At 46.1% G+C, this 141,819-nt stretch overlaps 4 protein-coding genes and 1 long non-coding RNA gene across 7 annotated transcripts; 3 read left to right on the top strand and 2 right to left on the bottom strand.

Moving 5' to 3' along the window:
- Positions 1–983: 983 nt before the first annotated feature.
- SH3BGRL (SH3 domain binding glutamate rich protein like) lies at positions 984–31,106 on the bottom strand. Its single transcript, XM_030967619.1, has 4 exons — positions 30,919–31,106; positions 9,002–9,187; positions 6,079–6,159; positions 984–3,075 (listed from the first exon to the last, which is right to left on the bottom strand). Exons 1-4 carry the CDS (start codon positions 30,961–30,963, stop codon positions 3,043–3,045), a joined length of 345 nt encoding a protein of 114 aa, XP_030823479.1. The 5' UTR covers positions 30,964–31,106; the 3' UTR covers positions 984–3,042.
- Positions 31,107–39,488: 8,382 nt separating this feature from the next.
- On the top strand, positions 39,489–47,330 carry HMGN5 (high mobility group nucleosome binding domain 5). 3 transcript variants are annotated; one of them, XM_030967319.1, is made up of 7 exons: positions 39,493–39,533; positions 39,748–39,791; positions 40,921–40,950; positions 41,618–41,647; positions 42,099–42,149; positions 45,300–45,443; positions 46,629–47,330. In XM_030967319.1, exons 2-7 carry the CDS (start codon positions 39,777–39,779, stop codon positions 46,674–46,676), a joined length of 318 nt encoding a protein of 105 aa, XP_030823179.1. In that variant the 5' UTR covers positions 39,493–39,533; positions 39,748–39,776; the 3' UTR covers positions 46,677–47,330. The 3 variants fall into 3 exon arrangements, with proteins under 3 accessions (XP_030823176.1, XP_030823179.1, XP_030823177.1); XM_030967317.1 differs by having other exon boundaries at positions 39,515–39,533; positions 39,689–39,791; XM_030967316.1 differs by having other exon boundaries at positions 39,489–39,791.
- Positions 45,867–67,147, bottom strand: LOC115914686. Its single transcript, XR_004061442.1, has 5 exons — positions 66,776–67,147; positions 61,317–61,527; positions 60,912–61,039; positions 55,585–55,687; positions 45,867–46,133 (listed from the first exon to the last, which is right to left on the bottom strand). It is a non-coding gene; the product is annotated as an uncharacterized LOC115914686 (long non-coding RNA).
- On the top strand, positions 66,466–116,817 carry BRWD3 (bromodomain and WD repeat domain containing 3). The gene is made up of 40 exons (XM_030967315.1): positions 66,466–66,679; positions 66,765–66,823; positions 66,972–67,001; positions 67,255–67,314; positions 74,967–75,117; positions 77,181–77,279; positions 83,225–83,385; positions 84,364–84,585; positions 85,979–86,079; positions 86,712–86,782; positions 87,630–87,730; positions 88,854–88,894; positions 90,302–90,406; positions 91,384–91,537; positions 91,968–92,102; positions 92,501–92,629; positions 93,030–93,255; positions 93,896–94,066; positions 95,592–95,775; positions 96,217–96,310; positions 96,918–97,067; positions 98,534–98,610; positions 99,243–99,420; positions 100,170–100,286; positions 101,471–101,578; positions 102,628–102,752; positions 102,956–103,038; positions 103,468–103,579; positions 103,977–104,038; positions 104,124–104,279; positions 104,948–105,068; positions 105,553–105,678; positions 105,762–105,843; positions 106,396–106,452; positions 106,790–106,930; positions 107,149–107,301; positions 108,149–108,312; positions 108,802–108,899; positions 109,341–109,499; positions 110,695–116,817. Exons 1-40 carry the CDS (start codon positions 66,643–66,645, stop codon positions 111,480–111,482), a joined length of 5,388 nt encoding a protein of 1,795 aa, XP_030823175.1. The 5' UTR covers positions 66,466–66,642; the 3' UTR covers positions 111,483–116,817.
- Positions 116,818–119,144: 2,327 nt separating this feature from the next.
- Positions 119,145–120,026, top strand: LOC115914979 (syntaxin-1B-like). The gene has a single exon (XM_030967886.1). It carries the CDS (start codon positions 119,145–119,147, stop codon positions 120,024–120,026), a length of 882 nt encoding a protein of 293 aa, XP_030823746.1.
- Positions 120,027–141,819: the final 21,793 nt, after the last annotated feature.

Genomic DNA, 141,819 nt, shown 5'->3' on the forward strand with positions numbered 1-141,819 from the left:
CGCACATGTGTAGCTTGGTGTTTAAAGATTTTGGGAAACTATTTTCATTGAACTTTAATGAATAACAACTGGGTTTTTAGGATTTTTAATTAAAAAAAAAGAAGGAAAGCAGCAATTTTTCTGAGTGGCACAAGTAGAGTGGATACATGGGGGAGTAAATGGGATTCATTACAACTTTGAAATGGCATTGCTGGCCCTTTTCCCATCCCATGGACCAGTTCTAAGACAGCACAGAAGGACAAATGAGAGGGACCAGCAATAATCCCCTGTCCCTGATGGTGCTTGGCTGTGCTTCAGCTGCTCCTGTACAAATTACCAACCACTCTGAAAAAAATCAAGTTTTTGTTTCCTCCAGAGGATGTGAACTGAAGTCTGGAGTTTGGGCAAATCCCAGGGCAGGTCAGAGGCAGAGAATGTCATTTCTGTAGCTCTGCAGATCTTGCAGGGGTTGCAGAATTTCAGCACGTGAAGCAGGAAGGAGGTACCTGCTGATCTACCTGGCAAACAGGGAAGGTGTAAGTGAAGTTTTAGTTTAAAATTTATCCTGCACTGCCCTGTGGCAACACAAATAGAAAACAGCACAGCTCCCTGCTGGGAGGAGCATAAAGCTAATTAATTACAGTTTGGAAAGGAGCAGGGGAGGGCTGGGTGAGCTCCTGTGGGAGCAGCTGCTGTGTCCACGCCAATTCCAACCTGTCCCTGCCCTGGGGAAGGAGTGGGAAAGCAGGAGAATGAGGAAATAACCCAAACTTTGACACACTGTTTTGGGTGGGTGTATCCTAAATTAAATCCCATTTGGTAATTAAATCCCATTAGCTGCAACAGGTGAAAGATCCAAGCCAGCAGACTTCACCCTCAGCAGCAGATCCCTGATGTTCACCTTGTATAAATCCTGAACTTTTAAAAAGCAATATTTTCATCTGAAAATTTCACTTCTTTCAGCTTCAAACTTCAAACTGTGAACAAAACGTGCAAACAAGTCATGGAGTGAGAAAGTGTTCTAAACCAACTTTATTGGAATGATACAGGAATGGTTAACATACAGGTTCAATCCTCAATGCCTGCTTTCTACATAGGAAAAAATAAGAAAGAAAAGAACAAATTCAATTCTTGCACCCATGGAAACAGAAAAAACCAGCACAGAGGTAACAGATTCCTGGCACTCCTAAAGTCATGCAAGAGATCTGCATCAAAAAACTCGAGTTTTACACACACAACAAAGAGATTTTGGGTATTTTCAGTTTGTGTTGGTGCCTTGTTCCCCGGACAAAGGAATAATTCAGCCTGGCTCGCCAGAGCTGCCTTAGGAATGCTGCTACAGTTTGAATGCTCCCATATGGCAAGGGGGGGACACACGAGGGCAGTGACTTTGCTTTCTTAAACTTGGCAATTTTCTTGACCGTTGAGACAGGGATTGACCTCGTTTCAGAATGTTTTGGGTCACTGAACTGACAGAATTTGGCAGCTACTTTTAATTACAGCTTCTCCAAAATAATGGCTGTAATTCACCAAACGTGCACAGGAAGCACAGCAAACTGCTGTGGGTAGTACAGAGACTTGTGTGTCAAATCCCACTTTCCTCACCACCCTTCACTTGGTATTCCACAGTTCCCATAAACCTGAGCAGGAATTTAGACACAGAAAAAGATTTGGCCAATATTAAGAAAGAAAAACAACCTTGTTCGAAAAGATGAAATCATAGTGAACAACAAAAATCTGATGCTGGATTTAAAATATAACCAAACTTCCATCCCCAAAAGATCTTAAATTTCACAGAACTGCAGTAACTCCTGACAAAAGGTGTTAATAAAAAAGCACAGTTTTGTGTGTGTGTTAATCTTTAAGGTAAGGCAGCATCCATCCATCCATCCATCCCTCTGCCTCGTGATGCTGTGCTGCTTTTGTAAGCACAAGCTTCCAACTGCTTCCCAGGCTCCCAAAATGACAAATCAGGAATTAAAATATGGCCAGGAATTACAGGCTCCCTCATGAGCACTGGGAGAACACACAGGTTAATATTGCACGTGGTAAATTCACCCACACAAGACACTGAGAGATTTGCAATTCCTATAATAGTTTTATGATATGGCAATAAGAATGGAAATGAAGTTTTTCAACCTTAAAAAAAAAAGTCTTGCTTAATTACAGTAACTTTTGCTATTCAAACATTTATTTCCTCATTTGAAAAAATACTATATGAACCTAATGGCTACTTGAACATGCAGTGAGATGTTTAATGCTCTAAGCAGTGTGAACTGGTATTTTTGTAGAGAAATACATTAAAGGCTTTCACCCTTACACAGGTAAGGAAAGGCCATTTCTGGCTGTTTTGGCTTGTTTGCAACATTGAATCTTGCCCAGATGTGTCATTGCTCGTGCTTAGGCAGCTGGGAGGGACCCGTGTCCATTGCCCTTTCTGTCCAAAGAGCCCACACAGATCACTTAAATGAGAAGTACATGGGGTTTGTTGGGGGTTTTATCACCTGTACAACTGTAACAATACAAACCTTAAATATCCATTCTACAGAAGACAAACACAACTTTCCAAAGTGACTACAATGGTTAAACTACACAGTACCACCTACAAATTCATCTGAAACCAGGAAAGACACTGCAAATTTACTGTGTAACTCAGTAACATTTTTGAGGCAACTCAGGCACTAAATTAGTATCTGACGAGGTTTTAGATGCTGTTTTCCATAGTTTAAATAGCTGGATCTCTAGGTAAAACCCATCTACATTTTTAGTACTAAAATAGTTTCTTTAAGTTTACACAAAACGGATGAATTGCCAGGACAGTTTAAACTAAATGTAACTCATTCATGTCTGATTGCTTCAGCTTCCATCAGAACCCACTCCTGGCTTCCTACCCTGAATTTCCCATTTCCATCCTGTGTTCAATTTGTGTTATGGACAGTGAATGCTGCAAGCACCAATCAAATGTTAGAAATCACATCTACATTTCTTGAAGCAGAGACAGTTGGACTATTTTATAAAAAAGCTGTGGAAATTCCCTTTACAGACATTTAAGGCAGTTGAAATTCACGCTTGCTGCTTGGCCAGTGCTTCAGCTTCCTGAAACAGCAAAGAAGAATTACACGTTAGTAGTTTCTCAGTATGTTTCCAAAGGAACACTGTAAAGCAATAACCTGCATTTTTAAATCTTCTTTCAGCCTTTGAAAGGTGATCACAAATGGGAACAGAATGACAACAGAAGAAATGCAAAAGGAATTTCCCTTTGGTTCCTCTGAGTGTATTTTTGACTGCAGATTAATTTAATTACCTGCTAGCAGCACCATGACCTAGAAGGAGATGAATCAGAAATGAATTCCCAATGCCCTCAGTGCAGCACCTCAGCAGGGACAGCCTGGTTTATTTGAAAGGACAAAGTTCAACATCTGCCAAGATGTGCTGGAGCCATTTGCTTTTGTGACTGCATAGAAATACTCAAGATAACAGATTCCATATCATTGTCACCATGACCCAGCATTGCTAAATAAACAAAACACATGAGGAGAAAGGACTAAGAGGGGAATTTTCAAGAGGTCTGTATGATTTTTTTAGGAGGAGACACAGTGGGTGACCCCAGCTTGCAGGGCAGGAAGTCCCACGTGTATCTCTGTATTTTGGACGTGGTGGCTCACTCTGGCTGTCCTGGCTCACTGCCCTCATCCTGCCTTTGAACCCAGGGCGTGGGAAGAGCCTGGCTTGGAGCTGCCATGCTCCTGGCCCATGCTCTGCTCTGCTGGCCTGTGCTCTGCCCTGCTGGCCTGTGCTCTGCTCTGCTGGCCTGTCACAGCTCAGAGAGCAGGGCCAGGATGTCACCAGGGCTCGGATGTCACCGTGCACCCACAGGCCTCGCGCGAGGACATCCCGGCCATCCGCGGCACAAAAGGCAGGTGAGCAATGAAAGGAAGATCAAAAAGAGCTACAGAGCCTGGAAAAAAGCAGTGTGTTTGATATTCTCTAAAAGACAAGTGGTTCTTTGAACGGTAAGAAAGAGGAGAAGGTTCCCTTGGCTTTGTAACAACTCCCTTAAACAGCCCAGGGCACTGCAATGGTGACACTTCACTGGTTGTTTGTCTTCAATACAAAGTACATTTCTTCAGAACAGGCACTGGAAAGCTGGAGAGGATTCCTGGTATTTCCCTCATGCCCAGGAAGGTTGGTACAAGTAACCTACTAACCTATTTTTCTTAGAGGTCAAACTCCATTTCCTTGGGCGTAGGCCTCCAAGTTATCTGGGAGAGGCTCAGTTCTCTGACACTGACACTGGCTGAGTTCTCTGACACTCAGTTTGCCTGACACTGTCCCCCTTTCATACTTTTCCTTATTTCTCCTTCAAGGCCCCTCACTGAGCATCCTCTCAATCCTTAAATCCATAATAAATAAATAAATAAACATAGCTTTTAACTCACAAAACCCTCTCCCTTTAAAATCCACCCATATTGCTTGAAGTAGAGATGTTTAAGAAAAACTGAAGGTCAGCCGTTTCCAGAGTTTGTAGATCCAAAGGACAAACCAAACCATCAGGGCTCAGAAAATAGTTACTTGAATTTACCATGCTCACTTCTGAGCCAGTCCTGTTTAGCATTAAGATCAAACCTTTGTGCTGAGGATCAAATAATTTCCAAATCTCTCCTGATGGCATCCAATGGAGGTTTCCTGCCAAGGCTGCTCCCAGCCTCCTGCCATTTTCTGCAGTTGCCATGTCATTCCCTATAGCATTATATCCAAGCTGCACACAGCTATGCTGGAAACATCAATTTCAGCACCTACAAATCTGTGTACCCTCCTCAGCAGCCTGCAACTGACTTGACTGGACATCCTAATTGTGGGAGGGATTCCCAAAGTCAGCCTCAGAGCAGGACAAAAGGGGTACGAGATCACCACTGCAAAGGTTATTTACTGTCATCAGCCCCACACAACATGGAAATTCAGCAAGGTACAGCTGTGTTCTGTCCCTTCTGTTTAAAATTCACCTTTTCCTTAGGTGAGGACAGAATTGGAGCATCCCTTAGGACATAAGCAGAGCTCCTGCCAGCCATGCTGGCTGCTCCTGCCACCCAGCAGGTCTGGGAAGCGGCGACGTTCCCAACGTTACTGAGACAGGTGACCTGATTTGTTATGGCAGCAGCTGCTCTCTGGTACCACTGCACTTCCCAGGGGAAAGGCACGAGCTTCCCTGCATCCCCCCTGGTTCCTTGGCTCCTTCACTGCTGAGCAGTGAAGTGCAGATGTTCCAAGGAACTTCACCAGGACTGTGGCGCTGTGTGCAGCTGGTCTGATGCCAGCAGTGGGTAATGCTGAGGTGAATATCCCAGCCTCTGCTCTGGGCAGCTCTGCACGAGGCAGTTTTTCCTCATCACACCATCCCCAGTGGAGCTACTGCTGGAAATCTGGCTCCCAAAACTGCTTCAGTCCGCCCCACAACCTGCAGTGCTCCCTGCTCATGGATCACCATCCACCTTTAAAATTAGGTCTCTTAGTGATGTGCACAGCACGACCTTGGACTCGTACATGAGTAGAGCTGAAAGGGAGCGGCACGTTTATCCACTGGAACAGGAAAGCTGGAAGTGACCTGGAGGATCCTGCTGCTGTCAAGTGAAACGTATAAAGCAGGCTTGTCTTATCCTATCAAAATCAAAAGGAGAATTCCAGCCCATTGCATCCACAAAGCAGTAACCCAGTTCGTAATTGGCAAAGGAAAATAAGCTTTGGATAACAAGCCAGAGGAAAAAATTACTCTGAAGCAAGACATGTTATTTCAGAAACAGTGACTCTGGTTTCAAGGGATTTTCTAGCAGAAAAATCTCATCAAAATTTCACATAATTTAATTTTTTTTACTGAATTGAAAACATTCTTTGATTTTGGGATAATTTTTTCATCTAGGTTTCTTATGCATTCTTCAGTGCAAATATTAACCACTCTTTTGAAAGTGAAGCCTGAGAGCCTCTGGAGACTGAGTATCATCCAGGGAGATAGATGGGGGCAATGACAGCACGTGTACCAGATCCTGTTGTGAGCAGAGGAGGAGGTGAAAGCCACAGGCTCCCTGCGAGGAGGTGCTCACCCACCTTTGAGCCAGGAGGGGCAGTCAAGCCCAGGAACGCGTACACGGCGTTGTTCTCCCGCGCCTCGAAGAAAGCATCGTAGTCCTTCACCATGGCAGGAGGGAGGGGGAATAAAAGACAGAGGAGTGAATTGTCAGAAATAATCTCAAGTCAGTTTAGGGTATCACCCAACCCACACCAAGCAAAGTGTTTCCTGTGCCCGAATGCAAAATTCAGCATCAGCTCAGGTATGTGGCATTAGCACTAACAGCACACAAACTGGTCAGGCTGGAAAGGGACAAGCTGGGAATTCATTCTGTGTACCAACAAGGTGTTGCTGTGAGGTGCTCCAGCCTCTCCCAAAGGGACAGACTCCACACAAGGCAGGCGGTGTAACTGGTCTGGTGTGGAGCAGCTGAGCCTGGACCCTGTCATCAGAAACCCTGATGTTCCCAGATGTCATTGCTGACTCCTGATATGGATGGCAATTGTGCAACTGTGACTCCAGCTCTTAAATCTGTCAGAAGTTCAACTGGAACTTTAACACTGCGAGTGCACTTTTGCCATCACATTTCCCACTAAGGATTAGTCTGTGCAAGTGAAGGCAATGGGGTGGCACTGTTTGCTCACAGTGCACTACAAATGCCCTGAACACACACAGCCACTTCCCAGGAAAATTAAGGTAATAAATAAATAAATAAATAAATAAATAAATAAATAAATAAATAAATAAATAAGAAATAGCAGTTGCCAAACTCCATCTAAAGGAACCCACAAGTTTTGTGCAAGCTCACTGTTGTCCAAGTTACCACACAATTCCCTCACACCGACTTCTGAACTCAGCAGGGATCAATCCAATGACTTTCCTGCTCTCCATTTTTAACTGATTGTAACTTTACCAGCTCCTCCATCTTTCCTGGGCAATGTTTGGATGCAGGAGTTCTGGCTGGGAAGCCCAAGGCAGGCAGCAGCTCCATCTCAGGCTGGAGCCAGGGAGAGCTGTTTAGGGCATGTTGCTCTGGATTCCTGACTGTCTGGGAGGCAAAAGCCTAAGGAACAGCAGCTGAGGGGGCAGCTCTAAGGAGAGGCTGCTGCAGCCAGAACAGAACAAAGTACAGGAACCAGAAGATTCCAGCTGCCTGGACTTCAGGGATATCAAATTATTGCTCCATTTGCACACGCAGCATTCGTGTGCTGGTTTGATAAAAATGTGTGTGATTATGGTAAATCCTCCCTGAAGCCCTTCTGTTGACAGGACTGGGGCTGCTTGATAACAAAGGGATTGTTTATCTGGCTGGTGCACAGGCCATGAGCCTGCTCCACAGCATCTCCCAGGACAGGAATTCCTGGGCCTGAGGGGCAGGGCTCATGCCAGCCCACACAGCATCTCCAGTTCAGCCTCTGCTGTGCATGGGCCAGGAAGGCCAATTTGCTCTTTGCTCTGCCACTTGTGCTGCATCAGATGGAACAAACAGGGAACTTCATGCTTGAGAGGCATCAGATAAAGACAGAAAGAGGTTCAAATTCTGGGCACAGAATTAACTTTTACTTTCCTGAAAGCTGAACTGTAGCAACTTGAATCCAGCAACAGAAACTGACCAAATTTCAAGAGTTCAACATGACATCAATCAAAATTTTGGGGATGAAATAAAACCATAGCAAGAACCTTGCAACCAACCCCTTCTCAGGTAATTACTGAGCCTTATGTCTGTCACTCCAAACCAACCTTTTTCCATGTCACAACCAGTCAGTAAAATTTTGAGAGCTAAGTGGCTCAACAGTTCACTGTGGATATTATTTCAAGTTCTGCTTCGATTACAAGCAAGAATTTTTCTTGGCACATTGAGAATAATTTCTTTCAGTAGGCACAGATTTGTCTCACAAAGGTCCAGAGCTGGCAGGTCTTGACTTACGGACTGTGCAGGTCAGAAACAGACTTCAAAAGGAGCAGAGGAATGCACACTGTGAGCTCTGTTCAGAAGATACTAAGTTTTAAAAATAAAACTAACAGTTAATCTAATAATCATTCAAGCATGGCCTGCTGAGTACAAGTACTGCAGGGCAACTTACTTTTGATCAAGCATTAAAATAATTACATAGGATTTTTGTTTGCAACACAAGTTTTAATCTGTCCAAGGCACTGGAGTTAGTGAACCACAGCAGCACACAGAGCTCATCCCAAGAAGGATCAGAAAACTGATTTATGATCATGGCAGATATCAATTCATGAGATCTGGGATTCACAGGTACTGGCAAGCCCCACACAGGCAGAACAGATCTCTGAACTTGCTACAGAACGTAAGCTTGGTCTAAAAGGACCAGATTTCTTTGAGGTGTTAGTTCACAATCATGGGGAAAATGAGGATTAAAAAGCCTGGCAACTTTCAGAGCCATAAAATGGGAAAAAAACCACAGGAAAAGAAAATTAAGTATGTACTGCAAGGTAGGATCCAAATCAAGAGGTCTACATTTTAATCTTTCTTATGGTGTGACTCGAAAACTCAAGACTCAAGAATCAGTGGAGGGAATTATTACTAAAAGCCAAGATGGGAGGAAATGTCTAACACCTCCTACAGCCTTCCCAGTTTGGGCAACTGCAGCTGGGCAAGCCCTGCCTTGCTGCTCACTGCAGTGAAGCACAGGAGGTGGCAGTGAGGAAGAGGAGTGGGATGAGCACAGGAGGCTGGAGGTGAGGGATGAGCACAGGAGGCTGGAGGTGAGGGATGAGCACAGGAGGCTGGAGGTGAGGGATGAGCACAGGAGGCTGGAGGTGAGGGATGAGCACAGGGGAGCTGGAGCTGAGGGATGAGCACAGGAGGCTGGAGCTGAGGGGATGAGCACAGGAGGCTGGAGGTGAGGGGATGAGCACAGGAGGCTGGAGGTGAGGGGATGAGCACAGGAGGCTGGAGCTGAGGGGACAGGCCCAGGAGGCTGCAGCAGCCCTCACCCCGAGGTAGCGGCTGTCGTTGAAGAGCCGGGGGGGCAGGGGGTTCCCGCTCGCAGGCCGACTGTCCTCGGGGACGTTCTCCCGCATCCATTTCCGGTTCTCCTCGTTAGCTGCGATGTCCTTCTCCTCAAATTCAATTTTGTTGGCTTCCAAGAAGCCTAACACATCTTGCTGCTGCTTTTTAATCTGTCACAAAAGAAGGAGGGAGGGAGATAAAGGTAAACAAAATCAGTGAAATTATTTTTGATGCCGCTCTGGGGTTCGATGCAGAAATCAGGGGGTGAAAACAGGAATGGTAAGAAAATTCTTAGAACGAAAAAGTATCTTCTGAAGAGTCAGAGCTGGCTCCTATAAAACAGAACAGGTGTAAAGATGCTGTCCCTACACAAATGTGAGTGTTGTGTACCTTAAAGGTGCCCACCTAAAAGCAGAGTTGTGAGCAGGGCCCTTGTGCTGGCCAGAACGTTGTTTTTTCAGGTGCAGTGGAGTTTGCTGGAGGCACATTTGAGGTACAAAATGCTTCCTTGTGCCCTTGGAAGCACAGGCTGAACCTCCCCATTCCTTCTCAGAGTCCAGGCTTTTGTCCACTTCAGTGACAAAAGAGAAGTGGCTCACACTTGTGTGCACAGACACCCCTCTCCCGTTGTGTCCTGGGTGTCTGCAGGGCAGGCACAGTCCCTGGAGAGCTGTGACCCCACATCCCCATCCTAACTTCTGTCAGGGAAGCTGGGTGAGGTCCCAACCTGATGCCACCCATCCTTGTACATTCACACAGCATCCAAGGGAAAAGCAGGATCTGTGTGGCAAGTATGGTGCTGGCTCTGCACAGGGAAGGAGGTTTTTATTATTGTCATTATGAATTACTGACTTATTGACACAGAGATGTTCTGCTAATGTTCTGCTCTCCCTCTGCATAACTTCAGCACCACAAAGGAGATTATAACCATGCACATCCTAGCAAACAATAAAAAAATAGAATTTAATGGAAAATTTGTTTTCTTGAAATTACCCCCTTCACTGCAAAGCCAATCCAAGGGCCTGGCTTTACCCTAATGAGCCGAGTGCCGCAGGAGCAGCGTTTCACACAGATGTTGCTAGTGCTAACTCAGGTCAGCCGCAGCTCCCGGAGCAGCCACTCCATATATGGCCACAGGCAAACCCAGAGCTGCCGGGGTCAGGGACAGCCAGCCCAGAGCCAAATATGGAGCCCGTGCCCCGGCTCACACAGCCCCACACCCACGGGCACCGGGCCGAGACCCGGCCTGCAGAGCCCCGCACCCACGGGCACCCAGCCCCGCACCCACGGGCACTGTGCAGAGACCCAGCCTGCAGAGCCCCGCACCCACGGGCACCCAGCCCCGCACCCACGGGCACCCGCCCCGCACCCACGGGGAGCCGGGAGCAGCAGGAGCAGCAGGGAGTGTGATGGAGAGCGCTGCCCTGAAGGATGTGGGCCGGGGAACAGAGCCAGCACATCCATAAGGGAATCTTCAGGCACTCCCTGAGGTCTGGAGCTGCTCTATCCATGGCAGGGTCAAGCAGAGCTCGGGAGGGGCACATCCAGCTCAGAGGGACCGATCCTGCTCTCCCACAGAGGGAAACGTGCTCCCAGCTCCAGCAGGGAAGCTGCCTGCTGAGAAGCCAGGGTGATTCCTCCCACCACGTCAGCACAGGAGCCGCTGGACTCGCTGTGTGAGCACCCTGAAACACAAGGATATTGCTAATTTTCATCATGGCTAAAAATAAATCAAACTGGAGGAGTTAATACCGCCCCGAGGAAATAACTTGTGTAGAGGATGTATAAAAACATTCTCAGCAGACTCAAAGCTCTGGGTAAGAGGTTTCCTTGCCTGCCTCTAACAGCAGCAGGAGGGGAAGCTTTTCTCTGTTGCGCTCTACAGCTCAGAGGGGAAAAAAGGGAGCACTCCATTAATGAACTGTTCTGTAGGGCTAAAATAAGGGAAAGTCTTTGGAATTATAAACTCTTTGGTCACTATGACCCAGTAGTAAATGTAAATTTTTTTCCTTGAACCAGTTACATGTTTAATTAACCATTTCCTACAATCTCTAAATTTCAGATCCAAATAGTTTTTATTACTCTCAGGTCCTTAACTTATCCAAAATGCATTGTTTAGTGAGAACACACTTTGAGATGCTCCAGAATTATTAAGGAATTAGAGAAAACAAAGCTTTTACCCACTCTACCATTAACCTGTACACTCTGCCATGTAAAACAAGAGTTCTGAGTTGGACAGAAATCAGCATTTTGATCCCGTGAGAAGTCACTTCATTTTTTTAATAATCCTTTTGACTATTAGATTGTTTTAGCCACACATACATCCTCACACCCTCCCAGCATCTCACAATCTCTGGGTTGTTTTTCCAGCTCCAGGAGGTACAACCACATCCCAAACTGTTAACTGTGGCTCCAAAGGGTGATCACAACCCTCTCTGCTTGTCTTTGAAGAGCTAACAAAGCTGGAAATGTATTTTTTTGTTCTATAAAAGGCACCATTGTAAGGCAAGCATGAAGTTTGGTCTCTGTTGCTCTCAGGCCATCTGTAGTTAAGGGAGGTAATTCTCTAGAGAACTCTACAGAAGAGCAAGGATGGTGCTGATGCATGAGGAATATAAGTCTGGAACCCTTGTTTTCTGGCCAGACAAAAAAACCGTTGGGAGATTAAGCAGCACTGTTTTCTCCCAGCTCCTCAGACAAATCCTCCAGCCACGGTGATGAGCACTTACACAAGAGCAGTAAATGCTCCAGAGAAACAGGGCACCAACTGCTGGGCAGCAGGCACACCGAGCTGCCAGATCCTGTTATTTTATGAGATTTTATTTAGAAAACTTCCATTAATCACAGGCAGCGGAATAGCACTGTGAGGGAAGGGCTGAAAATAGAGCAAGAGACGTCTGCTGCTGCTTCAGGGTGTTTTGTCTTGCTTGAAAGGGCACATGTTCTCCTCGGGACGGAGCTGGAAAACGGTTCCTGCTGCCCATGTTTGGGAAGGAGCGAGGAGCCTCTCTTCAGGATGCGCCTGTCAGCAGCAGCACTCGCTGCCCACACAACCTCCCCCACGTGGAGAGCGGCCAGCGCCTCCCAGACCCCGCACCTCAGCCTGAGTATAAACAACTGTCATGTCTGAAGCCGCTCTGGCCCGTGAAGGGCAGCTCACTGCAGTTGGCAAACACGAAAATCCTTGTTTATCCCGAGTGCTCCTGACACATTGTGCAGGGCCGAGAGCAGCGGGAGAGCTGGGAACGTGTCTGGAGTCAGCGCAGGAGCTGGGGAGCCCGGCAGGGCCCTGGGGCTCGGGACCAGCCCTGGTGGGGCAGGAGCATTTATGGGGACACAACATTATAGGAACAGAGAAATGAAAGGGATGGACAGACAGCTGTGAGGAAGAGAAGAGGCTGGGGGCAAAATGGATGGGTAGAAATCAGGGGAAAATCCCTGTGGGATGGAGACAGAGGGATAGAAGGAGAAGGAGTGGGAGCAGGTGAAGCCAGGGCTGCAGGGAGGAAGGGCTGCATCCTCTGGAGTCCCCACTGCCCTCAGAACAGCCCATTGGGCTTCACCCAACCCCAGAAACAGAAACACATCCTGCCTCAACACACACTTGGGAGAAAAACAACTCCTAAGGTGAGTGGAGATATTTTACTCCTTGCTGATGTTCCCAAGATAATACTGAAAGGAACATTTAATGAAACAAATCTATTTTCTCTTTGGTTTGGATTTCAGGGTCTGGTTCCAGGACAGAAACAGCTTTATGGCAAGTTATTGGTGATTAAGCAGAGTCTCACCACACACTGTGATCTTGTGCTATAAGATCCACTGGGTATCAAGATTCCCTTCTCTTCCAGTTACAAGCCAATCGTGAAACATTAAGCTTTCAACAGAGCATGGGCACAAAATAACATTATAAAAATGAGTGTAGAATTGTGAACAAGTATCGCCCCTCACTTTAGTACACATCAGAAATTCAATTTACTGTTCTTAATCTAACTCCCATCAGTGATGTCAGTAACACAAGAGAAACCACATCAAAGCTGCCAAGAGTACAAACAGGTGATGTTTGCCAACAAATCAATCAATCAAAAATAAAATTTTAACCCCAAAGTGGGAATAAACTTTCTAGAAAATGCTGCAACATTTTAGATTCTCTTCCAAATCTTTAATCATTAAAACAATTAAAAAAAGAACTCAGCTAAAAGATAATAAGCAGAAAGGAGGCAGGGATGATGCTGCAGAACCTTGGTCCAGTGAGCAGGCAGCATTCCAGCCTCAGCTCCAGCCAGCACTGTGCTGGCTGTTCAAGAGCCAGCTTCTCCCAGCACCACCCCACTGCAGGGAAACACTAATTTTAAACACTTTTTCGAACTGGACTTCACAGAAGGGTCTATTTCGTTTGGTGCACACAGGCGCAGACACAGCACAGTCCAGTCCACGCTGCTGGCCAAGGAAGGGTTTGCGTTGGTTTTTTTCAGTCTTGTTATTTTTTCAGTTTATAAATAAATCCCTGGTTGGACAATAGACATGTTTTGGAAATCTATTTATGGACCACTGGAACTCAAATTAAGTTTACAGTCTGAGTGCTGCTGTTTTGATCCAACACAAACTTACTGACTGCAGCTCTGCCATCCTGGCCCTTGGCAGGGGCTTCTCCACCACTTCTGTGGCTCCTGTGTCCCAACCTCCACGTAGGGGAAAAACATAGATTTTATTAATTTCTTTCCCAATTATGGGATTAAATAGCTCATGCTTTATTGTGAGGATTTAAAAGAATTATAAATGGATTTCTTATGATGTTCCCAGCCGTCGTTATATCATCAGTTACAACATCAGGAAAAAGGAATGGCCTCAAGGTGCACCAGGGAAGGTTTAGATTAGGAATCAGGAGAAAGTTTTTCATGGAAATGGTTATGAAGCGTTAGAACAGGCTGCCCAGAGAAGTGGTGGAGTCACCATTCCCTGGAAGTGTTCGAAAAACATGTGGATGTGGCACTTGAGGACATGATTTAGTGATGAACACGGGGCTGAGTTTATGGTTGAACTTGATGATCTCAAAGGTCTTTTCAACCATAACAATTCCACGATGCTGTGATTCTCTCCAGCTCCTGCTGTAGGTGTGTCCTGAGCTGCCTCTCCCAACCTCACAGCTGGGATCCAGCACCAGAAAACAGAGAAGCAACACCTTAGAGCAGATCTTACATTTGATCTTACATATTTCTCAATTCAGTTTCAAGACAACACATTTAAAAGGGGATCATTTTTTTTCCATTTCCAATTCCAATTCCAGCCTTCGGGGTTCCAGATAACCAAAAGCAAGTATAGCTTTAAAGCAGTTGTATTGTGTGCCAATGATGGTTTTAAAGATGCTGCTTCTTCCTTAGTGGGAGCAAATCTTTACATCCCAGAAGCAGCTGCTTTGTGCAGGAAGGTGAACTCCAAACTCCAGGTTATGCTACTGGCTGTAGCCAGACTTGTAGCCATCAGTTCTCCAGGAGCTTCAGAGTCTCCTGAAGATGGACAAGCTGAAATGTAAGCAGGGAATGGGAAAAGTGCAGTGCAAGAAATGTTGAGCAAACGCCACTGGCAGCCAGCAGCAGCAAGATGGAAACCCCAGGAAGGGATTTTCCTGGGAGGAATGGGCAGCATGAGGAATGCCAAGTGCTGCCATGACAAACTGACTTGTCACAGGGTCACCTGTGGACTGAGCTGGGGCCACACTGCCACAATCCACGGCCACTTTTTGGAATTAGAATAAAAACTGTTGGGGGTTTTAGTTTGGTTTTTATCAGTCTCACCTAATTTCTCAAATGACCTTGCCTTCCTCACCCAGAGTCCCTAATGCAGAAGCTCATCCTTGCAAATGAGCTGCAAAATGCTTAGAATTTCTCCTCCCACTACAACCTAATTTGTAGGAGTTAAACAGCCCAACAGCTCAGCCATGGATTTAAATGTCACAGATTCCTGTCGGCCCCCTAAGCTCATTCCCCACCCCAGCACATGGCAGCAGGGCTCTCTTCTGAGCAGCCTCAGTCCTGCCCTCCATCACACTTTTCCTTGCTTTTACTCTAATATTCCAGAAGATTTTTTTTTTTTGTCTAGAGTGGTTTTGTTGGTTTTATTTGTATGAATAAGCCATTTTTTCCTCCTATTTTAGCTTAAGAATCCAATGTGCCAGTTCTGGTGGTGCCACTGTAAATGTAGTCAGAGGGTGGGAAACCTGCAGGCAACTCCAGCGATGACCTGGCTTGATCAGAGCTCTGCCAGGTGTCTCCCAGCAATTCCTGTCTCACTCTTATTTCTCCCTGCCTGGTAGAACATCTGCTTATTTTTAGGTCTGGGTAATTATCATCACAGAGCTCAAAGCACTTCTTTGTTCTGGTTATTTTAAGCAGAGCATTACACGAGTGGTGCCATCGTTGTCTCTCCCGATGGATTCTGGTCTGGAGGGAATGAGACTGAGGACAAACACAGCAAAACCACCATGAACTTACGGGACCTCACTCAAACACAGGAGGCTGGAAAAGTTCATGCTGGACTTGTGCTGCTCTTTCTTTTCATTTTCCAGAAATTCAGCAGTGTCCAGATGGACTCCATGTGTCCTGGCTCTCTCCCTGCAGGGTCCTTTGGGAAAGCCCATGGCAATATCCACATGAATCCTGCACAGCAGCGCTGGTTTAATGTGGTTAGACCCCAACAGCTTAAAATTGGTTTATTTGGAAATGGTTTTTACCACCAGGCACCCACCGACCCTGGGCTGTGTCAGCATCACCAGCCCAAGACCTGGGGCAGGAGGAAACAGGCTCCAGCTCCCACTGAGAGCAACAACCACATTCCTGCTGCTCACGTGTGGCTTTGGAAGACAGCTTTTAAAAAAGACCAAGAAAAGGTGAGAGGATGCAAAGTGACCACCACTCAAGAGCAAGGCTGGGGGAAAATCCAGGCTACCAAAAGGGTTTTGCAATTTAACCTGGAGGTTACATCATGTCTGGCAGCACACATGGGCTGTCTGCAAAAGGGCTTTAGCCTGGCATAAGGTACCACCCCATAGACCAGATTTTGGAACACAAGCCAAAAGTGTAGCTGGAACAAAGGACAAAGTCTGCACTTCCCAAAACAAGACCACCACTTGCTCCAGAAACCATAGAAAGTTACATAAATGAAAAAGCTGATTCATGAGAACAAAAATAAAAGCTTCTCTCATGGATTATAATGCCATTGTAACTGCATTCATTCAATAACCCAAAGCCTAAAAACTTGTTAAATCCCACACCAACAACACCCAGGTCCAAAGATCCTTGTGCACAGAACAAGTTTTCTCCTACCAGAACCAAACAGGAAAGTTCACGTCACCTCCATGTGCTAAAGTCCTGGGGAATCAGGATTCTCAAGGGAGCCAAGGGCACTTAGAGACCAAACTCTCACTTTTATTTACGCTGACACAGACTGCAAAGAGAATAAAATCCATGGGGGATTTGGCATTTAGTTCCTTTGGGCTGCTTTGGAAAGTTCAGCCAGCAACACCAGCCTGGCCCCTCTGGTTGGCACAGCCCAGCACAGCTGAGCAGCTTCCTAAGTGCCACTCTGCCAACTTGCTGTTGGAGTTCAAGGAATTAGTTAAGAAAAAATAAAAAATATTTTCTCTCTTGCTGCAGCAAGGAGGGTTTGACTTCAGTGTTCCAGCAAAGTTGTTCAGTGTCACTAATTTAGTGTCAGACAGCACAGCCAACTCCACCACACCTCAACTACAGTCAAATTCTAACAAGATCCTAAAAGGCCCCAAATAAGTCAGAACTGTCTTGCTGCAACATCCAGTGTGTCTTTAGCTGCTTTCCTCCTGCAGTGGCCAAAAGCAGATTCCTCTGCCCATTAGTCAAGTAGGAGGACAAGTAACATTTCCTTATTTATATCTCCCCAGCTTCTGGCACACAGCAGCAGCACAGCCTAACGAAGCCCTGATGACTTTTTAATGTGTTTTAGGTCTACTTTCCATGAAGGCACCTTAAGGATTAACATTTTATCACAGCTTAAGGCAAATTCTGCTTTTAACAAATGATACCCAAGCACTGGGGAGATGAGTGGGGGTGAATCCATTCATCTTTTAGCACCTGCCTGTCAAGGACTATTGGGGTGTCACCAGGATTCTAACAGAGAACATCTTATCAACAACACCTGAAGCCCATGGTTAAAGGTACCGTTTAATAAACTTCACATTTTGTTCCAGTACATGAAAATGGTTCTGTCAGCTGAAACCCCATCTCTTTTCCTAATGAAGCATCGAATTCAGAAGTAAATCTTTCTCTCTTTTTGGCTGCAAGGAAAAGGTGCTGGGGCACTGACATGGCTGCCCAGGGAATGGTCACAGTCCCAAGGCTGCCAGAGCTCCAGAAGCATTTGGACAACACTCCCAGGGATGCACAGGGTGGGATTGTTGGGGTGTCTGCAGGGCCAGGAGCTGGACTTGATCCTTGTGGGTCCCTTCCAACTCAGGATATTCCATGATTCCATGAAAAGAAGGGTGACACAGGGCACTCTGCTTCAACTCTCCTCCTTCCTGGCTGCTCCCCAACACATTTTCAGTTGCTCATTCAGCATCTCCTGGCTGCACTGGCTCCTGGCTGCACCCAGTTGTTTTGCCCAAGAGCCCAGCTCAGTCTCAAGCCTACCAGAGATGCACAAACTGCTGGGAGTGTTCTGGGGCTGTGCAGATCAGCTGCACCCTCCTTTAGTCAGAATATCTGTGTTCTCACCACAGCCAGAAATGACACATCCTTCTACTCTCTGCTTAGATGCTTCTGTTCATTCTGTAAAAGGCTTACAGAGGGTCACTACTGCCAAGTCAAAGTCATTCACAAGTCAGGATATGCCAAAGCTCCTCCCCACAGCAATCATGGCCTGCTCAAAGACTGCCTCCCCAAACACAGACTCCATACGCATCCAGAGACTGACTTTCTGTTTCTTTGGGATTTTTCCTTCCTTTTTTCCTTCTTTTCAAAGTTCTGTGAAAAGTCACAGCAATACCCAATGGGATTATTTGCCTGGATTTCAAAACCAAACAAACCCCACATAGCCAAAACTTCCATTTGCAGGGATTTTAATACAGGATTTTAACATTTAAAACCTCATTCCATCATCAACCAAAAAAAACAGAGACGTTTGCTCACGGGAAGACAGTGAGCCTTTTTACACTGTACTTCCATGCACATGGAACACAAGATCCCCAGCAGCTGGGCAAGGGAGAAGGTAAAACCCAAAAGTCCAAGGAAGTTTTGGCAGCACTGGAGCTGGTACTAGCAGAGGCACTAAACCTCCCTGCCTACTTTTGTAGACAACCCAAGAGCCTGAACACAGAAAAGCAGTGAATGCAACTGAAGCTGCCAGCTGCTGAATGCTGGAGGTGTCCCAGATCTGGAGAGGTGTCAACTGACACTTGTCCCCTCAGACAAGGAAGGTTTGATGGGAGGCATGGAGGGTGCCTGACTCTTCACTCTGCTTACGCTGGGCTCCAGGCCCAGGGACAGCAGCAGGAGTCTCCCCTCCCTTCACGTGATCTCTGCAAACAGCCCCACCAGGAGCTGTGTTTGATTAGGGATGAACTTTGCTCGGGAAGCAGCCTGAGCCTCTGGGAAGTCTCTGGGCATGCCTGATAGCAGCTCCAAACTCCTACAGCCTGACCCCTCCAACATCCAGAGCCTGCCCATCCTCCTGCAGGGGCTCTGCCCCCAAACCTGCCCTCATCCAGCTGGGTCTGGGCAGGATTACCCAGGACAGATGGTCGGGGAAGCACAGCTCCTGTCCAGGACCACAGACACTCAACCTGCATAAATCAGGGATAAGGAAAGAAGCCTTCTCCACCAACTCACAGACTCGCAGAATATGCTGAGCTGGAAGAGACCCTCAGGGATCACTGAGTGCAGCTCCTGGCCCTGCAGAGGATGTGCCAACAATCCCATGCTGTGCCTGAGAGTGCTGTCCAAGCGGTCCTGGGGCTCTGGGTCCGTGACCATTCCCTGGGGCACTGTTCTAGTGCCTGACCTCCCTCTGGATGAGGAATCTCTTTATAACATCCAGTGTGAACCTTCCCTGACACAGCTCCAGCCATTCCCTGGGGTCCTGTCCCTGGTCAGAGAGCAGAGGTCAGTGCCAGGCTATGCCTTGGCCGGGCTCCATGGAGCTCTGAGCCGGGAGTCTCCTCCAGCAGTGCTGCTCTGGGGCCAGCCCAGCTCACAGCTGACTGGGGCATTCTTGTGCCATTGCAAGCAAAGGGAAGATATGGCCAGGGGAGGCAGGACTGCCTCTCCCAGCAGCAAAAAGGACTGAAAGCAGGGGTCAAACCATGGCCTCGGGTCATTCCTGCTGCAGGCTTTTGCTTCACTCAGCAGCAGGAAGGACTTGCAAATGCAAATATCCACATATCAGGACTTTTTTTTTTTTTTTTTACTTTTCTTAATGACTACTTTAGTTATCCAGAATAAACATCTTGCAAAATCAAGCTTCCAAACCTAGGCTTCCTCTTACTTTCCTTTAGGTGAGGATGTAAAGAAATACTGACGTATGGCAAACTATAGCTTTAACCACTGCTGACGCTGCAGCACCCAGAATTGTCATCATCCAAAGGAAAACACCAGCATTGCAATACTAAATAAATTGACCCTTGGCAATTTTCTAAGTCAGTCTTGTGGCATTTGACTTTTATAAGCCTGAAAACTGCTTGTCTGGTCCAAAACCAACAGAGAGCAAGCTTCCTACTGTGGAATACAGGCTCCATTATCTCAGTTATGCACTGACAAAGCATAAGCAGCAGCAGAATATGAACTCTTCATTTATTACACACAGTTGTTTTCTGCAGCAGACGTGGAGCTTGGCAGGCTGAGTTTCCCTGGAAGTCTCCATGTGCCTTGTCACAGCATCCAAACTCAGGGCTGGGTTAAATAAAAACAAACAGATCCACTCCTCCCAAAGCCCAGCACCTAACTAACAACAACTGAACAGCACAGGGCTGAGAGTGGCAGGGTCTGGGAGCATCCCACCCATCAGCCACCTGTTCTGCTGTTCCTGGGGTGTCCACAGCCTCAGCATCTCACTGGACTCTCTCACCTGAGTCACAAAACAGGGAAAGGGGAACTTTTGCTATGTGGAAGAAAAAAAAAAGTCCGTTAGTCCAAGTTACCTCTGTCACAGACTCCTTCAACAATTTTCTCTTCACCTCTCAGAGCTCCCTTTCCTGAGCCATCAGGAGTAATTATTTTTTCAAATCACTGCTTATTTACTTTCAGGGATCATTTCTGGCTCATTCTACAAATGGCATCAATACACCACAGCCCAGCCCCACAGGCTTTGCACACTGTAAAGCAATTTACCACACAGAAGACTGATCTCCAACAAGATAGTGAGGTTCAGTATCACAAGATGCAGACAACTCTCTGACACAGGACATATTCCTCAATACTCAAATATTTACCATGTGGCTGAGAAAAGCAGGGGAAAGGCCCTGAAGGTGCTGCTGGTCACCTGACTGCTTGCTCTGGAAGCTTTAAAAAGTCCTGCTAGTCTGGACCTCACCTCTGTTGTCACAGGTTCTAAATCTGGTTTTTTCAGCCAGCCTCTTTCTGAAAGCCAGAAGAATTATTTCTCCTTCATCTTCAGCTTCATGGAGATCCCAGGACGGGTCTGTGCAACGCTGGCAGCAACTCCACCCTGTAAGAACTGACACAAACTGCCAGGTCCCACCTCAGTGCCCCTGAGACTTCACCCTCCCCACCAGCCCAGCACTCCAATAATGTTCCAGGGAAGCAGCCTGAGGTAACAGCACACCCAGGGCTGCACTTTGGGGGTTTATTAAAACAGCTGCTCCTGTAATTATTTTTCAGAAGCTGTGGATTTCTGCTGGTGATGAGTAGCCCTGCACAGCAGAGGGAAAACAGGTTTGGTTGTGCTTGTGGTGAGGAGCTGAACTCATGTCAGGGAAGGAGTTAAAAGCACTGACAGTTCTGCACGAGGCCCCTGTGGTTTACAATAAAAGCAAAGTTTATTTCCTGTATGGTTTAGCACACAGAGGCTAAATTAACCGACAGGAGTAAAGTTTACAGCATTAATTGCTGTTTCACTGCCTTTATATTGCCAGGCATTTATTCTTTAAATAAAAGACTACTTTAAGAAGAAATACAACATGGCCTCAGGGATCCAGGTGCCTCTGATGTGTATTACTTTTTATCTTTGAAGAATTTATATACCACAGATTGTAGTTAACAAAGAGTCTTTTTACTGACTGCTGTTCTAAAACTAAACCAAGTAATTTTTTTAAGAGAACAAAGCTTTTTTCTTCAACTAAAATACCTAAATATCATAATACAAAGGAAGAGAAAAAGCTATGGATTAAATACAAATTTTCCTTCTCTTTGCGAGAAAAGCCTTGAGATAGAACAGCATCCTAAAAAGCTTCCTGGAGAGGAAAGATTCAGCAGAGCACAGCCTGTATGGGCAGTTTTCTAACCAAGTAATTAATTGCCCTGGGTAACATTTCAAGTGTGAATAATCCTGAAGGCCCCAGATCCTTCTCTATGTTACTTGGACAAAATATTGCCTAAAAACTGTGTCTCTAAGTGGGAGAGATAAATTGTTCTCACAAGACCTGCAGTTTCTAACGCTTTGGGCAGCTGAAACAACACAGGAGTTGGCCAAGCTCTGCCTGCCATAGCCAGGAAAGCCAGTGCCTGGGGCTGTGCTCTCAGGGCTGCTCAGGAGACATCCCAAAGTGACTCTTTCAGGAATGAACAAAATGGAGCATTTCCCAACACAGCGAGGTTGTTCCATCACCAGGCTGCTCTCACCCACTGCATCCCTGCAGCCCACAGGGCAGTGCCACCTTCACCCCAGAGCAGGAGCACTCATCTGGATGCTGCCCATGCCTTGGAGCCACGACCTGGAGCCACTTTGCAACTCCCCACTGTCTTTTATAAGTTTTATAGATCCCTCTTGTCACCATGGTATCTCCTTTTTTTTTCCTAAACCACAAGCTTCCTTCTGCTTCGGTGCAAGCCAGCATCTGCTTACCCCAATCAGAAACTAAGATAAATACACACAGCATTTTATTTTTTCAAAGTTTAAGTCCCCAGCTGTTTATTTGCTGTAGGATGGAGTTCTCCAGGCCTGGGCAAGCAGCCAAAATGGCTTCATTCCCCTGCTGTTCCTCAGTCTGAGCCTAATGCTGATGGCTGGCAGTGGGAGGTGATGGCTCTCCCAGCACCCTCCAAGCTGCCAGCTTGGGTCCCAGATCATTCCATGGAAGATGGAGCTGTCTGTCCAGCAGCTCCTCAGTGCATCCAGGTGTAAATTCCTGAGGGGAACATTACCCAAGTTAGCGTTATGGATTTACTTTGATCTTTCCACAGCAGGCACAACAAAGCCCAGACCTCTGCAGGGGGAGGGAGGCTCTCACAGGCACCTCCTGGGACACTTTAACGTGATGGAAGGGAACAGAAAATTGGAAGAAGATTGCTCAGGCAGAAAGGTTCCATGGACTGAGCTACCAGCACCAAGGGACTTGTTTATCTACATTACAGGGTGGAATTTCCAGTTCTTAATCAGGATTACCAGGGCACTAACAAGGAAATTTGCAAACCTGCTCCTTTATATTTCTATTCACATATATTGTATTTCTTGCCTAGGGAAAACAAAAAACACCAAACATCTACTAGCCATAGATCAGCTTCACTTGAACTTCATTTCTATCCATATCCAGTGAAAATGTTTTGGGATATATTTTAATTCATTCACAGAGTTATTCTTTTCCTTTCCTGCTCTGCCAGTTGTTCTGCAGCTGCTGCTCTGGCCAAATACATTTGCAACATGTGCACAGGAATGTCTTGGATAAGCAGCATTAAGTATTTCCTAAGGAATAAAATCTTGTCCTGCTGTAGTCCATGGCACAATTCCCAGTGATATAAGCACAGCCAGAGGTTGATCCCATGAGGTGAATACAGATGTGCTGTTTAAACCTGCCTGGCAACAAGTACCCCAATAAAAACGTGGGTATGTGTGAAAACTGCCATGATTTTTCCCAGAGGCTTTGTGTTTGCTGTTTCCATCAGGCTTTTCCAGTTGACTTTGATCTATGCCTAAGGCAGGAGAGGTGTCTGATCACCTACCCCAAACATGGGCTAAACATGCAGTGTGTCAGCATCTGCACAATGATGCTGGTCTTGGAATCCCCCAGTGCTTGTTCTGTATGTAAGAAATGCTGAGACACCAACCCAACATATCCCAAACACACACATGTTTCTTTTCCACCAAACATTTTCCTGGACAACATAAGTCTTAATTTTTTTAATGCAAACTGTTCACATAATTTTGGGAGCAGAGCCAATTTCATTCAAGAAGAGAAGAAAGCTTTACTGGGTTGGACCCAACACTTGTCTAGCCCAGTCTCCTGTCTGCACTGGTCACAGATCCCAGGGAAGTGCACGCCATCAGGCTGAGCACAAAGAGCTACACCACATCAGCTTCCTTCCCAGACTCCAGTAATTCACAGGTTTGAGTCAGAGGTGTAGTAGTAATGTTTAATATCCTTAATAGACTTTTCCCCTTAATTTGTCTCACTTTCTGAGCCCATGCACTTTCTGTTGCACACCAGGTCCTCTGGCAGGGAGCTCCTCCCTGAAATCTGTGTTGTCAAACAAAGCATTTCATTTACTCTGAACCTGCCACTTCCACTCACTCCCCCTAAGTCATTCAAATAGAAAAAACTATTAATAATCCCTTCCTGTTTGTTCACTCATGCCTGACGTGATGTTATCACATTTCAGACTTTTTCAGCTCTTTCTTTCTCAACTGCAGAATTCACAGAATCACAGAATGGTTTGGGTGAGAAAGAACCTTACAGAGCATCAAGTTCCACCCCCTGCCATGGGCAGGGACACCTTCCACTGTGCCAGGTTGCTCCAAGCCCTGTCGAGCCTGGCCTTGAACACTTCCAGGGATGGAGCAGCCACAGCTTCCACCTTATCATCCAAAAATTCTGCCTTATTTGGTTGTTCCTCCTACAGTGATCATCTCACCCTACTTTCTTCTCTCTTCTCACCTTCCTATATCATTTAAAGACAACAATTCCAGTCTACTAAAGACAGACTCACCACACATTTATAGTGTTTTTTTTTTCTTTTGCCCTTTCCCATCCTAAACATTCCTGACATTCTGTTTGCTTTTCATGGCCATGAATATGGTATTTTTGTAAAATTACCTAGTATGGCTCCAAGGCCTCTCTTCTGAACAGTATTTTAGCAGAGTTTAAACATCATTCTTGCACAGGACAACCATTGTTGCTTCCCAGTTTTCCAGCTGGGACAGCAACAGCAGGCTGTTCTTGCACTGTTTCCTTAGATTCCAACACAGATCTCTGCAGGAATCTTCTGGTAATTTCTGCAGATTGTCAAAGACTGAAAAAAAAAAAAGATTTTTAACTTGGCTAACGCTTGTCCAAAACTTTCCAGAAATCCATGGATTCAATATTATGGATGCCCCTACCTCCTGTGCTGCAGGTAGCTCAGGTGTGAGGCACAGCTTTCTCCTCTGACACTGCACTGATTCTCCTCCCTGCTCTGTCTCTGTCCACGCATTTGCTGGGAGAGAGCCCAGTGAAGAATAACACCCATTTGTGCAGCACCGGAAGAGGCTCACAGCTCTCAGATCTCCCTGAGATCCTTTTTCAAACCACAGCTGCCTTTGGCTCCTCTCTTCACTCCAACACTCCAGCAATCAAACCATAGGTAGTAGTTAAAATTTTACACTCGAGCGCCTTTAGAATTTCTAGAGAGGCTGATTCATGCACAGAAACAGCCCCAGAAAAACTGAACTTCAGATCATTAATTAAAGAAATAAATCACCACATCCACGTCTCACAGGGGAAACCGTGTCCAGGAAGGAGCTGTAAGTCAGGATGTGAAAACAACTTCAGCTGTATCCTGAGAGCACAAACCTCAGTCAGGCCAGTTGAATGCTGACCTTTCACATTTTTTTCTGGTGCTTTAAAGCTCAGTCTCACTCTGCTGGCTTTTCAGTGTTAGAAAATGGCCTTAACATTGAGCTGGAGGTGCTGTCCCAGGAAGGACGTGCTCCTGGATGGAGGCTTTTATTCTGGGACAAACAACAGTAGATAAGAATTACAATCAAAGCTCTTTCAGGCTCGATTAAATATCTGACCAACAAAAGCATTTAAATTTAATCATAAACTGAAAGTCTCCCCTGAGTATGGCCAGGGTTAAACAAATGGCATTAACACCAAATGTTCATGTTTGAGCAGAAACATTCCTGAACAGCAGAACATTGATATAAGATGTGGATTTGGTTCAGGTTTCCAGCTCTCCAGTCAGAGCCAAGAACTGAGATTGGTGCTTTCAAGGCTGGGGAGCACAAGGAACAGGGAGAGCTCCCTTGGGCTATGGCAATGATGCATCCTTAGCTCTTGTTTTTCTCTTAGAGGGGAATATTTCAATTCTGTTTTGACCTTGAACAGCTGCATTCTGTCAGTGGTGGTGTAGTTCCCTTTGTCTCCCCTCTCCCCAAATCCTCCTTTCCTGGAAGGAGTCAGAATAACCTTGCAGAGACGCAAGTCTTGGCCCCCTCTGCTCATTAACACAGATGCCAATTCACTGACTTCTATAGGAATTTTGTGAGTGTAACTTTAATGCCCCAGGACAAGGAAAGTTCCGTGCTCAACTCTATAAATATTTATTTAAAACCCACAAGTGCTTAGCCCTGACATGATGCTGTGTGCATCCTGTCTTAGAACCTGCTGCGGTTCAGGGTTAGAGGGAAAGCCAGCACAAGCTGACAGCATCCAGCCTCTCCCCAAAATCTGCCTCTTCTCCCCAAGCACAGACATAATCCTGATGCAGCATCTCAGAATAAACACTGTCCTCCCTGCATATACAACCTAGAAAAATTCTCAGCAAAAAGCCTTTCCTGGCTTTAACTGTGGAGTAGAATTTTCCATCATTCTCCTGCTGTCAGAAACTGGTTTTAGTTAAGCACAGTAGAATGTTTTTTATTTTGATATATTAAAACTACTGCAACAACTGCAGCCAACTTAATCTCTGGCTCCATTAAAAATTTTAATGCAATATTTTAAGCAAAATATTTGACTTATCTCCAGTTTGGAACAATGACTGTACCAAAAACAACCCAGGAAGCAGATGGAACACATCCGAGCTTGAGCCGCATTACGCATTTTGTCTTCCACCTCAAGAGCTCTAACTCAGAACAACTCCTAACATTTTATTGAGATAAACTTCTGTTTGGTGAACACTGGGTATCCAAAAAAGTCCTTCACACGTATTATGTTTCCACAAAAGAGGGGTTTAAAAATCAATACCTAGCTTAACAAGTCTGTTTTCACCCATGGCATATAAATGGCATGAACTGAGTATCATGAAAATAGACATACACCATGAAATTGTTTTTTAACTACAGATGCAGCTTATTTCCCTAGAATACGTGAGTTTACCTCAACTTGCATCACAGTACAAGACTAATTACCAAAGATTTGTATCAATGTTTTCTTCCCACAGACGCTGCCCTGCCAGGCAGCCCAAGGAAGTTCCCGAGCTGCTCCTGCCCGCCTGCTGCCACTGCTCAGGGCTTCCGCTGCGACAAACGTGACCACAGACATCCGGGCTGGGACAGCACGCCGGGAACCCTGACCGGGGCAGCACAACAAGGGACACTTGTGATCCACACTGATAAGGCTGCGTGCACAGAACCACCCTGCTGTGGCTGCATTTCCCCTCAGAGCCACCTCCTGCCACAGGAAAGCCGTTGGACTCAATGAGCTCTGAGGCCTTTCCCAACCTGAATGATTCTCTGACTCCATGAAAGCTCACAGCAGCCAAACAACACAAACACAAACACACAGACTCTGCTCATTCTCTGTAAGGGTGGCATTATTTGCATTTATTGTGACCATCTGAGAGAAAAAGCCCTTGGGGGATTTAAATGCAAAATATCATTTTTTTATACAATCTCCATCTCTCCATGTATTACCTCCCTGGGATTCAAATTTCAGAAGGATGAAGCAGCCTCACCAGCCCTCCCAAAGCACTGAGCTGTTGAACAGGACAAGAGCTGGTGGTTACACATGCTCTCATCATTTCCAACAGCTGGAATGCCCCAGGAAGCCCTTGGCACTGGTTATATGTCTCCAGTAGCACCAGCAAGTTCTCTGGTGCCTTACAGGGAAAAGAGAAGAGGAATTGCAAGCAAATGTTCCCCAGATCATGGGCAACTTTCATCTTTACTTCCTGAGAGAAGACCTAGATCTTTTCCCAAGCAAGAAGACAACACAAGAAAAACATGAACCCCCCCAGATCCTTAACTTTGTGAATGAAAAATAAATTAAAATTTCCTTTCCTCTCTAAAACCATCCGTAAACAGCAGCAGGTCTGTGTAACACAGGACTCTGACTCTGGAGATCATCTCTTCTTTCCGCCGTGTCTGCAGTCGCAGTAGGAGGCGAGGAAAGAAAACCACTCACACAGCCATCAAAACAAGGGAGGAGAGCAGAGCTGGGAGAGATGGAAATGTGGATATAGATCACAAAGATGAAGCAATTGGCTCCACGGAGCATCTGGACACCAGACATTTGATGTGGCAGTTTTCACAGCCCACAGCACTGGCAGTGGCACAGGGCAGAGCTCAGCCCACCACATCCAGCGCTGGCACTTCAGTTCCACAGCCACAGCCTCCAGTTCCAGCCATCCCTCTGGAACTGCAGGGGGATGTTGGATGAACAAACACTCTTAATGTCTGTACTCAAGACCTGTGCAGTTGTTGGCAACAAATGCACACTTGTGAGACCAAGAAGAATTTAAGCAGCTGGCTCCCTTCCACATGAGATCAATAAAATGGGCAACCCAGCTGCCTTCAGGAAGAAAGGGATTCTGGTGCTGGGCAATCTCTTGCCCCAAAATCAACAAAATACCAAAATCTTGTGGAGAAAATCACACACTGGATTTGTGCCTTTCAGCTTCTTCCCTTCTTGTATCCTTTCCCACCAAAAGCAAGAATTTAATGACTCTTAGGCCCCTCTCCCTTTCACCTCCTGAAGGATTTGAATGGGTGGTTGCAGTGAGAGCCCTCTCACAGCCAGCACAGTCCCTGCCCCTGCCAACGCTCCCATTTGTGTCTCATTTCTGTCCACAGCCTCCACCACTGTCCCAGGCTGAGGAACACTGCTCACTTCCCCTGTCTGCCATGCAGGAAGGCTCCTGACAGCAGCTCCAGGTTCTCCATGACACTCCATTCCCACGTGGGTGTCCTCACTTCATCTTCATCATTACGATCCCTGTGCATCCCTGCCCAGCCCACTGCTCCCCAGCCCAGCATCCACGGTCAGGGAGATTAAACACAAGGGGCCACTTCCCAAGCAAGACTTTCAAACACTGCAGGAAACTGGTGCTGGAACTATCACAATATGGAGTGAAATTCAAGTAGGAGGCCAGACAAGATGTCAATCATCATACTTTCCAGAAATCCCTTGAAACACACTCATAAAATGTCTTTGCTTAGACATGAGCTTCACACAGTGGTTTTTTCCTCACAGATACATCATACTGAATATAAACATTATAGAGAACGGTGCCTTGGGGAAGCATTTTATACATTGTGATGTGGCAAATTATACCTTATAGCAAAGCAGGACTTTGCCAATAATAGACCACAAAATTTGGGCACCCTCCAAGACTCACAGCCCCAGGGCGTGAGGTGTGAAGCAACCTCAACCCTTTTCTGTTCAGTGGGAGACACTTTCCAGTTTCACAAAAGCTTCTTCAGCTTACAGAAATGGGGCAGGAAGGAGGAGATCTGATACTTATTTCTGGTTTGTTTCTACTCAGGCAAATCAGCCTTTTAAAACCCAAAATAACACAGTGCTGAGTGTCACTACAGTACAAAGATGACTTAGCAGGAGCGAGAGCCCTTCCCAAGCTGTTGTTACCCAGTTCAGTCACTCTGCTGCAAACAGCCTTGTCTCTGTTCCATCTCTCTGTAGCAATCTTCTCTGATGTGGATTTTCCATTCCTGGAGTGGGTTATTTCAAATTCAGCACCCAGAAAGGCTTCTCTGGTCGTCCAAGCAAAGCCTGTCTCACCAACGGTTTTAAGAGCCACAGAAACAACTCATTCCCATTCCCTCCAAAGAGGTCCCTCTCTGTCTTACTTTAGGTTGAAACATCGATTAAAATTCTAATACTGGAAAGAAAACATCACCCAGTGAGGTGCTGGGCTGGTCCTGCCAACAGAAACACTCTCGGTGTACACAGGAATCTAAGAATGTGCAAGTCTTGCTCATTACCACAAGATCCCTCGAGCTGCTCCAGCTTTAGACACAGGCATGAGTGTATGTGCATGTGTGTGTATATATATATATATATAAATATACACGTCATAAAACTGGCAATCATGTGCACATTGCACTCGAATTCCCCAAAAAACAGATTACACCAACGCTACATTCAAAATTCCACAGGCAGGGATGCACAAAGGACCTGAAAGGCAGCAGTTAGTCACACTGGAGCTTTGTAACATGTACAACCCACACAAGGATCAGGCAGCACTGTAGAAAACACTAAGCTAATAATTAAAAACTTAATTTAAAACCATAAAAACACAATTGGAATTGAGAGGTGTGCTTGCACCCCTGGAGCTCAGTGTCACCAGACAGACAGAAATCAATAGGTGCCATGAAGAGGGCGCTGATAAAAATCTATAGCAACTGAAGCAGTCAACTTGAAACCTATTAACAGCTGCATTAGAAAGAAAGGATTACTTTTCCAATCTGCTGCTTTCCTTCCAGATGATCATTCTGTATGAAGCCAGCAGAAATCCCTTTGGATCCCTTTTATGAATGAACTACTCAGGATTTCAAGACCCTCGCCGGTCAGCATGAAATAATCCTCTGCTTTTCACCACCAGCACCAGCACTGTCAGTGCTGGCATCAAGTTTACTAAAAATGACCCGGGAAGGGAGGGACAGCAGGGACACCTGAGGCACAGGCTCCTGTGCCATCTGCAGCCCGTCACCCCAAGCTTACCAACTGCTATTTGATCTACTGAAGCCCACAGATCAGGGGCTGCACTCAAGCAAAGAAGGAGAATGCAGTGAGGGCTTGTTTTTATCTTCTGTACATCACTGTCCTCCCAAAGTTTAGGGACTTGAAGCACGAACAGTGACAGGAAAAGGTCATCATACAGCCACAGCTCAGATTCTTTTATCTCCTCGCAGTAAAAGTCACTGATCATTAACTGCAATAGCTGGCATTTTCTGAGTCCCTGGCATTTTGTAGTTCTCCAGCACATCCACACCAAGTGCAACCAAATCCCCCGGATTTCAGTCTCGGAGCATCTTCCACACGGATCAAAGAGAAGCCAGATGATCCTGAGGACATAGAGCTACACCTGAATCTAGGCACAAATCCCGCTATTTCTGTGTATCTCTTTATTTTCCCTTTGAAAAACACAGTCCGAGCTCTGCCTGTAACACACTGGGGCCACGAAAAGCGAAATCCAGTATTCCCAACAGGGCAAGAACCAGAGGCTACTGGGACAGCGGCCACACACGCCTGCCACAATAAACGAGAAATAAACTCATCAAAACCAAACGACGGACGACACATTTAGAATTGAACTTCCAGAAAACAAAAAAAAACCCCAAACAGTGGTGGCTCTGCCTTCCCAGCACAGGGCGAGGGGTGCGGGATCACCGAGGAAATGCCGCTTTCCGTCGGCGGCAGTCGCAGCACCGCCCGCACAGCGCCGGGCGCCGTGAGGGGACCGCGGCTGCCCCGGCCTCTCCCCACCCTGCCCGGCCGCCCCCCGCGTCCCCCGCCCGGCACAAGTTTCCCCCGGGGGTTGCTTACCGCCGTGGAGCCGGAGGAAGAGGCGATGTAGACCTTGATGACCATGCTGGGAGCGGCGGGATGCGGAGCCGGGCGGGCGGTGGGTGTGTGAGGGCGGCTCGGGCGCGGGCTGGGGCTCAGGCGGGAGGGCGGGCGCGGGGAGGCGGCGGGAGCGCTCGCCCCGCCTCGCTCCGCAGCTGCCACCGCCCGAGCCCGGAAGGGCGGAAAATGGTTTTTTAAAAATTAATTAAATAATTAAATAGTAAAAAAGGAAAGAAAAAAAAAAAAAAAGAAGAAAGAAAGGGGAGAGGAGGAGCGTTCTTGACGAGCTGCGCGAGACGTGCGGGGAAGGTGGGGCGGGGGAGCCATGGCGGCGCGGCCGCGCTGAGGGGACGCGGGGGCTCGGGCGGGGCGGCCGCGTCAGGGCGGGGGTGAGAGCGGCATGGGGAACCGGGGAACAGCGGGGCGGGAGACAGAGAGAGGGAGGGGGCCAAGCGTGGGGGGTCGCCATGGTAGCGGCTGGTTCCCCTCAGTGCTGGCTCCCCTCAGCACCAGGTCCCCTCATGGCGGCTTCTCTCACGGTCGGGTCCCCTCATGGCCGCTCCCCTCACGGCCGGGTCCCCGGGACCGATGGCCCCGTGCTGGGCTCCATCGTTACCGGCTGCCCTCCAGCTGCCATGGCCATGCCCCGCTCCCGTGCGAGGGCAGCGGCAGCACCGCCAGCCCCGTGCCTTGGCCGCTCACCCCGTCTGGGGCACAAGAACTCGGGGGTGGGTGGCTGTTTCTGGGAAATGGTGTTTAGAATTAAGAATTTCCCTTTAAAATCTATTCCAGCGTGCCCAGGTGATGTGCCAGCCCATGCCAAAGGACAGGTGGCATCCAGTGGAGTTCTTCACGTTCCTGTGGTTATTGTAAAGTATCTTGCACACACAAAAAAAAGCCATCCAATCCCCCACATTTTTAATGGTTATAGTCATGGTGACATGTTATTGAAGGAAATTTATATCCAGCACCTGTCTCCCACTTGCCTCTGGTACTCCAACTATTACCTCATATATATTTTATTATCTGTTCCGATAGCAGGTTCACAACAAATGGAAAATATGTACAGTGATAAGCAGAGGAAGCTGCAATTTTACACCTACAAGCTAAGATGAAAGCAAGATGCTTGTTCTGCTCTTGGCAAAAAACAAGGAGGTATTTCTGAAATGAGTTTTCCAAACAAGCTTTTCTGTTTCAAATTACTAGTTTTTCTAACAAAAAAAATCTTTTAAAAACACATTTAATTAAAAAGTATTGAATTAAGTAATCTATATTTGCTTTATTAATTTGCCAATAGTAAAGGAAACTGTTTTGAGGAGGATATCTCTCAATTTGATATTACTTATTATACTTATCTGAATCTTTGAAGCAGTCATAAGTTTTAAGTATGTTTGAAAAAGCAATAAACCAAAATTGATTGAGGATGATTGTATGCCATAAAAATTCCCTGGTTCAAGGAATTTCAAAATTTAATAAAATAAATGGTGTACTTTTCAATCTGTTTAAAACAAACTGACTTAAGTCCAGGAGATTAAAATTCTTTCGAGGGATGTTTCTTCAGTTGTGTTTGTGCAGCCCCTTCCCAGCTGTTTGAGAAACACCCTGGGAATTCCTGTTGGCTCCAGCGTGTAACCTGATTCATGGCAAGGACCCAGGAGGGAGAAACCCCAGCTTATCAGGAGGAAGGAAAAAGTGCAGGTGGAGAACAGGAGAGGGAGGGGCACTTGAACTTTGGCCTCCCCTGTCACATCCCTGGCTGGCTGCCAGCTCTCCTCTCCTTGGAGAATTGGAATCAGCTCCTCAGAGGTGAGATTCACCTGGAGCGAGCTGCACCTCGTCCTCCTGCCTCCTAAAAACGCTGCTATCATCATAACTCTCAAAAGTGCTCTCTAGGAGGCATTTTATCTTCATGAAATGAGATTTATTAAGTTAAGAGCAATACACGAATCAGGTATTGTTGACACAACTTGGTTTTCTTGACTCATAAAAGTAAATTTTCTACTTCATTGATGGGAAAGTGTGATGTTTTCTATTCCCATGCTACTCCTGTAAAATTCACGGTGTTGTTTTTGTTTTCACTGTTAAACACTTGGAAAACTATGAAATATCCTTCTCAATGTAGACCAAAACCTGAAGCAAAATGACCAGATTTTAGGTGCCCCCAAGGGGATTGGCCATGCCAGAGTCATCCTGGGATTTCACAGTAAAACACTGCCAGCGATGGCAAGGATGCTCTTGCTTTTTCCTTAGAGCATAGGCAAGGATGGAGCCTTCCTAGTGCCGGCAGATTAAGCTGTTTCAAAAAAGAACTGTAGGAGATCTCACAATGAAAGATACATCAGTAATCATCTGCAAATTCCCTCTCGTCCAAAAGGTCAGGAAGAACACGCTCCACATGCTCCACAACTCCTTTGTAACCACTGAGAGAAATTAATCCAGAATCCACCTGTGAGTAACGTGAGGCTGTGCCAGGATCTGCTCTTGGACCTTGTGCCAGAGGAGATGATGTGGATCTGTGTGAAATGGAGAAGGTGTGATGGGTGAGGGATGTCAGCTCAGTGCTCTGAACAGGAAATCAGAAATCCGTGCTTCATTCCCGGCCCAGCCTGGCAGTGACTGGAGCCAAAGGGCAAACCTGACTCAGAGCCGTGCCCTGCTGCATCCCATGCTGCGGGAGGTGGAAACTGCTGCCTGCTCCAAAGACTTCGTGGGAGCAGGTGGGGAAGTCCAAGAGATCTTCCTCATCTGGAAACACAGCAAGGCCGGGTTTCCTTGATTTACGTGTAACTGTGGCAGGCACACGGCGGAGGAGGCACAGAGAGGGGACTCTTGAGTGCTGGTCTCACCTGGGCAGTGGCAGCAGTGAGTGACATTACAGTGTAGCTGCCTTAAAACCGCCCGTCCCGCTCAGCACTCACAGACTCGGCTCAGCCCCCCCAGGCCCGGCTCAGCCCCCCAGGCCCGGCTCAGCCCCCAAGGCTCAGCCCCCCAGGCCCGGCTCAGCCCCCCCCCAGCCCGACTCAGTACCCCAGGCCCAGCCCCGCGCTGGCTGCCGGGGCGCGCCCCCTGCTGGCGCTCGGCGGGACTGCGGCCAGGGCCCGGCCCGCTCCCCTCGGCCCGAGAGGAGGAGGAGGAGGAAGAAGAGGAGGAGGGAGTTGCCTGGGGCTCTGCGACACGCTGGAGGCCTAGAGACGTCCGCATTGTTGCGTTGACAGGTGGGGTCAGCACTGCTTTCAAAGAGCCATTTAGATCGGAAAAGCCTTCCGAGACTGTGTACCCTACCGTCCAGCACTGCCAAGGCCACCACTAAGCCATTTCCCCGAGTGTCACATCTACACAATTCTGAACCCTTTCAGGGATGGTGACTCCACCACTTCCCTGTTTTGAAGACAATCTCCCATCCAGTGGGGCTGGCCACATACAACCCCTTGCTTAGCATTTAATCCCATGTGCTCCATATTGGCCATCCACCCTCCCAGCCCTGAGCCAGCAGCCAGCCTGGGCTCTGGCAAGAGCTGTGCCTGCTCCTGAAGGGCACTGAGTTACCCTGGAGTACCCAAGGGATGTACATGGAAGGGAATACTACAGCTGCAAGACTGCAGACACATCCAGGGAGTAACAGCTTCCCACTGACAGACAGTAATCTAGATTGGGTACTAGGGAGAAACTTGGCCCGGTAAGGGTTGCGAGGCCCTGGCACAGGTTCCCAGAGCAGCTGTGGCTGCCCCATCCCTGGAAGTGTCCAAGGCCAGGTTGGACAGGGCTTGGAGCAACCTGGGATAGTGGAAGGTGTCCCTGCCATGACAGGGGGTGGAATGAGATGAGCTTTAAGGTCCCTTCCTGGGATTCTGTGATTCTTTAAAGTGGAACATATAGATAATTGTGCAAAAACAGAGTTTGACAAACAACTTACAAAAGCTTCAAACCCACAATAAGTAATTTTTCAGTCTTGGCAGGAGTGGGAGGCCTGAAAGATGATTTCTAATACCAGTCTGCCATGGAGGGCTAACAGAACATGCAGAAAAGACAAAATTGGGGCAGAAACCCCCAGTGAATTTTTCTGCATGTGTTTGTGGAGGAGGAGGAGGAGGGGGTGGGGAGTTCCCAGACAGGAACTCACGAGCTCGCCTGAGGATCTGTCTCGGGCTGGGGTAGAATCAATGGACACAGCGAATAACAACAACCTAACCATTGCCAGATGGTCCTCCCTGCACCCCTGGAGTGGGTAAAACTGCTTCCACACACAGCCTCAGGACATGGCTGGTGCTCCCAGCTTTTACAAGCCATTCCCAGGGAGACTCAGAACTGACAGGGTTGTGACCAAGAAAGCTCAGCAAAGTTTCACAAACCATCCTACCCTTAGCACTGATTTTGAACTTATTTTCCTTGAAGTCTTCCCAGAAGCCATTTGAAGAATTCCCAGAGAATTTGGGGGCGAGCAAGTCTATGAGCAGACCCTTTGACCAGGGCTGACTCAGTCCTAGGAGACCCCAAGGCCTCTGCAAAGTCCAAGTCTGTGAATGCAAGGGGCCATCTCGAAGCATGTAAAACCCCCCAACACCTTATGGCAGGCAGCAGAAACTGATTTGCAGCCCCATTTCCTCCCTTCCATCTGGCTCCAAGCTCACAGCCAGTGGGAACTGCAGGTTTCTCATAGGATGGACTTGAGAAAGGCAGGATTTAATGTTCAGAGCACAAAATGTGTTCTGTCCAGCCCAGTCCTGGGTCACAGGGAGCCAGGGCCAGGCCAGGCTGTTGGCAGATTTTGGGGTTGTGTGTTCTGCCTTTCAGGGCAGGCATCCTTGAAGGCCCAGTTGAGCAAAGTGTCCTAAAACAACATTAACAGAATTACTATTCCTGTTACTTGGGCTGTAAACCTGGTATCTCACAGAATCTCTGGATGGTTTGAGTTGAAAGAGACCTTCAAGCCCATCCAGTTCCATCCCCTGCCATGGGCAGGGACACTTTCCACTGTCCCAGAGTGCTCTAAACTCCATCCAGCCTGGCCTTGGACACTCCCAGGGATGGGGAATCCACAACTTCTCTGGGCAACCTGTGCCAATGTGTTGTAAGTGGAAATAGACATTTCCATTTATTTTTATGCACCAAATCTGTGAATAATCTCCTTTGTGTTAGATGAGGAAATAGATTTTCTTGTTTACAACACCTGTGTGAACATCTGTCCTAGAATGGAGTGCACCAGTTCCCAGAGGTACCAGCATTTTTCTGTTGATTCTCAAGGGAGTCCAGACAACTCCAGTGTGAGCTCCTGCTTTGGGATAGATGCCTGAAGCTCCCTGGAAGTCATTCTTTTATCCTCTTACCCATGTTTTGTGTTTAATACAATTCTGGAGTATGCAGTCACCCCCTTCACTCTCAGGGACCAGGTAAGCAGCTGTAGCTAAGCCAAAGGTTTTATTGAAGCACAGATAAAGACTCAATGAGAATCCTAAATTCCTCATCCTCATCTTCCCAAATTAATAAGCTCTAAATGTTTTATTGCAATCAATACTGAATTTGACACATAAATCAATTTTTACCCAGGACAAACCATAGAATCACCCAGGACAAACTATAAAATTAACCAAGCACAAACCTCTTCTGTAGATCAATAATCCACTCATCCCAAAAGTTATATAAAATAAGGCAGAAGGACACTTCAAACACCAGGTACTGAACACAAAAATGTGTTTTGTGGTATTTTTCCACAAAAATAAGTATTAATATTACTGGTCATATGTGCCATGACTACAACACACACAGAATCCTAATTTCCCTTCCTCTGAACTTGTGGCTGTGGGGCTGTTGCACAGGGAAATGAACCAGGCTGAGAGCAAAATGTGTGGAAAGGAATCTCCAACATTCCAATCCCCATGAATTTTAGCACAAAGGAATGAGAAAGGAACATGTATGTGATTGCCTGTTCCAGGAAGGTGAGAAGTCAATCACCCAAGAGTGACTCAGGTCGGTTCTGCCTTTATTCAGGAATTCCTGATCCACTTCAGCTCAAGAAGGTGGTCCAGGAAAACATTCCTGAAGTAGTGCAGATCTCTGATAGCAGGAGCAGGCCCTCATCCTCTGCAGGACATTCCCAATTTTCAAACCATTCCTCAGTATTGAGCATCACTCTCTGAGTTCAGTGTGGGCTGCTCAGACTGACCACCCTGTGCTGGCCACTTTTTGGTTTGATGTAGGCCCATGTTTCTGTCTGCAGAGTGGACAGTTTTACCTCTGGAGTCAGTGACTCCTTATAGAAGGAGAATTCAAATTTTAGCATGGAATTTTGTCACTGAAACAGTGGCACACAAAAAGGAGATTAATTTCTGACTTGTTGCTTTGATTCAAGATGGTTCATAAATTCAGTTTTAGAGGATTTTGTACTGAATAAAAAATGCCAGTTTGGGCAAAAACATTTAAAAAAATCACATTACAAACTAATGCTTCAGAATAAACTTATTCTCTTGGCTGCAACCAGGTCTGTAATTTCCTGCATAGTTACAGCCATTTATACTTGCAGCATAGCAGCATCTCACAGCAGCTTATCTTGTCTCCTTAGAGGGAAATAATCTTCTCACTAGTCATTATTTAAGTCAGTTTGTGGTTAATGAGTTTTCTTTTTTTAAATAAAAGTGTTTGAGAAAATGTAAAGGTGAAAAAGAAGGCAGAGCAAATATAATGCAAAACTCAGTCGAGAATTTTAAATCTGTGCTTGCACATTTTGATCCAAACTGTTGGTCATGCAAGTTGTTCAGAAGATGTTCACAGACCCTTTAATAAATTCCTATTTCTCTTCCACAAAAACTTCTCCCAGAATATAGAAAGGATGAAAGAGTAACTGCAGGGAGACAGGAGAAACCTTCTGAGGGAAGTCAAGCACAAACCTTGATGGTAATGGAGAGCTCAGAGACCAAGGGCTCTTGAAATGTGTTTTAGGCCTGTATAATTCAGAAAACGGAGAAAACCACTGGAACACTATTTAAAATCTTGATTAACCCAGGAGAACTCAAAGGAGGTGTGATTATATTTGGTTACATGGTTACACTGAGGCTGGAAAATGCATTTCCCATGATTCAGGAGGCCAGTCAGAGCCATCCTTAAATAATTGGTGTGTTTTAACAAAATAATCATGGCATTGATGGATCAACATTGACTGGAGGAAGGGGGAGAGGGGTGGCTCCGTGGACGGAAAATTGCTCAGCTTAACTGCAAAGTGCAGGAAGATAATAAACTATTGACATCCTGGCCCTTGGAGAGGGAGGTGACGTAAAAAGTGACAAATCAAAAAGTCACCATGAATTTGTCAAGAACAGGGGAACAGCTGTTCAGGGAGCAGCACTGAAAGGGATCCAGGGATTACAGGGGATCAGGAGGAGTCTGAACCAACGTGGTGATGCTGTTGCTGACTCTGCAAATGCCACGCTCAGATCTGTTACCTAATTAACCTGATTACTGGATACAGACCTGGGCAGGAATGTGGAGTCCAGAGGAGCCTAAAAATGACAAAAGGTTTAGAAAATATGGCCTATGAGATCATGAGGCCTACAAGAATTTGTTTAGTCTATAAAAAGAAAGTTTTAGGGAGAAAATGATATTATGTGAAACGACACAGTCTGTAAAATGTTATTGGAATTTGATGCTCGGTAATCGTTCTTTGGATCTGCTGGGCATGGCACAAAGAAGCTGAAATTCACAACCAAAGTACAGTTTAGATGCTGGAGAAAACTTTGGGGGGTTAAGGCCAGTTGGGTGCTGGAAGTGGCTTTCTAGGAAGATGGCAGAATCAAGTTTAATGTAGGTTTTAGAAAAGGTTGTCCCGGCCTTGGGCAGGAACCGTGACACCTCAGAGCAGCAGCTGCTGCTTCAAGTCTTAGTGCAAAGTGCTAAATCCTAAAGGTGGTATTAATACACCTTGTGCTTACCCTTTGGAAATACACAAAATAGGTGGTGGAGGCACTGCCAGACATTGCAGCTATGATGGAAACAAGAGCTGATTTTCCTTAATCCACGCCGAAATCTGAGACTTCACCTTGAGAACAACCTCAGGCTCGCAGGCCCCGCTCCGGGGCCAACCTCACCAGCGTCACCGAGGTGCAAGACCCCAAGAGGCCGGCCAGAGCCCGAAGTGCTCGAACAACCCCGGGGCACTTAAACCGCCCGCTCACCGCGCTCGGGGCCGGGCCGGACAAAGGCCGCAGCCCCCTCCCTCCACCGGCCGCGGCCACGGGCGGGCCACGGCCCTTTCCAACAGGTACCGCAGGGCCGGGAGGCGGCTCTCGCAGGCCGCGGGGCCGAGGCGGCCATGTTGTGGTCCTGCGGCCTGCGGGAACTTTGGGGGAAGTTTCTGGGGCGGCCGGCGGGGGGCAGGGGCCCGGGGGCGGCGGGCGGCGCGGGGCCCCGCGGCGGGCGGGCGGAGGCGGCGGCGCCGGGGCCGCGCTCCGGGCCGCGCACACGCGGAAAGCGCGCGGCGCTCGCGCTACGACGGCCCCGCCCACGCCCCGCCCCCGCGCCGCTGCCCGCGCTCCCATTGGCCGTTGTGGCCGTCAGTCAGCGGCCGGGCCCATCTCGCGCTCCCCATTCATGCAGTTTGGTTGCGTGTTGGTGTATTTTACTGTTTGCAATAAAGAGGGGGGGATTTTTTTTTTTTGTTCAGTTTCTGCCGCAATTAACTCTTGGTCCCTTAAACATCTTCCTTTTTATTTTTGGGGTTTTTTTCCTGTCTATTTTTTCTTTTTTTTTTTTTTTTTTGCAGGACGGTCGGAACAGTTTTTCGCCGCTTCCATTTATTTTTCGATATCTTATCTCTATTAGGTTTTGCAATCAACTATTAAGGTGCAACTATGCCCAAAAGAAAGGTAAGTACGAAAAAAAAATAATTCAAAAACGAGGGAAGGCAGATGGGGAGCGAAGGGGGAGAGATTAAAGCGGCATTCGCGGAAATTTAGCTGTAAAAAATAATTTAGCGCGCGCGCGCGTGTGTGTGTGGAGTTTTTTGGGTTTTTTGGTTGGTTTCTCTTTTTTTGCATTTTTAATTTTTGGTGTATGTCCTAGAGCGGAGCGGGGAGCGGAGGGAGAGGGCTCGGGGCGGGCAGGGCAGCGCGGCGAGTTCACTTTTGGGCTGTTTTGTTTGGGAAGGAGGAGAAGGCTGGAGCAGCAGTGTCTCCATGCTGGATTACAAACAGCCATAGTGCTGTGCTGCCCCTGTGGAGAACGCGGGGCAGCAAAACCCCCCCAAAACCTGCGCCACGACCCCCCCAGGCCCCCCCACCCACCTCCGCCAGCGTTTTAATCCCCATCGCGCCATTCCCGGCTGGATTCGCCTTTAAACGTCGCCTCTTTCTCCTGCGTTTGCCTTTGTTCTCCTTTTTTTTTTTTTTTGCCTCCCACTTCTTGTCATACCAGATGGTTGTGCAATGGTAATTTGGGGCCATTAGGCGGCGCAGAATTTGAAACTGGCCTTCAAGGAAAGCGGGGAAAAGGGATTTATCGCCGTAGTCGGGAACTTTGGGGCAGCGGGAATATGGGGCGCCCCCCTCTCCCCTCACAGCGCGGGCAGGGGGGGCGGGGCGGAGACGCGGTCGCCCCTTAATCACCGAGGAGCCCGCCCGAGGGCTTTCGACACGGTCCAGGCGCCTCACGGCCCCGGACAGGGCCGCCGGGGGCCCGGACCCAGTGGAAACGCTTCGGGCGGGCGCGATCGCCGCGGTCCCGGTTGTCCCTCATTGTCCTTGCGGGGCCCGCGGCGACCTTGTTGTGTGAGGGGAAATTGGCGGGAACTTTTCGAACTCGACGTGATGGCGTAGCGGCGGCGGGTGCGGGGCATTGTGGGTGTTGTAGTCCGTGAGGCGGTGGGGATGGGGGGAGGCCGCCATTGCTGCGGGTGGTGTTGGGGGGCCCTGTGAGCCCCCAGGCTCCCCTCAGGGCTCGGGGGAGTCACAGGGGATAGTACTGCCTTCTCACCTTAGTGTCTCGCTTTCTTTACAGGCTCCAGCTGAAGGCGAGGCAAAGGAGGAGGTAGGAGTTGTGTGTGGTCGCCACTCCAAGAATTCCCGTGGGGTTCTGCAGAAATGAGGAAGCCCACGCAGCTCATGAGGGGTTCAGCTCTTGGGGGTGGCTCGTGCCTGGTTTTGGGGTGCTTGGGGCCATCACTGCCCTCTCAGGTGGCAGGTGACCCCCCGAGATGGTGCTGGGGTCCAGCAGCTCCCCTGGGCTGAGGTCGGGGACAGGTTCCAGTGGGGACATGTCCCTTTTAGCCTCACAACTCCTGCAAGTACAGAACATTCATCCCTTACCACGTCAGCAGAGTAACGTGGTGGCAGCAGAGACCTGCTGAGCAAAGGTGCACTTCTAGGAAATCATAGAATACCATGAGCTGTGTGTACAGGGATCATGGAATCAGAGCATGCTTTGGGTTGGAACAGACCTCAAATATCCTCTGGTTCTGCCCCCTGACCAGGCAGGGACACCTTCCACCATCCCAGGGTGCTCCAAGCCCTGTCCAGCCTGGCCTTGGACACTCCCAGGGATGGGGAGTTGTCAAGGTCACCATAATGCCCATAATTTCATAAATCCTGGGATTTCTGTGGGGCTTCATGATGCCATGTTATTTTGGGTGGCAGTTAAGAGAAAGCTGTGCTTTATGTGCTCTCTGAATTTTACTGACATATCTTTCCTTATGCAGCCAAAGAGAAGGTCAGCCAGACTATCTGCTGTGAGTATCTGTAGTTATCTTTTAATATTTTATCACTTGGGATGGGGACAGTTAAACCTAAACTATTGGGGTTTTTCCCCCAGAATTGGGAAAGGCACATTTAGATTATTGCAATATTTAAAATTCCCATTCCATGATTCTGTTCCCTGAACATCCCACATCCCAGGCTTCTCACATGAGATAGAAGGTCTGTGTTAGTGCACATTCCATCTGGGCACAAGTATCCAGAGTTAAGGAATATTGATTTCAGGATGGATTTGTTCCCTGTAGGACTTCTCCATACAAATGCTCGTGGCTCTGTAAATCAAATGCTCTCTCCTTAGCCTGGTAACTTGCCCATTGATTTTTTGCAGGGCCAACAAATAATTTTCAAAAGCTACCAAGATAATGCTCATAAAAATAAGTATTTTTTTCTGGTATTCACCTGACTTGTTTCTTGTGTTTTTTGCAGAAACCTGCTCCACCCAAACCGGAGCCAAAGCCCAAAAAGGCAGCACCTAAGGTAAGAGTCCTGAACTGAAGTGATATTTTCCTTCTTGAGGTATTTATAGGCATAAACCCTCCACAATTAACCACTTTGCTTATTCATAATTATCTTGAAGGTTTAAGATGGAATTATGTGAGCTAAAAGAATGAGAAAGACATAATTTTATCCAATTTCTACTGAAGGAATGTAGTAAACTGAACAGATTTGAAATCCCTTGTGGTGAGGCTTTGCTGCTGCTTCACAAGGCCATTCTGAAGTTTCATATAATGCATTGTTGGGAAAATGATGCTTGGAGTAGAGATCAGAGACTCAATTAGAGGAGGCATTGAAAATTGTGCTTTTAATTACAGTTTCTTACTACATTTCCATTCTGAGGCCCTCTCTGCAGTTAGTTATCAGTTTATCACATTTTAATCACTCAGAGTTCTAGAGACCCCTTCAGCTGGATATTTTTGGAAATGTCAAAAACATTGGCATGTCTGACAGTATAATTTAAAAATAAACTGTTTAAAGCTCTTTTTTAGTTTGGAGCAACAGTTTGAAATTTCAAAGGGGCCAGTTCTGCAATCCATGAGGGATCACTTTCCATCCCCTTCTTCCCAGCCTTTCCAGCCATCAGTTTGCAGTGCCTTTTTGTTAGATTTTTCTGTAAACATTTAGGATTTTGCAGCTAAAAATAAAAAAAAAAACCCATAAACAAACAACATGAACACTCCAGCAACAAAACTTCAGTGATTGTTTTTAACCTGTTCCCATCACACATTTTCCTTGTGGTTTGGGATGATGAGGAGGGCAAAGCACAGGGGGGAGAGACACTTTAGTTACAGAGGGAGATGATGGGCTGGGAACCAGGAGCTTTTTCCTTTTCCTTTTGAAAAGGAATTTGCAATTGCCTATGGCCCAGCAGACCTCCAGGTGAGGGAACTGTTTCCCTCCACATCCTCTGTGTGGAGCAGCAGAGATGCTGTGGGAAACAGAGAGAACCCCACGTGTAATTTTGGGCTCAGCTCTGTAATCTCAGTGCTGTGCAGAGCGAGCTTTTCCCGTTCCATCTTGGCTGCAGCTGGAATTCTAGACCACATTCCTGGCTGGATGCAGCACTGGACACTCTGGGTTGCACTTCCCTCTAGTGGCTGGTGCCCCGGGCAGAGCAGAGCCAGCTGCTGGTGGCACACAGGGCAGGGCAGCACTGGATGATCCATGTTGATGTGTTTGGGTTTTTCCCAAGTTTATTTTTTTTATTTTCATGGAAACATTGCAGGGTTTAAACACTAAAGCTGCCTTAACTGAATGTGAAAAGTTGGAGGAATGGGGTGCAGAAGTTGATGTCTGTAGGGGACTGACAAAACTTTGTTTGGGTGCACAGCTGGGTGCTGTGGTCTCCCTTTGGGATCATGCAGGGATCCCCTGGGAGCTGTGCCTTGGGAATTGCCCAGCTGAACTTGGGAAGTGTTGGTCCTCCTGCTCCTGAGGTGCTGTTCGAAACCAGGACACCTGAGCTGTGGTTTTGGCTCTCCAGAGCTCCTCAAACTCCATCAACACCTGTGCAAAGGGTGATGGAATAAGAATTGTGGAGGCATTTTTAGTTTGTGTCTGCCCTAAGAGCTTTCCTTGTCAGCCTGCAGGATCTTGGAATGGTTTCCACATGTCAGAATAGATTTCACCCATTAAACTTTGCCATATTGAAAAACATGGAGCTGGCAAAGGAGTTTTGTCACTTCTAAAATGCAGGGCCTGAATTTTGAACTGTTGTTGCCATCTCTAGAGCAAAATTATTGAGGAAAATTAACACAATGCTGTAGCTGAGAACCTGCTGTGTCCTGTGGGACCCTTTCCCTCCAGTCAGTTCAGCCATGGAAGTCCATTTCCCTGGGTTCTCCTCCACTTTTCCAGCACAGAGAATTGGTGTTAGCTCTGTTAATATTTTGTTGTGGGGTTTTTTGGTGGGATAAAGGAACAGATAAGCAGTGCCATAGTACAGTTGTAATTCTCACTGCCAAACAGCACCAGGATATTGAGTATTCTCAAGACAAGGACTCCTGATATCACACTGTAGGAGAGTTTTCCAGGTGGGATGAAATCCCTCAGACTGAGGAGTGAGAGGTTAGAGAGGAAAGAGATCCTCACTCACTGAGTGTACTGACCCCACCTTAAATTTTCTGCATTATTGGAGGATTAGCTGTTAATTTTGGTGAATTTTTAATAATTGAAGAGTCAGGTGACTTTACCCCTTAACACTCTTGAGTTTGCCTTTAGCAGCTCATTTTTAAGGTGAATTAACTGTGAGCATTAATAACTGAGGGATTGAAATAAGAAAATAAACTTTTTGTAACCTTTTAGTAACTTGCAGTCACTGAGACAAATCTCCTGAGCAGATAAATGTATATGCAGTAATTTTCATTTATCCTCATTCAGCTGTGAGCAGATCTTGCAGGGTTTCTGGTTCCTCTCTGGGAAGTAGGTTAATCAAGCAAGGGGCTGAGGCAGTGCTGTTACTTATTGGCAGCAAGAGGCACATCTTTGGAAGTGAAACTAATGAGGGTCAGGTATTTGGGTCAGGATCTGACCTTGCCTATGGAAAATTATTACTACAGAAGCATCAGGTTTTGGGTTTTGTTTTGATTTAGCCTGATCCACATATAAGAAACTGCACTTAAATAATAAATGCAACTCTCTTGTGGTTAGCAAAGGGATGCTGTTGAATCCCCAGTTTTTCTGGCAAAGAAATAGTTTATTATCACAAGGAATATTTCTGGCAGGGAAGGGGGAAAGTCCTTTGCCTACAGCTTTGTTACAGTTTTCTAAATAGGCATTAACAGCACATCTGAAGTGTTCTGGTGTTTGCACATGTTGGTTTTCTTCTGTGGCTGCCTTTCAGCAGCAGGGCAGAAGTACAGGCCAGGCCAACATTTTTTAGCTAATTTAATTGAATGCCTATTTAAAATGAGAATTCTTTTAACCCCAGCCATGGCTGCTTTTATATTCTGCACTTCCCTGTAGCACATTCAGGACAGACAGAAGGAAAACATTTCTCCTGTGAAACTTCAATCTCACCTTGGTCAATAGGAAGTTTGGAAGGAGGTTCTGCAGAGGGTTTTGGAGTTGAGAACATGCTGATGTACAAGGTGGAAATCAGGATTTAATGTATCACTGTTTTCTTAACAGAAAGAAAAAGCAGCAAATGATAAAAAGGAGGACAAAAAGGCAGCAACAAAAGGGAAGAAAGGAGCCAAAGGCAAAGAGGAAACTAAACAAGAGGATGCTAAAGAAGAAAACCACTCTGAAAATGGAGATACCAAAACTAATGAGGTACTTTAGCTCACTAAATCTGGGAACAGAGCCAGATGTGCTGGAAGCACAGCTGCAGGAGCTCTGCTGGGCCCCAGAGAGTGGGGGGTCACTGCCACACTGTGAGCACAGAGCAGCTGCCCAGGGCAGCTCCCAGGGAGAGCCTGCAGGAATGGCCTCTCCTTCCAGCTCCTGCCTGCCCTGTGCTGGAGCCCTTCCACAGGTGCTGTCTGCTGGCCCTGCTCCCTGCCAGGGCTGGCTCAGCAATGCCCAGGATTTGGGGAACAGTGGAGCCCAGGGACATCACCACCCTCCAGCCCTGAGCTGACTCTGCACATCCCCTCTGCACTGCTGGGCTCCTCTGCTGCTCAGCACGGGTTGGTGCTGGGCCAGAAATCTGGTTTTGAGTTCTACACAATTCTTTAAAACAATTATTTGGCTCAGAACAATTCAACAAGAGATTTGCAAAGTAGACTCGGTCTTGCCTCTTATCTGCAGCCTCTTCTCACAGCTCCTTACCTCAGCTGCCTTTTGCTGGGTCCAGCTGCAGGCTCCATCAGCTGCTGAGGGATTGTCCCAGCAGAGTCCTTGCTGATAGTGAAGCAGTGTTTGCTCAGGGCTCTCTTTGCCCTTGTGTTCTGTCACTGACAGTGGTGTCTCTTCATGGGTTGAGTGTCACCATCCAGCCAAGGGTCCTTTATTCTTTCATCTCTAAAACAAGATCAGGAGCTGCTTGGTTAGAGCACTACATGGCTGATGTGCTTCAGAGGGGCTTTGAGGGAGCTTTGCAGGTTTGATATGTTGACTTGGAAAGTAAAAGTAGATTTTTATAGAGAAAGGTGGGAAGTGGTTCTCTAAAGTTCAAACAGAGCAGGATTGTGATTGATGTCTAATTCTTCCACTGCCCCATGATGACGGTTTGAACTTCCCCTAACATATCATTGATCCTAATTAAAATACAGTCCAAACCTCTGCCTCTCTGCAGGTACTTACTCCAAAATTGCCTCACTAATGAATATTCCTGTGTTTTTATTTTAAGAATTATCAGCCCGTTGTTATATCGATATTTTCTGTGCATTCCTGTCTATCCACACAAAGCCTTGTCCATGCCTTTGTTAACAAACTGGTTTATTTTTGATGGTGGTTAGATTGGAATCCAATTAGCATTACCAATAATATTTCTATTCTTCCCAACCCCTTTTCTAGGCACCAGCTGCTGAAGCATCTGATGATAAGGAAGCCAAGTCCGAGTAATGTTAACCCTGCCCTATATCTCCATCATTTGGTATCCGTACCTCCATGCTGTATTGTTAACAGAGAGGAATATTTTTATCAACTATTTTATAAATGCAGGTTTTTTTAGCATGAATTTAATTATGGAACATCTTCATCTCGGTTACTTGGGAATTAAATCCCTAACAAACAAAACAAAACAACAAAAAAAAAGTCATTGTTTTTAAATTTTGTGATTGTAATAGTTTGTATGGTACATGGAAAGAATAAGTGGTGGTAGCTTTTGACTTCTGTCAGTGTGTCCCTTTTTGTGTAAGTCATGCTTACAGACTTCAGATTTTAATTTTTCCCTTGTATGTGTTGTATGGTTTCTTAAAGTGGGGAGGTCTCAAAACAAATAACCGTGTGAAACATTCCAGTGGTTCTGTGGGTTGCTTTTATAAAGAAGGTGAGCTATTTTCATGAAAAAACCTAAGAGCTGGAAATCTGTTGTTTCCCAAATGTAATTTTATTTTGTCAGTTTTGAAAAAAAAAAAAGAAAAATAAATAAATAAAAGTGTAATCCTGTTTTTAAATGAAATACAAACATTTCTTTTCAAAAAGGGCAGGTTGGTTGTATGTACCCACTGTTAGGAATTTTGCTGGATTTATCTTAATAAAAAAGACTCCTCAAAAGCTGATTGTGGTTTGTTGCTTGTGCTGCTGGAAAGGTCCCAAATTCCAGGAGAGCTGCAGTGGGAGAGGGAGAGCCCATGGAGCTGGAGAGCTTTGGGCTTTTGGCTGGGACTGAAGCCCCCCTCTGCCTCAGTTGTGTGACTTCCCATTAATCCAGGCCTCCTCATTCTGGGAAAGAACTGGACCAGACCAGTGACCTGGGGTTAAGTCCCAGTTCTGTTGTTACAGCTTTTTTGTGCAACTTTTTCAACTCCTGCTAAAACCTGCTTTTATAGAAAGTCTCTTCACATCCAGGATATATCTACAGAATATATTTAATAAGAAGAAAAATGTCTGCAATGCAGAAACCTTCTCTCTCCCATTAAATTGTTCCTCAGCACAGCAATGGGAAATTCCAAGAGCTCAAATATTTTGTGTCCAAACCCCAAAGAGCACCTCAGTGGGAGTGTTGTGGATGCAGTGGGGTTCAGGATGAGTCCCCCCAGGGCCACTAGAGGATGTCTAAATGTGGATTTCATGTTCCAGGCCTGAGGCACTGGAGAATGTTGTTCCTGCTGCTCCACCTGTTCTGTACAAACACCTGGGGTTAACTGGGCTCCAGCTTCCTCAGCAGTGAAGGTGAGGGAGTTCTGGGGGCCTTTTCCTTGGCACTGTATTCCCTTAATGCAGCAGAGATTTTGGGCCATGCTCTGGTCTCTCCTCCAGAGAACTGATGGAGCAGTAACTGGATTCCCTGTGCCTGGTGGAAGTGTGCTGAGATGTGGTTAAAACCAGGGAGACTGAACATCCCAGCTGGAACATCCTCCAGCAATAGTTCAAATGTCATCCTGACTGACATCTAAAAATGATTCACGAAATTTCCACTCCACAAAGGCAGGCTGGGAGAGCTGGGGGTGTTCAGCCTGGAAAAGAGTAGGCTCTGGAGACCTTGGAGCCCCTTCCAGTGCCTGTGGGGGCCTGTAAGGAGGAGGGAGAGGGACCTTTTATAGAGGCACATAGTGACAGGGCAAGGGGAAATAATTTCAAACAGAAGTCAGGGTTAGATGTGATATTGGGAAGGAATGCTTCCCTGTGGGGTGGGGAGGCCCTGGCACAGGTACCCAGAGAAGCTGTGGCTGCCCCTGGATCCCTGGAAGTGTCCAAAGCCAGACTGGATGGGGCTTGGAGCAACCTGGGATAGGGGAGGGTGTCCCTACCCATACAGGGGATGGATTAGATGATCTCTAAGTTCCCTTCCCACCCAAATCATTCCAGGATTCCATGATACCATGAGTTTAGCCAGCAGTCAGAGAGCAATCCCAATGGGCCTGCTCCAGGGAGAGAATGCACATTGGAAATATTTTAGATTTGTGTTATTTCCTACTCCAGTGGTTTCTCTAAAAGGGCTTTGAACAGGAATCCAGTCCTGCAGGAAGGTGCAGCCCCTTCTCCCAGCCCTGGTGCTGTGGGACCATCTCTCTTTGGCTCCAGCCTCCAGTCAGAGTGTCTCAAGCATTGTGATTTAAGCAGCAGACACTGAGTATAGCTGATATTTCCTTAGCACAGGATCCATCCATCTGCCAAGGTGCAAACACCCTTTGGAATGAGGTCACTCTGATCCCAAGTCATGTCTCTCCATCTGAGTGCAGAGGTTGTTACACAGAGCATACAACAGAGTGTTTGGTTTTGGTTATTTCTTTTTTGAGTGCCAGGGTGGGAGTTGTTCTTAATTCTATAACTATTGTTCTAATCAAATCCCTCTTTCAAATAAGTACAGAAAATTGCCCAAGAACATTTTGCTCAAATTCATAACTTTTCGGAGCCATGGGGTATTGAGAGAGTTGCACAACTGAATGGATTGTCTGGTTTATGCCAAACCCTCCTCCACGGCTCTCCTGGTGTCTAGACACCGAATCCAAAGCCAGCTCCATGGCAGCTCCCAAGCTTGGCTTATTTTGTCTGAAAAGGAGAAGTTTCAAACATTCAGGTTTATTTGGAATTTGTGTAGAAAGTGCCTTCCCCAGGGTCCTTGGCTGTTCCCTGTGTTCCAGGTGTTACTGGGTCTGATACTGGTTAGGAAATATCCACAGATTGCTGTGGATCTGGTTGTCATTATTCATCAGAACAACTGGGGACCTTGAAGATGCAAAGGTGAAGAGATTCATGAGTGGGAAGGTAGTGATGGTTCTGAGGTGATGTCATGGGAAGAGATTTGAGTGGTGTTGTCAACACCCTGCCATGGTGAGGTGTCCAGGCAGCTGGTCAGGGTGAGAGGAGACAGCCTCAGGGTGCACCAGACAAGGTTTAGGTTGGATATCAGGGAAAGAAGGGTTGTCCAGCCCTGGCACAGGCTGGAGTCATCTCCCTGAGGGGATTTAACTGTGGATGTGGCACTTGGGGACATGGCCAGTGGTGGCCTTGTCAGTGCTGGGGGAACAATTGGACTCAATGGGCTTGGAGGGCCTTTCCAACCTAAATGTTCCTGTAACTCCATGATCCAGCTTTTGGTGCAGGCTCCCAGAGCAGCAGAGTGTCCTCACACAGTGTCCTCACAGGATCTTCAACAGAACTGGGCAAGCATTAGCTTTTGTTTGCTCAGAACAATAAACCCACTGAAAACCACTTTGAAAACACTGGTCACTGTCCTGGGAGGGACAGGGAATCAGAGGAAGCACCTCCAGACTTCATCCTGGTCTCCACCATCAGCAACGTGCTGGAGCAGCACAGAGGGAAAAGGCACTGCTGCCTCAGCAAGCAAGAGAATGGCAAACACAGTGAGGTCGTTGGGATGTAAAAAAAAAAAAAAGGGGAAATGGGGAAAAATAAAATAAAACAACCCCTCCAAGGACATAAAAGGAAGGGTTTTGCAGGTTCATCCCACATTTACCTTTGCTCCTTTGAGTGAAGTGACTGTACACAAAAAAAAAAAAAAAAACCCATTTGCTCTGGAGCCAGGCTGGGAGAGCTGGGGGTGTTCACCTGGGGAACAAAACTCTGGGGAGAGCTTAGAGCCCCCTTCCAGTGCCTGAAGAGGCCCTAGGAGAGCTGGAGAGGGCCTTTGAACAAAGGATGGAGGGACAGGACAAAGGGAAAGGGCTTTAAGGTGGAGGATAGATTTGGATATTGGGAAGAAATTCTTCCCCATGAGGGTGGAGAGGCCCCGGCACAGGGGGCCCAGAGAAGCTGTGGCTGCCCCTGGATCACTGGCAGTGTCCAAGGCCAGGCTGAATGGGGCTTGGAGAAATCTGGGAGAGTGGGAGGGGTCCCTGCCCATGGCAGGGGGCAGAACCAGAGGATATTTGACGTCTCTTCCAACCCAAACCAGTCTGGGATTCTGTGACACTCAGACAGGTCTGATTTTCAGATCAAGAGCAGCTCCTTGGCAGTTAATGGAGTAACACTGGTGTTAATCTGATGAAGGAGGAAGAAAATTGAATCTCTGCAATGGCAACGATGGCTCCTCCCTCTGACTGTCTCAGTGGTGCTGCTCCTTTCCCGTGCAGCTGCCGGGAGCCCCCGCTCTGAAACTTGATGCCTTGGATGGGCTCCAGGAGCTGGGAACACCCCGGGCCGGCGCTGGGCGGCTTTCGAGGAGCTCTGTCCTTTGAGAGAACAATGTCAACGTGGCTTCCAGACTGTCCCAGTGCCCGCAGGAGCTGGAGGTGGTCACAAGTGAGCATGGACGAGGGAACAGATGTCACTGGCGACTCGTGTGGCCGTTGTCCCCTGCTTTGGAAGGGGTGTGATTGGGATTGGGCTAGGGTGAGTCAAGGAGGGGATGGGGAGAGGATCAGAACTGCTCCTAACCCCTTCACCCACAACTTCCATCTGTTTTAGAGAAGCTGTGGCTGCCCCATCCCTGGAAGTGTCCAAGGCCAAGCTGGACGGAGCTTGGAGCAACCTGGTCTCGTGCAAGGTGTCCTTGCCCATGGCAGGGAATGAGATGGCCTCTAAGGTCCCTTCCCACCCAAACCACTCTGTGATTCCATGATTCCATGATTCCATGTTCTGCCCTGATTTATCCACTTCTGCTGGAAGAGGGGCCAGTGGGACAGGACCCCAGAGGAATGACACTCCCTTCCTCCTGCAGCACTAACCAGGGAATCACTGGAACAGTGTCAAATGGAAGTGATGTCCAGGGGTTAGTGTGAACTTCAGGCTGAGGTAACACCTGAAAGCACTGAAAGGAAGTTGGTGCTGATGTGATAGAAAAGGGAAAACCAGCAAATTGGAAAGCTCTGTTCCTAAGAGCAGGAATCCAATTGACACCATAAAACTCTCAAAGGCAACTTAATACAATTGGACACATCTTAAACAATTCCAGACGTTCTTAAAAGGGGGAGAGGAAGCATAAATTACACAGGGAAAAATGCTGGATTGAAACCTAAACAGAGTGGTCAAGAGCACTCTCCCCTCCCATTCTCAGCAGCATTCCCAGCAAGGGGGCTCCAGGGCACGGCTGCTCCCCTTTGGAAGTGCCTCCCTCCTGGCGAGCGAGGTGTGCTGCTTCCACTGGGGATGAAATGCAGCACAAGCCTGGAATTCTCAGTAAAAGCTGCTCCAAAGTTATCCCAGAGCCAAAATCTCACAAAATCGCTGGGGTTTTGTTTGTTTAACATGAACAATTCGGGGAGGGGGCGGAAGTGCATTTCTTGGAGCTCAAACCAGATGTGCGACATCCCAGCCACAAAGCTCCGGCTTCTGCGCTGTTTGTTTTCCCCCCAGGAAGATAAAAGGAGCTGTGGAGAAGGTTTGGATTGCGGCAGCTCTCGGGTTTCACCCTGGCTCCAGGGGCGCTGGCACAGGCTGCTCTGTGGGACCACAAACGAGTTTTGCTGTTTCACGGATCCGGGGCCACCGCTCCCCTCGGAACACGGCTAGAGTTGGAGGTGGGCTGTTCCTAAGCCTCAGGCTGAGACTCAGCTTTCCAGCAGGCTGGAATTTTGCTTGGTTTGGTTCCTTCCTTCATATAAATCCACCATCACGAAGTGCTGACCAGAAGTACTTCCCCAAGTCACAGTTCCATTTTGTGCTGGCTCTGCCAGGAGAGAAAGGCTGGAGTTGCCTCTCCAGGCCTCATCTGAGGGCAATCCTGCAGGATCTGCCTTCTCTTCCTATAAATCCTTCCAACAGAAAGTTCCAAATCCAGGCCAAATGTTCCCTGCTGTGGTTTCACCACCCATGTGGTTACAGCCTGGTTATCAACAGAGATCTTGGAGTAAACCCCAACTTCCCCACTCCATGTTTACTCCTATGCTACTCTATACCTACAGCATTACCCTGGGAATAATTAAAATAATTAACAAGTGTAATTAACTGTTGGAGGGGAAAGGAGACTTTTAGAACATTATATCAGCAACAATTAAATAAATTACCCTTTTTGTCTTGCAAAGAATTGACAGACAGGGGGGAAAAGGATGCGGGATTTGTATTCCCTGGTGCAGCAGCACAGGGACAGTGAATAGGGGTCGGTGGCTCTTGTGTGGGGACACAAAGCAAACAAAGAGGCCCCAAATGAAATTACAGAGTGGCAGATGCAAAACGAGCATATTTCACACAATGAGTAATTAAACCATGTAACTCATTGCCCAAATGGAGCCCAGGAATCATAATGGCTTAGGAAGTGATTACACAAATTCTTGGAAGACGATCCGGTGGGGCTGTGGGACACAAAGACGTGTCACCACTGCAGGACCAGCAACCCACGTGGGTGTGGGAGAGGACCCGGAGCTGTCCCCAGCCCTGGACCTCTGGAAGGAGCTGGGGGGTGAGGGGACACAGGTTTGTACTTCCCCTGAGTGGTCTGAGCCCCTCCAGCCACATTCTGGGCACTTTGAAAGGAGGAAAACTTCCCTGCTGTTCACTGTGTGTGGCTGTTGGTGGGGACAGACACATGGCATGGATGTACACGAGGCAGCACCTGTGTCCCTGCCAAGCCTTGTGCCACTGACCTGGGCTGTGGTCCTGGAAATATTTTCCATTGGAGCTGGATTTTTCCCAGGAGGAAAAGGGAATCACATCCGGCTGTTCTTGGCAAAACTCCCTCCCCAAATGCCACCCTAGGGCCCAGGTTTGCTGGGTGCTGCTGGTGCTGAAGGTGAGGTGATGGCCACCACTGGGCTGGAGAAGGGGTCCAGATTCCCAGCTCCCAGTGCTCCTCCATTTGGGCTCAGGAATTATTTCCAACTGCCTTTGTGGCCCACCTTGGCTATAAATCTTCTTGGATACACTTGGTGCTGTAGCCTCTAGGTGGTGGTCCTGGCTGGGGGTTCCTGCACGGCTGCTCTGCACACCCAGGGAGGTCATCCCTGGGCATTTGGGGTAATGCAGCTGCTGGGGGGATGGCACAGGGACCAGGAGCAGGTACCACAGCTCTCAGAGCGTCACTGGATGTGGCAATGTGCTGGTGGCTCCACAGGGCTGGGGGATGGTGGCAGCAGCTCTGTTCCAGCTCCTGCTGCAGGGATGCCCAGCAATGATGCACAAGCAGGAACCAGAGAGCAGCCAAGGCAAAATGTATCCATGATTCTCCATCAGCTGGAAGTGTGATGTCCCTGAAGAGCTGGAACCTTCTGGAGTGCTGGGAGCTCTCCCTGCCTGCCCTGCAGCCTCTTCACTGCAGAAATTTGGGGTGACAGGAACAGTGTAGTGCGTCCTATGAGGACAGGCTGGGAGAGCTGGGGGTGCTCTGGAGGAAGCTCTGGGAGACTTTAGAGCCTCTTCCAGTGCCTAAAGGAGCCCCAAAGAAAGCTAGACAGAGACTTGGGATCAGTCACAGAGTGAGAGGAGAGATCCCCTGGCCTCAGCAGCCCACAACATCCTCAGGAGAGCAACAATGTGCCCACTGATACAGCAGGAATTGGTGATACTTAGGTATAGTTTATATATTGATGTTTTATACATATCACAGAATCCCCAACTGCTTTGGGTAGGAAGGGACCATAAACCCATTAAGTTCCACCCCCTGCCATGGTCAGAGACACCTTCCACTAACCCAGGTTGCTTCAAGTCCCATCCAACCTGGCCTTGGACACTCCCAGGTATGGGGCATCTACAGCTGCTCTGGGCAATAATATTGAATTATATATAATATACATAGTATTAAATACACACATATATCTCTCTATAAAATGGTTGTAGGTGCCATGTTCAGATCAGGAGTGACTCTGTGTTGGAGCTTGGGTTGATGTCCCAGCACCAAGGGCTGTGCACCCCTTCACTGGGTGTCCCCAGATGCCCCACGAGGTCCCCTTTCCCTCAGCAGGGACAAAACCTGGTGGTTTTGGTTATTCCCTGGTTGGAGCCCTTGACTCTCCATCTCACTTCTCTCAAGAGCTGCATGACAAAACCAGCAGTTCCAGCCTATTTTGGCGACCACTTGCTCCAGGAACCTCAGGAGTTTCATCAAAAGCCTGGATGGATTTCGGGTCTCGGGTTTTATTCATTCCAGCATTGGCTGACAAAGCCCATTACATCATCCCTTTGGAAGAGAAATTCTCTGCAGCTGCCTGTGTGGCGCGGGGGTTGGGGGGCTGTTTAAAAAATAACACAGATTTTTGTTTCTTTCTTTCTTTCAGGGCAATTTTCCTCCCAATTGCTGGAAAACTGAATGCTAAAAAGCTTCAAAAGTGGGAAGGAAAAGGGCAGTGTGCAGCAGTTCCAGCCATTCCTGCGTTTATTATTATTATTATTTCCTTTCCAAAGACCAAGGGGGGAAAAATAGCCCCATTACCCCGCGCATCCAGCGCGCCCAGCCAGCCGTGAAAAGCAAAGCCAGTGTCATGGCAATGGCAGATGGCACAGAGCGGGAGCAGGAATGGGAGCGGGAGTGGCGGCAGGAGCGGGAACGGGAGCGGGAGAGGGAGGGAGGGCTCCGGCCCCGACCTCCGTGCGGACCGCGCTCCTAATTAGCCCCGGAGCAGGGACTAATTAAACCCAGAGGTAAGACAAGTGATTACTTTTCCTTGCAGAGATGGGGTGCAGGAGTGATGTGGATGGAGCCGGAGCCGGTGTTGGAGTCGTCCTGACATCAATGGTAGGAAACGATTTCAATCTCGGCTCATCCCTCCCGCGCTGCCGGGAGCAGGGAGCCGCAGCAGCTATTCCCTGCTCTCCCAATGAGCAGAGGCTGCAGAGAATGTGGGATTGCAAGGAAATACCGATGGGAAGGAGAGAGGCAGTGTCTGGATGCTGTGCTGATGACGTCAAAATGTGACAGTCTCAATTATTAGCATTATTTGGCACCCAAGTATCCAAAGCACCCCCTTAAACTCACCCAGGGTCAGAGCAGAAACTCCTCTTCCCTCCTCCATAGTTGTTTTGGAATATTTTTTCATGCTTCATAACCTCATTCTTTTTAATCCACTTTTTCTGGTTTCCTATAGAAGAAGCAGTTGGAAATAAATTATGTTCACTGCCATTGAACTGGGTGCAAAGCTCTCAGAAAATAGGATATAGAGAGGAAAACTATGATCTTATAGAATATAATTATAATAGAGAATTATACATTATATAAGTGTTATATTATATTATATAAAATACAGTTATTCTATAAAGGTATTTATTTTTGCACTGCAAGAACTGGAAGCCCAGAGCTGCTCATGCAGCTGTGGTTGCTGACGATTCCTTCTGGGATGTGCTGGGCTTTCCACAGCTTTTACAAATGGGCTGAACTTTGCAAAAACCATGGGAAAACCTGTGGCTGTGGAGCCTTTGGCACTTCTCTGCTCATCCCAGGCAGATGCTCTGTCCCCAGCACACACACGCTGGGCAAGCACAGTGCCAATGCAGGCTGCCTCTGCTCGGCTTAAAATAGCTCTGGCTCCAGCCCTGCCCTGCCCAATGGAGCACTGGGAGCATCTCTTCACCTGGACCATGATCCCAGTCCCTGGGGATCAGTGGGATTTCCCTGGGGATCAGTGGGATTTCCAGAGCAACATCCCCCTCTTGCAGAGCATCATCTGGATGATTCAAACTCAAGCGTTGCCGGATTTCTGCTGCCCAGTGAAACACCAGACAATTTGTGTTTCTATTTTTACCCTGGATTAGTCAAGGGTCGCTGCAGGACCAGATCAGGGGTGCTGGGCTTTCCAAGGCCTTACGCTTCATCCCATAAATGCTCTTGGCCTTTGGCAAGCAGGAGAAAAGCCTGACAGGATGACTCCTCTTTGCTGCCAGGGTTGGATCCCCAAGGAGCTGCCAGGGCTGCTGCAGCTCAGCACAGCTCATGGCCTCGCCCCACCACTGCACTGCCCATCCCAGCCTCCCTCACACAGAAGTGGTCAAAGTCACCCACTCCAGTCTAAAGCATCCAGGATTATGAGAAAACTTGGGAACATCTCGCCAGCAGCGCTGTGGCTGAATGACCACAGCTCCAACCTGGCTGGGATGCTCATGGGATAAAAAGAGCCAGGGAGAGTTTGGAATTTCCAGAGAAATCTCTACATTTCTACCTGTTGCTCTTATTTAATGCAGAAACAAGGGGAGAACAAACCTGTCTGGAAAGAACAAGTATGGAAATAGAGTTTGGGATTGTTGGAAAGGGATGGGCTATGTCCATGAAAAATAGCAATAGCAATAATTAGTCCCAAATCCCTGCTGTGAGCTGCAGATATTGATAGTCTGGATCTCACATACATCAGAATGACTTGTAGTTATCAGCAGCCCCAGGGTTTTCCTGCCCTCCAGCAAACATGTTTTTCCTACTTGGTCTGGTCATGTTCTGTTTCATTTCATTGCTGAGAGAAATTAAAATATTTCTTACATCTGCATCAGCATCTAGTAACAGGGCAAGAATTCAGGAAGCTGAAAAAATATTAAAAAATACATAAACATAAAAATATATACATATAAAAAATAGGACCTTCCTCCCTGTATTCCCTGAGCACATGAGGTTGCTTCCAATGCACATTTTATTTTAAGGTGAGTTATTTTGTTGCCATAGTGACATCATTCAGGTTTCCAACCGCTGCCGTGTTGGTTTTCTCCCAGGCAAGACTTGTCACAAGCAGTCAGCATCCCCAGCCCCTTCCTGGGCAGCAGCTTCCCAGGGGGCTGCAGGATTCCCTGGAATTCCAGCCTGCACGATGAGCTGTCACCACTCCCTGCTAAGGCACGGGGGCACACAGGACCTGGGGAGTCAGAGAGGAGAGGCAGGCACAGAGAAACTCTGACCAAAAGGATTTTCCTCTGCCCATTCCTTATCCTTCCTCCTCCACCCGTGCAGTGAGCTGTGAGAAGGTCAAAGAACCCAGCAGCTTTATTAATTAGCACTAATTAATACACTCAGCTGCCTCTGGTGTCACTGTGCTCATCTACCCCAGGCCTTGACATGGGCAAGAATAAACCGTGTTTGCCCCCAAAAGCTTAAAATCTCTGTAAATCCTATTTCTTGCTGCACAGGTGTCTCATGGATTTATTTTATTACCAAGAGAACTGCACTAAAATAAAGATTCTAATACAAAGGTCTGTAATTATGTTAATAAAGATGTAAAGAAATGGGGTTCTCTGGTAAGGGAGTATTTGTGGGGTTATTTGGGTCAAATGGGCTCTGTAAGTGTATTGGAAATTAATATTTAATTTTATGTATTTTTATATTAAATATTTAAATTGTGTTATTATGATGCTAAAGACTTTTAATGGAAAATGCCTTTTTTTGGCTCTAATTAATTTAATTAAAGCAGGCAGAGTGTGCCTCATTAGCCTAAAACCTATTTCATGGGTGCCAGGCCCTATATGTGACTGAGAGCCAGGGTGCCTGTTCTACTGCAAGGCCAAAAGGAGCTCAAAAAAAAAAAAAAAAGCTGTTTCAAAGGTTTTCTATGTTTTTAATTTTAAATAAACCATTCCCAGATTATCAAATCAAGGCTACATTCCCATGGCAGACCTGAGCCCTGTGTAAGCCTTCCCAGGATTGCAGCATCTGGCTAAATCCAGCCCAGATTAAAGCAAAGCTTTCATTGCACAAACTCTCCCTGAAAGCAGCAGGATGCTCCTGACGCCGGGAAAAGGACAGAGCTGGGAATTGCAGGCAGAGGATAAGGAATGCCAAAGGCAGCAGCAGGGTCCAGAGGAGAGGAGGCAAGGTCCTGTGCTGTACGAGGGGCTGGGGCACTTCTCCTCTGCAGAGGGAATTTGGGAAGCAGAGCCACTCCAGTCAGGGACATTGGGTGTTCCTGAGATCACCCCAGCTCCCTCATGGAAACCCTCTGGAACACAGCCTGGACACACCAGTCCACAGCTCAGTAACAGCCCTCACAACAAGGCTCTTTGCTTGCAGAGGTTTTAGCCAAAGCCATTGTTTTAACACCCTTTTTAATATTTATTCCGAATGTCTTTGACTGGGGGAAGGGTGGAAGGGGCTCCCAATTTAATTCCATAATCCCCCTAAGCCTTGCTTAATGCACTCACTCTGCCTGGCCTCTGTGAATTCTACAGTGGTGTTTTGGGTGGTTGCAGCACTGCACTGGAAAATGTCCCATCATTTATTTTGCAGCTATTTGAGGGAAATGATTGCCAGGGCTGGAAGCCTGGTTGTTAAATCTGTATTGCCAAATGAAACAAATTCTGTCGCCCAGATGGGGCTGGACCTCGGGGCTGCCACGTGGATTCCTGAATGAGGTAGCTCAGAGTCCAGTTGAAAACTCCCAAAATTAACATTAAAGCAGGAGCAGGAGACTTTAGCAGTTGGTGAAAAATGTCATTTTTAGCTGAGGGGGTGGGTGGGGCTGCAGGGAACAAAGCAGAGTGCCCAGCTCTGGGACACCCACATCCCCTGGGATGAGTCCCCCCAAGCATGGCCATGGCTCACCCCAACTGCCCTTGGGTGGGAGGGGTGGAAGTGCTGCTGGAGGGAAATTCCAGCAACAGATTTTGTCCTGCTGCTTTCTTCTCCTGACAGCGAGGGAGTGCTGCAGTCTGGTTTGTTTTCCACATGTTCAAGAAAGACAAAACAATGCTTTCAAGAGTCTTGACGTATCTCACGAGCCTCTGGTCTCACATAATCCCTCCCTCAGTCCTCAGCTCCCAGGATTTCTCCAATATCTGCTTGAAACTTGCACCAAGAGGATAGCATCACTCTCAATGGGATTTTTCAATGTCCCATTTCAGGATGCACTGTGTCTCCCATGGGAGTGTTCCTCAGCCATTCCAGAGGCATCCTGGAGTCAGCAAGGACAAAACCCCCAAATACAAGGGCATGGGGGGCTGGCAGAGTCCATAGGCAGCAGCAAAGGCAAGATGGAAGATGGGTGCGGAAGAAAGCCAAGGTCTGAAAGGTGTTACCTGTAACAACCTCAGTCAGCAAGCAGGAGGAAGGAGCAAAGAGAAGAAAAAAAAAAAAAGAGACTGAGATCTACTGACTGCACAGAGCAGGAGGGAGAAGGATGTCCAGAGACATCAGGAAACACATGGAGAGAGGAGGATCCTCAACAGGAAATGGCAGACCCTTTAGACTTCAAGGACAAAGTGGAGAATGAACAGGAGAAGCTTTTTTCCACCTCTACACCATATTCCACACATATCCCATTATAATCCAGGGATAACAAAGAAAAGCTCAGGGAAATAAGGATGATGGCACAGTTCTGTCCATGTGCCTTCACAGCTTCACCTTCCACCTACGGTGGTTTTCCAGCAGAAACTCAACCACACAGAACTTGCCGACTTCATAAACTCTTAATAGGCTTTTATTGGTGTAAGAGAAATGAAAGGGAACAGCCAACAGGGCAAGAACTTGCAGGTGTTAAAAACCACCTCACTGGAAATTAAATTAAATTAAATTAGTCCTTTGATTAAAAAAAAACCACTTTAAAGGACCTTCCAAGAATGTAATGCCTCTCCAAATCAAGATGACACACAAAACATATTGTAGCAGGTTATGTCTCAAGCCCTAATACTTTAAGGCCAAGAATAAAAAGAGATTCTGAAATCTGAACTCCTGTGGACATCAGGGGAAAGACCTTTCCCAGGGATACAAAGCTGGAAGGCTACAGGAGAATGTGAATGTTCAATGATGGAAGTGCAAGAATTAAATGAAATGGGATCACTTTACTGCAGAGGAATTTAAGGAAGCTTCCATGATAAAGCTTTTCCTTATGAGGGATAAGAGGGAGACATCATCCCAAATTGAAGATCACAAGAAGAGGCTTTATAATCAATAAATAAAAATAATGGGAAGAGAATTCCTGTATGGGACAGTGCTTTGAGAAATATTCCAAAATCCCATCCTCAGATTCCATGATTAGTACTTAGAAAGTTCAATCTAAACTCACACTCCTGTGAGCAAATTTACAGAGGACAGTTTTCTAATCCATCACTTCATGCAGTAATTAAGAATTAATTTTATAAGACTGTATTTAAAGAGTATTAATGAGCTTATTTACAATGTCTGCCTGTTAGGGATGTCAATAAAAAAAATTAATCAAAATGTTTTATAACCTTTTATTTCAATAAAAGCAGTGCTGTAAAAAACCCTATTGCACTCCTTCCCAAAATTTCTAATATTTTTTGTAGAATGAAAAATATAATTAAAATATAAAAATCCTCAAAACTTTATGGAAAAGGGTATGGGATACAGAGAGATGTAATTTTAATAAAATTATTTACTTAGCTGAAGGAGTTCCAGTAAAATTTGCATGTCCAGGGAGAGAGGTGATGAATTCCCAGCTGCAGTCAGATGCTTTGTGCCCAGGCTTCTGGGAGAAGCCAAAAACGCAGGATTTGGCCCTAAAAACCTAAAAATCCACAAAGAAAACATCAAAGGATTATTTACAAATAATTAGCATGACTTAAAATTGCTGAATTAGCCCAGCAGTGATATCACATGGTATTTTTGGGGTGAGATCCTTGTGCAAGGGACCCCTGGACTGGCAGCAGTCAGGGTACATCAGGAGAAGCTGGAAAAGGCTGGGAAGGGAGCTTGATCCCAGCCAGGGGACACAGGTCAGAATCAGGCCCTTAGACAGGGATTGTGCAGGGTGCAGTAGTGACACCAGCAATAACAAAACATACCTGGTCACTTATACCCAGTAGTAAATTTGCTGCTATAAAACTTGGGGGTTTCAGGCACTTTGAGGTACAAAGTTGGAATTCAGAGATGCTGGGGATGGATCTGGTACTGATGTCATTCCCCTGGTCCTTCTGCTGGCAGAGCCCAGAGCACACAGGGACACAGAGCCACCCCTTTTCCTGGATGTTCCATCCACAGCTGGATTTTGCATTTCTGGGTGAAATAGAGATAAGGAAAAATGTTTAGGTAATAGTCAGAAATGTCACTGCTTTGCAAACCAGGCGGATTAAGTTCCCCCAGTCGCAGCAGGGCTGCACGCACTGATCACAGCTCACAGCAGCTAATGGCTGCCATAAGGAATGTGAGATATGGATCAGTCCACGGAGCAAGGGATGACACTGCTCCAGGCAGGTGGAATTTAGGCTGAATGGATTTTAGGATTCTCAAGAGGAAAAACCCATCATATTTACATCACCAGAACAAGTAATTAATCAACAAGACGAACTGCTGCAAGACAGAATTTAGAAACAAAGCCGAGCGGCGTCCTGGCTCGTCCTCCATCACCTTCCTATGGGATAATGTCGCTCCCAACTCCTGGGTGTCTGGCACCATCTAGAGGAATGATTGGAATGATGCAGCAGAGAAATTAAATAATAAATTATTAAAAATAGCAAAAATCCTAGAGCAGATCTTGTGTAATATCTAACAGCTATTTAGATATTATTTAACAGCTCTTGTCGAGGAAGAGAACCACAGGAAGGAGTGGGAACTTGGAGATTTTTCCTGCAAAAACAGGATGTTGGTTTGCACACACAAACCCTGCACTCTAGCAACTGTAATTAGCGCTAATTATTTTGCATCTCGTTTATTTTTTTTAAATAAATGATGATATCAAAATTTGAGGTTTTTCTATGTAAAGATCTTAAAATAAGCTTGGACTTTTCAATATTCCTTTACTCACAGCTGTGTAGCACAAGGCACCAACTCCTGGATTCCTTCTGAACAGCTAAACAAAAACTTGGATTTAATTTAACTACCATCCTTATTTGTCATTTAGCTCCATTGAAAGACCCAAGATGAGCAGAATGTTCATAGAAATCTTCATGGGTTGCTTCCAACTTGGGGGTATTTTATGAAATGTACACAGAAAATATTCTTTAAAAAAAGCCAAAAATGCATAATTTGTTCCAGTGTTTAAATCCAGCTGAATTCAAGCATGTGAATCCTTACCTACATTTACTGAAAAGGTACAATGCAGGTAAATCCACTATATCTGCACAATTCTACTCTAAACTTTCTTTTTTTGATTTTAACTGTACATTTCCAGTTATAGTAAACCACAATTCTGTTTTCACACACAGCTAAAGCAGGATTTGACTCATGAGGGCAGACTAATCATAAATAAAAAATGAGAGAGACACCTTTACCTGGTTTTACAAGCTGATTGTGAAGAAGTTAATTTAATTTTGTAGTCAAATTAAACAGGGGGTTGAGTTTTACTTTTAACTACAACTGAGAGTAAAACTCCTTACAACACCAAAGAGGGAGAAGCGATGGGCATTTGAATGTCATCAGTTCCTACTCCTAAAATCCCTCAAAAACTTTTGTTTTTTTTTTTTCTTTAAAGAGCAGTATGGAAAGAAACAGCTACAATCCAGCTTCTTCCTTAAAGCATCTCTGCTCCTGAATCCTTCCGTGGCTCATTAGTCTGTTCTCCCTCCTCCTGCCACCAGCTGCTGCTGGCATTTACATAACAGAGCTCTGCTCTGAGGAAAGATGAATCAGCACATCCATAAAATCCTGCTTTCACTCTGAGATTTACTATCACCCCCAGCATGCTGCTGCTTGGATGCAGAGGATCTGGAAAAAGATGAGTCATGGAGCTGCAGAATCCACGTGTGGTGTGGAAATGGAGCTCCTGGGGAAAGAGAGGATGGGCATTACTCACCAGACATGACTCCTGGAGGGGAAAACCCGGGAGAGGTGAGAAGAGGTATCGATAACAGCCCTTGTAGCAGGCTTAGGGAGAGATGAAGCAACTGGGAGAGTGTTAAGGAGAGGAAGCTGAGGTGTCAGGGAGTCAGGAATGTCGGGAAGAGGCTCGGGAGTGACTGCACGGCAGCACAGTCCAACCATAGCCAGGCTGAGGGAAGTCCCCTGTGAACTGCTTGGGAATGAGGAATGCTGGTTGTACCTGCCCCTGGTGCAGGTACCTGCACAGCTGTGCCCTCAGCACACACAGGACACACTTGGGGCATTCCCAACACCCTCCCCTCCTGCTGATGCAGAATCCATCTGGGCCACGATGTGGAACAGCACCCAGCACGGCTGAGCACTGACCCAAGGTTGTGGAGTGAGAACCAAGCAAGGAGCAGCCAGGCTCCCAGCTGGAATGCTGCAGGAAGGACACAAGCAAGGCATGGACAAGCTTACTTTGGGAGCTTTTTCTATCCCAGGCTTTTCTGGGCTTTACTGCAGAAATGCCCATGGGCTCTAGACAGGCCCAAAGAGAACAATCCTGCCTGGTGCTGCTGCAGCTTCACCTGTGCCACCCCCAAGCTCAAATGAAAGCAAATAATGAGTGGAGAGATTCACTAAGGCACCAAAAGGTGCCAAGGAAATGTCACATTCCTAAAGAAATATAGAATCATGGAATCCCAGAATGGTTTGGGTTGGAAGGGGCCTTAAAGCCCATCCACTCCCTGTCATGGGCAGGGACACTTTCCAATAGCCCAGGCTGCTCCAAGCCCCATCCAGCCAGGCCTTGGACACTTCAGGGATGGGGCAAACACAGCTTCTCTGGGCAACCTTTGCCAGGGCCTCTCCACCCTCACAGGGCAGAATTCCTTCCCAGCATCCCAGCTAACCCTGGCCTCTGGTAGTGGGAGGCCATTCCCTCTTGTCCTGGCACTCCAGGCCCATGCAGTCTCTCTCCACTTTCCCTGTGGGCTCCCCTCAGGCACTGGGAGGCCACAGTTAGGTCACCCTGGAGCTTCTCTTCTCCAGGCTGAACAAGCCCAATTCTCCCAGCCCTTCCTCACAGCAGAGCTGCTCCATCCCTCTGACCATATTGGTGCCTCCACTGGATTTGCTCCAACAACTCCATGTCCTTCCTGTGCTGGGGATCCCAGGGCTGCAGGTGGGGTCTCACCTAAGCATGAATGTGGAGCTGCTGGCACAAAATGCACCAGGACATGGCGCTGGCCACTATTTATGGGGCTGTTTTTCCCCTGACATGGAATTCTGTTCAGCTCAGGAAGATGGATTTGTACTTTCAGGACATATTATAAAACATCATCCGTGTTTTCTCTTTTGCCTGCCCATCATGCATGAAAAGATGAGCTTGCAACTCTGGGCTCTGAAGACACGTGGGACAAACATTACCTCTCTGGAGAGTGGGATCAGTGTGTGCTTCTCCTGGCTGGGAATTCATTCTGAGAACAGCAGTTTCACCCTGTCTCTCCGGGGAAGATCTGCAGCTTTGGGGTCCTGCTGGGAAGCTGGGAGAGCTGTTACTATTGGGAAGCCACTGGAATTTGCAGCTTTGTCAGTGGCACCTTGTGTTTGCCCACTGACGAGCTGAGCAATGAACCTGCCCTGAAAACATTCCAAGAGTAATTGTTTGGAGTAAGTAAGAAAAATGGAAAGGGACTTGGGATGAAGGGAAATGGCTTCCCACTGCCAGAGGGCAGGGGAAAGGTGGAATATTGGGAAGAAATTTTTATTGTGAAGGGGTTGAGGCCCTGGCACAGGGTGCCCAGAGCAGCTGTGGCTGCCCCTGGATCCCTGGAAGCGTCCAAGGCCAGGCTGGACAGGGCTTGGAGTGTCCCTGCCCATGACAGGGGTGGGATGGGATGAACTTTAAGGTCCCTTCCACCAAACCATTCTGGGATCCTATCAACAGTCACTGAGAACTTAAGAACTTTAGAGGACGATGAAGAGGAAACAGGGTCCACAAATCACCCAGTTAATCCAAGCTCCTGGCACAAAACAGCTTCCACAGCTGGATAAAGGGGCAGGTGAGTACAGGTGAATTATGTGGAGCAGCTTAATGCCAAATCCCCAAATCCTTCTCCCTGGGTGCCTGGAGGCATCCTGTGGAGCTGCCAGCAGGAGGGACTGCACCCTGACTGCACAGCAACAAAACCCTGAGCCAGTGCTCGACAGCAAACCCAGTCCTGAGCAGATGCTATAAATATGTGCTCAAACTGAATTTATTCTTAATATTTCCAGAGCATCGACTCACAGTGATTCAGCTCTCTGTGTTCCAGGCAAGAGGAGAGGCTGTCCTTTGTTATGCCATGATGACAGTGGTTTATACACTGGAGTTCTAACACCAAATGTCAGGTATTTGAGATAAAATACAGTTCACTTGATGCTGAAGTGACACCAATTTCATGAGCTCTGACAGGAAAAATATTTCCATTAAAACTATCTATTCCGACCCTGACCCCTTTGTTCCTTGAGAACAGATGCTGTATCCATCATATTGGAATTTCCTGGTCACGGGGAGCAAACACTTTAACTCCTAAAGTCACTCCAACCTGAGACACTTCCCTGCAGCCTGGCCTTATTTACCGGGAGCCCGGAAGAGGCTGCCACCTCCCCACTGAGCAATCCTGGGTCCCCTCCATGGCACAGGCGTGGGCTCCATCCCCCTACCCTTAACAGGATCCCTAAGATTCCTGAATCCCTTCATTCTCTTAAAAACTGCTTCATATGAGGCAAACATGGGGCTCCATTTCCAGGCGCTGCCCAGGCAGGAGGCCACGACCAGAGGCCAAGAACACTGCGGCCGTGAGGGCTGGGAAGGGCCGGAGCTGTGAGGGCCGAGGCAGGAACAACCGGGAGCGCTGAGGACGGAACCCACGAGGACAAAAGCCGTTAGAGCTCCCCCGTGACGGCCACCGGGCCCTCTGAAACACAGCTCGGCTCAGCGCAGCCCCGTGACAACGGCCGAACGCCTCGGGCACATCCCGGCTCTCCCCTCCCGGCCCGGCCCTTCCTCTTCCTCCTCCTCCTCCCTCAGCCACCGCCCGGAAGTGGCGGGCGCCCCCCCGCGGCGCGTCACCGCCCCGCCCTTCCTGCCCCCCCGCCCGCCCGGCGCTGCCGCGCGCGCCCCCGGCGGCGGGCGGCGGCGGTGCGGGCGGTGCCGGCGGCGCTCGGTCCGCGGAGCCGCGATGAGCCCGGGCGGGACCCGCGCCCGCACCCGCACCGGGACCCGCGCCCCGCACCGGCACCGCCGCTCCGGCATGGGGCTGCGCCCGCACTAGGAGCCGAGTCCCCCCGGGGCGCCATCCGCCACCTCCCCTCCCCCTCCCGAGGAGGATGGCGGCGGCGGCCGCCCCGACCCAGCTGGAAGCCGGTGGGTATCGCTGGCGGCGGGGGCTGCGCTCCGCACCCTCTCCGTTCTAACCGTGTCTAACCCGCTCTCCCCCGCCCCTCCGCAGAGCTCTACTACCTGATCGCACGGTTCCTGCAGTCCGGACCCTGCAAGAAATCAGCCCAGGTGAGCGCGGAGCCGGCGCTCCGGCCGGGCCGGGCGGGCGGCGACGGGACGGGACGGGACTGGACGGGACGGGGCGGCGGAGCCGCTGCGCTGCGGTCGCCGGACTCACGTCCTTTGTGTGTGTGTCTGTGTGTCCCTCTGTCCCCAGGTACTGGTGGAGGAGCTGGAGGAGCACCAGGTGAGGCGCCTGCCCCGGCGGGACGGGGGAAGCCCTCGGGACGGCGGGGTCGGCGTTTGCCCTGCCCCGTCTAACCCAGCCCATCTCCGCCCGGGACACCCGGCGGGAGCGCGGCTGCCCCGCGGCTGGGCCGGGGGCAGCGGCCGGGAGGCTCCGTCCCGGGGGGCGCGGGCGGGCACCGGGTGGGGGGATCCCCGGGGAGGGGTCGCTCGGGCTCTGACGGCCGCCCCCCGTCCCCGTGTCCCTCCCGCAGCTCATTCCGCGGCGCCTGGACTGGCAGGGCAAGGAGCACCGCCGGAGCTTCGAGGACCTGGTGAGACAAGTTTCACTCTTGACTTTTCCGACAACTTCCCTCCGCCCCCCGCGCCGCCGCCGCCGCACCGGGCGCCGCGTCCCCCCCCTCGCCCCGTGTGTATGTCTCCCCCCCCAACTAAGGCTGCGGGCTGCGCCCCGCCGAGGCCGCGGCGGGCCGCGGGGTGCGGAGCGGAGAGGCAGGCAGGGAGCGGAGGCGCGGCGGGGCCGGGGGCTGGCGGCGAGACCCCCGTGGGCCGCCCGGTGGCATCGGCGGAGCGGCCGCGCCGCGCTATTGTGGGGCCGGGGGTTATCCGAGGGCACGCACCGGGGCCCGGCGCGGCCAATGGCGCTGCGCCTTACAACGCGGGGAGCGGTGCGCGGCGATGTGAGGCGGCCCCTGATTGGCTGCGGCGGCGCCGCGGCGGAGCCGGCGGGGCGGGGGCGCGGGGCGCGGGTCCCCCCGGTCCCCCCGCGCCATCGCCGCCGCCTCGCCCGCGCCCCCGGGGCTGCCCCGCTCCGGGCCGGGCTCGGCCGCACTGCCGCGGCCCGAGGGGTGGGGGGGACGTGCCGGACGTGCCGCCGGGCCCGGCGATGCCGGGCTGGGTCAGGGATTCCCGGCCTGCGGCGGCCTGCGCGAAACCCGCCCCTCTCCGCGGCGTCTGGGCCTGCTGTCAGGCAGGAAAGGAGGGGTTAGGAAGTGTGGTGTTGTGGCTGTTAAATGCCGGTGAAATACACGGAGTGGCTGCTTTTGCTGAGTGCTGAACCCTGTGAATGTGTGTCATTGAGGAAGGTCAGTGCCTCCGCAAGGCCGGGGGTGGGGGGGGCCCTTGGCCCCGCACCCCCGAGATGTGTCTGTGTGAAAGTGACAAAACTGAAGCTGTTCCAGTCCTTTTCCAAAGGGTCCAGGCGGCCTTGATTTCATTCCTGGGAGCTCTGGGCGATGACGTGTGGCGCTGATGTAGCACTTTGCAGTTGTACGGCTGTAAACTTCCCGATAGCGTTTATAGCCCTGGTACCTGTGCCCAGCGCTGGCACTCACCTGCAAGGAATGGAAAGCACGTCCTGGCCTCTCCCGGCTCCCATGGAGCAATAGTGACGTGGGATTTTGCCATGACTGTTGCTCAAACTCCTCTGCATGTGGCTCGGGAGCTGGTTTCCCACTTTAGCAACGTTGTAGGAGCTCAGATGTGGACAGAACTCCTTGTGCCCACAGGAGACCTTTGGACCAGCTGCCTTTCCCGTTCTAAAGCCTATGCAGAATTTCAGGTGGAAGCTGAGCTTCCTCACACCTCTTGAGGATAATTCTGGGACTGTAAATTGAGTGAGCAGAGATAGATTAAGTTCTGCATTCAGTAGATTTTGGTGCTCTATGGTCTTCCTAGAGAATGCAAAATCTAACTGTGGGCTGTCTCAGGTTTAGTGTGGTACTGCACCCAGTATCCAGGAGGAATATTTGCAGTGCCACTGTGCAGCCTGGTGTCAGACAGAGTGGTTTTGCATATCACTTTGATTAACATATAATTTCTTTCCTTTCATTCTCTATAGCACAGATAAAAAAGCCTTAAAAGCTTTTTTTAAATATGTGTGTGAACATGTACTTTTCTTTAACATTTCAGAAACAAGAGAAAAACCATTTTGAAGTGAGTTTTGGAGTTAATTGGAAATTTCTTATTTCTGTATAAAATCATATAATAATTAAATTTAAGATTTTTTTTTCCTGTGTCTTAAACTAATCAGTGCTAACCCATGCTTTTAGTTTGCCCATTTATCTAGTATTATTTGACTGTTTCTCATGGTTTACAGTAAGGACCAGGATTATAAATGAATCATTACAGTGAGACAGGTTGATGTCTGGTGAGATGAGCTGAGTTTCTGTCTGTGAATCCTCAGAGTGTTAAGGATATTGAAGAAAGGCCTTTTCTCCCTCATTGCTTAGGGTTTGCTGTGTTTGGAATTTGGACTTTTGGCTGCATATGATTGTTTATTAACCTGAGCTCCTCGACTTCAGGTCTGGCTGGATGTCTGAATGCCATGTTCAGAACAGACCAGGGTTATGAAGGACACAAAGCACTCCAACCTTCTTTTTAATTATCTCAGGCACATAATGAACCAAAATTAAATTGGAGATGCCAGCAGTTGGAGGTAAAGGGGCTTTTTCCACCCATTTCTGCTTTTTACAGCCAGAAACCCAAAATCGTTTACAATCTCAGCTGGGTGGTACAGCTATTCTGGTCAGGCAGGTAATTGAATTTGTGAGAGTTTACAACCCAGAAAAGTCTGATTTGTTTGTTTGCCCAATATTCAGACAGAGTATTTCTTGTTCTGGTGTTTCAGCTTTGTTTTCCATCCTCAGTGTAGCTGTTCAGGTTCTGAGTGGTGTTTTTCAGAAAATATGCCAATACTGTGACCACTGAGTACGCTGTTACTGCTCCTGGTCTTTTGGGAGTGATAAAGAAGGAGCAGCCCAATGGCCACTGGATGGTTTTTATCTAGGGAATGTTTACTCCCACTTCACTTGAGTTTTTAGGCAAGATCCGAAAGCTCACTAGATCCCTTTGTTCCTTTTTTTTTTTTTAATAAACTTAATCTTTTACTTTAAATACCAGGTATCACAGGGCAGACAAGTAATTTAAGACACGCTAATAAGAATTGTACCTATGGAGCAAAACCACACAGAATGCAAGTTTATGTGCATTTGTGTTCCCTTTGATTTTTCCTGTTTATTTTCACGTTGCAACACTTTTTTGCCTGCAGCATGTGGCTGCCTGTCTAGGTAATCACAGAGTCACAGCATATCCTGAGCTGGAAGGGACACACAGGAAGGACCATCAGTGCAGCTCCTGGCCCTGCACAGACACCCCAACAATCCCACCCTGGGAGCATTTTCCAAACCATCCTGGAGCTCTGGCAGCCTTGGGGCTGTGACCATTCCCTGGGGAGCCTGGGCAGTGACTGACACCCTCTGGGGAAAGAACCTTTCCCTGATCTCCACCTAAATGTCCCTGACACAGCTCCAGCCATTCCTTGAATCCTGTTCCCTCTCTCAGGGAGAGAGATTGGAGCTGCCCCTCAGGAGGAGCTGCAGCCCCCAATGACTCCCCTCAGTTCCCTCTTCTCCAGACTGAATTCTCCCAGGTGTACTCCACAGTGGTTTTACTTTCTCACTGACTGCTGGTGGTCTTGAGACATGAGATGTGTTGGTAAAGGGAAAAGTCTGTGAATCACAGAATCCCAGACTGGTTTGGGTTGGGAGGGACCTTCAGGCCCAACCCATTCCACCCCCTGCCATGGGCAGGGACACTTTCCACTAGACCAGGTTGCTCCAAGCCCCATCCAGCCCGGCCTTTTGAAGGTCTGAAGTGTGTCCAGCTTGCAGGCAATTAGTGCTCTGGTTTTAAATGAGCCAGAGCAGCTCGGTGTGGAGTCAGCTGCTCTACAGATGAGTCGAGCTGAACAACTCCGATTATCAGCACAGTCTCCAGTGACCTGCTGTTCCACATTATCTTTGTTTATTCCTGATAAAGGTGACTGGCTCTGCTCTGGTTTTAAGAACTTTCTGATGGGCTGAGTCTTCTGGCTCAGCCTGGTTTGGTCTTTGTGCTGAAAAACATGTAATTCCAGGCAAAACAGAAAATCAGCTGTTGTTGAAGAGTGGGGAGTTTGCATCCATGAGCGGCTGTGCTGGTATGGAACAGCTTATGGGATTTGGCTCCGAGTTCCTGCCTTGCCCATCTGCACTGATTTAAAACTAGCCCTGAGTCCGAGGTGCTGGTATTTATAGATCCTGCCAATCCCAGCATTAGCAGAGCAGAGATGTTATGGTTTTGTCACCTCAGGAAAATGTCATTTGTAGCATGGTTGTTCCAACCTATTCTCTCTGAGGACCCCAGTGGGTAAAGGCTTTTTTAATTCCAGTCTATTTGCATATTGCTGGTATCTTGTGCAGGTCCAGTGTCTGAGCTTCCTTTTGCTGAGATTCCCTATTTGAGGTCTTCAGTAATTTCCTGCTTGCTCAGCTGCCTTGGCCTCTTGGCCTCCTCCACTGCTTTTTGATACAGTTGTCAATGGATTCTTAATTGATGGTTATTTTGGCAGATGAGGGAAGTGTTGGATGACTACCTGGAGTAGAGAAATCCAGTGCTGAGGCCCAGCTGGGCCTGCCCAGCAGGAATGGGGACAGAGCAGCCTGGCAAGGGCCACGTTGCTGCCTTGTTCCAGTCTGCAGCTCCTGCCTCCAGTCTGTGCTTTGAGGAGATGTTCCACTGGGCTTCCCAAAAGAGATGGTTCCCAGAGCTCCCTGGTTCCCATCTCTGTCAAAACAGATATCTTACTTTTAAGTAGCAATCACAAAGAGTCTTTTTTGGGTTGTTTGTTCCCTTCTTTGGAGGAGGAGTTGTCAGCAGCTGCAGAATCACAGACTCCTGACTTGGAAGGAACTCACAAGGATCATCAAATTCAGCTCCTGTCCCTACACAGACACCCCAGGAATCCCACCCTGTGCCTGAGGACATTGTCCAGACAGGGATCAGAGTCACACCAGGGGATTTGGTTTCAGGGATCCAGAAGCTGCTTGTCCCAGCTCCAGGGAGGACTCTCTGCTCGTGGTCTCTGAGTGATGCTTCCAACCACAGGACCATGAACAGGTTTAGGGGTTGAATTTCTCCCAGCCCTGATGTGACTTCACTAATAGTTCTTTCCTTGTGCTTATCACTGGAGCAGCTTATCTCAGCCTGGCTCAAGCAGTCAGGACTGGGAGAGTTTTTTAAAAAGGATAGGTTGGCTTCACTTAATCTTTCACTTTTTAGATCCGTTGTACCTGTGTGGTTGCTGTGTCAGAGAACTCATCTGGTTCTATTGCATTCTTGTGCTCTCATATTTTAACTTTTATAGGATTTTTCACATCCTAAGGCAACAAAACATATTTTCTTTATGATTTATTCCAAGATGCAGCATTTGTTCTCACTTAGCACGTTTTCAGCTCTGTGTTATTTTAACATGCATGGTTTGGGCCTGTATTACTCATCTCTAATTTTTTCCAGTTTTCTGATTATTTTCTAAAATATTTTCTAATTATATTTCAAAATATTTTCTAATATATTTGAGGAGCTGATAATATCCTTGCTGCTGTTTCATTTTGCCACGTGGGATTTGGACAAGCACACACTAAGAGGTGTAGCTGTACCTTTGGTTTTTTCCGTCCTTCTTTTAAGGAAAATCTGATCTGGGAAATGTTGGTTTTTTCATCTGGATGTTTGCAGCTTTCATGTTCTAGAAAAATACTTAAAATCCATTTACAACTCTCTCAGAGGTGAAAAGAAGGATTTTTGGTTCAAGTTCTTCTGGGAACCTGAAAATAGAATTGCTTGTTTAGCTCTGGGCTGTGATTTAAGCATTTTTTCTGGAAGTTATTATGGAAAAAAGTCACCAGGAGAATTTGCTGCTCTTGCTGCCTGCCTATGGAGCTGTTTGTTAGTAACAGCAGTGCTAATATTCAGATTAAGGGCTGCTTATTTGGGGCTGTTGTGGGTTGTAGAAACATGGAGATGTGCAGGGAAATAAGTGCAATCAGGGAATGCTGTCAGGCCCCACGTGTGTCCGTGTTTGCTCTTTGCTGTTCCCTATAAAACTGTGCCTTCATCTTTGAGCCACCAAGTCCTTTTCCATTTTGGAGGTAGTCAGGAATGCTTGTGGAACACCTTGGGCTCTGTCTCTGCAGTGGGGTATTTGCTGCCAGGCTTAATTCAGCACCTTCCAAGGCATGGAATAGGGTGAAACTCCCAAACCAGCTTCAGGGTGAACAGTGGAGTGTTTGCTGTGCTACACTGGGAAAATGGTTTGGATTTTTTACATTTCCAGTGAGAATGGTATGGTTTGGGGTTTTTTTGGTGCTCTGGAAGTAAAACTTCAGAGTTTCTTGGTTGCTCTTTTTGATCTTTTAGTCTGAAGGTTGATACATCACTGTGTGTTGGCAGTTGGTGACTGAGGGAATTGTTGCTGGTTATCAGAGATGGAAGTAAGAATTTCATATTCAGATTTTACTTAACTGCAGATTCTCTCTCTAGAGCTTCCCTTTCAGAAATCTTACACTGAAGGGAGGCTGCTGCAGCATCATAAAATATTTTGTAGCCTAAACACATTTACAGTGTTTCAGGAATGAGTCGGAATCAGAGGCAAATACCAAAGTTTGGATAATCCTTTTCTCTCATTTCAACTTCTGTTATAGCCCATAATTTACAGTGAGAGACAATTCATGCTCATACACTGAACTTCACTGGTTGTACCACTGGGAAGGTGCCAGTATAATTTCAGAACTCTGATTTTAGGGAAAAAAGCTAAAATGACTGGAGAACCCTGTCAGTGCAGGGAGAGCATTCACGGGGTCATTCCTTGATGCTCACTCACAGGATGAAAAGTCTTGGAATGAGAACTTGGTAATGCACTCAGCAGGTTTCTCATTCCTGCACTGAAAAAATGATGATTCTGGATCTTTAGAATCATCATGATTGATGAGATGATTCTTTAACCAGCAGTGACTGAGAGATGAGTAGAAGGAAGAACCTGTCTCTCCGCCAAGAGTTCCATTCACATTGGAAGATTTTTTAGTCATATTTAATTAACTGCTAATTTGTATATTTAATTAGATATATTTCCCTTTTCTTTCTGGTTAAAATCTGAATTATGGGACAGTCTTGATCCATCTCATGGTGCAGGTGGTGACATTATCCAGCCCTGCCTGGCTGTGCTGGGTTCTGTGGCTCCACTGCTGTTGCCCAATTAGAATAAAAAAAATTCCCAATGACGTGTGCTAATAATCTGTTTGATGACACAGTTGAGTGAACAATGTTTTGGCAGCAGGGCTGAGGGAATTACAGACCTTTTCCTCCTTCCTGATGCCTGACACTCCCTCCCTGTGGTGTGCTGGGGCAGGAGCTGGGCACATCCCTGGCACCTGGGTAGGCAGGAGCTGATCCATGGACAGAGGTGGATGGAGCTGTGTGTGCTGTGTCAGAGGAGCTCTGATGGGCAGCTTTACCTGCCAGTTTGTAAATATGGGAGGCAGGCAGTGCAGGACATTCTGGATAATGAGGCACAATTTATTTGTTGTTTGAACAGCCTGTCAGAAAAACTGTTGTCACTCAGTCTCTGTCCAAAGGGAAAAATTAAGGATGTTCTCCCAACATGACAAAATTGGAGCCTGCACATGTGGGTCTTAAAGGTACCTACTCCCAGGAGCTGGGAAGTGGAGACTGAGTATTGATTTTAGGGATTTTAGGTAATTTTTAAGGTTTTTATTCTTTTGCACGTGTGCTTTATACTGTGATGTCAATTCAAGGGTGTTTCAGTTAAGCAAAAAATGGGAAGAAAATGAACTGAAAGGTGAAAAAGGCTTAAAAAAAGTCGTTTGAGCAGAGCACTGCACTGGGGATTTTTGTTTCTTATTAAGGGATATCCTAAATCTATCCTAAATTAAGCTGTTACAACCTGAAATATCTGGTATGGCTTTTGCAACACTCCACATCACTTTAACATGCAGTATAATTAATTTTGAAGGGATTTTCAGGGGGTTTAGGCTTGGTTGCAGTAACTTTACACCTAAATATGAAGCAAAGTACTACCAGTAGAAGGAAAAATAAAGCAGTTTTCAAATGCCTGTGTTGTTTGTGTGTTTAGGTGGCTGTCAATGCACACATCCCCCCAGATTATCTTCTTAGGATCTGTGAGAGGCTTGGACCCCTCTTGGACAAGGAAATACCCCAGAGTGTGCTGGGGGTGCAGACTTTGCTGGGTGTCGGGCGCCAGTCTCTCCTGAGGGCAGCAAAAGGTGAGATTCTCAATTTATCTGGGCTTGAATTCTGTTTTAATGATTAACCCCCTTTTGTTGCCATTCCTGTTGGGATATCTGTGTGTTTGTGTTTGTGTTTGCATTTGCCCTGCTTTGTCTCCTGTGCTTGCCAGCTTTTTTCTTCCTAAAATGCAGTTGTTGCTGGCCCTGTTGGATATATTTTCTTGGGTTGAAAATGCCATTTTAAGCAATTCTTGCCTACAGTTGCCTGATATTATTACTTCCTCTGCCTCCTTCCCCAGTGTGTTGGTGTTTGTGTAAATGATGTGAATGGGATTAGGGGTTTGATGTGTCTGAAAAATGCCATTTTTTCCATATACATTTACACACACCTGTGTCTAAAATCACAGAGCTGGGCTATTTTTCAGCCTGGCTTTTTCCATTCTTTGACTCCCTGGCTGTGCAGACACAGGACAGGGTGGTGGCATTTGGGGCAGCATTTAGGGAGTAGCAGAAGGCCAGGCTGATTCTTCAGTGACAATTCCTGCTTGTCCTTGCTTCAAGTTAATTTAAAAGCCCCCATTCCTTTCATGAAGAGAACACCAGTCCTTTTCCCTTTGAAAAACTCTCTCTGCTTGAGAGAATGATCCTGAGAGCAGTTTTGTGTTAGAACTAAAGAGATCTGAGAGCCATCTGCTATTGAAGTGATTCCTCCTTTCCCTCCTCACTCCATGCCCCTGCCACTTCCTCCCTGCAGGAGCCAGAACTTCCTTGATCCTCTGATGTGCTGATTCAGAGAGCTGAGATGTTGCAAAATTTTGTTGTAGTGAATTAAATGAGCTGGTGGAGAAGGATCACAGGGCTGGAGGTGACACAGGAGGAGGAGCATCATCCTGGGAGGGGAGGAGGGATGGCAGAGCGGGACCTTCCTGTTTTGGTGGCAATTGAGCACTTAATTCCCTGCATCCTGTGAAGTCACACCGTGATGCTGACGAGCATCTGCTGATCCATTGGATATCTCCTGGAGGGATGAGCTGTTCCCAAACACATTGCCCTACAGAGTTTTGGGACTGAGTCTTGTTTTGCCTCTGCTTTGCTGTAATTAGGTGCAGAAATTCAGGTTTGCGGAGAAACATTCCTTCCCTTCACACTCAGTTTGCAGCTTAGAAGCAAACAGCAGCAAGATGTAAAGAGAAAATAAACATTTTTCTGCAGGGGAACAGAAGGGTTTAGGTGGATGGATCTATTTTAGGAAGTCTGAGTGCTGTTTTTAATGAGTATCATTTAATACTCCTTGCAGCAGCTTGGGGTTTAATCAGAAGGTGCTCTCAGGAGCCTCTGAGTCACCTCAGCTTGTGCACTTTGTGTTCAGAGACCTACATGGTGCTACACAGATCCACCAACCTGCGGCACTGTCCTTCTGTTTCAGCACTTACTCACCGTGGAAGCTCATTTCTCTCCCTCCAGATGGCCAGAAATGGAAGAAATCCAGGTCTAATTTCTGAGGCACTTTGAACAGTCTCAGAAAAATCACTATTGTTCTAGAGAGGAGCCTCTCTGAGGCCAGTTGGCAGCAGCGGGCTGGAGAGTCTTTAAAGAGAACAGTCTTCACTTTAAAACAATGATTTTTTTGGGGGGGGTGGGGTGCAGAGGAAAATCTGAAAGGAGGGCACATTGCCACATATTGCAAGAAAACAGATTTATTGGAAAAAACCCTCACTTCTCTCACTTTTAGGCAGCAAAATGTGAAATCTCAAATGTGCAGTTCCTAAGCAGAGGTGCTTTGAGTGTTGGCATTGCAGAAGGAAAACACGGCAGAGTTCAGTTGGGCCTCAGTATAAAGTGCACCCACTTTTAAAATTCACTTTTTCTCTCCATGGATTTAGAGTCAATAATCACCCAAATTAAGCAAAAATAAGTTGAAACCATTTTCAGTGACACTGCTGGGGAACTGGAAATCAGAGTCACAGTCTTTCCATGAGGAATCTGACAAAGTGTTCAATCAGACAGATCCTGTTCTGGGCTGGTGGGAGTGGTGCTTGATCTCTTGATTATTTAATGTATTGATTATTTCTTGTCCCTTGTCACTCTTGCTGGTGCAGACTTCAGACACACGCTATGGAAAGGATCTGCATTTGCAGCTCTGCACAGGGGCCGACCCCCCGAACTCCCGGTGAACTACGGGAAACCACCAAACGTGGGTGAGTCTGGAAGTCCATAAAAGGCCCTCTTCTCCTCTCTGTATTTATTCCTGCCCCACAGAAAGTTCCTCTCACTGACTAAAACACTGCTCTGGGTTTGCATTAATGTTTTCTCTGACATTTCATAATGAATTAATCTAAAATAGGTCTCTCCCTGACAATAGGATCATTTTGGTGTTATTCTGGCTTGGATTTTCCTCAGTGTGTGTAGCCATGTTTTGGTTTTTGGAGGGCAGTGGGCTGGAGTATTTTTTTTATCATATGCCTCCATAATATGTACATGTGGTTGTAAGATTGGATGGGCATGGTCACAGGAGCATGGAATCCTGGAATCATCATGGAATCCTGGCCAGAACAAAGCGTCTGGCTCCCAGGGAACTTTTTTGACTCAAGAATTCCTTTCGGTTGGATTATGACAGAAAACAGACTGCTTGCAATATCCCTCTCCAAAAAGAAAATAATCACCAAAGCAACATTTGTGTTCCTTCAGCCTCAGTTGTCCACACAATTAGATAAAGAACTTGTATAAAACTCAGATATATGTGGGCTCTCAGCTTACATCTCATCACAGAGCTGCTCTGTTTTATATAAACTCAAGTGTTTGCCTTGTATGGTTTGAACTTTCATTAACTGCTTTTATAGCAAAAAAAATTGATTCTTGCAGGCATAAAAGTAAATCCTGGTTTGTTTCTTTTTAGGGCATTTTATCTCTGTGCAAATGGATACATTTTCCTGGTTTGTCAGGGACTCCTTTCACTTATGGGTCCTCCCTCTCTTTGGAGAAGCGGGGATGGTGCTGGCAGTTTTCTATCTGTGTATTTATTATTTTAGGCTGGTTCTGCAGTTACTTTACTGTGAGCAGTTGTGCTGATGGATTACTAATAGTCTGAATTGTAGATTTATTGAACACAATCCTTTGGTTGTATTCTGCACGGATTCTTGGATCAATTCTTTCATCAGACTGGGTGTTTTTGGAATATGTGGTATTATTAATGAGGCATCCTGGCAGATTGGACTTCAGCATTTGTCATGCTTTCATGGCAAAGGACTGTGCTGCTTGCTTGGTAACTATTTAGTGAATTAAAGAACAGAACAATTGTTTTGTTTGGATGTTTTAATAATTGTTTCTTTTTTTTTTTAAGAAATGCAAAGGTATTATATGGAAAAGGGTCTTTCATAGCCAGGAAATAATTTATATAAGTATTGATTCCTGGAAGAATTGAGTCCTAGGTGTAGCTACATAAACTACTACTAGGAGAGGAAAATCTACATAAATACTAAAATAAGGAATTGACTTCAGGCAGGAGTTTGATTTTGGGATTCCTTGTTCATCCTGAAGAGGAAGTCAGAAAATTCTTTGTGTATTTGTGCAAAATGGGTGGTTTTTTTCCTGGTGATGCTGCAGTGTGTTTCAGGCACAAGATGAAGTGTGCCCGACCTCTTTGGTATTTTGGCATAACTGAATTCCCACACTGTGCTGGCTCAGGCAGATGGACTTTTCTGGAATTACTTGCTGAAGGAGTTGGGCTGAAATAAAAGACTCCAATTAATGTGTATTCAGGAGTGAGGTGATTGTTTAAGTACCTGTGCAAAGTGATAAATAAGGTATAGAACGAGCAGCCAGGAGTATTCTCACATCATTTCCTTTCCAGTGATAAGGATTTAAGCTTTCCACCATAAATGCTGAGAGAATGGGGTCGCTGATGGGATTAACTGGGAGGGCCCAGCTGCAAGAGTTGGGAGTTGCAGTGGTTTCCTTTCCATGTGGTTGGGATGGAACCTTGTGGTCCATAATCCAAAATAAAAGATCCTGCACAGTGGAACTGGAGCAGGAAATCCTTGTTGCCTTTTCCCAGCGTGTTTGTGCAGAGCTGGGCATCTTCTGGCTGGGGGAGTCTCTGGGAAAGTGCTGAGCTGTGGAAGTCATTCCCAGGGCTGTGGTGATCTGCTGGAGGGGGACAGGGAGGGAAAACACTGGCAGAGCTTCCTGCTGCCAACAGGATGCCATGGAGGAGGAGCAGAGTCTGCTGGAGCCTTTCTGGGCAGCTTTTGCTGTAGTGGAACTTTCAGGGCTCCCTTTGTGCTCTCCCAGACAGAAAGTGGAAAGACTGGTCATGCAGTACCTCAGGTCTGGGAGTGATTCCCCTTTGATAAACCAGCTTTTGATGCTACTTCGATTTTGTCAGGGCTGGTGTTTTTTTTTTTTTTTTTTTTGTACAAGCAGCTCAGAGCAGATTAGAAAGAAGGTTGTTTTCACTCTTTAAGAGCTGCTCTAACCTGAGGATGGAAATCTTTCTGTGGGCAGCTGTTGTTAGTGAAAACAATGCAAAATTTGGAAGCAGAAGGTTTTCAGCACAGTCTCAGTGAATAAGCATTTCAGCTGGGTGGAAATTCACAGCCAAGGTGATGCAGGTACCTTGGTCCTGCCAAGGAGCAGCGCTGGGATGAGGGATGAGGTCAGGAATCGATGATGGTTGTGCTGGAAATGAGTTCCATGAGGTCAGCAGCTCTCAGATCTGGAACATGCTGTGCTTTCAGTGCTTTTCCTGGGTCCAGGCTCTTTGTGGCCCCACAGCCACTCTCTGAGAAGGTGTTTTCCATGTGGGAGCCAGCTCTGTTTGTTTCCTGGCATTCCTGTGAAACCTTGTGCCTCTCCGGGGAGTGGTACCCGATCCCTGCTCGGGTTTGTGATGAAAGCAGAATCCAGATCCTCAGTACAAAGTCACACTGCTTCTTGCAAAGGTGAAACAGTCTGATGGGAGCTCATCACCCCTGAGAAACTGATTTTGAAAACAGACATTTGCGCCAGTTTTCCCATTTTCTAATTTTCCTTGCAAAAAGTGGATCCAGACAAGGGTTTTTAGGGAGAGCAGGAATTCCAGCTGGTGCTGCTCAGTGACTTTGCCTCACTGAAATGCTTAAATTCCTTCTGAGGTTGTGATTTAACTTTGACTCTGGGCTTTGTCTGATGATTGTTTTCTAAATCCAGCTTTCACTGGTGGGTTGTTGTTGCTGGGTTTGGGGTTTATCCTTCCTAGGTGAGCTTTCTTGCAAGGGTTCTTACATTGTGCTGTTATCTATAGTACAATGTGAGCTAAGTTGTGATTTGGGAATTGCTGTTGTCAGCTTTTGAGCACTGCAATTTTCCTCAAGGTGTGGCCTTCCAGGACCAAGGACTGAGGGAAAAAAAGAGAAAAATGCCTGTATTTTACAAGTTGGTAGTTGGAGGAGCTGAGGTGGCCTTTCAGTGTTGGGACAAAATTAACTTTTCTTATCAAGAAGGCTGGATCTCCTCCCTTTTTATGGGAAATAACTGTCTTGAAAGTTTTTCCTGGCAGGGAATGGTGAGGGGGTGGACTTGGCAGCTTTTACATCCAGTGTAGCATGAAATACATCGGTTAATGAGATAGGTTAGTAAAATTTTTTGGGGTTACTAAGTTGCTATTTCTCCATGTGGGAATTGTTGGGTTTTAGTGCTTTGGGGCCTTAGGAGGACAATAACTTCATTGTGCTGTAGAAAGGAAACTTGACAGGGATTTTTGTCATGTGGGGGTAATTCCCTATTTAGATATTGTGTATTAATCTTCCTAAAAATACAGGAATGGAGAATGTTTGCTTTGTTCCTTTGAAGCAGTGATAGGTTTTTTTTGTCCAAAGATGCTGTTGCCTTGATGAAGTTGTTGCTCCTCATGGCTCAACAATAGCTCTGGATGTCTCTGATTGAAGCATTTCATAAACAGGGCTTTTTATTTGGTAATTATCCATGGGAGATAGAGAAGTTTTATCCGCATTGTGCGAATAGGGAAATAAACACAGAAAAAAAAAAATTACTTTCATATCCGCTGAAGCTGAACTGATTGCAAGGCTGGGAATCGACTGGAACAGTGAGGTTCCAGAATTGTGGGATTTTGGGGCCTTTTGGTGCTTCCTTCATGGGATTTACAACAAACAGCAGTGGTAAATGTTCAGAAGAATGCAAGGGGACACAGAAAATACTATGATTGTTAGAAATATTTTGACATGAGAATGTATCTTTTTGATTCACACAGTTCTTTGTGTGGTTAAAAAAATATTCAAAGCCATTTGAAATTGCTTACAGACAGATACACTGTTATTATGTATTTAAATATATAAATATATATGTATATTGAAATGGCTGAAAGCTTGAAAGGCACAGCAGAATCACCATGTTACTGAATGACTCCACGTCGCTGTTGGCACACAGGGTAGGGAAAGGGAGGTGTAATCTTTTTAAGAATTCAGCTTTTAAGCTGTCATACTCAAAGAGTAAATAAAATAATGTGTAGGCAAAGCTGAGGTACCTTGAGAATTTATCACTGCGTGATCTCTGTGTTAGAGGTAGGAAAAAAGAGTATAAAATTTCAGTTTTATATTGCTCAGGGTGACAGTTTGGTTTAACAACCCTGTGTAATATTAGGTATCAGTTGAATAGTAGGTAGGTAGTAAATTAATTTGCTTTAGTGTGTTTTGCTTTTTAGTATTGCTGAATGTGTGTTTTTACATGCAAAGCAAATATTGATTGAAGGTGAGGTTATGCTGGAGCCTGATGGCTTTTGCAAGCATCTTTTATGCAGCTTTTTTCCCCTTGTGTCATGTTTCAATTGCTTTGAGTGATTAAAAATAATCCACATTTCAGAGCCTAAAACTGAGACACAAAAATGCTTTCTTTAAAGCTGGAAACAATTTCTCTTACTTGCTTGTGTGTAAATACTTCAATGGTATCAATTTACAGCAGGAGTTATGGGTTAGGAGCTCTTTGAAATGGCACTTCTTGACTTTGTAGATTAATTTTTTAACGTATTCCCTGATCTTTTTTTTGGGTAGATTGGCAGCGATATCATGAGACAATTAAGACATGGCTCGAGTTTTTTGCTTTTTAAGCTGAAGGAGTGAAAGGCACTAAAGAGCTTTGTGGGGCTCCTGTGAAGCCCAGCCCACATCAAGGTGCAGGGGAAGATAAGGAATTGCTCCAGGGGATCTGCTATCACTGGGACTCCACAAACCCACCAGCACAGCTCTGTTAGATCCTCAAGTACCTCTGAAAAACCCTCTCAAAACTTTCAAATCCAAAGTTCAAGTGCTGTGAGAGAGGATAGGTTAGGGAAAATAGAAACAGGAGAGAATTGGTGGAATTAATACCCCAAAATGGTCTCAAATTGTGCATCCAGCCAAAGGCTTTTTTTACAGGGTGGGTTGGTTTTAGGTTGTTTAGGTGGCATTCAGGTTTTAGGCTGTTCTTGGAAGGGCTGCTGGCTATGGGAAGGAGTTTGTTGTGGTTGCAGTTCTTTCTACCTGCCATTCCTCCACTGGGAGTTTTCCATCAGTGCCACCTGTTTCTTGTTCTTCAATTCCACTGCCATGGGAATGCAAGGATGTGGATGTGGATGTGGAAGTGCTTTGGCCCTCACGTGAGATCTGAAAGCCATTCCAAGGAAAGATTTTTATCACTTTTTATCACTTCTTTTATCACAAAAAAACCCCACTTAAAATAAAATATTATGCTCTTTTTCTAATTGATACTAGTAACATGTAATTTCCTAAATTTCCTGAATTTCCTTTCTTCCTTCAAAGATTTTCCTTAAAGATTTTCCACGTCCATGTAGGATAAATGTATCTGTTACCTGTTCATGAATTGAACATTGGAATAACTCCCAGTTGTGGTGGGAACTTTTCATTCTGCTTATATTTTTGGTAAGGAAGCAGGTGCAGCCTGTGGTGGGTACTGAAAGGCTCCATCAGGAGTGGGATTTCTTTTTATAACACTGGACAGAATGTTCTGATAAGGTGGAAGAGGTTCAGATCTATTACTGATTCTAATAATAAAGTCATTAATAAATACTATATTTGATTTAATATTTATTTACTCTGAGTTCTGGACAAAATTCATGTCTCACTCTTCTTTTTGCTTCTTTTTTCTCTCCCAGTTCATATCCTTTCTGCCAGGCAATTAACTGGATGTGGCCGTTTCAGCCACTTGTTCCCAACATCCACCTACCAACACATGAAGATGCACAAGAGGATTTTGGGGCACCTCTCTTCTGTTTATTGCATAGCCTTTGATCGCAGTGGGAGGAGAATTTTTACAGTAAGTTTAATATTTGGACCTTTTTCTTTTTGAAGATTGCTTTGTTTGGTTTGATTTTTTTCTTTCTTGAGTTCCTCAACAGTCGCTGATTGAGATGGAGATGTGACTTTGTTCAGCTGCAAGTTGCTTTTCCACTAAATTTACCTTCCTGGATTTGTAGTGTGTCAGTGACAATTATTTTAAGGTTTTCTTGAGAATGCATTGACATCCATTTCTGTGGTGATGCCCTTGCTTTTTGTTGGGCATATTTAAAAATCAACAGATTTTTCAAATGAATGTTGCATTTTCAGCTGTTGACGTTAATCCCTGTGCATGGAGTGACAGGACAAGGAGGAATTCCCACTGCCAGAGGAGAGGGTTGGGTGGCATATTGGGAAGAAATCCTTCTCTATGAGGATACTGAGGGCCTGGCACAAGGTGCCCACAGAGCTGTGGCTGCCCCATCCCTGGAGCCAGGTTGGATGGGGCTTGGAGCAACCTGGGACAGTGGAAGGTGTTCGTGCCTTCCAAATAGATCCATTTCCAGCATAAACCATCCTGTGATTCTATGATTTTCTTTTATTAAATTGAAATCCTTGACTCCATAAGATGATCTCCAGGCTCCACAGTTCATAGAATCATAGAATCCCAGAATGGTTTGGATATGATGGAATATTTCAAAGTCTTCCAGTGCCACCCCTGCCATGGGCAGGGACACCTTCCACTAGCCCAGGGTGCTCTGAGCTCTGTCCAGCCTGGCCTTGGACAGTTCCAGGGATCCAGGGGCAGCCACAGCTTCTCTTGGCAACCTCTGTCAGGGCCTCACCACCCTCACAGGGAAGAATTTCTTCCTAAAATTGGACCTCAGTGGGATCCCACAGAGTTGTCCTGTCAGTTCACAGGGGTTGGGATCCTGTCCATCCCTGTGATCCATGTGTGACATGCATGGAACCTGTCCCATATTTTCTGTAACCTTTGGGAATTCCTGTGCCATTCCAGGGGTCAGATGACTGTTTGGTGAAGATCTGGGCCACAGATGACGGGCGCCTGCTGTCCACCCTGCGGGGCCACTCGGCCGAGATCTCGGACATGGCCGTCAACTACGAGAACACGCTGCTGGCCGCGGGCAGCTGTGACAAGGTGGTCAGGGTGTGGTGCCTCAGGACCTGTGCCCCCCTGGCAGTCCTGCAGGGCCACTCAGCTTCCATCACTTCCATACAGGTAGGGACTGATGGGCTTTTCCCCTAAAACCTTGTATTAGAATGGGAGTAAGAGTTGTGACGGTCAAGGATAAATTTGATCTTTTTGGCTGTGATTTGTCCCAACTCAGGGTGTTTTTCCTAGTTACCTCAATCCTGTGATGCCTGGGGGATCATCCTCCTGCTTCCATGTGCTTTTAGCTGTGTGATCCCACTGCTGCTTCCTCAGGTCTACAAAATGGGAGATCTGATGCTCTTCTAGAGCAACTCAGAGCAGCAGCACCTTCTTGGCTCAGCTCATGTTTGGCATCTTTGGTGGTGCTCCTGGCACAGCACCTGACCCAACACTCTTGTGTTCACTGAGAATATTTGTTTTGCAGAAGGATCAGTTACAATTCCTTAATCCCCATTTCTTGTTTCCTTGTTATCTTAGTTTTAAAGAGCTGCTGTGGATGTTGTAGCAAATGCAGATTTTCTTGAAAACAACTTCACAACTTCCAGGCAGAAGCCTCCAAAAAAAACCAAAATTCCAGGATGAAAAAGACAATCCCTGCAATTTGGCAGGTGATGCACATAGAGGGGAGAGTAAGTGGGGCTGTTTGGCTCAGAATCCCTCTCTCCTGGAGTGGTGCTGCCTTGGATTGAGCGCAGGCTTCTCTATCGTGCCAGTATTCCCCAGGAGTCTCATTTCTCCCCATCTTCCTTACACTTCCAGTTCTGTCTGATTTCAACCATGTAAAGGTGATTGTGTTATAAATGGTTTTATAACTGGTGTATTATTTGTCTACATGTTTATGTGTGAATATATATATGTGTGTGTGTGTGTTTGTGTGTTTGTGTGTGTGTTTCTCTCAAGCTCTTTGTAAAACTGAGAGTTTTATAATATAATTTAAAATATGATCAGTCACTGCTTTTTGAGGAAGCAGTGCTGGATTCCTTTATCAAATTACCAGGTAGCCTCAGGATTAAAGGTATTGCTGCAGTTATGAAATCAAGAATAAAAAGCTTTCCCACTCCTTGGAGAGGTTTAGGAAGATAGAGGAGAGGGGATCCTGGTGTGCAGCTGTTCATCATTGGGCTTGGATGCAGGAATAGTTGTGTTTGCCATGTTTGATCCAGTTCTATCCTAGAAAGAACTGGTTTTGCCCCATTTACAGGCTTTGGGCTTGTTTCATTTCTCCAACTTCCTTTGTGTGGTAAAAACAAAGAATTCCTAACCAAAATGTAGGTGTTTTCCATTTCCTCAGCTTTGTTTTTATGGAAGTTCAGGTTCTGTGCTTACCCCTGCTCTTTATGCTCTTTATACTCCAGGGGAGAAACTAACATGTTATTTCAAAACATTATTGTCAACAAGTTTCCAGCATGAAAGAAGAGAAAATAGGAGCGGGTTTAATTGTTACAACTTTTATTTTTAGTTCTCTCCAGCAAGGAAAGGAACAACTCGATACCTCACTTCCACTGGTGCCGACGGAACAATCTGCTTCTGGCAGTGGCATGCAAACACCATGAAATTCAAGTGAGACTCTTGAGAGAATTACAATTGTTTGAACTCAAGGAGGAATTTATTTTTAATTTTGGCATGGAGAAGAATGCTGGGATAATGAAATAAGGGTGTTTTCTTGCTCAATAAACTGGTGTGTGGGGCAGGAGCGCTTTGGGGTTCTGTGGTGTTGGAACCCAAAGGGGTTCCAGAGATTGAGATTGTTATTTCTGAGGTTTGTGCTTTGCAAGCCAAAGTTGTGGAAGAAATTCCATCTTTTACGTTCAGGATTAAATCCCTGTCCAAGATGTACAGACAGAAGAATTCATTTGCTTTTAATCAGAAGAATGTACGTATGTAGATGTCATCAAATCCATATTTAATCAGGGGGAAATGCTATTGGAATAATGGTTTGGCAGGGTCTGTTTCAGATAGATTTGAATTGGTGAGGATAATGATAAATCAGTTCAACAATCTTCTCAGTTTAGAGAATTACTGTTTACTTATTGAACTAAGGAAGGAAATTCCTAATATGAAAAATAAATTCCAGCAAACTTATGTGAGAATTATAAAATTAAGAGACTTAAGATGAGTTTGACCTCAACCTGCAGGGCGCTGTTTGTGTTGAATAAAGAAGGAAAAATAAAAATATTGTGTTTTGCATGTAGGGATCGTCCTGTGAAGTTTGCAGAGAGGTCCAGGCCTGGTGTTCAGATCTCCTGTTCATCCTTCAGTTCTGGTATGTGTCCAGCATCAGCTGTTTCATGAATCTGGGGCTTTGGTGACAGTTCTGTTACTTCTCTTTAAATACAAATAGTGTTAAACCCTTTTCCAGTAATTTTATTCCTGTCAAATTGTGATTATTGGAAATCTTCCCTGCAAAGTGTCTGCCTCAAGCTGCTCTTTCTCTTTTTTCCTATAATTTAAACTAAAATATCTTGACCAGTTCCAAGGCTTTCAGTCTTTTGTTTTGCACATCAGAAATATTTCTCTGTAACATCCTTTTAAGACTTCATCTTGTAAAGTTTTTGAGTGAAAAGTTGTGGAAATCCTCTGTCAAAGATTACACTTTTGCTAGTCTTCCAAATTTGGCTGAATTCTAAGAGGATCAATTCAATGTATTGGAAAATCTCAGCTTAACAAACCTCCTTTGCAGCTTTGAATGAGCAAAAATACTGATTTTTACAAAGAAAATTACGTAATTACTCATTAAATTTGCTTTTTGAAATTGAGAATTTTTGTAGAGCCACACTCCTTTTTTAAAGCCAGAAATCCTGAATTAACTAAACCCATTTCAATGCAGTAAATGACACAATAGTGCCCTTTTTGAGCAATATTGTAAAGAAATTGCAATAAAATACCTTAGTCATTGCATCCCAACTCAGCAATAATTTCTCTGATATGTGTCAAGCAGATACTGAAACTGCTTTAAAATATTTTATTCAACATTTACCTGTTTACATTGAAATTTTCTGTTTAAAACTAGTTTGCTGCTTTGACAAGAAAGCAGCAAATTAAAATAAATCAAGTTAAAATAAGTTGTTCCATGGATGACTTTTCTTCTCACAGAGAATTCTCTGTTATAGGTGGCATGTTCATTGCAACAGGGAGTACTGACCATGTGATAAGAATTTATTATTTGGGCTCAGAATCTCCAGAGAAAATGGCTGAGCTGGAATCTCACACGGTAAGGGGCAAATCCAAAAGAAAATCTCTTTTTCCCTCCTTCCTTTTCCTCATTTCAGGAACTTGATTTCTGTACATCCTATTTTTTTTTTTTATTTACTGTCTAGAATTTATTTGGCTTTCAGTGTTGTGGTATTTAAATGCTTGGAAATTTGTGGGATGTTTGTTTTTAAATCCCTCTGAGGCAAGAGGTTTGTGCAAAGTAGGCTTCATGTATTCCACATGAAACTGAAGGACCAGGTGATTTTCCCTTATTCTTGAAAGAATTCTGTGTTGGAATGAGGAATTAAAACAGTTTTAATGCACAGTGTCATTTTTTCCTATTAAACTTGCTGTTGAATGTTTAGTAAATCCACATGAAACAAAGTAATTCAGAATTTGGACTGCGCTGTCAGAATTTGGATCATGATGGTAACTTCATTTAGAAAATAAAGATTAAAAACATATTTTTTTTCAGATAGTGCAGAAAAGTTCCCATAAAAATTCAAACTACAAATTTACCACCTCAGGAACATTTTATGGATTAAGCCCAAGGTCTAAATTGATTCCCTGAACTTCAGTGGGAGTCGTGGCTCTCACATTGAAGTCTCCAAGCCAACTCATCTAACAAGTATTTTGCTCACAAAAGAAAAGGATGTTTTCTGTATTGAACAGGTTTGGAGGAAGATGTAATTCCTTTAATTTCTTTAAATCCACTCTTAATCCTGCAGACAGCTGTCAGCCCCCCCTAAAACAAATCCCAGTTACCAGGAGATAGAGACATCAGTGGGAGTAAGGAGAGCAAATCATGGAGCCAGCACGAGTACTGGGCAAATTAAAAAAAAGACAAAACTATGTCTAAACCATAACATTTGTTTCTCAATGATTTGTGAGTGCTAATAAAGCCAAGGTTAAATTTTTTTATGCACTTTCATGTTAGGTGTAAAAATTGCAGGAAGCCATCACCGCTCTGAAGTTTTCTATTTCAGTGTTTAACACAATTTGTCTGGTGAAGTTTTAACTTCAAATACAACTTTTCTGTACTTGAATTTTTGACTCTTTTTTATTTGCTAAGTAAAAATCTCATCATGGAGATCTTTTAGGCTGAGTTTTTCACTTCTGTTGTTCTCCTCCCTCCTGTTTAGGACAAAGTGGTTGCAGTGCAGTTCTGTAACAACGGTGACAGGTGAGTGCTGGGTTTTGTACCTGACAATGATGGTATTTAATTTTCCAGACAACATTTCATGGAAAATTTGGCACAACAGGAAGCTTGCCCGTGGGCTTGGCTTAATCTTGGACAAATTATTGCAGTGTGTTGCAAGATGTGTGTCATGTCCACAAACTCAAACTCGTTGTCCTCTGCTGTAACAACAAGAATGTTCTGTAACTGTGCTTTTAATTTGGTTTTTCTTTCAAACAGCAGATTGGAACCCAAATTTTATAACTTTTCTGTGTAAGAACCTTCCCAGGTAGCCCCCAGAGGAGTTGCCTGTGGAGGAAGAGCATTGTAATCAATGTAGTCTAAAGCAAAAGTTAGTAAATATAGATGTTTTTATCTCAGATTTGCTCCTGTTCCTTATTTTGCTGGGCAGGTGGTTTAAGGGATGTGCCTTTAAGGGATGAGCCTTCCAAGCCTAACTGTAGCTGTGCACCTGTACTTGGAGAGCTTTGTCATGTGGAATTATGTGGGAATGTGCTGGGATAATTGTACCACCAGTTCCTTCCAAGCCATGTGAGAGGGAAGGAGGTCACATACTCACTGAAAATGAAATTCTCTAACAATGCTTTGAATGGAAAAGGTGTACCTTCCTTTTTATTTTAATATAAAGAAGTAAAATTAAGAAGAAAATTAATTTGTCACAAGCATTTTCAAGCCCTTTTTCATCACAGTGAAAAAAATCAGATCAGGGAAACTGAAAAGGTGAAACAATTACTTCATAAAATTGAATAGATTTGCTTTTTAAGTGTAATTATGTATAAAATGGAATATACTTCCAAAATGTATTACTTGAGGAGCTTTTTCCCCAGTTTCTCAACAAAAATTATTTCAGTGACATCGATGGCCAGAGCATTATGATGTGGTTAAATACATTTGCTGCATACATGAAATTTTTAAATAAGGAGGTGTTTGAAAATGAAAATATTCCTGTTCAACTCCATAGGCAGGGCAACCTCCTTGTGCTCCATTTGGCTCTTTCCCTTGCCTGTCTTCACCCTGTCCCTAAGTTAATGCATTATAATTTATGCCAGACTCCTGGCACTGAGTTTCCCTTTCTTTGCTGCCACTCTGAGCTGCTCCAGGGATTTGCTGATGTCATTAAAAAGGGAATGTGCAGCTCGTATGAATTACGACATTGAAGTCATTCCAAGGCCATCTGCTGCTGGAGCCAAATGTAATTAATGTTGTGGGCCAGAAACTCTCTTGTACCCTACAGTATCTGAGAGGAAAATTGTAACCTGATGAGTGAAAGAAGTAGAGATGCACGAGTACACACTTCCAAGTGTATATATTTAATTTATTGGTGTCCATGTGGGGATGAAACCATCTTTATTCAGAATTTCATGGGTTTTTTTTTTTCCCTTTGCCCCACAGCTTAAGGTTTGTCAGTGGAAGCAGGGATGGAACAGCAAGAATCTGGCACTACCATCAGCATGACTGGAAGAGTCTGGTCCTGGATATGGCTACAAAAATGACAGGGTAAAGCAGAACAAGCAGAACACACCTCATGGGCACATTTACCTGCGAGCTAAATCCTCCATTATATTGCAAACTGGTTATTTGCTTCCATTTCTAATTGATTTCCATGCATTTATTGAAAATATCATAGCTTTGTCAACTTACACAGTTAATTCACCCCCAAATAAATAATAATCTGTTGGTACTTCCCTATCATAATGTTTGAGGAATATTTAGTATTTTACACATGAAATAAGAATGTCAAATGATTGTATGTCTCACAGAAGGAGGTTTTGATTGAGCCCCAGTGATCATTTGCTAATATATATATATATATATACACACATACATATATATGTCCAACATGGTTCTTAACATTGTATTTCTACCTTAGGTTTCCAAGTAAGAGGTGAAATTAGTGTTTGGTTCTCAGGTTCAATTAGGGTTTTGAGGTTTTTTTTTTTTGAGATCCTCAAGTGACTTCTTTAAGTGCCTTGTAATTGAATTGTAATTGAATATTCACAACAACAAAGAGCAGAAATGGAGAAATCCATTAGGCACTTGCTTTGCAGAATTCTTCATATTTCAGTGGTTGCATTTGCAGTGTTTGCACTCGGAAGTGTGAGTTGGATTTATTTAGCAGGTTCCTGCTCATTGTGGAGTTTACTGATATTGATGACTGATAAGAAAAATGCCTTGTAGGAAAAAGCCTAATAGAGCTGAAAGGAAAAATTGGGGTAGGGAAGGATGATGGCTTAGGAACAGAGGAGAAAATGTCCTTTTTAAGGAAATAGAGCTCTATAAATCTCAGTGGCACTGAATATTTCCTGTATTCGGTTTTTACCACTGCAGAACCATCCTTCATTCTCCTGCCTTAGCCAGAGTCACAGAGGTGCCTGTGATCCATCCTCCCCCAAATTTCATACTGAATTAGCTCTCCTAAGTGTTTCCATATGTAGTTACTGATTTATTCCTTTTTAAATTGCTGATTTCCTAAGAAACAATGTGGCATCTGGAGAGGACAAGGTCACCAAGCTGAAGGTTACCATGGTGGCTTGGGATCGATACGATGCCACCGTCATCACTGCAGTCAACAATTTCCTCCTCAAAGTGTGGAACTCATCCACAGGGCAGCTTCTCCATAGCTTATCTGTGAGTACAATTCCAGGGGGCAATCCCAAATGGATGTAGTTTACTCTGAGATTGATTTGAGGCTGAACTCATCACCATTCCCATGACAAGGGTTTGGTGTTGAAGTATCCAGCTGTCCCTGCCTGCTGGGAGGAGGGCGCACCATGGGGACAGGAGCTGATGTGCAGGATCCTGGTGGTTGCTGGGAACCCTTTGGAGGTTCCATGTGTGCCCTGGTTTCTCCTTCCTCCCCATCCCTCCCCATCTCAGCAGTGCTGAGCAGTGACACTGCCAAGCCTGTGGCAGGAATGGTGACCAAGCACAGTTGCAGTAAACTGAAGTGTCCTGGGTGACTCCCTGATGTGGGATGTCCTCTCAGTGACTCCCAGCACATCTGGAGATACCACATGGAGAAATAAAACTTCTTCTTTTTCCCCTGCTGTCATTGCAGGGTCATGATGATGAAGTTTTTGTTCTGGAGGCTCATCCCTTTGACCAAAGGATTGTGCTTTCGGCGGGACACGATGGGAATATTTTTGTTTGGGATATAGACAAAGGAACAAAAATTCGCAATTACTTTAACATGGTAAGAAGGATCACTGAAGGTTTGGTTTTTTCTTTTTTCACAAAACTGGTCTTGAGACAAAAGCAGATTTCATTAAATACCTCCACAGCCAGTACAGCTCTGACATCTTTCGTGATCTTGCCCTATGACTGCCATTAAGATAAAATGTAGACTTCCAGGTGGTTGTTCCAGAACATACATTAAAAGTTGGGCTGAAATTTCAGGACAGAGAGAAAATGTGAAGTTTTACTTCGTTATTCAGTTTAACTCTTATAAATAAAAGTGTAAATCAGTCTTGAGCAAGATGAGAAGTCACAGAATGAGAATTCAGTACATGTTGGAGCACAGGGGAAATGTTTGTGAAAATGCTCTTATGGAGAGTGTCTGGTTGTGAAAGGAATTCTCTGTGCTTGGTACAGATTGAGGGCCAAGGCCATGGAGCTGTTTTTGATTGCAAGTTCTCACCAGATGGGCAGCATTTTGCCTGCACAGACTCTCATGGACATCTGCTACTATTTGGTTTTGGATGCAATAAATATTATGAAAAGGTGGGTTGTATGAATTTTAAACTCTTCCCTGTCTTGACCTGATTTTGTCTTAGAAGTATTTGTGTTACAATTTATTCCCTCAACATGCCCTAGACAAAATAATAATTAGGTCATGGAGCAGTTGCTGTTTATCTAAATCAAAAAGATTTAGACAAGAGACTCTATAGATAAAGGAGAAAAGCATTAACTTCTCTGTCCACCTCTCTTGGCCTATTCTACTGTTGAATTTCTGCATCAGGCCTTGGTAATAAACCCCATTTGTGGTAGGAATCTGTTCTCTGTCATAACATTCCTTGTGCTGATCCCAAGTGGAGGAGTTGTGCTTTATGGGAGCCATTCCAGAGCAGCAAGACAGCTGCAAATGGCCATTGATTTATTTCCTGAATTGCTTTTCTTTCAGATTCCTGATCAGATGTTCTTCCACACGGATTACCGGCCCCTGATCCGGGATGCCAATAATTATGTGCTGGATGAGCAGACTCAACAGGCTCCACACCTTATGCCTCCTCCATTCCTGGTGGATGTTGATGGAAATCCTCATCCCACGAGATTCCAGAGGCTGGTGCCAGGGAGGGAAAATTGCAAGGATGAACAACTTATTCCTCAGCTGGGATATGTGGCTAATGGTATTCTGTCTGAAGCTCATGAATAAATACAAGTGTGGCACAGTATTGAGCACCAGCTCCTGGGATGGTGCTATGAGGATGTATAAATTAATGGTTTCAATTCAATATACAGGTAGAAGAGAGGGTGGGGTGGGGTTATGTGTGGACTCAAAATGACTGGAGGAAAGAGTATTCCAAAATCTGTGAATTTTTCCCAGGTATATGGCAGATGTTTAAAGCATTGTCTATTAACCTCTGTAACTGTGGATGTGAGAAAGCAAGCAGGAAGGTGGGGAGGACATAGAAAGCCAGCTTTTGTTTTGTAAAAGAGTTATTTTTCTTTTATACACAAACTTCAGCAAAATGTTGATCTCAAAAAAGACCTTCCATTCGTACCTACTGAAGCATTATTTCTTTCTGCTGTTTCTAATGGCTTGTGTTTATGTTCTACATGTGGTCTGGAGTTCTAGGATTTTATTGTAACTTCTCTTCTAAACTTTGCCTCCATTTATTACATGAGAGCAGAAAGCCAGCTGGTGATCAGATGTTTTGCAGAGCAGACAAATTGTGGTGCAGAGTTTTAAATGGGATTATTTCTATGGTGTTTACTAATATAGAAATCCATCATTTAATCAGCATTTGTGGTTTTGTTCTTGTCAAGGGGATGGTGAGGTGGTCGAACAAGTCATCGGGCAGCAAACCAATGACCAAGATGAGAGTATCCTTGATGGAATGATCAGAGAGCTCCAGAGGGAACAAGATCTGAGACTAATTAATGAAGGAGAAACTCTTCCAAACCCTCCACTCAACAGATCCCACTCTGTTAATGGAGGTCAGTGTCCAGCCTTATCTTCATTAGTTCCTTCCTTATCACAGGAAGGACTGATCAAAATGTTAATGTCAATTCTGACACATTGTCTTTGAAGATGCTTTTTTCTCCTCTTCTTGTACACCTTGTTAACCCTGTGGAGCACTGGGATGTTCTGTGGATTCCAACAGGGGAATTATAAATTTAAGGGGCAACTGGGGGCACCCAATGGTCTAACTGGGCTGTATCTGATTGTTTGGAGTTATTAGACTGGAATTATTCCTGCTATAAACCAGTTTCCTGAAAAATAAGCATGAAGTTCACTGCATTGTGTTGATATCAGTGCAGAGATGAAACTTCATAACTGCAAAATGCCAAAATGAAAACATATAATTAGGGGCTGTCAGTGGAATACAGTGTTGTGACAGACTAATGGTTTCCTGCTGCAGCACAAGGCTGAGCATCAGTGCTAATAAAATAAACATGTTGCTCTGTCTTAGTGTTTCCTTAGAAAGCTTGAGATTATTCTCCTGGTAAGTGTTCTGCTACTGTGATTTTATTTTTAATACACAGAGTGATTAAAAATTGAAACCACACTCAATCAGATGTGAGCAGCTGAGTGAGTGCAGCTGATGGGAGGGAGCAGATGCCCAGCACTGTGCTGCAAGTCAGCCTGAGCCTTGGGAGAATTCACAGCTGCTAATAAATCACTTCTAGGTTAAGTGACTGATTACATGTGTTTGAAGTAGATTTCCTGGCAAAGCTCATTAGGATTTGGATGTGGAATTGTTTGTGTTTCAATCCAAGAAGGAGTAAGAAAAATATCAGGGAAAAATATGAAAATGCAATTTTGCTTTGATCTAAGTTGATATTTCAAAAAGGTTACCTAAAAAGCAGCTTCAGCTCACACAAAGTCTTTTCTGCTGCTTAGGATATGTTGATATGTTGTACAGCCCCAGTTCCCAGTTACTTGTGTGTCCCTGTAGTTGTGTAAAGGAGTTTCCAGATATGGGTAGTGTGAAAATCAAAGCAGTTCCCTTCTGGAGCTTGCATTGATCCGTGACTTTGCTCACATGAACTGCCCATTTGAGTAAGTTAATTGGAGTATGTTTAAAGTATTTAAACAGCCAGATATTTTTATATAGCTTTGCACAACCATAAATGCAATATTATCATTTGATATACAGTATTTAAGCCTGTGGGAATTGTGAAGGAAAAGTAAGGACAATGATGGCAGTGATTCCATTATTATCAACCTTTGTTTATCGATCTTTGTGCCTTTAAATTGTGGATGGGATACAGGGAAGGAATTATTCCCTGTCAGGGTGGGGAGGCTGCCCAGAGAAGCTGTGGGTGCCCCTGTATCCCTGGCAGTGCCCAAGGCCAGGCTGGACAGGGCTTGGAGCACCCTGGGCTAGTGGAAGGTGTCCCATGGCAGAGGCTGGCACTGTTTCATCTCTAAGATCCCTCCTCACCCAACCACCCTGTGAGTCCATGATGTTATTGGTGGTCCATGGAAGTGAAGAAGCTCTTTCTTTCTCTCTCCCAGCTCTTCGCAGCCCGGGCTTGGAGGTGGCCTCTCCTCCCAACGTGGGGCTGCGGCGCAGCGGGCAGATCGAGGGCGTGCGGCAGATGCACCTCAACGCACCGCGCAGCCAGATGGCCACCGAGAGGGACCTCATGGCCTGGAGCAGGAGGGTGGTGGTCAACGAGCTCCCTCCAGGCATCAGCAAGTAAGAGGCTCAGAGTGGGATGAAAGATTCAGTTGTGTTTTGCGGAATGATCCTTCCATACTCCTGGGATGCGTTTTCAGCTTTGGCGCTTGGTTGGTTGGGTTGTTTGAAATGTTGGGATCAGAATGGAGTTGAGAATGGTAATTCCTTCTTTTCACAATTCAGTCTTTCTTCAGTACTCCAAGTACCACATTTTCCTCAAGATTTATTTAAAAAAGACTTGAAAATAATTTTAATACATTTGAAAATAATTTTGGCTGCTCAACTGGCGAATTTAGTTCTTTAATTTGTGGTTCCAGGAGCGAATGGATGGATGCTGCTAGGGGGATTTATGCACAGATTTCTTAGAGCAGCACAAGTATTTTAATGTGTATATTAAGGAGGCTGTTGAGTTCCACGATGATTTAATGAGAATAATGTGTGTTTCTTGTGTATAATTAGGGTCCAGGAAGAATGTCGAGCTGCCAAAGGTGAAATAGAAATCAGTTTATACACTGCTGACAAGAAGAGAAAGCCATCCCATACATTACAACGGGTGAGTTAGTGCCCTGAAACAGACAGCCTGGGTGGGAAGCAGTTCTGAGCAACAAAAATAAGACCAGCAAAAAACCCCAAACCAATTTTATTGAATTATTTAGAAGATCAATAGTCCTAATTGTTTCTCTGGCTCACTGTCTTCTTCCTTCTGTAACTGTGATTTGGCTGTCTGTAATATCCAAATAGTGGTAAATCTGTATCCTTGGGGTTTCAGCGGTGGCAAGATGCTGGGAAAGGAAAATCGCAGAGCCACGATGGGTTTTCAGTTTGACTTGTGGAAAGCAGAGATGCCAAACTTTTACAAGGGCTAGATTTATCTTATGCAGAGACTGCAGGAATTTTATAGAAAAGAATGGTATTTTCAATCATTTCCTTTCCAAAGACTGCTACTTTATAAAGTAGAATTTCTGTTGGACCAAAAATCCACACCTAAAACATCCACGATGTGTCAGAGATGTTGTCTAATTCTACAGTGATTTCTTACTGCTTAATTGTGGTGCAACACAATCACCTGGGGTGCAATGCTCAGCCACTGTAACCAGGCCCTTTTTCAGTGTGTGACTGATGAGTGGCTCGCTGACGTGTCCCTGTTTGTGCCCTGGCAGAGCGAGCTGCAGGCGGGCGGCGGGCGCTCGCTGCGCAGGAACCAGCGGAAGCGGCAGCACGCGTACCAGACCCGCTCCACCATCGAGCACAGCCAGCAGGGAGCCAGCCACAACCCCTGTGCCCGCCACGAGTCCGACAGCTCCTCTGAGGTCTGAGCCTCCCAGCAGCCTCCAGCAGCTTCCCCCTTCCCAAATCCACGTTCAGGTTCCACGTGTCAGCTGGAGGGAGGAAGTTTGTGCAGCCGAAGCTCAGTTTGAGCTGGAGCTGCCAGGACTGGGGTGGGGGCAGTAAAAAGAGGTTTTTCAAATGTATCAGTGGCAAAAGGCAGTGTAAAAATAATATTGGCCCTTTCCAGGATGGGGATGGTCACCTCACAAACAGGGACAGGGCAGAGGGATTAGGCACATCCTTTGTCTCCCTCTTCGACATGGACGGTGGAGCAAGGGGGTCCCAGTGCTCTAAGCTGGTGGACCATGACTGAGAGTGATCAATTCCCAGTCAGCCCTGAGCTTGTGTGGGATCTGCTGCTCCAGCTGCATCCCTACAAATCAATGGGGCTGAGAGAATGCGTCCAAGAATCCTCAAATTGCTGCTGATGCTATCACAGAGCCTCTCTTGATGATTTTTTGAGCAGTCTTGGGAATTCAGAGAGGTTGTGGCAGGGACAGGACCCAGGGAATGGCTGGAGCTGTGCCAGGGCAGGCTCAGGCTGGAGATAGGAAAGGTTCTTCCCCCAAAGGGTGCTGGGCACGGCCCAGGCTCCCAGGGCACAGCTCCAAGGCTGCCAGAGCTCCAGGAGGGTTTGGACAGCCTTGCCAGGGATGCACAGGGTGGGATTGTTGGGCAGGACAAGGAGCTGAGCTCTGATCCTCGTGGGTCCCTTCCAGCTCAGGATATTCTGTGATTCTCCACATGGGAAGAAACACTCAGGTCATTGAGTCCCTGGGATTTGTGGTGTTCCTGTGGCATGTTGGTCTTGGAGAGTGAAGGATCATTTACCTAAACGCCAGGACAGGGTTCAAAAGTAGCTTAAAACAGCTCCTGTATTTTTGGAAACCTGAAACATTTTCAAGTAAATTTAACTGGGTTGTGTTAAACCACTTGCTATTTTGGGATTTCATGCAGCACATGGATTCTGGGTCAGGACTTTGATTTCATTTTGCAGTGCTTTGATTTCATCTACATCTGTAGACTGCTGTTGAAAGAGATTGAGTATTGGTATTTATCATTGATTTTGGCAAGGGAAGAACTTAAAATATACCAGATAAATATAACTGGTTCTCCTTAAGGAAGAGAGTGAACATTGCTGCTTTGTAAAAGCATTGAAAATAGAGAACAGCTCAAAAAACTGGGCCCTGGGCACTAAAATCAAACACTTAAAGAACAACTCATTCTGTAGTTCTGCTATAATTAAAATTCACACTTGTTTTAAAGGAGCTATATAAGGATATATTATAATATTAATTAAGGTATAGGAAGAAATTGCGGATTTATTTCTTTAAAGCTAAACCAGCCTTGAATGGAAAGCTTTCCTCATGTGACACAACTTGCTTGCAAACAAAAATGATGCATTTTACCCTTGGCCCCAGAGTGAATCCCCTTGTTTTCACTACAGGAAGATGAGACTGTTGGCACCAGTGATGCATCCATGGATGATCCTGTGGCAGCCTGGCAGAGTGAAAGCAGTTCCAGGTACCTCCACTGGGCTCTGAATTGGGAACCCTGGTTTATTATGGGATTTAAGTAGGACAGTTGATACTGAGATACTCAGACTTCATTTTGAAGATTGATTTTTAATCAGTTAGTCATGAAACATTTTGCAATCACATACTGTGATTTTTTTTCTGTTCTTTTTCTTTTCAAAGTCAAAAACAATTCTAAAAAACCATTTTATAAGAAGATATTGGCTTTAATTAAGAACTACTTAAAAAATTAATGCCAGTTTGCCATTTAAATCCTCTACTTGTATTATTTGGTATTGAAGAAGTCAGAACTGGATTTTTAGGGAAGTGCTCTAGTTCTTTAAATGTTTCATGCAGTTTTTGCTGCCAGTTCTTGTGAAGTCAGTCTGTGAGTCAGTGAGATAATAAGAATTGATATCAACCATAGATGTAGTTTTACTGTGAGTTTCAAATTGATAAAAGAATTTACTGAAATCACAAATCAGAGAGCACTTGTTTTGCTCTAAATTCACATGATAACAAAATTCTGTGCTAATCCTGAGCAGAACCAGGAGAGCAGGTTGAATGTTTGGACTTTTCAATCCACTGTGGGGAAACTGAAGTTTTCTGTTCTATTTCTTACAACTTTTTTATTATCTACAGTGATTCATCAAGTGAATATTCAGACTGGACAGCAGATGCTGGGATTAATCTGCAGCCTCCAAAGAGACAAACCAGGCAGGCAGCTCGGAAAATCTGTAGTAGTTCTGAAGATGAAAATATGAAGGGAACAAAAGGGCTGGAGCCAAAGCGAAGGAAACTGAAACAGCCAAGGAAGAAGGTCAGCACATGTAATTCTTAGTGTCTTTTGTACTTTGTGAATATAAATTTAGGTTTTAGTGGTGGTATTCCAAGTATTTTATAAATGGGCATAGAGTAAAAAAATATTTATAGAGATCACAGTAATTGTGCTACCAGTGGTACAAAGAAATTTTACTGTTTGTTTTATTGAGCTTCCATGTTTCCCACAGGTGGTTCTTCATTTCAAATTCCACTTTTTTTCCTCTCAGATTTATGCTCTTCACCACAGTCAGGTTTACAACAGGGTGGTTTTGTTGTAAAATTATAATGGATCTGTATTGTATTGACATGGTCAGATGTCTTTTTCCTGGTATTTTTTTAAAAGACATTTAGAACATTTTTAAAAATACAATTTATTTCTTTATTACAGAACCACAGACTGGCTTGAGTTGGAGAGGTCTTAAAGATCATCTTATCCCACCCTCCTGCCATGGGTGTTCTAATGATTTGTGAATGTTTTAAGGCATTTTAATGATTTATGAAGGTTTTAATTTCCAGTAATATTTAGAACAAACCTGTCTTATTCTCTGCTATTTAGTGGAGATTTTGGGAAGGACAACACTCCACAATTTGCTCTTCCTTGTATCTTACCTGCAGTAACTGCTGCACGATGAGTTTTCCATAGTAATTAACTGTACTCTGAATATTGTGTTGATTGCATTCTAAATTAATGCAGATATTTAACTTCTCTATGTAACTTACTGTGTAATCTCCTGGTGTTGTGTTTAGAAAGCCAGTGGGCTGCTGTCCCTGGAAGGGGAGCCCAGTGAGGAGTGGCTGGCCCCACAGTGGATCCTGGACACCATTCCCCGCCGCTCGCCCTTTGTGCCCCAGATGGGGGATGAGGTACTGCCCTGTCCTGGTTTGGAAAGCCAGGTGTCTGCTAAGGGAGGCAAGAGCCTCCCCTGAAATGGGAAATGTAAACTCCCCCCTCCCTCCAAGTTGTTGTAATTTTTAAAATTAAGGGGCTCTCAGGCAAAGGTACGGGAGCGGGAATAACAGTTCTTTACTAGGGAAGAGAAAAAATTAAAATAAAAATGCAGGAATACAAAACAACACTGCCAGAGTCAGACTATGCCCTGCCCCCTGTGTGTCAGGGGGTGGCACAGCCCCATCCCATGGGGGCTCAGCCCTCCTGCAGTGCCAGCTGTGCTGCTGCTGGAGCAGGGATCCTGCACAAGGGGGGAGTTTTCCTCTGCAGCTCCAGGGCTGCTGCAGATGGGCCTGGGCTCCCTCTGGCAATGCAGGGCAGCAGAAAGCTGCTCCTCTGGCAATGCAGGGGGCAAAGGCTGCTGTGCTGCTCCAGGCTCAGATTGTATCCAGGTAGGAATGCTTGGCTCCTCCCCTGGGCGGAGCATCTCCCCATGGGATGCTGGAATTTTATCAGCCCTGCAGGGACACTCACTGGACCATGAACAGAAGATAATTAATAATTAATGGTCCATTAACAGAAGAGATCTCCTGGAGGGAGGACTGAGTGTGGAAGAGATAAAGAAAACTGCCCAAATTACAGAAGATGGCTGCCCCACCTCTGACAGATGGAATAGAATACACACCCCCATTTCCAGCCCAAGACACCCTCAGCAGTTCCCACATTCCAGTCAGCAGCTCTGCTTGCTTTGGACTCTTCTACCCACCAGTATTTGCAGGGAATTGTGCTCGGGACAGGCTGAGTTTTGATAACTTTGTTAATTCCCAGCCAGTCAGTTGTTTACAGATTGATGTCTTGTGTCCCTTTTTCTGCACGGGTAAATTGGGATTAACGTGAAAAATCAGTTGTGCATCTTCACCTGCACATTTGTTAATGATCCCAGTTTTAAAGCACAGAGCAAGTGCCAATTTGGCTGATAGAAATATTTTTAATTAGAAGAGTGTTTTATGATGAAATAAATAAGTGTGCAATGTGTTCTCAAAGGGGTAAGACCTGGTATTATGAACAGGAGGAGCACAATCATTAAAATAATTTGCTCTACTTTTCTCATTTGCTCTTTTTTTCTCTCTTAATTTTCTCCTTTTTTTTCTCTTTCAAGATCATCTACTTTAGGCAGGGCCATGAAGCTTATGTGAGGGCAGTGAGGAAAGCCAAAATTTACAGTATTAACATGCAAAAACAACCATGGAACAAAATGGAACTCAGGGTAAGTTCAAGAAATACTTCAAAGAGCTGCATGTCTCTGTAATGTTAAACTGACATGAAAAATTAACATGAAAAATGTAAAGAAAGGATTGCTTTAAAATGCTTATATCAAAGTTTTAATTGTAAATACTAAAGTTAGTTTTTATTAACACAAAGTCTTTACATCTGTTCACTTCCGGGTTTTGGATTTGATTCTCAGGGATCTCTTTCCACACAAATTATTTTTTCCTGAACACTGAATTAATTCAGAACCCAGCACTGCAGAGCTGTTTGTGGTTCTCTCACCACTCTACAGTGACCTGAGCATTTGGGTTCTGTTTCTTGTTTTTAATGCTGTGGTAAGAAATCATGGTGTAAACACCTAAATGTTTGCAGGAGTTCTCTGAAACACTGGATCTTGCTTTGGATGAGTTCCCAAGCCTTCATCCACAGTGTTGCCTTATTTTTACCTGCTTTCCTCAGATTTCATGTCAAGAGAAGAGCCCATATCCGTGCTCATAGTCATTTAACCATGCCAGTGATTCTATTAATGAAAGTAATTGCTTTACTGGGAAAATGCCCAGTTACCAGTCCCAGATATTCAGTGATTCCAGCTGTAATTTTCCAAGGCAACATCAGTTTGTGAGGAAAAGGAAATAGCTGTTCACTTAGGATGGGCTTTGACAGGACATGAATATAAAGGCTATTGTGGAATTTCCATTTTCAGAGGAAGAATTTCCTTTTTTCCCACTGTGCAAGAGTTGAAGGGCCCTGGGGTAGGTCAGGGAGAACCTTTGGTGTGCTTAAAACTTGGTTTGTTCCTTAGAACCTTCTTAAATAATTTGTAGGAATCCTGTTCACAAACCTGCCAAGGGAATGAGCTTCTTCATTTTTCTTTTTGGGATGACAGTGATTGATTGTAGTATTTGGGAAAGAAAAATTAATGGGTGAAATTACCTGTGCTGTAGAGTGGAAACATACTTGGGTTTTATTAATATGTTTCACTTAAAAATTGGTATTTTTGTTGTTGGCAAGGTAAAATAATGCTGTTCCGTGCTTCTTGCTAACTAGGAACAAGAATTTGTGAAGACTGTAGGAATTAAATATGAAGTTGGGCCTCCCACACTCTGCTGCTTGAAGCTTGCATTCCTGGATCCAATCACAGGCAAAATGACAGGAGAATCCTTTTCCATAAAGTAAGTCACTGGAATGCTGGTGACATTCTTCAAGAGCTTTCCTTGCAGTGTAGAAGCTGCCCCCTCCTCCTTTCTGATTTCCTGTGCAAGGCATGATGATGGCAGTAATGGTTATCCCAAATGCATGGAATCTGAGGACTGTGCAGTTCATCTAGAACTGCATTTCTAGATAATAATAACTTTTTTGGTCTTATTTCCTGAAGGTACCATGATATGCCAGATGTTATTGATTTCCTTGTGCTGCATCAGTTTTATAATGAAGCCAAAGAAAGGAACTGGCAAATAGGTGAGGTTTTTTTTTTCCCAATTCCATGTGTTTTGCACCATTTCTGCAGCTGTTTAATGGGACACACTGTCTTTATTACATGATGTAAAGGACTATACACACGTGATATTGTAAAGATTATTGGAAACTTTTACTTGATGTTTGCTGCAATTCCTCTAGCAAAGAAAAAAAGAGAAATGAGAGAAACTGTTCCAAGAGCAGTGATAGCAGGAGAATCTCCTGATCTGTTGGGATCTGAGGTGTGAGGCAGCTGTGGGTAATTCCCAGAGATGGGCAAATCCTGCCCTGAGGGCAAGGGCTCAACTCCTGGGGTGCAAAATGCAGGGATGGAAGTAGAGTGTTCACAAAAGAGGGAGCTGATTCTCTGAAAGGAAATATTTAGCAATTCTTGATGTTGTTCTTTTCTGAGTGCAGTGTTTGCCCTTGCAGGGGATCGGTTTCGCAGTATCATTGATGATGCCTGGTGGTTTGGGACTGTGGAGAGTCAGCAGCCTTTCCAGGCAGAATATCCTGATAGTTCCTTCCAGTGCTACAGTGTCCAGTGAGTATTGCCATGTCCTGGGGCTCCTGCACAACTCAGAGAACTTCAGAAATGGGATCAAGAACCTCAAGAATTAGAATCCCTTTTTCCATTTAAATACATAACCAGACACTTTATTTACTTATTTAATTTCACATATTGTACTTCTTAATTGTTACTTACTATTTATTTATTTTAGAATATTTTGAATATTTACTTATTTAATTTTTGAATTTATTCCTAAAGCAACAATTCTGGTATAAACAGCAGTGCAGTGACTGTATAGGAGACACAAGAGGAAAATAAGGAGTTGGAATGTCTTGATTCCTAACTGGAGTGACCTTTTGGGTCAAATAAAAGAAAAGGTGTGTCTTTATATTCAGCTCTAACTTGTGCATTTGAATGAATTTTTTAATAGCTGGGACAACAATGAAAGAGAGAGGATGAGTCCATGGGACATGGAGCCAATCCCAGAAGGAAGTAAGTGTGTGTTGGATTCCTGTCCCTGCACAAAGCAAACAGCTCTGGGGCCCTGCATTTACGCTCTGGAATTGTTCCTCTGCAGCTGCTTATCCGGAGGAGGTCGGTGCTGGAGTTCCTGTGACCCCAGAGGAGCTGACAGCTCTTCTCTACAAGCCCCAGGAGGGAGAGTGGGGGGCCCATTCCAGAGATGAAGAATGTGAACGAGTAATCCGAGGGATTGAGCAGCTTCTTTCCCTTGGTATGTTTGGAGAGAAAAGGGGGAAGGATTAACAATATCAGGGAGGTGGCACAGGACTGGAGAGTGCTGGGACTTGGAATGTACTCAACTAAATTACTGAAAAGAGCCTTTTAAATTTCATATTTCAGTTTCCAAGCTAAAGTCCCTTTTTTCCTGGGGCTTCACCTGATTTCTTTCAGTGGAGCTTCCCCAGTGGGTCATATCTAAAGGTGAAAGAGCAAAACATAATTAAGCCCCTCAAACCCAACCAGCAAATCCTCCCTAAATACCCTCACCTCCAAATTTCTTGTAACTGGTTTGTAACCATTTAATAGCACACTGTGCTTTAAATTCTGCCTCTGTTTACACCCAGGACGTGTCTGTGTCCTTACTCAGTGTTGCATGTTGTGGTATTCCTGTTGTAAGTGCAAATGCCTCGTTCCTTTCAGTCAGATTGGCTGCTGGCACACAAATCTCAGAAGTGATATTTAAACAAAAAGTGCTTTTTCAAGAGCAGGAATAGATGGTACAAGAGGAGGAACCCTGCCCTGTGGGTAATGACATTCTCAGCTGTAGATCTGTGTTGCTTTTGCTGAATTCTTCGAAAGAAACCCCAGAAACCAGTAAAAGGAATCTTGGTGGAACATCCCTTGGAGGCATCTAAATCACTGTGGTCTTTTCTCTTGCAGACATTTCTAATCCCTTTGCTGTTCCAGTGGACCTTAGTGCCTATCCCATGTATTGCACTGTTGTTGCTTATCCAACTGACCTCACCACCATCAGGAGGAGGCTTGAAAACAGGTTTTATAGGTGAGTTTGGGTTTGTAGCTGACATTTATTGCATTTATTATTATTATGTGGAGCTGAATGCTGTTTAAGGTCCCTTCAGCAACTGCAGAAGATCAGATTGGCCTTGGGCAAAGTGAGTCTTCCTGAATAATAAATTCTGCTGGCCATGTTAAGGCAAAAGCTGCTGTAGCTGGATCTGGCGTGTTGGTTGAACGCCCTGAGTCTGGCTCTGTGTTGGAGGCAGAGCACGTTTGCTTTGTTTCCATCCCTGCTGCCTTTGAGCAGGGGCTTTGCTTGTATTGCAGTTGCCAGAAGGAGACTGAATGATGCTGGAAATCTCAGCTTTCCCAGTTAATTTGGGAATAAATAATGTCCTGCTCTTATTTTCCCCTCTGAAGACAACCTGTTTCTGCTTGATCTGAATTCCCAATTCCATTTTTTACCAAAGAAAAATAACATACACCTTCCTGTCCATCCCATTCCTTAAATTTTGTTTATTTTTCAGGAGAATCTCTGCTCTGATGTGGGAGGTAAGATACATTGAACACAATGCCAGGACTTTCAACGAGCCAGACAGCCCCATAGTCAAAGCAGCCAAAATTGTGACAGATGTCCTGCTCCGCTTCATTGGGTGAGTTTGGACCTCACAGACCCCACAGCTCCAATTCCTGGGATCCTTCATTGTGTTCCTTGGTTTTTGTCATTGTCCTGCAGAGATCAGAGCTGTACTGATATATTAGAAATCTACAACAAGGTGAAAGCAGAAGACCTGAGCAGTACTGATGAGGAAGAGGAGGTAAGATCATTTCCTTCCTTTTTAAAATTCAGCACATGAAAGAAATGTTGATTTTTGTTGAGTCTTTATTTTATGGGTAATTGCACTGAGTTTTGGAGATGAGGCTGTTTAGGCTCACCTGAGACAATAAGCTCCCTGAAGTAAAAATGCTTCTTGGAACTGCCTGTCTTTAATCTTGTCTCAGTACATGATGTTTTGTGGGAAGGATGAGTAATGAGGGGAGCCGGGAAGTGGAGCTGTTACTCAGTCAGAAGGACAACAGCTCTCCATTGTCAACGAGGCAGCAGAGCTGATTTCCTTATGTAATTCTGTGTCATTTCCCATCAGTTAATCCCTGGGGTGAAATGTCAGGTAGAATCCAGGGTGGATATCACTGCCTTGAGCTGCTTCCCTCTCCTGACACCTTCTTCCTCCCCTTCAGTGCAGTTTGAAATGTGCTGTAGTTCCTGTTGGCAAGTGCCCTGTGGTTGTTGCTGGCTGGTTTTTAACCCTTTTTCCATGGCTGAGGGTTTTCCAGACCTGCCTGTGTGTGATCATTCCCTTTGCCTTTAGGTGGCAGAAGTGGATGTGGATTCTGATGCTCCAGGCACTTCCTCTGGGAAGAGACGAGTGAGTGAAATTTCTGCTGTGGTCATTTTTTTTAAATTCGATTGTAAGAAAATATCTCCAGCAATCAAATTTCGATGCAGCTGATAAATATAACAAGGCTGGAGCTGAAATATTGCAGCTTCTCATGGGTTTGAGAGTTATATATGACCAGAGAAGGCAAATTTGTTTGATTTGTCTCATTTGCATATTGCTGTGCCATCAGCTCTGCTTTAATCTTCCTGGATTTCTGTTTTTAATTGGGTAATACTTTAATTGCAGAATGCTGGGAGATTAGTAGGAACTTCAAGGGAGCAATGTGAATATTGTGATACCATCTGCAATACCTGTTTCCCTGCAGGTGAGACGAAGGGTGAAGAGGCAGCCCATGAAAGCCAGTGCTGATGCTTGGAAGGAGCAGTGCCAGCAGCTCTTAAACCTGATTTATGAACGAGAGGACTCAGAGCCTTTCAGGCAGCCTGTTGATCTCTTCTCTTACCCTGTAAGTGCAGCTTCCACACCCAGAATTGTTCCTCCTTTGGCGGAACATCCATGCTGGGCATGGCTCTGTCCTCTCCCTTTATTAGCTGATGTTTTCAGGGAATTATCTGCAACAGCTCTGAAAGTAAACTAATGACTTGGGCCACTGGATGAGCACTGAGGTGATGTTAGTGCTGTGGGATTTGAGAGCTTTGATTTTTCTCTTGTATGTTCTCACAGGATTATCGAGATATTGTAGACACTCCCATGGACTTCAGCACTGTGAAAGAAACCTTGGAAGCAGGAAACTACACCAGTCCCTTGGAATTCTACAAAGATATTCGTTTAATATTCTGCAACTCTAAAGCTTACACTCCTAATAAAAAGTCTCGTGTAAGTGATAAATTTTAATGTCTGGTTTTTTAACAAAGACCTTGGCCCTACATGAATAAAATACATGAAATAAGGTCTGAAGAGCAAAGCACTGTTTGGTGTAATAAAAATAACCAGGATACACCAATTCTGTGGTTATCAACTTGCTTTGTTCTGCTCTCCCAGATGACTTCTAACATCCATTTTCATCTGGGACGATGGTACTTTTGCAGCTGTTCCTTGCAATATTTGTAACAGAAAACTGGTCACCAGTTGCTTTTATTTTTTTCAATAATTTATCCCTGTAAACAAAGTTATCAGCTTGATAACTGCACATGTTGTGGATGAGGCTACACAAAAGCAAGGCCTAGAAAGAGGACAGGAAAGTGGTTTAAAGATTTTGACATCTGGTTTACAGAAATTAGAAATGAGGACATTTTGGGTTGCTTCTCTGTAGCTCTGTAAGGGTGGTGTAAGGACAGTTCACCAGGGATGTGAACTGTGCAAAAACAAAGATGAGGAGATGTGAAATCCAATTGTTTTTCCCTCGGTATTCAAGTTATCTTAAGGCCTGCTTCCATGCTTCATGGGGATTGACAAAGGGGATTGTATTCCAGTAATCCAGAAATCATTTTCTTTCAACTCTGGAAATACTTTGTACTGTTACTAAATCCTTTTAAGAAAACACTTTCTGTTGCAAGAGTACACATGGACCATGGAAGGAAATAATCTGTAAAGAGCCTCATAGTGGAACATCAGTGTGAATTTTTCATTTGTGCTACAAAGTCTGGCCATCTCTCTGATGGTTTTTTGGTTGATCTTCAAGTTATTCAACTCTAATAAGCCTGACCATTTTTCCTCACTGCAGATTTACAGCATGACCCTTCGACTCTCTGCCTTATTTGAGAATCACATGAAAAACATCATCTCTGAGTACAAGTCAGCAATGCAATGCCAGAAGAGGAAAAGGCCTCGGTACCGAAAACGGCTGAGGAGCAGCAGCAGCTCCCCCTCAACCAGCAGAGCATCCAGGTAAAGCAGGGATGGTGATGGGGAGCCTGGCTGGCACTGCCATTCCAGAGGAATGGGTAGATGTGCTTCTGGGAATAACCAGCAGCAGTCTTGCTCATTTCCTGATGAACTTGCTCTTTTGGGAGATAAAATCATGCTCAAATTTGTAGTTTCTAATTCTGGCAAGTGAAAGATGATGTGGTTACAAGTGTTCCCTCTGGAGGAAATGAAAGATCAGTTGTCTCTTTACCTTTTAGCTGATGAAAAATGTTGTGTAACACTTCCCTGCCTTCATCTGATACGTTATCTAAGTAAACTGATGGTTTTAAAAGGGGGGATAAAACCTTGTCCCTGCAAACTCCTATATCTTTAGCAGACAGCAATGTGGTGTAACTATTTTCAGTGTTATCACACCTGGGAAGAAGGGATCACTTTGCAGGAGAAATCAGTTTTATATTTGAGTCTGTGGTGATAACAGATTTCTCTCTTTGGGGTATTCTATGTTTGCAGCCCAAAAGGGAAACAGAAGCAAGTGAAGATTCAACCTAAACCCAACCAAAATACCTCACTGCCCCTGACCAGGACTAACTCTTCAGTCTCATCTCATGGTGAGGAAATCCAGCCTTTCTCTTAGAGCAGCTTGTCTGTGCAGCTTGAGTCTTGTCCTCATGAGATACATGCAAAACCTGCCTGTTGAAGGAGCAAGGTCCTCAAATGTGTTGTCTGTAGGTTGCTTTAGCTGAGTTTGGCTGTTGGGAAGTCCTCGGGAAGGATCAGGGAATTGGGAATCTGGGTCTGGCCATGATAGGAATTATTCCAGTGACAGATGCTCAGACTTCCTGTGTATGGGCCTCTCTCCTACAGCAGTGAAGGATAATTAATTAAATTAATCCTACTTGGGGTTACACTCAGGAGGAATCTGTCTTTCCATGGCTGCAGAGCAGCTTGGTGAGGTTACCCTGACTTGAGCTGTTGACAGAACCTCCCCAGACACAGCCCTGTAAACAGCATAAAAATCACCCTGTCCCCTTGTGCTGTCCTGTCTGAAGTTTCAGATACAGCAGAAGAACCTCTGGGTTCAGCCACTGGTGAAGAGCTGGAGGGTCAACCATCTTCATCAGGCTCAAATGCACAGAGCCGGAGTGGAAATGCCATAGACCCAGGGAAAAGCAGACCAGTCAGGAGCAAATCTACACCAGTGAAACAAGGTGAGAAATAATAATTCTGTGCTGTGACTGACTGGTTTCACTAGAGATGAAAGATCTTGCTTCTGTCTGATGTTTATTGCCTCAGTGTAGCATTGTTTATATTCCTAAACCATACCAAAAAATCGAATTTACTTTGCTCCTTTTCTCTGTGGTGTCTTTTCTGAGGTGTGGAATGCAGATGATTCCATGTACATCTTAAAAAGTCCTTTAAAGCTTTAAAGTCCTTTAAAATCTTTCCAGATGGAAAACTTGATTGCTCTCAAACTCCTATAGTTCCTTCAGGAATTACAGACAGCAAACAAACCAAGAGAATCCCTATCCCAAAACCTTCACCTTTTATTAATCAAGCTGAAACCAAAGACGAAAAAAAATTTACAAAAATATTTAAATATTTTTCTCACATGCAAAACAGAAGAAGGGAAACAGTTCAGGTGTGGTAATCTGGGGGATGAGTTACTCAGTTTCCACCAGGGTGGGCACTACATGGGCATTTCCTAAACCTTGGAGCCTTTCCCAAGTCCACACTCCTGTGCTGTAGCAGTGCTGAATGCTGCAGGTGAGCTTTTCCTGTCTTAAAGAAGATATTTGATCTTCATTGTCACATTCATAACCCTGAAAACATGGAGGATTTTGGGTCCCAAGCCAGCAAGATACTTTATTGACTTTTCATTTAAGGTGTTCAGCAATCCTTGTACGCTTTCTTGTGTCATTGACTTTCTTGAGTTATGCTTTCCATTAATATTCCCTGGACTAAGCCTTTTGAGAACATTTGATAGGGAATGAATGCTGCTTGCACAGTGTTATTTATGTGTATGTATAGTTTTGAAATGGATTTTAGAGTTTTCCTGCCTTGGCACCCCAGGTAGGATTCACCTGACTGAGTTTTAGATGTTTGTGTCCAACCTGGTCACTCCAGGCTCCTGTTTTGCCTGGATCTTCACTGAATTCTTGCTCAGGAGAGTTTACAGTCATTGCTTCCAGGTAAAAACTGTGTTTACTTCAGTAGATTTTCCTCTTAGAGCACCTGCTTGTGTCCACAGCACATAAAGGGTGAGTAATTCCCAGTGGATCATTCCTGAGCACACCTCAGAGACAGCCAAAGAGAATCCCAAAGGCAACTGCAGCAAATCCCACTTTTTGTGTCCTGTTTGGCTGTGGTGTAATGCTGATGGGGTTATTTTGTTATTTTGCTTAGATCACTCTCCTGATGGGCCCCTCACCAACGGGGATGGCAGAGAACCCCGGGCAGGAGTCAAGAGGAAGCTGCTGAGCGCCTCCGAAGAGGATGAGCACCTGGAGGAGGCAGAGGAGGAGGAGGAAAAGAAGAGAGAATTAAAGGAAAAGTCTGGTTTGTCTTCATCAGAAAGTGGGGAATCGGGATCCAGCTCCAGTTCTGACAGCAGAAGTGGCTCTGATTCCGACTCGGAATCAACGTCCAGGACAGACCAGGATTACATCGACGGCGACCACGACTACAGCAAAGTTGTGCAATCCAAAAAACCCAAACGCAAAATCAAACGGAAACTCACCGGGGGCAAACGGAATTGGCAGGGCCGAGGCACAGGGAGGAGGGGCAGATGGGGCAGGTGGGGCAGGTGGAGCAGAGGGGGACGAGGGGGCAGAGGTGGAAGAGGCTGCGGCAGAGGAAGAGGTGGCGGCCGGGGAGGACGGAGAGGCCGAGGAGGCCGAGGGGCCTCGCGAGGAGCCACCAGAGCAAAACGCGCCCGGCTGGCCGACGATGAGTTTGAAAACCTCTTTGGGGGACAGTTTGGGGAGAATGTGTTCGGAGGGAGGTTCAGCCGACCCCCTCGGATCAAAACCAGGAACGAGGGCAGGAGAACTGTCCTGTACAACGACGACTCCGACAATGACAATTTTGTGCACACCGAGGATCCTTTGAACCTTGGTACTTCCAGGTCAGGCAGGGTGCGGAAAATGACAGAAAAAGCCAGGGTCAGCCATCTCATGGGATGGAATTATTGACAGATGGAAAACTTTGGAACAATTTTAAAAGAACTTCAATGGCCTTCTACTGCAGGGATTTTACCAGAAATTCTACCAAGCAAGTTGTGCGGGGACTCCACTCACGTTTCACAGTGGTGCTTTTCCATCCTGTCAGTTTGTGTTTGTTTTAAAGCTTCAGATCTCCACACTTCATTGGTCAAAACAAGCCTTAGTCATTAGGCCTTAAATTACAGAAATTCTTCCCCACACACTACGAGTTCATCACATTACAGAGGCTTCCAGCTTCTCAGTAAGAACATGACATTTTCGAGTCACGCTTATGACTTCTCTCCCTCATTTTGTTTTTGTATTATAGAAATAGCACCTTCTTACAGAGTTTTTATGTGGTTTCTGCCATAAATCCTTAGACACAGTAATAATTATAACTTTTGCACAATACACCAATCCTAAAGGCAGCTATAAAATGTTTACAGTTTCTATATTGTAAGAAGGATCTGGATTATTTTAATCTTCCCAGGCCAAACGTTGATGGAATTGTGCTGAACTGAAGTATGTTCATACTACAGTTTTGGGGGTCCTGATGTGCTTTCTATCGGTTCTTTATCCGTGTATAAGCAGTGACAAAGGGTTGGTGCCTTGTAAATATGTAGCAAACCTTTGATGTGGTGTGTCCTATGTGTGCATTAACTTTATTAAAAAGAGAATACTTGAGAAGTATGAATATCTAGACAAAAGGTGCCAAATGCAAAAGTTACTTGCATCTATTTTCTTTTTGTCCTCTCATATTTTTATAGTATTAATCGAGATTGTGCAGCTAAAGGGGTGACTTCAACATTTGAAAGGTTCCTCCTCTTCAAAGCATGATTTTTAATAGTAGCTCAGCTACCTCTTATTTACAACTACTGGAAACTGAAAAGAAAATAGATGCTGTTATTCAGAGCATGGTGAAGAGGCGAGAAGGAGCGTAGAGGGGTGGAAGTTGTGAGTAGCTGTATCTTCCTTGTGTTGCCACCATGAAAACAAATGCAGTGGTTCTCAGAGATGTTTGGGGCAGGTGGGGATTTGCTTGTGCAGAGGGGCTGCTTGGCCCCACTGCCCCGTGCTCCATGCAAATGTGGTTTGGGCCCGCCGGCCCCTCGGAGGGGCTGAGGGAGCTGTCGCCCCCCCAGACTGACTCTTGTGTCTCAAGCTTCCAGAAGAGAATTCCTGTTGCACTGTGCTCTTGTTGTCCTGGGAAATGCTGACTTGAAATCCTCTGGCAGTGGTAGTGCAGTTGGTGAGGAGATCCCTGCTCTGCCTCCTCGGTGACCTCGGCGGTGGCGTGGGCTGAGCTGGAGGTGAGCAGCCTCTTCCTTCCTTCCTGGGCTCTCCTGGAATAGATGTGGGATTCCAGTTTCCTCCCCGTGTCTGACAGTTGAGAGCCAGGTTACAGAGAGAACAGACTACAAAGTTCCAGTGGAGTTTTTTCAAGGTTTTTAGGTTTTTTTTAAGCTTTCATCCAATATCCTGAAGTTCTTCTGTGCACAGCTTGGTCAATAATTCTGGAAAACCTCAGGCAGCAAAGAGTGACCCATGTATATTCTCAGATGCAGAAGGAATTTAATTTTTGACTTTCTATATTAAGCACTAGCTATTTTATCTCGCTTTCCAAAAAAAATCCTAGATAGATGCAAAAATGACTTGAAAATAAAAAAAGCAGAGGTTTAGTTTTGTGATGGAGGAGAGTATATCCTAAATTGCTCATTAATATGAGTTTATGGTACAGTACAAAACCCACACTTTTTATTTTGTAAGGAATGTTTGGAATCAGCTGTAATCCATTGCTAGACTTGATTTGGTTTTTGATGGGGGGTGGGGAAAAAACCAAGTACAGAGGCTCTCCTAGTTCTGTGTTGGGCTTTAAAGTATAAACACCTGTCCTGTCATCTCTCTCATATATCTGTATATATATACACGCATTTATATTTATAAGAAATGTATTATTTGTTTGACTGATTGGTCTTTTTACATATGGTAACCAGGAATAGCATGTATGCATCAGTCCATAGTTGGAATCATATCCCTTAGATCAGTCCTGTGAGCTAATGTAAACACTATGGGTTCTATCCTAAAGCCTGAAAAGCTTGAAATGCAAAAGAAATGCTTTTTTCCTCTATTTCTGACTGGCCGAAAATCCACTTATTCCTTATTTATTTTGTGTAGGGGTCGGGGAGAGAGAAACCACAGGGATTCCAGAGAAATCATTTTATAAGTTGGTGTATTTTAGCAGCAATTAGAGTAAGATTAAATATGTTCTTAACTGTATCTTTTCTCTGTACTGTGAAGATACCAGTGAAGCATCACTTTGCTGTGGCGTAAGTATTACTGTGTCCCATGACTATGAGCTAGAGCAGGGGGTGCTGGGACAGCAAAATTTAGTGTAAAAATTGAAAAAAAAGCTTCTTTTTTTTGTGCATGAGAACCTTTTATAAGCATGACAAATAACTTGGGTTTAGAGCTGTTCTTTTTGCTTGGATTTGTGTCTGGATTCTTTCTCTGAGTTGGGCAGTTGATTTCTCATAGTTCTGTGGAATAATTACACTTTTGTAGGAACTTGGATGCTCTCAAATCCCAAATCCTATCAGGAGCCACTTATCGGTGTGCTAAACTTAGGATTAGCCCACCAGGTGCAGCAGAAGCAGGATTTAAAGTGATTTAAACCAACCAAAAGCTGAGCTCTGGGCAGACTGCAGAGTCAGGAATGTGCTGTCTTTCCTTGCACTCTCAACAAAAAACTCCAGACTCTGCCCAAGGAATGGGATTTAAGGTCTGATTGTGAATGGGTTCCTGGGGTGAGCAGGCAGGCCAGGAGCTCCTCAGTTCCTGCAGATGTTTGGGCATTGGTGCCTCTGTTCCCTTGAGATGTCCCACTGGCAGATCCAATCCCGACTGCTGGGGCACCTCAGGGCCCTTGGGGACACCTTGGGAAAGGCCCCAGGCCCCCACACTCCATCCTGCAGAGACAGGACTGAAATCCTGGGTGTCTTTGCTCTCAGCTTCTCCCAGCCCCAATCCACTGTCCCTGCAGCTCCCCTTTCTCTCCAGACCAGGGCATGGATGGCAGAGCTTGTTTGGCAGTAGTGAGGTGCTATTGTCTTGGACATTAAGGAAATTTTTTCATGGAAAGAGTGGTCAGGCATTGGAACAGGCTGCCCAGGGAGGTGGCAGAGTCACCATTGAAGAACTGAGCACATGTGGCCCTTGGTGGTTCAGTGGCCGGGATGGGATGTGGTTGAAGGTTGGACTTGATGATCTTGGAGCCTTTTCCAACCTTAATAATTCCATTATTCAGCCCAAACTTCACCTGCTTTTTATTTTCTCCATCACCATTTATTTTCCTCTTTGCCATGCCCCACCTCTGTCCTGTAGTTTCCTTTTATAGACTGTTTATTTATTCTCTTGGAAACTTTGGGTATCGTAATGAATTTTATTTCGGCTGCCAGGCTGTTAGGTTTAATCCAAATCTTTCTGTTGGTGCTTGAACTTGGATGGATTTGGGCAGTTTTATCCCTCCTCCCTCTTTCCATCACTCCTTTCTCCATCAGCCAAGCAGAGGCCACCCCCTAATCCCAACCACCCCCACCCTGCAGACACAAAAACTAAAAAGAATTGTGGAGAAATAATTTTTGGAGGATTTTTGGCTACTTCAAATTCTGCATCCTGTTTGCATAGTTTCATTTTCCTGGAATGTTTTCCTCAATGTCTATCTCAGCTGCTTTTCCTGTGGGGAAGCAGAAGGACTGAGTAGTTGAGAGAGCATGGAAAGGAGCTGGCACCAGAGTTTTTAATTAATTTTTAAAAATTAAAATATTTGGAGGCTCTCTTGACTCCCAAAAACAAGATGACCCTTGCAAAGCATTTGGATCTATCAGGATTGTCTCTGTGCTCCAAATAACAGAATATCAATGTAAAAAAAAATCATTTTAAATCACTAATTTTTGATAAAAACTTGATTCATTCCATCTTTGAGTGGTGAACACCAGGGAAGAGTGAACAGCTGCACGTTTGAGGATATTGTGTCCTGATATCTGGAGCGTCCTGTCATGAATTCCATGGGTTAAAAACGTCTTTGTGTGTTTACATGTCTTAATTTTATCTTTTTATTTAAAACACATCCTGCAGAATTTTATAAAGTACTGATGATTTCCTGAAGGAGCAGTTAACCCTCCAAGGCTAACTCTATATTTAATAGGTAGGGAGCTGTTGTTTTGTTCTTACAATGTGTATTATAGCAAATCCCTGCGCATGAGCGACAGAGACTTTTCAACTCTTCAATATATCCGAGGTTTACACATGGTAAAAAAACTCCTTTATGTACAGTAAGTAACAGCCTGCAAAATTTAGTCTAAAACTCGTCTTTTTTTAGTCTTAGAAATGCAAAGACCTGTTGGAAGCTTGTATATTTTTACTACGTCGTGTTCGGCCCACAGCGAACTCACACAACTGTGCTATGAATCCCTGAAAAATTTAGATTTCCAGTGGGAATTGCTGTCACAGCCTTAACTCTAGTGTTCTAAAAATGGTGCTGAAATACATTTTTGTGTGTGGATGTGGGTACCTGATCCGAGTCTGTGAGACTTCCAAGGCAAACCAAGCACTTGGAGTTACTACTGCTGGTAGTAACTGCAGCCATGCTGGGGAGCTGGCAAATGTGTAAATAGTTGGGAAATAATTCCACCAGTGGGAAATCAGGAGCAGTTCCTGGGTTTGGGGGTTTTCACTGGCAAGCATTGCGGATCTTGCTGGGTTTGGGGTCTGTGAGGAGCTGTTTGGGAGGCAGGGGGGTGAAATCCTGCCGGAATATTCACAGGTAAAATCCAAATCTGCCATTTCTCTTCCTAAAATTCTTCCTCAGAGAGTGGTGGCTGCTCGGGTGTGTTCAGAACTCAATGTCTGAGGATTATTTTTCTGTAGAAATACTAATTCAGGCTCTTCATTCCTCCATGAGTCATTAGAGCAGATTTCATGTAGAAATACCACTTGATGTGAGAGCAAAATTCACATGATTTAGGCTCTCCAGGTCGTGTTCTAGATTTAAAATACTCCAAAAATGCACAAAATTATTAGAATTATGTCTACTTTCTATATTATTTTTTTCAGGTGATATTTATGCCCATATCTTCACATCCGCTATCTCAGGTCCCTTTAATGAATACTTCAGGGATTTTGATGCCACATGTTGGCAGACCAAATGTAATATTTATATGCAATGAGCTGTTAGTTTTTTGTATTGTACAAATGTAAATTTGTAAAGATTTTTTTCTAGAGTTTTTTTGAAGTCACTGATGTAATCTAGGATGTTTCATTTTCCAGCTGTGGGATTGTCTTAATAAAAAAAAATAAAAAGAGAAACTGTTACTTTGGTTTTGCATTGCTTCCTGAGTAGTTGATACATTGGAAGGTAAAAAATAAAAAAAAAGGTAGGTAGAATGGAGGTTTTAAGGTTAAAAAAATTTGCTTTCTGATGTAACTGGCTAATTTTATAGTTTTAATTGGAAGTTTTATAAACTGGATTTAGAAACTTTATTTATAAATGGATAGAGAAACTTTTATACACTGTGAAGGTCTTGAGCAGGATGGGATGGAGACCCTCACCCCCATCACCATCCAGTCTGGCTCCAAAATCCCATTTTTCTGGGAAAAAAGGGTAGAAGTAGCTAATGATTTCTTGGAAGAAGGGTAATATGCCTGAAAGTGCTGTGAAATGGCTAAAAATGCCATGAAAGAAGCAGGGGAGGAGGAGGAGGCTCTGGACGAGGTCCCTCGGCCACTGTGGGACAGGGGTGGGTTCAGGGGGTGACAGCTCCAGGGGAAGGTTGTACCTGTTACCTAAGGGATATTTCATGGGAAACAAGGAATTACTCCTCTGCTCTTGCCCTTGATAAATAGCAGTGATAACATTGTTTAAACAGGGATTTTGGGGGTGGATGGGGCTGGGTTTGTGTAGAGCTGCCGAGGGGGGGATCTGCGCTTGGCCAGGGGCAGGTGCTGACAATAAATACATGGAATAAAAATTCTCAGCAGGAATTTCTTCCTGGAAAGGGTGGTCAGACATTGGAAGGACCTGCCCTGGGAGGTGGAATCCTCGCCCATGGAGATGTCCAAGGAAGGACTGGAGGTGGCACTCAGTGCTCTGGGCTGGGGACAAGGTGAGCATTGGGCACAGGTTGGACTCAGTGGTCTGGGAGGCCTTTTCCAGCGTTAATGATTCTGGGATTCTGTCATTCTATTTTGACTTTTCCCCTCATTAATCTGCTGACTTATTTGACATTTCACTTTATTGTGCTGATTCCAGTGGCATTTCCTCTCTGATGGGAATGAATATCTCCATTTTAACACAACACTCATCCTCCAAACCCCAGGGACAAAAAGGCTTTTTCTCTTTTTTCTTTTTTTTCTTTTTTTTTTTTAATTGATGGTTACAGAGAACAAAATTAAACTTGTTTTGCAGAGATGCTGGAGCCCCCCTTTATGTACATCCATCAGATGGCATTGGAGGGAAGGAATTCTAGTCCCTTCAGAGCTGCCTGACCTTTGCTAAACCTCCCTTGGCTGTCCCTGTGTTGATATTATTGATTTGATATTATATTGGTATTATATCATAGTTGTTGTATACTTTATTATCATCATGTTAAGGTCATATGGGATAATGCACATTATAAAATACATTATATAAAATATCAGAGTGATAGAAAACAACTATTTTCCCCATGCACTTTGGAAATGCATTTTGTAGAAGTACCTTTTTAAAGGTATTTTTTATGGATGTCTTAGAATTCAGCTGTGATTTTTATGCATTTCAGCAGCGAGTGGACTCAACACTGCCTTGCAGTGATGCGTCGGACAGCTGGGTCATCCCGACGCTCATTTCCAGCCCGGAAAACCCCAAGAGCATCTTTTTGAATTCACCCCCACGATGCTCAGGCGTGCAGGGCGCTGCCGGTGACACCGCGGGCACCGTGCGGTCACCACCGGAGCCTTCCCGAGCCGCGGAGCAGGGAGAGGCCAAGCTCTGCCTCCATCCCTGTCCAGTTCCCAACAGGAACGGCGTGACCCGAGCTGCAGGAGTGTTTGGACAGCGCCTCAGGGCCAGGGTGGGATTTTGGGGGATGCTGCTGTGCAGGGCCAGGCGCTGGGCTCCGTGATCCCTGCAGGTCCCTGCCAGCCCGGCAGAGTCAGTGACTCTGTGTCATTTGTCCTTCATTTGGCACATCCAGGAGCTGGGTTTGGGCACATTGTGAGGCCGCTGGCAGTTTGGAGCCGGCTGGAGCCGTTTGGAAGGCCAGGGATGCCGGGTGGGCCACCCCCTCCGTGCCCCGTCTGTCGGGACTCCCGGGTGTCCTTGTTCCTGGGTGAATAAAAGCGTCTTTGTGCCGAGCCTCGGCGGATCAGGTGAGGAGCTGGCGCCCGGCCCGTGACGCAGGTGCGGGCGGTGCTGGCAGCGCTCCCGGCCCGGGCCTTTCCCCCGCTGTGCCCGGGACGAGCCCTTCCCTCCGCCGGCGGTGCCCGGCCCGGGCCTGACGCAGGACCTGCCCTCCTCCATCAATATTTGCTCTGGTGCCAGCAGGGACGGCTCGCAGCGCTCCCGCAGGAGCTGCAGCCTCACACGTCCCCGCAGACGGTGCCGGAGCCCCGCGCAGCATGAGGGACCGGCTGGCGGAGCTGCAGCAGCGAGTGGCGGCCGAGGGGGACCCGCACGACGACTCCCTGAGCTTCGACAACCCCGCGTTCGTCAGGGACGACGCCAGCCCCGTGGGCCGGGCGCTGCGGGAGGCGGCCGAGCTGTGGCGGGCGCTGGAGCGGCTGGAGCAGCTCTCGGAGAGCATCGACAGGACGCAGCAGTCGGTGCTGTGCTGCACCTCGGAGGAGAGCATCGCCCGCGAGAAGAGCGGCCTCGGAGCGGCCCGGGCCGCCTTCGCCCGCCAGGCCGCGGCCCTGCAGCCCCGGCTGGGAGCGCCGCCGGCGGCCCCGGTGGGGGGCTCGGGGCGAGCGGGGCCCCGCGTCCGCCAGACCCAGCTGTGGCTGCTGCTGCGCCGCTACGGCGCCGTCCTCGCCCGCCACTACGCCCGGGAGAGCCGCTACCGGCACCGGCTGAAGGAGCAGATCCAGAGGCAGGCGGAGCTGGCGGGCATCAACCTGGGCGCCCAGGACGTGGATCTGCTGGCCGAGAGCCCCCAGGGGCCTCGCATCGTCGGCCGCGACCTGGAGGAGCTCAAGGCCAAGCATCACCTGGGCCTGGCCCAGGCGCGGCAGCGGCAGCTCATGGAGCTGGAGGCGCAGCTGCTGGAGCTGCGCGGGCTGTTCGTGCAGCTGGAGGAGCTGCTGGCCCAGCAGCACGGCGCTGCCGACAGCGTGGAGCAGCACGTCCTGCGCACCCTGGACTACGCGGCCCAGACGGGCGGCGGCGTGAAGAGAGCCGCCAAATACCAGCGGCCGTCGCGGCGCTCGGCCCTGCTGAGGGCGGCTCGCGGGCTCTGCTCCTGCTGCCCCTGCCTGCCCTGCCCCGGCCGGGGCCTGCGCTGAGCCGGGGCTGCGGGGACATTGCAGCAGCGCTTGGGGGTTCACCCCGTGCCGGGCGAGAAACGGTGTCTGGTGGGAGGGAGAATGTCCGGTGCTCCTGGAACAGCGGGGACACCTTGTATGATGGTGCGAGAACCGTGCGTACCTTGTAAAATGGTGTAAGGGCCATGCACGCCTTCCTTGATGGCACAGAGACCATGCACGTCTTGCTCAGGGATGCAGGGTCTATGCACACCTCACATGGCAGCATGGGGACCATGCACACCGTTCCCGATGGCCCAGGGACCATGCACACCTTGGAGGGCAGCACAGGGACCGGTTGCACCTTGCACCGAGATGGAATAACCATTCACACCTCACCTGGAAGCATGAGAATCAGGAACCTCTTGCACAGTGGCACGAGGACTGTCACCACCTTTCCTGATGGCACAGGGACCCTGCACACCTTGTGTGGAGCACAGGGATCAGGCACACCTTGCTCGATGGCACAGGGACCTTGCACACCTTGATGGCACCATGGGGACCATGGACCTCCATTGCAGCACCCAGCCAAGAAAAGCACTTTTAACACTCCAAAACCTGACTTCAGAACTGTCACATTTCTTGGTTTTGTTACTGTTTCAATGAGAGAGGGCAAAAAGCCTGTTGAAGTTTTTGGCAGGTCTGTGGTTACATGTGAGGGGACCCAATGGCTTGGTGCCACCAAGGAGCAGCATGAAGGCTCCTCCACCACACCCCAATCCTGATTCTCCCCACTTCCTCCAGTTTCTTCTCCCTGGGGGTTATTGGGTGCATTCATGTTGCATTTTGGTTGCTGCTGGTTTGTCAGGCAGTGGATCAGCTTTGGGCTGGGTGTTCCTCATGGCTCATCCCATGCTCCAACACCAGGAGAGGAATTGCACAATTGTTCTGGGAATCCACAGGCTTTTACTTCAGCCTGCACATTGCCAAGCCAGCCAATATCCCACATGTGCTAGAAATGCTGGAAACTTAGAGTGGCCCTTTTATTTGGCCCCCACATCACCACCTGAATTTCCCAAAACCTCTCAAATTAAAGCCTTGGGCCTGATTAAGTTTTTTGGGAGCCTTTGTGGAAAGCTGTGTCCTGACAGCTCATCCCAGTGCTCTCAGCCACCCTTACATTTATTTTCATCTTCTGGCTGAGCTTTAATAAAACAATTTCTCAATAACCTCTTGAGTGTGGAGAGTTATTTCTTTGCAGCAGGGAGCCCAAAGCTAAGGAAGAGCAGAAATTGAATAACTTCTCAGTGTGTTGATTGAGTTAAATTCTTAGGAATGTATAAAACTTAATTTTCTGGCTGATAAATTCATATTTTCTGTTGACCTGGAAGACCCCCACATCAGGAATGTCCATCCCTATGAGAGCTCTGGGAGCCAAGTTGAGTGGTCTCTGCTTTTGCCCTCTTCCTCCTTTATTTTCCACTTGTGAGGTCTAAATGAATATTCCTTTTTCATTCCAATTTTGATGAATGGAAGTTCACCTTTATTTAATTTTAATAAAAAAACAAAACAAACCAAACAAACCCACAACTTCCAGACCATTGGAAACAGCCCTTGCATCCCACATCCAACCCCACATTTACTGTGTGGCTGCAAGAGCCACCTCCTGGGAAGCACTGAAGTTATTTACAGCCTCCCAGGATACAAAGAGAAGGGAAATAAACCTGCTGAGGTTGGGAGGTGGCAAATCCAAGCTCAATAAAACATATTTAACCTCCTTTCATGCCCCAGTGTCACAGCTCCGTGCAAACAACCTCCCTGGAGCCCTCTCGGGTGGCTGGGCAGCGTCTGGCCCGACTGGTTTTGCTGCTCAGGAGATCATTCTCATTTATCATTATAAAACTCAGGGGAAAGCTGGGTCAGCAGCAGTGCCTTCAGCCAGGACGTGTTCCCTGAGGATTTCATAGAGCACAGCTCCCCTGGAGCCCAGCACAGAGGGGATGGTCCTGGGCCCGTGGGGCTTCAGCAGCCACGAGATCTCCTGAGTGTGGGATCAGCTGGAAAACAACCCTGATTGTGTACAGGGATCCATGAGGAGTTAAAGGAGGAGGAAAAGAGGAGAAACTTCATCCCTTGGAGTGGATCTTCCCACCACCATTCCAGGGCCTCCCCCCCTCACAGCCAGGAATTCCTTCCCATTATCCCAACTGACCTTGCCCTCTGGCAGAGGGAAGCCATTTCCCCTTGTCCTGTCGCTCCTGGGCAGCTCAGACTGGAAATTCCAGTTTCCCGGAGCCTGAAGCCGTGTTTGCACAAATCTTTGTGTTTTCCAAGCAGAGACTCAGATTTAGGGGCTGTTCCTGGCTGGGACGGCAGAGCTTCCATGATGGGAGAGAAAGGAGAGGGATTTGTGGCAATTTTTTATCCTCACCATGTTCCCATCACGCTGTGGGAATGATGGATACGTCACAGTCTGCCAGGATCCCACAGTGGCACTGCAGGATGAATCAAGGAGAGCTTCTCAGGGATGATTTGGTGCCTGAGTGCTGTTTGCAAGGCTCCAAGTGAGGTTCAGGGGACAGCTGGATGTTGTCCCTGGCAATCTGCATTTCTGGAGCTCTCAGAGCCTCGGGGATGAGCCACCCCCAGGGATGGGACAGTGACTGCCCTGGCTTTGCCTGGAAACGGGGTCAGAGCCACCTTTGCACCCACGGTGATCAGCAAGGCTTTAAACAGCCCTAAATTCGAGTTCTGGTGCAATCCTCCCTTCACAGGATGTTTTTAATTTGGCTTTACACAACATATCTATACCTCTGGGCTTTGTGACCTGGATCAACTTCTGCTTCTCTGAAAAAGGGGCTTTGTTTTAATGATTTTGTCAGTCCATGTGCACTACATCATCTCCATGGAGTCTTCGATAATGTTTCACTCGGAATACAGAGTTTTTCAGGCTGGATTAACACTGAGAGGCAAAAGAATTGACTGTTCAAGCCCAGCAAATGGGTCAAGCTGAACTTTGCTGTATCAAATACACCTTAAGGAGAGTTTTCCCTCCTGTTTGTAGTGGCACAGAGCCATTTGTGATGAGGAGCTGTTTTACAGCTCAAATGTTCTGTCTGGCTTGCAGGAGTCTGTCTCCAAGACAGAACCTGTGGCACTTGGTTTTATGGGAGAAGGAGGTGGCCTCTCTGTCCTCCAGGAAAGGCCCAGTATTTTTTATTTTCACAAAATTACGGTGGCTGAGTGACATCATTTCCCTCATGTTCCTCAACAGTGAATCCTATTTCCCAAATATTAGCACAGCAATAAACCTGAGACCTGTAGAAAGCATTGGAGCCATCAGCCAACAATGAGCAAATTGGTGGTGACTTCCAGATGGAATCGTGGGCAGAAGGCACCAAACAGGAGCACCAATGTCATAAATCACAACTATTAATTGGCATCATTATTTGGGCCACAAAGATCAATTTTAACTTGTCTTCATTTTTAACAGAGATGTGAATCAAACATGAAGTGGGAAAACTGGAAGAGTTGTTTCCAGGTGTGGTTTTCCAGAGTGGTTTGCAAGAGCAATCCTCTTCCTGCTCTCTGGATGACACAGTGAAAACCTTTGCTCCTTTTTGTCCCCAAGCCATATCCTTCAGAGGGTGGATATTTCTGCACTTAATTCTGATGTTATTCAAATGGGAAGAGAAATAATCGTGTCAGTGCCTCTCTGAGGTGGGGGTACAAAGGCTTTCCATGCCTTTCCACACTAGGATGGCATAACTGCAATAAAACTCTGTTTTACTCACTGCTTTACACTCAGCTCAACTCTAAACCAGCTCCTTTTTAAATCATTTACTCATTTTCTTTTTATATGAAGCCTGACAGGCTTCAGAATAACTGAAGTGGAGAATATTAGGAAGAGAGGAGCAGGGAAGATAAACAATCTTGAGAGCAGCGTACAAATGCAGCTCGTTCAGTGCTGGAACGGGAACATTCAGGCACTTTTTCCAAAAGAAGCAATTAGCACTTTTTAAATAGCTGCAAAAACTCCTTGTGTTCACTGCCATGAGGAATGGATGAGGTTTATTCACCACAACAAAAAGGATTTTATTGAAAACAGGGAGCAGATAGGAGACCTGAAAGCCGAACTTTTGTTGGAAGTTAGTGGCTGTATAATCCGAGTGGAGCAGGGAGCTGGGTTGGTTAAGGTGGGCAGCAGATATCCATAGGCTTCATACAGGAATTTTTTGAAGTTTCCATGGTTCCTGCCCCAGCATCCTCAGAGCGGAAATGTTTCCTGGTTTACTATTTCAATATAGAATCCCAGCATGGTTTGGGTTGGAAGGGACCTTAAATCCCATCCCACCCCCTTGCCGGGGACACGTTCCCCTATCCCAGGGTGCTCCAAGCCCCATCCAACCTGCCCTTGGACATTTCCAGGGATCCAGGGGCAGCCACAGCTTCTCTGGGCACCTGTGCCAGGGTATCCCACCCTCACAGGGAAGATTTGGTGGCTGAAAACCATCAGCAGCACAGGAAGACCATGGAATTCCTGACCCACGCTTATAGGAATGGTTTGGATTCAGCTCTGTCCACAACAGCTGCAGGAAATCCAAATCCCAGCTGGGGTGACTGGAGGGACTGTGGGGCTCATCCAGTCCAGCATCCCATGAGCCCAGGTCAGCTGGGGCTCTGCTCAGCCAAGTCTGAACAACCTTCAGGGATGGAGACCTCAGTCTCTGGGAAATCATCCCTCTGGGGGGGGGGTCTGTTAAAGAAATTTCTATTCAATTTGGTGGTTATTGGGAAAACTGAAGTGCAGGTTGGCTGTAACTTGGGACCTGAAACACTTCCTCTAATTTTGCTCCATATTCTTGCATTTTAACCATGCCTTGTCAACGTTCAGAAATGTAAATAGGGACAGGAGCAGATGTGCCTCAGTCTAGGACAGAAAATCAGTATTTTGTCCTTTTGTCTCTGAGCTGTTGAGGAAGTTCTGGGAGAGGATTGTGGACGTGACCCAGCAGATCTGCTCTGCCGTGGAACATGGGCCCTCTCTCTTGTGCTGCCTCAGAATGGAGTTTAAAAGAAATCATTCTTATTTCCATACTGAGTCATTGCTGACACTTTGTTGAGTGAGTGAATTTTGTTTCAGCTGCTGGTGAATTGGGGACAGGTGCAGAGGATCAGCTTTTTGTTCTTCTGGCAGATGCAAGGAGTGGGGAGAGCAATGTGGTTCTCCTCCATAAAGCAGCCACAGAATAATGGTAAATTATGACTAAAGCATTTCTGATGAATAAAGGCAGAATCACAAAGTTCCAGAAGAAAATGTGATCCACAAAAAAACTGAAGTTTCCAAACTTGCAAAATACAATTTTGTTATAAAGCCAGATATTTATCATTTGTTTTAGTGGCTTTGAAACATCTCATGGAATCATTTAGGTTGGAAATAACCCAGCTGGAGGAGAAGAAGGTGGGTGAAGTCACCTAGCCCAGCACACACTGGTCCCAGGTAGGTGGGAAGTGTTACAAGAGGTACAGACCTCAAAGCTTGAGCTTGGACCCAGCCACCACAGACATTTCTCACCAAATTCATTGCAATCTATTTTTCATACTTATATCATTACTTAAAGTATTTTTGGGTGATTTGGGCCTGTTGTTTTATTATTTAAATGGTTATTTCTCAGTTAGAAAAGGCTTCAATAAAAGTCTTTAGCAATTTCAAAGCTCTATCTTGAGAAAAGTGATGTAAGTGAAATATTTCATTAACTGATTAAATTTGGGGGTTAGACACTGAAAAAGATGCAGGATACTTTTCACTGTTGGACAGTGAACCCTCCTGGCTTTGGGGGCAGCCAGTTTTGGGGCAGGCTGATGTACAAGCATAGGCTTTGGAGTTAAAGAAAACCTGAGCAGCAATTTCAGCAGAGCTCCACCTCAGGGTCCACACCCTGCATCCATTTATCCTTCCAGGGATAAACTCTGAGCTGTAATTCCACCCCAGTTTGGCAGTTTCGTAATTTTTCATCGTTTTTCCACCGTTTCATGGTTTTCCCAGCCAGCGACAGCCGTGTCCCAGAGACAGCACAAGGAGCCCCTTGGCAGCTCCGGGGACGCTGCTCAGGCTCCTCCAGCCCATCTGCCATGCGGGTCCCAGGGATTTGTGCCTCCAGCGGGGAGGACACAAGGAATTATTTATGTGTGGGCTCACACGGGAGCAGCGCCGGCAGATGGATCCCTGCGGAAAGCTGGGAATCCCTCATCAGACACGTCCCGGGGATGCTGCAGGAGGGCGATGCTGCAGCCAAGCCTCTCCCGGCTCCGTGTGCCCATGGCACCGTGCCCGTGGGCTCTCCTGCCAGAGGGAAAGACCTGGGCAAGGCTGAGGATGCGTTTTAGAGGAGGAAAAGCGTCAGGGATGGGAAGGAAGCGAGGCCCGTGGGTGGTTTGCAGGGATGCTGCCGGCTCTGCCAGCAGGGAACGGAGGGCTGAGATCCCGCTCTGGAACTCGGCTGCGCCATCCCTGTCCCACCCAGCGGTGTCACGGCCAGCCCGGGCAGTGTCCGGGGAGCTGCAGCCATCCCTGTGCCAATTAACACCCTGTGCCAATTAACACCCTGGCCGTGGGTAATTAACCCGCGGGCGCATCCCGGCTCTGCCCCTGCCCGCGGTCCAGAGCGGAGCCTCCGGCTCAGCCCAGCCCGGAGCGGCTCCTTCCCACAGCCCCCAGCCTAATTAAAGGGCTTGGTGTGTGCTAATGGCTGCACTAATTAAATGTTGCTGTTCATCATTCAATAATGAGGCTCATTAGCATAGGCTGTGCAGCGAGGCGCTCGTGGCTCTGCCCAGGAAACCCGGGAGTTCCCTGCTCCAGAACGGGATGATCCAAGGTTTTTTTCCCAGCATCTTAAAGCATTTTGACTTGTTTAGCCAAAAGAATTTAAAATCGGGAACATTTGAACGGGCTGTGGAGGGAAACATCCATCTGCTTGCTGGTTTGGGTCATTATTGATCCCTTCAGTGTTCCAGAGGCTCGGGGAAAATCGGATATCGAGCACGTTCCCAAAGGGAACATTTTTGCATGTGTACAAAGCTGAATTGATTGCAAGAGTGCAGCCAGCACGGTGAGAAATTTCAGCTGGTTGTTTTGCTGGTGCACCATAGAACAATGTTTTTTGTGTCATTTCTGCACCATAATTCTCAAATTTCCTGAACTAAGCAGAATATGAAAGAGCAGAGTATTAAAGACTCATATCCACTGAAATATTCACAATATACAATCTTAAAACATCCACAACACTAATTTAAACCATTCCAGCCATTGGGTAAAAATAAAAACTGGGAAGAAAAAACCCAAAACGCACAGCAGGGCTGAAAATCCAACTTGCTTTCACCACTCAGTTGCAGATAACCCTGGTGAATCAGAGAGTCCTTTTAAATCCTCATTTTATATAATTTTATTATCAGAGAGGCCAGCTGGGATCATTGTGGCTAAAGATTACCAACATTTCCATTACCATCACTTTATAGCTTGGCCATAAACATCCCTCAGAACTGGGATGGTCCAAGGCTTTGCTTAGGAAGAAATTTTTGCCTTCAAAACTTTGAGTGACTTGGGAACCATTAAGGAAGGCAAAAGGAAAATAAAAAGGTTAATTTTCCTCATGGTGGATATTTTCCCAGCCTTCATAACAGGAAAGTCTGTCTGTAATGGATACTTCTCCTCCCTATTTGCTTGTTTTCTTGGAAAATAGCTTTGTGTCAGGAGCAAAACAGGGCAAAAATGGGATTTTTTTTTTGGTGGTAGGTTTGTTTCTGGGATGGGGTTTGTGCTGCAGAAGGGCAGAGTCGGGATTTACCCTGGCTGTGATGTTTTCCCCTCTCCATTAACAATGGGAAAAAAGCTGGGATGTAGTGCTGTGAAACTGCACTGAGAGAGGGAGAACTGGGAGTGATGAGAACTGGAGCAAATGCCCTTTTGCTGGATACAATGGGATAATTTTATTCATAAAATGGCAAATAATTCCCGTGCTGGAAAGCATTTTGCTTTTTCCTAGGAGGGAAACAATGGGCACAATTCATGCAGGCACCAAGGAAAACACGTTTGAAGGCAGAGATTGCTCCAGAGCTCCGTGTGAGTGTGGTAAATGCTCCTTTAATTCCAGAGCTCCGTGTGAGTGTGGTAAATGCTCCTTTAATTCCACATCCAGCCCCGGAGCTCCCTCAGGGATCATTCCACACATGATGCTGTGCCCTGGATCAATAGGTTAAAGCTTCCTCATCACTTTGTACCATTGGGTCAAACCAAGGTTATTTTTAGCTCCAAACCACCTTTGTGCTGTGGTATCCGAGAGGGAGGAGCTCCCTGGGACCTGTTGGGTTGGAAATTCTTTCCTGTTGGAGTGTTGTCAGTGTTATGTCCATGTGAGCATCAGACAAGGGGTTTGACCCTGATCTATTTATTTCCCATTAGGGGAGCCCATTAAAGGAGATTAGAGGCCAACTCAAAGTGCACAAATCATTCCTCTTGCTGCTGAGAGCCAGGGAAGTAAGAGAAAAGAATTTTATTCATCCCTTACCAAGCAATTCCAGGTCGTGGGGTGATTTATGTCAGGCAAATATCAGGAAATATTCATCCACATTAACATATGGACAATGCCAGGATGTCCAGGAAAATCCCATCTCCTGGGACCTCACCAAGAAAAAAAAATTAAAATTAAAATTAAAATTAAAATTAAAATTAAAATTAAAATTAAAATTAAAATTAAAATTAAAATTAAAATTAGTGTTATTGCTGGCAGGGAAGGAGATAAGGTGTTAAGTAAACCTGATAAGGGATGCAGGGCTGTAGCACATCCAGGGATTCACATCTGTAAGAGCTCAGATGGGACATGAGATTTGTGGGAATCTGTGGCATGGCACCCATGAATCTACAATAAAATAAAATATTTCATAAATAAAAATATCTTCTAGCCAGCATTGCTCACAGCCACAATGTCCCACCTGAAATTTATCCTTCTGAGCAGATTTTTGGGAAGAAGAGTTGTGGTGCAAGATTACATCGATTTCTTATTTAAAATAGACTTTCCTGGGGTTTTGTCTCTGTGTGAGTGTGTGGGTTTTATTCTTTCATTAAATAAAAACCTAATGAAAATAAGGATCTATAAAGTTGGAGGGCAGGAATGACTCCACTGCCTCTGGAGAGAGGCCATTAGCTCTGTCTGAGCTGTTTTATTACTGAGAGCTGCAAAACCACTCCTTTGCTTGCAGAAGCAGCTACATTTTAGTTTGGTAGCATTTGGGGGAAGGACTGTGATTAACTGAGAGGTCGATTTTCTACATTTTCTATACAATTTCTAATTCAAATTATATCCAAATTAAATTTAAACCAGAAAAAGGCTCTTTTTGCTTACACAGAAACAGCCTGAATCACACACATATAAGAGCTCTCCTTTTAATGTGTTTTTCCCAAGATTTGGCAAAAAAAACCAGATTTCTAAAAAGTTTCCTTTATCCACACCTGATATTCCTGCATCCTGGTAAAACCTGCTCAGAGCCATTGGATTCCAAATACCTGAGTGAATAATCAGGCAGACCAAATACAGGAGTCAGGATCACTCTGGCTGGTGTTCTCCTGGGTATCCAGAGGGCTCAGGGAATTCAGGAGGAAATTCCACAGGAACTTTGGTGCCAGGTTTTGCCCTGGCTGCCTCCTCTGCTCCAGAGCTGCGTCACCATTTTATGGAGCACGTGGAATATTTGTGGATTCATTATTTCCATCTCTGCTTCCCCGGGAGCAGGCACGAAACTTCATTATTTTTTTAATTTAACTCACTAGAAATACTGAAAATTGCTTTGAGCAGTTAATGTAGCTAAAATACAATAAGCAAGCTCTGCTGTACATAAAAGACAAAAAACTCCTGCTCTGGTCCAGTTCTCTGTGTGCCCAGTAAAATAGTGGAATATGGAATAACAGGCTTAAACCCCCCCCTTCATTATGGAATAACAGGTTTAAGAAGCCTTGTTCTGTACCAAAACCTTAAAAACTGGCAGGGGAAATATTAAATTCTGCAGCAGGACTTTACTGCCTGGGTTTTATCTCTTTTCCAGCTCCAGGTTCCAAATGAGTGTGCAGATCCCAGAATCATCCTGGTCCTGGAGATGAGTGGGGTGGATCCAGGGGTTGACATCCTGCTGGTTCTGCTCCATTCATCACCATCAGCAGGGATGCTGCTCTGCCTGGCAGATTTTTGGATCCATAATTGCATCAAAAGTGGGAATTAAATGGAATATTTCAGGCTGGTGAAGCCACGGCCCTGGGTGGCTTGGAAGAGGAAAAAAGGGACCATGTTAATTGAGGAATTCCCAAATAGAGGGTCAGCAGAGCTGCATGGAGAAGAGGAAGGAGAGGGAGGAGGCTGAGATTACAGAGCAGTAATGCTCTGAGTAATCCAGCAATCAGGGATGCTGGGCTGGAAAACCAGGAGTAGGTGGCACCAATTTTTCCCTAAGGATAGGGACAGGACTGCCCAGTGACAGCAGAGCCCTGACTGGATCACATTTCAGAGCAGGGAAAACTGTGTGGATGGAAAGAAAGACATGGCTTATGGAGGTGGTTTGTGAATAATGACATTTACATGCTTTAAAAAGTCCCATCCCAGCAGAACCAGGCACGAGGCTGCAGCCTCAGCCCTCCAAGGTGTGAGCAGCCCCATGGAGCTGAAATGGGGACAGAAGTGCCACTCCTGAGAGTTAAACAGAAAATTCCCAGCTTTGGAAATACTTGGGGCAGGCTGGCTGCTCCCACACCCAGAGCTCACTCCGTGTCCTGCCAGGCTGGGGCTCCTCCTGCTCCAACCCATCTGTGCTGATTTTATCACCATAGACTTCAAATGAGTTGGATTTCTCCTGAATCAATCCCCAATTAATTACCTCAGCTGAACATTGTACAAAGGAGCAATTTTTATCTCTTTCCCTGCCCATGTGACTGATTCACTGGTAATGGAAATCTTTGCCTTCAGGCAGAGGAACGATGGCAGCCCGGTCTTCTGCTGCCCATAAAAGCCAGAAAAACTCAGAGATATTGCTCTCTTTTTCCCATTTTCCATTTTTTATAGACATCTGCATCCAATCAATCGTAACAAATGTCTTCTCTAAGCTCCTTGTATATTTTTTAAAGGTCTGACTGGTGCAACTCCTGAAGGAAGCAATAGGAATATGGCTGTAAATGGGCAATTAGTGGGAAGCAACACTCATTTATGATTTTTTAATAATTTCTATGAAATGTTACGAGTAATTTTACTGAAACCTGCTTATTTGTCTTGCACTGACCTCACTAGAAACACTCATCTTGCTAAATTGACCAGCGAGCCACATTTATTAGAGTCATTTAAACTGGAAAATATCAAGTGACTTATAAAATGCAGAAGCTGGAGCAGAGGATTCACATTTGTAGAATCTCCTCTTTCTGCCACTGGTTAAACCCAGCCACTTCAATGGCAGCAGATCATGAGTCACAAGCCTGTAGGAAACAGAAAATCTGTCCAAAGTCTGGAATATTTGTGGTGTTAGGAGGGACAGCACCAGGATTCAGCCACCATGGTGCCACTGGAGAAGGAAGGTTGAGGACCCTCCAAGGGTCTCCAGCCTGCAGGACTTTGTCCAGCAAGTGAAAGGAACTCCCCTGTAGGATGGAGAATCTTTGTCTGCCCTGTTTTTCCTGAGAGAAGTCTCTCAGTTGTGCCGTGCAGTGAATTTTATCAATTGATGAATTGATTTCCCTGGAGAACAAACATTTCTCCCCACGCTGGGGACAGGCCCAGGAGATGGGCTGGGTTTGATGGCACAGGAGCATGTTTGGGTTTGCTCTTTCCTCCTCCCTCAGCTCATCCCAGTTCTCCTTTCTCCTCCTGACTCATAAATAATGGAGCTGTACAGAACAGCCAGAATCTACCCAGATCTTACAAAAGGAGGTATTCTCCACTGGAAAAAACAGTGTAATTGCAGTTTCATTTTATTATTTGATCTCTCTGTTGTTTATAGTGTAAATAAGGAAGACTGGGATTTGGGAGCTGCCTCCCAAAAACCTCTGTTAAAAAGGAAGTTGGGTTATTTTGCTTGGCTGCTATAAATACTTCATGAAAATGTCTACTCTGTCAAAGAGAATGTGAATTTGCTGAGTGTTGAAAGGAGCTGCAGAAATGCACATTAAAGATTCACAACCCAGCCCAGGCTTCATTCAGGAGAGGCTTTCTCATGATTTTTTCAGTTGATGGGATCCTTCACAGACATGAGAATATTTGTATCTTCCTTTGACTAAAAAGCTGCTTTAAAGCACAGCTTGATGGTCTTATTCAAACAGAGACAACATTCAAAGCTGGCAATTAAGGACTCAGGGTTTTGGCCAAGGCATCACATCCCCACTGCTGAAATATTCAGTGCTCAATGCTGGCACTGGGTTTGTCTCACTTGGTGAGGAGCAAACCCTGGATTTGAGCTCTGCTTGTTACTTCAGGTGCCTTGTGACAGGGCCATGCTGAGCTTCTCCACATCCTCCTCATTGAATCCAAAATTAAATAGCCCAGAAATCACAGAATCCCAGGATTTTTGCATTATTTTCCACCCTGTTAGTTGTGGGGATATGTGGGGTGAATTAGCCAAATGGTCCATGAGATTTTAAGTTGTATTCCAGCTATTTTGGCTGGACAGGGCTTGGAGCAACCTGGGATAGTGGAAAGTGTCCCTGCCCATGGCAGGGAACAGAAAGAGATGAGCTTCAAGGTCCCTTCCAACCCAAACCATTCTGGGACTCTGTGATTCTCTCTTGGATATTCCCAAGTCATTATTTTTCAGCTTTTCAGTTGCCCATCCCAGCGAGTCCTGCACGTGTAACACAACACCTGCATATCCTAATTACATCCTGAATTCCATTTGTTCATTGAGTACTTGTCCATGGCTATATCTGATTTAAACCTGCCAACAGTTTTTCCCTAGCAAACCATGAGTATTTGAGTAGATCCTGCAATCCATTTCTCAGGGCAGCGCCTCTCCCTGCGGTCATTTGGGCTGTTCTGTGTCTTACTGTGCTTCCATTCTTTTGGAAAGAAAATGAAATCTCCCACATGAATTAGCATAATTTCTTGTGAGAGTGGCTGTGCTAAAGCCATTGACTAAAGCAGTTTGCAAACCAGAATATCTTTCAGGGAGATGAGTTCCTTCTGGGCAGATATGCAAATGCAGCCTTCTTTTTATTCAAATATCTGAGGAATTATTTGTGGGGAATTAGTTTGTGATTGTTCCTGAATCAGTATAAAAAGCACTTGGACACTGCCTGCATATTCAGTGTAGTTATTTATAACACTTAATAACTCAACTCAGCAAAGGTCACAAGGGATAAATGGTGCTCCTGGATTCAGGCAGACATAATTCATTAAGGATTAACATCAGTCTGGTAATAGAAAAACATAAAGGAGCTACTTGGCCTTCACTAATTTCCCTAAGATCAACATCCTTTAGGGTTTGGGGATGTTTTATCTATTTTCTGTGCAAAACAGATCCAAGGAGATATTGATTGGGGTGCTCTAAGGTCAAACCCTGGGTGTTTACGGAGCATCAGGGGTTGAAAGGTGAGAAAGAACAAACCCTCAGCTCTGGCACTGCTAAAAGCGGCAGCCTGAGGTAGTCCAGGATCCAGAAAAGGAAGATGACCTGTTCCTAGGGTATTTCTGGGCTGAAACCACCTCAGCAGGAGCTTTTACCATTCTCCAGAAAGCTCAGGCTAAGCAAAAGCAGCCCAGAGATGAGGAGAGTTCCCAAAGAGTGCAGAACCAACCAGGAGCAAACCAGGAGTGGAGCTGGAGTGGCGCCTCTGCCAAGGGTGCTCCTGCCCTGACACAGAGATCCAAGAGCTCTGGGAGGAGAGGGAAAGGGCTGGGAGGTGAGGGGAGCTCGTGCCAGGGTGACCCAGGTAAAGTGAGATAAAACCTGCCAAAGGGAGATGTTCTCCAGGGGTCCCACACTCCACAGTTCATGAAGTGAAATGTGACAGTATAAAAATATTTTTCATAATCACCACACTCTATCCTTGGCCACGTGGACCCTGCAGCAAGAGTGATCCAGGGAAATCCTGTAAGCAAGATCCATCTCCTCATTCCATCCAGCCCAGGAGGACTTCCCTGGGCAGCAGCACTCCTGCTTTCCTCTGTCACCAACTCCCCCATGCCTGGAAGTTTTCATCTGAACAGCAAGAAAAAGCAGATTTCTTGTTGGGTTGACAACATCCCATTAAAATCCAGCTGGAGCTGTCTCCTGTTTTGGTGGCAGTGCATCCGTTTGGGCATCTGTCTTGTAGGTCAGACATCCTGAGGTACCACTGAAGAACCAGAACTTTATTACTGCAGAGAAGAAGAGATAAAAGAGAGAGAAAGATAATAATTACAGGCTGAGCAGAGGAGAAAAATGCTATTAGTGGCTCCAACGACCTGTCTGCCCCGGGCATTGGAAGTCCACCAAAATAAACAATTGGTCCAGGAGATGTGAGTAAATAGATAATGCAAAATTTATGTTCTTTGGGTTTCTTTGTATTTAATGTATGCAGTGACTCCACAAACAGGTTGTGTCAGACACGGTGTCCAGCAGAGCACGTCAGCTGAGCTGCTCTGACAAAAACCAGGTCACAAAGGGTGACCCACTCCAAACTGCAAAGACACTTCCCTGTGCACCAGCAGGACATGTGGAGAGAGCTGACATTGCAGCAGAAAGTTCTGCAGTTGCTTGGAAGGTGAATTGTGCTTTCCTGCTGAAATGGAGAGGGATCACTATGGCAGAGCACTGAGTTGTGGAGCCTCAATCCTGCTGGCACCATGTGTGGTCAGTCATTGTCCCTCAATCCTGCTGGCACCATGTGTGGTCAGTCATTGTCCCTCAGTCCTGCTGGGACCATGTGTGGTCAGTCATTGTCCTCAATCTTGCTAGGACCATGTGTGGTCAATCATTGTCCCTCAATCTTGCTGGGACCCTGTGTGGTCACAGGAGTGATGATCACCTGTGGAGGGAGGTAAATTTGTGTGAGGGCACAACTCAGAGGGACCCCAGCTCAGGTTTGCTCCACAACGACTCCATCCATGAGAAGTTTAGTCCAGCTCCAGGATTAGACTTCTAATCTTTGTATTTAAACTACAAAGTGAAAGATGTCCCCAGCCGTGGTTTGGAACAGGATGATTTTGAGGTCCCTTCCACCCCAAACCATTCTGTGATTCTACGAAAATAATGAAAACCCCGAATCCCTGGTCATCGGGCAAAAGATCCCAAATATTTTTTAGAGCAGATTTCCCTGCTTGTTTTTTTTTTTTTACATTTCTCCTCAGGTGTGGCACAATTCCACTGGCAGCCCCCAGCTCCATTCCGAGCCAGCCCATCCTCGGAGAGGGGGGAGCCGGGCTGGTGCCAGCATCCCGCCCCGGTCACCATGGCAACGGGATGCACAGGACAGCGAGCAGCAGAAACCCTTCGGAACCCTCTGGAGCTCAAGAGGAATCTCAATTATCACCACCCCAGACTCCGGGTGTCTCCAGGGACGGTGTGAAGGACCGGGGTGACGCAGGCTCTGATGTCACCCGGCGGTGCCACCGTCGGAATCCGGCGGCTCCGGGTGGCACCGGTGTCACGGAGAGAATGACAATGAGCCGGGCAGGGCTGGCTCTGCGGGAGGACCCGGAGCGCTAATGAATGTTAACAGCGCCCGAAGAGCCCGTGCTCGGCATGGTAATGACGGCCCGAGGCAGCGAGGGTGACACGGAAAGGAATAATTGTGATATCGGAGGGAAAAGAAAGGGACCAGCTCCCGGGAAATGCAGCTCATCTGCACGGCAGGGCTTCACCTGTGCATGGGAAATGGCCCAAGGTGGGACGAGAGGGACACGTGGAGGTGCAGGTGATCTGTCATTGCAAGGACCAGTTCTGGGTGTTTCACTGTTGCTATTTGAGATGGTTTTTCCTTGGGAGAGGGAACAAAGCCTCACCATTTCCCCTGGTGGCTCCAGGTGTTCTACCTGGCACCTTCTCCAGTCATTCCATAGAACCCCAGGGTGGTTTGGGTGGGAAGGGACCTTAGAGATCCCCAATTCCACCCTTGCCATGGGCAGGGACACCTCCACTAGCCCAGGCTGCTCCAGCCTGGCCTGGGACACTGCCAGGGATCCAGAGGCAGCCACGGCTGCTCTGGGAAATCCATTCCTGGAAAATTTCTACTCTGTTCCATCCCCACCTTCACAGGGAGGAATTTTCTCCTAACATCTGATCTAAACCTGCTCTCCTTCAGCCCAAAATGATTTTCAGATCACATCTGCCCAGCTGCATGAGGAACAATGTGCCACTCGTTGACCAATGAAGATTCCTATGTGCCACTCGTTGACCAATGTGAGTGGCACATAGGAATCTTCTCCACTCCCATTTCTTTTTTAAATTTTGAGTCTCAGATTTTCAGAGCAGAAAACTTTAATTGGAACAATGGTCACAAGCACAGGGTCTTTCTGCAGTGGTTTTGAGCTTCAATAACAATTAATTTCTAAAGCTCATTACGTGGGTTATTTGTGTAATGAGCTCAGGCAGTGTTTGGAGTCACTGCAGCTGCTGCAGGTGAGAGCAGCTGAGTTTCAGGTGAGGGATGATCTGTGCAGAAAATCAGATTCCTCCTGACCTCAGAGAGGGGTCTGAGCCCTCACCAGGGGCTGCTGTGTCAGCACTGCACAGAGGATTTCAGGGAACACCACAGCTTGGCTTCCTGCAGGGAGGAAGCAGCAAAGAAAATCAGAGCATTCACTTTTAGGGGAATCCCAAAGATGAGCAAAGGGCATTTGGGCCATGAGAAGGAACCTCTTGCCCAGCCTAGGCTGAAGAATTTCAGCTGCCCCTCCAGGATCAGCAGCATCTGTGCTTTTTAAGCAAGCTAAAAAGTGCAGGCTGCTCTCTGCCCACTTCATAATGCTCAGCTGGGAAATCCCAAGGATGTGGAGCAGAAATAATTGGATACAAAATGACAAAGTGACATTATTATACATCATAGACTTTCTGCTGAATCAATACATGTCAGGAAGCATCCTGCTGCCCCCAGCTATCAGCAAAGAAAGTTCTCCATGGCATTCCCCCAAGTTCAGTGCTTTCTTTTCTCCTGCACGCTCTGCACCTGTGGAGGAGCCCAAGCCTGGGACAGGGAGAGCAAGGAAGGAGCAGTTTGTTACAGAGACACCTCAGAGGAAGGCAATAATCCCCTAGTAGGATTTATCCTAACCATCCTATAAAATATTCACTCAGTTTCATGAAAAATCAAGAGAAAAGCTTTCAAGTGTTTGGGAGAATCAGATGGAGGAGCAGTATATTAAAATCAGGATTTTTAACCCACATTATGAGGATATTTTCTGAGCAGGCAGCCAGGAAAGCCATTGGTGCCCAGGTCCCCTCTCCTCAGTGGATTTCCACCCTGATTGACAAATGGCTTTCCTTAAAACACCCCATCCTTCCCCAGAGCTCCTCTCCATGCTCTGCTTTTCCACCCAATCCCCCAGAGCAGCAGGGCAGGGCAGGGAAGGAGCCTCTTGCACACCTGGGACACCCTCAGGAGCTCTGACAAACCCCAGCCTGAGCATCCTTCACTCTGCTGACACCAATCCAGGGCAGAAATTCATTTAAAGGCTGGTCCAAGCCCCAGAGCACAGCCCAAACCAGCTGGAATCAGGTGACAAAACATCCAAGCAGGCAGCACTGCTGCTTTCTCTAAAAACTCCCTCTCCCTGCTCCTGGGGCAGCCCTGCCCCTTTCTCTGCTCCTTATCCCCACAGAGAATTCCCAGCACCAGCAGCCCCCAGGCTCCAGCTCATTACAGCAGATAAAAACCACCACAGCAAACAGCACCAGAAATAAACTGATTTTCTTTAGTAGTAGGCACTACCTCAAACACAACCTCAGCTCCTGTGAGCAAAGGTCCCTCACCAAGGAGCACTCAAGGTGTTGCTCAATAGGTTCGGGTAACAAATTACCTGCCTGCTAATTAAAAGCTAATTATGTCCTGCAAGAGATTGCTGCCAGATGTTCTGAGTAAATAACAGGAGAGGCTGGGCTACTCCTGTCCTTTCTCCCAGCCCTGGCACAGGGAGCTCTTACAAGGGTCTCTGGAAGTTCTCTGCCTTCAATTTTATGCAAATTGTAATGATTTCATTAAAGTTTTGTTGTTTGTGCCTTGGGTGCAGTGTTGTCCCCTGGCTGGCTCTGCAGGCAAATGTCCTTTTCTGTTTTGCTCTGATCCTTTTCTGCGTTTTTTTATTTGAGTAAATCCAACTCAGGTGTTTTGTCTTCCTGAAAAACAAACCAAGGAATCTGCAAAAAGCTTTTGGGGATGCTGAATGCTTGTCCCTGGTTACCTGCCAGGGGGATGAGCCTGGGGAAGGAAAGCCCCTGGGAGTGATAAAAGCACCTCTGTGTGCCAGGTGGGTCAAAATTCCAATTCCAGCTCTAAATGAGCAGAAATGCTCCTTCTCTATAGGATGCAAACCTCTAAATCCTCCGAGCAGTCACAGCCCCCAAACCTGGGCAGGGAAACTGTTTTTAGGGGGAATTAAAGGATGGAAGAAACAGCAAATGCCCCCCAAGTGATGAAATAGACCCCAAATTATTCTTGTCTGGCAGAGCTGATCTGGGGCCATCATGTTCCAGTGGCACATCCAGGTGCCACCTGCAGCTCCCTCACTGGAAAATTCACTATTTCTGGCCAAACAGGCAGAATTTGGCTGTTGCAGACGTTCAGTTGTGGAGGTGGGGCTGTGTCTTCATTTTCCTGTTTGGACACTGAGGGAGTGGGACAGGTCTGAGCTATTCTGGGGTGAAAGGATGGAAATTCCCTCAACACACACAATTCCTGTGCTCTCCTTTACTCCCCTGGAATAAAAAGTCCACTGCATTATTTTCATTTCCCCCTCATCACAAATAACTTAATATGGTGAGTGTAGGATTTTCTCTTTATTAAAGGTGTGTGTTAACCCAACTGTAAAAAGTTTGTAGGACTTGATGTTCCTGAAAATGCACAGCAGTGGGAAAGGGAGGACTGGGGAAAAGAATCCCCAGTGTTCACAGCTCAGGTGGCAGAGTTGGGTTTAGCTGGGAGGGAAACCTTGGATGAACTCAGAGGGGCCAGAGGAGGAGGAAGAGGAGGAGGAGGGGTGGGAGAGGCCTCCTGGGTGCCATCCAGGATCCCTCCCTGTGTATTTTGCTGCCCACATCCCATTAAATGCCAAAGCAGAGTCTCCAGAACCATGAACCAAGCCAAGGAGGACACATTTGTCTGTCCCAGCCCACCTGGGAGTGTGACCTGGGATGACACCGGGTCCCCAGGCACTGCAAACTCACCTGCTGCAGTGTTTGACATCCAGCAGGGATTGCTCATTCCAGTGTTTTGTCTCTGCTCCCACGACGTGCACAGCAATATCCCATTATTGTGTTCATTTATCAATATTACATTATTGTGTTCATTTATCTGTGACATTTCAGCAGAGCTCTTGCAGATGTCTCTGAGCACCGCTCACAATGATGATAGTTTAGGTTTTTTTCCTCTTGAGAGTGGATTTTTCCACACCTCATAGAGCTGGGAAGACTCATTTTAGGAGAAATCTCATCTTTTCTATCACCCAGTGTAGATTCATGCTTTTCTTCAATCTCAAATCCCCCTCTGACTGTGGCAGCCTGGGCAGGGAGGAGCCAGGACACTCTCAGGATTCTCTTCCAGGTTTGGCACCAAATTCTGTCCCTGTTGGAAGGGCCATGGTGAGATCCCACAGCAGCCAGGACCAGGTTTAATCATTAATGTGATACAGGCCCCTCCTTCCCACCCCTAAAAGTAATTCTTATTGAGCCTTCAAATGGAAAATTGACTGCAGCCAGCAAAGCTCCTCTGATGCAAAACAAGCTGCAGGATTTAAATCAATAGAATGCAATTCCCCATTTTTATCTCAACAAGGTGAGCCCCAAGGAGAGGGGAGGGGATAGAAATGGTGTTTCCTTGCCAAACCTTCCTGCCTGACCCAGTGGGTAAATTCTGATCCCAATAAAGCTGCTGGGGGAATATTTATTTCCTTGATCACACAGTTTTAACTCCCTCAGTGTATGTTTGTGCTGCCCTGGTCTAGCCAGGGGGTGGATGAAGAGCTTTGCATTGGTCACTGGGGTTCCATTTCCAGGCATTTCTCCTGTCCCTGTGCTGTTACAGGAGGTTGTATTGGGCTCTGTTTTGGGGAATGGAGGATTTATGAAGGAAGGAATTGTTCCCTGTGAGGGTGGGGAGGCCCTGGAATGGGTTTCCCAGAGAAGCTGTGGCTGCCCCATCCCTGGCAGTGTCCCAGGCCAGGTTGGATGGGGTTTGGAGCACCCTGGGATGGGGAAGGTGTCCCTGCCCATGGCAGGGGGGTGGGATGATCTTGAACATCTCTTCCCACCCAAACCATCCTGTGATTCCACAAAATACCTTTTATTTTGCATTGTGCCTAAAATTATAAAATTTAAATTGGCTTGGTAGGGAAGCCACTCTGTGACCGTGTTCACAGGGGTCTCAGGTTGAGGGAAGAGACGAGGATCTCACTCCATGTTTCAGAAGGCTGATTTATTATTTTATGATATATGTTATATTAAAACTATACTAAAAGAATAGAAGAAAGAATTTCATCAGAAGGCTAGCTAAGAATAGAAAAAGAAAGAATGAAACAAAAGTTTCTGTCTCGGACAGAGAGTCCGAGCCAGCTGACTGTGATTGGCCATTAATTAGAAACAACCACATGAGACCAATCACAGATGTACCTGTTGCATTCCACAGCAGCAGATAACCATTGTTTACATTTTGTTCTTGAGGCCTCTCAGCTTCTGAGGAAGAAAAACTCCTAAGGAAAGGATTTTTCATAAAGGATGTCTGTGGCAGCCACTCAGCACTTCCAGCCCGTGGCCCTTCCCCCCTGGCTCCCCTCACACCTGCCACCAGCCTGAGTCCCAGACAGCTCAGTCAGAAATTTCCAGCTGGGATTTGTCCCTTGCCAGCCCTCCAGGGCTGCTCCAGCCCAGCAGCTCCTGCAGCAGCCCAGTTATGCAATGACTCCCTGGCCCTTCCCTGCGCGAGGTGCAGGTGGGGAGGCGCAGAAGTGCAGGGAGCTGGAGCTCTGCTGAGGAGTGTTTCTATTCCTGGCTGGTGCTGCTGAGCCTCTGCCCTGCTCTGCGTGGGCTGGAGGGGACAGAAAAACACTCACACGGTGATTGGAGAGGTTTTGCCTTGAATGGAGACGTGCAAAATCCCCGATTTGGGTAGGGATGGGATCAATGCCTTGGTCTGCCCTTGAGGAGGTTCTTGTGCCTCTTCCAAGCCAGAGAAACCCCTGACTCATTCATGCCTCACCTACACACCACAGCCCAGGTCCTAAATGGAATTCTCAGAATGCCTCAAAGTCCATTAAAGCCAGCAGAGCTCCTCCTGCTCAGGGAAGGCAGGCTGGAGTTTGTCTTTCCATGCATTAACATCACAGGCTAGAAACGTGGAGCTGCGCGTCCTCGCCTGACCCTGAGATGGACCAAAAGATCAATAAGATTTCAGTTTGCATCATTTATCTGTAATTTCAGATGCCTTTAAGCAGCAAATTTACTAAATCCTTTATTATTCTGACTTAACCAGAAAGCAGCAATCATTTCTTCTCTCAGAGTGGGAGCATGGAGATATTTGCTCTTAAATTCAGTCCCCGGTGTGGGTTTGTTCCCAAACTCTGTTCTCGGTGGCTGAGCATCCCAAATATTTACCAAGCTACAGAAGACAAGGTGGGAAAGGCCA

The sequence above is a fragment of the Camarhynchus parvulus genome, chromosome 4A, assembly GCF_901933205.1.
Source record: "Camarhynchus parvulus chromosome 4A, STF_HiC, whole genome shotgun sequence".
Taxonomy (NCBI): Eukaryota; Metazoa; Chordata; class Aves; order Passeriformes; family Thraupidae; genus Camarhynchus; species Camarhynchus parvulus.

Coding starts and splice junctions, on each gene's coding strand:
- HMGN5 (XM_030967316.1), top strand. Junction 42,150..45,299: donor CCAAAAAGGCAGCACCTAAG/GTAAGAGTCCTG, acceptor TTTTCTTAACAG/AAAGAAAAAGCAGCAAATGA. Junction 45,444..46,628: donor GAGATACCAAAACTAATGAG/GTACTTTAGCTC, acceptor CCCCTTTTCTAG/GCACCAGCTGCTGAAGCATC.
- LOC115914979 (XM_030967886.1), top strand. CDS start 119,145: ATGAGGGACCGGCTGGCGGAGCTGCAGCAGCGAGTGGCGGCCGAGGGG.
- SH3BGRL (XM_030967619.1), bottom strand. CDS start 30,963: ATGGTCATCAAGGTCTACATCGCCTCTTCCTCCGGCTCCACGGCG. Junction 9,188..30,918: donor CTTCCTCCGGCTCCACGGCG/GTAAGCAACCCC, acceptor CTTTTGTGACAG/ATTAAAAAGCAGCAGCAAGA. Junction 6,160..9,001: donor ACGACAGCCGCTACCTCGGG/GTGAGGGCTGCT, acceptor GCCATGGTGAAG/GACTACGATGCTTTCTTCGA.
- BRWD3 (XM_030967315.1), top strand. CDS start 66,643: ATGGCGGCGGCGGCCGCCCCGACCCAGCTGGAAGCCG. Junction 92,630..93,029: donor GCAATAAATATTATGAAAAG/GTGGGTTGTATG, acceptor CTTTTCTTTCAG/ATTCCTGATCAGATGTTCTT. Junction 100,287..101,470: donor TGCCCCAGATGGGGGATGAG/GTACTGCCCTGT, acceptor TTCTCTTTCAAG/ATCATCTACTTTAGGCAGGG.